At 45.4% G+C, this 129,051-nt stretch overlaps 1 protein-coding gene across 2 annotated transcripts; it reads right to left on the bottom strand.

Annotated features, from left to right (window-relative positions):
* Nucleotides 1-7,698: 7,698 nt before the first annotated feature.
* On the bottom strand, nucleotides 7,699-83,889 carry HERC3 (HECT and RLD domain containing E3 ubiquitin protein ligase 3). Of its 2 annotated transcripts, XM_090037057.1 has the most exons (25): nucleotides 83,756-83,889; nucleotides 80,993-81,256; nucleotides 55,804-55,963; nucleotides 53,782-53,858; nucleotides 53,006-53,227; nucleotides 51,834-51,925; nucleotides 50,151-50,281; nucleotides 49,058-49,218; nucleotides 48,049-48,125; nucleotides 46,422-46,546; nucleotides 45,108-45,167; nucleotides 42,217-42,328; nucleotides 37,682-37,871; nucleotides 35,053-35,216; nucleotides 34,215-34,328; nucleotides 32,590-32,613; nucleotides 32,416-32,505; nucleotides 30,316-30,486; nucleotides 29,275-29,418; nucleotides 26,592-26,758; nucleotides 25,218-25,284; nucleotides 23,426-23,508; nucleotides 17,193-17,376; nucleotides 16,239-16,341; nucleotides 7,699-9,456 (listed from the first exon to the last, which is right to left on the bottom strand). In XM_090037057.1, the coding sequence occupies exons 2-25, from the start codon at nucleotides 81,216-81,218 to the stop codon at nucleotides 9,248-9,250; spliced, it is 3,153 nt and encodes a 1,050-aa protein (XP_089893183.1). In that variant the 5' UTR covers nucleotides 81,219-81,256; nucleotides 83,756-83,889; the 3' UTR covers nucleotides 7,699-9,247. The 2 variants fall into 2 exon arrangements, with proteins under 2 accessions (XP_089893183.1, XP_089893184.1); XM_090037058.1 differs by lacking the exons at nucleotides 7,699-9,456; nucleotides 16,239-16,341; nucleotides 17,193-17,376 and adding an exon at nucleotides 25,754-25,854 and having other exon boundaries at nucleotides 23,421-23,508; nucleotides 83,756-83,865.
* Between the last annotated feature and the right edge of the window lie 45,162 nt (nucleotides 83,890-129,051).

Genomic DNA, 129,051 nt, shown 5'->3' with positions numbered 1-129,051 from the left:
AGCTGTAGATGCTGGTGATCGAAGTAGTCAGCAAGGGTGTTCATGTCTGATGTCAAAGTGGATTCAGTGGCTTTCCATTGCTTGCTTGATTTGTTGAGATCCAGGTCATCAGCATAGCCATACTTCTGGGGCTAGGTATCAAGCAGGCCAGCAACGTACACATTGAAAAGCAATGGAAAAAAAGTACCAAGCCCTTCAGGGTGCCATTCTTAAGACTTCTAGGCTGGTTTCCTGTCCATTGATGGTCTTCAGAGTGCAACTGTGGTTCTGAAGCATGAGCATAATAAAGCTGATTATCATTTTGTCAGCTATTTGGAGGAGTTTGTAGTAGAGGCCATGGAGCCAGACAGCATCATATGCAGTAGTGAGGTCCACCAGGAGAGCATTGACCTTCTCCAGCCTCAAAACTCTCTTCAGTGTCTTGAGTAAGGAGAGTTACCTGCTCCACTGTTGATCTTCCACATCTAAAACCAGCCTGTTCCTTAGGAATCTGTGGATAAATTATGGGGTAGACTCATAAGTGAAATGTTGCAATGACTTGAATGGAATGCACAGGAGGGAGATAGGTCTATAGCTCTTTGCATCATCCTTGGGCTTGTTAGGCTTTTAGCCTGCAATGACCGTGGACTTTCTCCAGTTGTGAGAGATGAGAGAGTAATGTTGATTAAAGAGAGGAGCACAAGAGAGTAAGAGTCCTTACACCCCAGTTATTTGTGCTTGCTTCTTGGAGTGGGAAATTTTAGGTTCTGAGATGTTTGCCAAGGTGGATTTTATTTTATTTTATTTTTCTTGTAACCAATAGGCTTTTTTAATGCAGTGATCAGGATCCAACCCAGCCAACCCACTATATCAGGTCCAACCACCGCTCTGCAAGCTTTTTGAGGTATGTGCTCTCCGATATTCCCCAGGGTATTGGACCTTTGTGCAGGCAGGACAACAAATTCTTAGGGAGAAAGAAGGGGAAGAAAGAGGGGCAAATCACCCTACATTACCCAGTGCTTTGAAGTTCCCTTCAGTATGATTGTTTAATGGGAAAGGGTCCACAAGGCCTTCTCTGGCTGTTGAGATTCTCCTCTTGTCTTATTTTATGTTCCATAACACAGCCAGGAAATTCAAGATTCAAGGGGCTTGAGAGACAGAGCCCAATAGGAGGCCTAAGTCTACAGCCCAGCGGTTGGTCATTTGCCAAAGTGTTTTTTCCTCTGTGACACTATCTTCACTTTCTAGCTCATCATTCAATTCCTTAACAGAAGTCAAGACACTTGCAGCTCTCCTATAGGAACACCAGTTTGTGAGGACTTCCTTTAAGGCCTCTAATTGATGTACAGTTTGTTCAATGCCCACTTCAGCTTCCTTAAGCATTTTACTTGTGAAGTTAAGCTTTGAGGAAATCTTATCAAAATACTTTGCCACACAGGATTGTATAGTTGCAGTCTCCCTTCAGGGCTTTACCCAGCTCTTCTTCCTATGCAATCATTATTCCAATTTTTATTAATCCCCTCACTCTCAATAGCTCTTTCCATCTACAAGTCCCAGTGGTCTCAGTTAGCACATGCTTCAGGCATTCAAGCCACCTCAAATTACCTGTCTTGTCACTCAGGTTCGAAGGGGAACCCTAGTCTCACCCTACTCAACTGAGTTGGTCCAGGGCCCTGTCTATTTAGATGTATTGCCACACTGGCCACACCCTACCATAATTCAGCACCTGCCAACCTGTAGACTACTCCCACACAAGGTTGTCTCCACCATGCAACACTCTCTTCCCACCTCAAGCTTGTGGTAGGTCTGTCCAACCACTATGCTTCCTTTGGAAGGTTCCACAAGTCTCCTGCTCAAATGTTGAGGTTGCTTTAGCAACTGCTCTGCAATCTCCTAGTCACACAGCAGAAGCAATCAACATTATTGGTTGAACTGGGACACAGAAGTCCATCTCACTTGATGTTTGAAAGCTGACGTGAAGAAGGATACGCTGCAAAGTTTTGCCCATTCCTATCCAGTATTCAGAAGTAGGAGCACTAAGGGGTTTGTTGAATGAACATTCATGACCAGAATGTCCCAATGCATCAGTTAGGAGCAAAACAGTTGATTTCTGAAACTGTAAAAGTGCTTGACTTTGTTTTCTACATCCATTTTCATGAACACTTGTCACTGTCAGCCGCAATGACTTTTATTCTCCATGAAGACCACTAGCCAACACATCCATGTGCAAGAAGCAAGATAATCCTGGGACTTCTGATTACCCAAGTAGGAACTGGATTACTCAACAAGAAAGCACTGTCTGTTGGTCCACAGCAGGTTCAGCCATTTTGAAATGTGGGGATGCTGGAGCATGCTAATTAGCACACTGGCAGACTTGATTGAGTCTACCCTGATACATGCTAATTAGCACACATTGGAGCAGTAGTCATTCATGTATAGGTGCTCTGTGAGTCTATGAAAAAGAGCTACTTCTCCCACTTACCTGTGGTGGAAGAGAAGCAGGCTGGAAAAAGTTGGGGGGGGGAATGCATGCAGTAAGGTGTGGCAGTAGGGCAGGGTGCATGCTCAAAGACTTTCATGCTGAGGTATCTAACATTATAAAAGGAGCTGAAGGGCCCAAAACAGAGATCCTGGGGCAGCTGGGCCAAGGAACTGGAGACTGGGAGAGTGCCTCCTATATGAGATGCTATTTAACTGATATGCTCTAGTTTCTGGCCTGGATGCAGGAATAATTCTGTGGCTGGAGGCTTTTCAGTCTCTGTCAGGTGGGTGATCAAACCAAATGCCCACATCAGAGCATTTCTCTGGCCTGATCAGAGAGCCAAACTCTGGAGAAACCCATTTACAAAACAGGTGGGTGTGCACGTGCAACCCTGGAAAATACCAGCCCCAGCTCATAAAGAGGACACTGGCCTGCAGCAGTAAGAGGTGATGTCATTGCACACTGTGCTTAGAGGGCATGACCTGCCTGAAGCACTGCTTTTTTTGGGTTGTTACACTACACCCTAAATCCTGGCCTACGGCTAGGCTCTGCACAGCCTTCATTGTTTTTGGAAGCAGTGCAACCTGAAATCCATTTTTAAAGGCCTCCAGCATGTGCTCCCAAGTGTCACAGCTGCAGCTTAAATGTGGTCCACATTGCTTTATTAACTGCACACAAAATTTCATCCCTGCGTCTGTTGCAGAGGGGCTGTTTCAGTTGTACAAAACAGCTGAGATTCTCTAATTATCCCCTAGTTTCTTTTAATCTTGAAGCATTAAAGTACTGCTGACTTGCTGCCAAGGGCACATGACCATCTCTGTTCCTTTCTTGATCGAATAAAGCTTGATGAAGTTAGGCTGTGTGTGTGTGGGGGGGGGGAGGGGCAGTGCTGGGAAGCACCTCCTGCTGTTGAAACCTGAGTCTCCTCCACAGCAGCTCCCTCATTCCTGAGCAGACCCTGTTTGGGTGCGGTTGTGGGTGGGCAGGTGGGTGTCAGGGGATAGGCAGTCACTGAAAGCTCCCCTTGCCTTGGGCTCCAGCAGAGCCCAAGGCAGGGCCACCCCAGGGAGCCCCCACAGGGGCAGTGTGGGAGGGAGCAGGGAACAGGACCTTCCCTGCTCCATAGTGGCAGCTTGGGGAAGTCCCATGTCCCCCAGTCCTTGTGTGCCCCTCTCCCCATGTGCCCCCACTACCCCGCTGCCCTCAGCCAGATCTTGCAGGCTTCCACACCTAGGTGGGGGTGACATGACAAAGCATGCCAACCACTGAAAAGCATCAGCAGCGTCAGCGATGTTACCTGCCACAGCTTGAGCTCCCCATACTGCAGCTGGTGCTACTGTGGCGCAGGTACAGGTACAGGCTCAGGCTAGGGGGCAAGCAGGAGCATATCTCAAGGCGGGGGAGGGAACTGAGCCCTGAGTGCCAGTTTGGTGGGGGCACCCTTTGGGCAGGATACATGGCATCTGTGCCCCTCCCCCCCAGCCACCCCCACTGCAGCCTATGGCCCCACCTATGCCACAGCAGCAGCAGCTACAGCATGAGGAGCCCAAGGTGTGGCAGGTAATGCGGCCACTGCCACTCTCTGGGGATCAGCTTAATATTTTCCCCACACCCCACTGTCCAGGGTTTGCCATGCCTGTCTTTATACCCCTGCCCCAAAAACTGCTTATCAGAGGGGAAGAGTTGCTCTATTAATTCAGTGCATTTTCTGTGCCCTGACTCAGGTCTTTTTACTCAGGCAATGGTCCCATTGCCTGGAGATGGGTAAGCCAATGCTCAATATGGCCCCTTAGAGTAACCATATTTGCCTCCTGGCTTGTATAGGTTTTTTGTTAACTGAGTAGGGAAATAGCCAGCCAGTTCTGTCACATAATTCAACACTGAACCTTGTTGTTTAGCAGCTGGGTGTCACAACAATTACCCAAGGACCAGGCAAGCCCGGTAGCTAGTCCTAGTAGAAAGGGTCACACTAATGAAAGGGCTCTCACCACGACTGAAATTTGGTGGCAAGGATGGGAAGCGTGTGTTTATAAAGAGGACTCTGCTGCTGGGATGCTGGTTCTGATAGACAGAAGGTTGTAAGCTGCAGTACTAAAGAGATGAAGCAATGTATGGTTCTCTCCTGGTTTACCCAAGGACCAGAAGACCTAGAGCTGTATGGTACCCATGCCAAACAAGTTGAATTAGGATGCTCTTTTAATGCAATCTGAGTGTCGCACTAAGTGCTACACTTGTGAGCTATGAACTTTTGAAAATCTGACTACAGCTGTAGGTCCTGAACAACAAATTTCAGCCAGAAGCTGGGCATTGACCCTCCTGCCATCTGAACCAACCCACTCCCATGGCCCCACTCCTTGCTTTGTGCATTAGGTGCCCCATGGCTTTGTCATAAGTAGCCTGTGAGCCAAACAACTACAGTCCATTTTCTTGCCACCGTTGTTCTTTAAAATATTGTAGCCATTCAGCTTGATTGCTCAGCAAGCATTTCTGGAAACTTGCCTCCCCCCAAAAAAAGGCAGTCGTAAAACACCAAGACAAGCCTGTGTTTCAGGACCCTGTGTTCAGATGAGAACCCTGACTGAGGGAGTAAGGGTGAGGAGAACACAGTTTTCCATTGTTGCAGTGTTTCGGTTTCCCAATAGCAGGGAAATCCAGCCATCTTGAGACCTAGTGTAATAATGCCAGAAAATTACAAACAACTCCCCTGGGATTTAGCTACACTGGCTTTAAAAGGGACCAGAAAAGTTCATGTGATAGTTGCATTCTGCCAAGATTAGGCACTTGCTTATTTCCAGTCATTGTAATAGACCTACTTCCAGGGCTCTGTAACACATGGGAGACCTGGAGCTGTCCCAACTCAGCAGGGAGGTTTACTTGAAATACCTGCAGGACCCTTTGCTGTTTCCAGTACAAAGGGTCCAACTCTGCCCCAAGACACTGAAATACTGGTAGTGAGGTAACTTCAAAATGAACTTGGCAGCTAGAGCTTCTAGGCTTCTGGGGGTGCCACCAGAAGCAAGTCTGGGAGTGTTATCACCCCTGAGAGAAGGGTATTGTGAGCTGTAAGTTTGCATAAGAGGTCCATCATCACATCTGCAGAGCACCAGGGGCAGGGGTTTCTTCTAGATCTGTTGCACTCTGAGAGCTACCTGAGAGGGGAAGGTATTATTACAGCAGGCAGCTGCAAAAACTACCCCCAGAGAAATTTCCTTTTAGGAGCTAGAGGACAGAAATTATACCAACCCCCTGTTATGTAGGCAGGTTCTAGTATTGTAACCTTCTGTTCCAGATATCCCATTTTTTTATTCCCAGCCCCCCACCCCTCCAATTCTTGGTCTTGATGCCACTCTGCAACTTGGTTCCACAACTTAAGAGGTGCTTCTGTTTCTCACCTTTTGCTTTCACATAAGGGCAGCTTTTGCTTGTACCATGATATAAACTGGATTGAAATGGCAAGTATTCTCCACTATCTTGAGCTGCTCTTCTAACTGGTACAAAGAATGGCCTTTAGAAACCTTTTCAAGATTTCTGGGTTGAAGGAAGAATACCAATTTTTCAAGAACCTGGCCTGGATTCTTCATTAGCTTTTTCTTTTGCCACAGCTGTTTAGTCCAGTGGTCACTGACATTTAAGCACCATGGGACAGAACAATCCAGCTCAAGTCTGCGACAGGCTGGCTTTCTCACCTAGCTGCAGCCGCTTTTCCCTGCCCCGTGGCTGTGCTGTGGGTGCAGTTCCTCATTGTCCAGGCCCTGCACGGGCAAAGCCCTGCCCACAAACTTGCCACAAAACCCCCCCAGCTCTGTGGGCTAGATCTTGTGGCTCTGCAGGCCATATGTTGCCACCCCTAATCTATTCAGAGGACTGACATGCCAAAACACTCCCTTTCCTCCCCCACCACAATAATAACATCCTACTACAAACACAGAGGGAGGTTTGTTATGTTTTTTTCTCCTAACCTACAACCATTTATTCCTTTGGAGGCAACTGAGATTTGGGTAAATTTAAAGTAGATTCTTGCTCCAGAGGTCACTTAAAATGGGAGCAGGGCAGGTCCTATTAATCCTTTCTCCTCCAGCATCCCAGTCTAGGAAAGCAGGTGAAAAGTAAACACATCAATCCCCACAGTATTGGAGAGAAACAATGAAGAGAGTTATTCTCTCTCAGTTTTTTTGAGCAGCGTATCCTTTTCCCAGTACTAATGACACTAATGATACAAAAAACACACTCTGGTAGGAAGCTGAGCTTTGTGAGCATTAATGAGGGTTATTTGTGTCTCTCAAAGAGTTGCTTTTTTAATTAGCATGGATTGTGAAAAAGGTTAGAAGCAAGCAGTTCAGTTCTGGCATCAATGCCTCACATGGTCTTCAGCCAAACTCCTCTGCCCTTCTTACTCTATCTACACTATATTAGGCCCACAGCTCCTTAATGGCAATATGGTATATAGCACTTGCTTGTATTCTCTTGATCAAGCTTTGGGTAAGAAAAGAGGCAAAGGAAACTATTAAGCTAGAGGATGGCACAGGGTCCAGTCCCATTCCAGAAAAGTCATGAAAGATGGATTGAAGAAAAACCTAGGTTAGAGGTGGCAAGGGTTGCTTAGTATACATGTTGTGGTTTGATGCTACACGAGGCTAATTGTAGACAAGATATAGCTTAGATATGGAATAAAAATAATCATAGTAAACACCTACTACTAGATATACTACTAGAAGACACCTTTCTCCATCTTGTCCATTAAGACAGTCTCTCAGTCTGTGTTTGTTCAGTGCTCAGTGTCTTAGGGTCCTGCTCTTTGCCAGCTTTCAGTGCATTGCTCCGTACTTTGAGCTGCCATGAAGAAAATCTGGCAAACATGCAAAGCTGGTCTCTTCTCTGGACAAAAACAGGATGGTTGCTGATTAGAGATGACCAGCAGCTTTAAACAGGCTGTTTTGGCTCCTATCTGTGAATGTAGGGATAGGGGTGGCAACATTTGTTTTGCCCTGGTTGGTGAAATAGGCCCTGAAAATACACATCTTCGTGATGCACAAGGGAAGTGCTTAGAATAGCTGGGTAAAGTGATGTGATGAGCAGAGCAAAGCAAAGCAGACGGGAGAGAACTGGACCATCCCTTGCAGTACTTTCACTGAAATGAACATTTAGAAGATCATACACTACCCACTTTCAATGCTGAAATGAAGTTCAGAGATTACTCCTATCCCATATCCCCAGTCTGACACAGAGCGCTGCTTAAATCTGAATTAAACATCAAATTTATTGCATAATACTGAACTATGTACACACACATAGAAAATAAACCTTTCAAAGACCTGTATATTTGTCTTTAATGCTGTATTATAAAGAGGCTGCGAGGCTACCAACATAGCCCTTCACCTCGTTTAAAAAACCTGAAAGCTTACAACTTTTTTTTTCCTCAGGAGGTGCAAAGTTCAATACTACATATTGAACACGGTGCATAAGTAATGCATGATCTATAAATGAGTCCGTTCTGCAACCACCATAGGTTTAAAATTAGATTTACACTAAATTTTGGAAAATGAGGGATTGCTCACCATTTTAATTCTTTATGGAGGAGGGGGAAGAGGCAGGAGCCATAATCTTTTGCGAAACAGATGTTTAGTTCTTCTTTCTTCCAGGACTATTAATGTACATTTCAAAATCTGATCAATAAAAGCTTTTCCTTAAGAGTCCCAAATTTAATGGAAAAAAATGTCAAGTATTGCAGTCAAATAGTTAAATATAAAATAAAACAAACAGCGACAACGACAAAAAAACCCAAAAAACCCTGACTGCAAATACACACAGCCATAAAGGGGGGAGAGGGGAAGGAGGGGGCTACATTGTCACTCAGGGTTGATTTTTTTTTTTTTTTGGAGATTGGAACTCTTTGATACCTGTGCAACTCCTCCAAAAGGGTAGGATGGCAGAAGAACAGCTATCTGGCATATAACAATGGGAAAACTAAAGGGCCAAGTTCAGCCCTCACCTTGGTTTATTATTGCAGACTTGGCAAAAACAAACATGGTATAGGAGAGATGCAATACAGAAACATTATTATAGTTAAGATTTGTTCTTCCTCAACTTTATACACAACCCCACTCTAGAGAACTCCTTAAGAGCTTGAGGTGACTCCATTTGGAAGCAAAATTCAAAACCAAAGAAAAATCACCCCACATAACCCACAGTCTTGACAGTCTGGTGCAAACATAATGAATACGTACCATGAGAAATGTATTGCACGAGGGGATTTTGGGGACAGAGCTTTACATAAAAGGACCCAGCCAGTACTCAGCTGCCCTGGATAGAGGGAAGCAGTGCAGGAGGGACAGGATATATCAATTCTAAGCCAGCAAGAACCAGCTTGCAATTTAAAGGGGTGCAGAAGGGCTGAGGAATCACAGTTTAAAAAAAGAAAGGAGAGAGAGAGACCACCATTTCACCCAGCAGTTCTACCATTGAAGGAACAACAAAGATCAAAACAGTGATGCTGATTTAAAAGGCTGTTGGAGGAAGGAGGGAGGGAGGTGAAAACTACAAGAAGCTGTTAGGAAAACAAAAACCTGAAAACAAAACAAGGTTGAACTCACTTTGCTGGGTGGGTTAGAAATGCCAAAGCAATTTCCTCTCCCTGCTAAAATCCCCCAAAACATTCACAGATCAGCTGGGTCTCCGTGGCCTCTGTATCTAATTATTTTAAATAGTTTGATCCATTACTTCACAAAAATAGAGCCAACTCCACTGGTGTTCCTCTGTGGACAGTTGCCTGCGTTTCTCTCATGCTGGTCAAGCCAAGCTAAACCCCTCATAGTGATCAATGGCTTTTGTGAGCCGTGCGCTCAGGATCTCCTTACTGCTGTACTTAGGTAGATCGAGGAGGTTATAGCAGGTGTGAGCCACGGGCAGGTACTGCTCTCCACTTGACGTGGACTGGATGATCATGCGCAAGCTTGACATGCCGTAGATAGGAATGCGGTCACTGCCGGTCAGGAACACTGAGAGCAGAGAAAGCAGACAAGTTAGGATGGTTAGACCCACACCAAAGAAAGCACTAAGTACTGAGAAGCAGGGGTGGGATAGGCATAAGGGGTATGTGGTGGGGGGTGTTCATTATGTCAATCTAGAGTTTGAAGGACAGACCTCGTTGGGACAGACCCCGACAGACCAACCCTACTGGAAAAATCACCCTTCCTACACCAACCATGGTGTTCTAGCATGTTGAGGAAGTGGCAAGCTGTTTGTCAGGCAACTGGAGGAGTAAGGAAAGCTTACTGTGCTCCTACTTCCACTTCTGCAGCAGCCCACCTACAGCTGTTGTAAATTGAAGTTATCCCAGGGCTTTGAGTTTCTAATTAGGAGCCATCTCAGTCTTGCAGCAGCTTCAACTCTCGGGGGCATAAGGATGACTGAAAACCACACAACCCTCTCCTGGGTTGGGCCTTCCAGAGATGTGTAGCTCAGAGTCTGGCTCTGGCGTTTTGTTCCTACTGCCCCAAACACTCCGACTATACCCTGTTCCTCCAACCTTTATCTAGGAGGGAAACTGGGACTGAGGGACTACAACAAACATCTTCACAGTCAGGACACCTGGATTCTGTTCTAGACACTTATCAACATATTAGATGGGCTATTTAAGCCAAACTTCCTTTACTTTAGTCAGGCATTTAAATCAGCAACCACACCTAATAAAGTTGCCTGTTTAGGGGGCTTGGCTTGAAAGTGCTATCCTTCACCTCTCTGTTTCCCACTCCTTTTGCCCAGACACTAAATGTAGCAGCTCACTTTCAGATTGATGAAGGAAATGCTGTCGGAGGGTCCAATTATTACTGTACTAGAGACAAATGTTCCTGCTGCAATTTGGTAACAAATGGGAGAGGAGCAGGAGGTGCAGGGAGAGGAACACCCTCTGCAACCTGCATCCAAGCACTTAATATGCTGCATGAATGGAGTATTTGGCATTTGGCCAAATCCACCTTGCAGAGCAGAGAAGACTCCAAACCCCTCCCTCTAATTGACAGTGTTTCACTTCAGAGCTCTCCCTCTGCAATTTTATGTTAGCTATTGTAAGGGGGTTTACCCTAAAGTGGTGTCAAAGTCTATGAGATCTGTGGGAAGATAACCATGCTTGCTTTTAGATTATGGACCCACTTCTCTGGGGATGCAGTTCTGCTAATGCTTAAGGCACCAGCAGCCCTCAGCTCAGGATCTGATGGAGCTATGCCAGCAAATACTTTGGCCCTGTGCTGCTGGATTTACTAAAAGAATTCAGCTGAAATAATGAATGACAAATATTTCAGGTTCCCCCTGCAGCCAGGGCTGGCTGTGCAATGGGCTAATGACTTCCTGCTAAGAGCCACTGCAAAAAGACAGGATGGGCTTGTGGAAATCACCACCACAAATATCCAACCTGACCTCTGTGTCACACACATGCAAACAAACAAACAAGGGGTGGACATAAACAACTGCCAGACTGACTTTGAACAACAAACACTCCAGACTCAAACCCAGCTCTTAAATACTCAGCAACCTGGATTATCCACCAAGATGCAGCCACAGACAAAGCAAACCTTGCTCATGTGAATGTTAGATCTTGCGAAATGCTGGCAGCTGGACTGTCCCCATATACACACAGCAGCACAGCTAGGGGCACTGATACGTGCAGCTCTCAGCATAGACCAAAGCACTGGATACAGCTGGATTTTTCTGACACATACTTGCCCTGAATTGCTGCAGTACAGCCAGCACTGAAAATAGAGGGGGTGGGGAGGAGAGGGAAGAGGAAGGAACTGTGCTGGCAAAGAGGTAGTCACCAGTGCTCTGTGGGGGTTGGGGTCAGGGCTCTGCTGAATTCATTCATTGTTTTATGGGCACCAGCACCTTCAGAAACAAGAGAGAAGGGGGCAAGTTTTCCATGTGCAGCAGCTCTGTTCAAGGGCCAGGTTTCATGGGGAGTGTGAAGAGTTGGGCACCACCTGCAGGGGTGTACAGTACAATGTGTACAGAGCAGGATGTTCACGAGCACTCAGCACGAGCAGGAGCTCCCACCACTTCTGGACCCGCTGAAATCAGCGTCAAATTTACCACCGACTTCAAGAGAAGCAGGCCAATACTTTATTGGGTGCTTTAAACTCCTCACTTTACCAGAGGTACAAGGTCAGAAACCAAATGAGGCCCCCTCACCCCAGGACTGAAGGGAAAGCTGAGACTAGTCAAGAGGTCTCCACTGTGAGGTACCAGGGTAGGATGGAGTGTATAATTTTCACATCTTTTTATCACTGCTGCTGCAGCTCCCTTCTAGTCCTTCCATTGCACAGACTTTTGCTAAGAGCAATATGAAAAGTCCCTGAGCAGGCTTCACTAAGACAAACCATGAGCTATTTCTATGACACCAGTGGCCAACATGCTGAATACAGCAGATACATAGGGAGAGAAGGGTCCTGTGCCAGACAGCTTGCAATCCAAATTCCACCCCAGTTTCCCAAAGAAGAAGGGCTCCAGAGGAACAGCTGGGCTTTCCAAAGTTTGCAGTCTTGGCATTTCCTGCATCATCTTCCCTGTTGTCTGGCCGCACAGCCAGGAATGCAGTATGGGACATTCCACAGATCCCCTCTGCCAACACCAAGGCCTTGGCTCCTGGGTCTGGGAAGCACCTCACTGCCAGCAACAGCTCGGTCCACTTGGGAAGCTTGCAGAAGGAGAAAAGGAGAGCAAGGGAGCTGGCCTAGATATCTGCTATGACCAGGAGGGGTAAATGAACCAGAAAGCAAAGTTCTGGATGTTTTGATTAGAGGTGGAAAGCTGAGCTGAGGTTTGGGGAAATGGAGCCTGGCCCCATACTATTCTGGTACTATTTTAGCTACATGAGTTTAGAATAATTAAACCAGCGTTAATCCAGCTACCAGTACATAGATACTAGTTTAACTGCCTCCACATCAGGCAGGCCAATTATTTCTAAGCAGACAGAGAGACAGACATTGGGGTGGGTATGGGATATGAGGGGGCCCCATGCAGCCCCTTGCAAGCTGGGACTCTGCCAGCCTGCAAGAAAAAACCACAGTTTCCCAGGTTTTTCCTGCTTTAAAGGAGAATCCAGTTTTAAAGTTTGTTGATCTGTTTTTAAAGTTTGTTTGTAACCTTTTCATATACTCTTGTGACCCACTTTTGGGTCATGACCCACGGGTTGAGAAACACTGCACTAAAGTATCCTTGAAAGCCCCATGCTCCAGTATTTAGAATAGTACTAGTTACTACACCTGTGCGAAACAGCATTGTTCCACTTCAACAGGACAGCATTTCGTTTCAAGTTTCATTTAATTTTGAAAGCACTGTTTTGTTTCATCAAAACTGTTTCTCTGTTTCAACACTGTTTTGACATTTCACCCATAGGGTATAATGGGGAATCATCAAAATGCCTAAAACTTTGTCATTCCTTGCCTGATTTGAACGAACCTTGCCGGGATGGTAGCCCCTTCTGAGGGCATGAAGCCTGCCAAGTTTCAAGGAGATAGGTGCAGAACTTCCTGGGAAACTGTGCCTCAAGGTGTTGACAAGCAAAACTCCTGTTACTTGCCAGCAGAGGCAGCCTCCTGTCATCCAGCCCGCAGACTGGGGGCCCACCCACACCCCCAGGAAGGCTACAGGGCTGTGTCGGACTCCTCCCAGGGGTGCAAGCCCCCAGTCTGCATGCCAGATCACAGGAGGCTGCTGCTGCCGCCTGCACCCAGCACCAGGAAGATTGGTGCTGCCACTGGCCTCGGGCAGCAGAACCATCCTCCTGTGATCCGGCAGGCAGATTGGGGGCCTGCACTCCCAGAAGGAGTCTGGCACAGACCCCGCAGCCCTCCCAGAGATGTGGGCAGGCCCCCAATCTGCCTGTCAGATGACAGGAGGCTGCTGCTACCAGCTGGGACCGGTGCTGGGCGCAGCCCATGCCAGGTACCAGGAAGACCGATGCTGCCACTGGCTCCAGCCGGCAGCAAAAGCATGCTGTCATCTGGCACGCAGATCTGGGGCCCTGCACCCCGGGACAGCTGGGGGCTGTGCAAGAATCTTCCCAGGGGGGCATGGCCTCCAGATCTGTACTGGGTGACAGGAGGCTGCTGCTGCCAGCTGGGACCAGTGGTGAAGCCAAGTAAGCCCAGCTTTGAAACTCAAAACATTTAAAAACTTTCAAAATGTTTAAAGTGCCCTTGTTTTGTTTTGAATGTTTTTATTTAGTTTCAATTTCGTTATTTCAAGCTCAAAATACATTGAAACAGCTTCAAAACAAAACAGCTGGCAAAATATTGCACCACCCTATTGGTTACACTAACAGACCATTTATTTTATGTGGTTTTTCAGTGTAGCAGGAAAGAGAAAGTTACCAAAGATGTGGGGAGAAGTGGGCACGCTAGAAGGGAGGAATAGGTTGCAATCAGACCTACACAGGGTACAGGGGTGGGCAGATGAAAACAGGATGGGTTTCAACACTGGCAAGTGCAAGGTGCTGCACCTGGCGAGGAAGAACCAGCAGCATACCTACAGGCTGGGGAACTCCCTTCTCGTCAGTGCAGAGGCAGAAAAGGATCTTGGAGTCATTACTGATACCAAAATGAACATGAGTGTAGAGACATGGTAAAGAAGGCCAACTGTACCTTGTCATGCATTCACAGATGCATCTCGAGCAGGTCCAAGGAGGTGATCCTAGCCCTCTATGTGACACTGGCCAGGCCACAGTTGGAGTACTGTGTCCAGTTCTGGGCGCTGCACTTCAGGAGGGATGTGGACAACATGGAGAGGGTCCAGAGGAGGGCCACTCACATGATCAGGGGGCAGCAGGGCAGGCCCTAGGGACCTAAACCTGTTCAGCCTCCACAAGAAAAGGCTGAGGGGGGGACCTAGTGGCAGTTTACAAACTAGTCAGAGGGGACCAGCAGGCACTGGGGGAGTCCTTCCCCCGAGCACTGCCAGGAGTGACCAGGAATAACGGTCACAAGCTGGCAGAGGGTAGATTTAGGCTAGCTATCAGGAGGCGCTACTTCACCGTCAGGGCAGCTAGGATCTGGAACCAACTTCCTCCAAGAGAAGTGGTGCTGGCTCCTACCCTGGGGGTCTTTAAGAGGAGGCTGGATGAACACCTTGCCGGAGTCATTTGACCCCAGTACTCTTTCCTGCCATGGCTTGACGATCTGCTCAGGTCTCTTCTGACCCTACCAACTATGAAACTATGAAAAGCAATAAAGCCCAGAGCCTTTGGATCTAAAGGCCAACAGTTTGGTCACCATGAGCAAAAAAGCCCACATGTATTCATTCAGAATGTTGCACAGTGACAACTGTGTGCAGAGATCTAAACCTACACTCTGGAACTTTTAGCCTCAAGTGCATGTTTCTTTGGCTCCCAAAAAGCAGCACAGGATCTATATCCTCAGCTAGTGTGAATTGCTAAGTGTTTATACCTGCTCAGGGTGTGGTTCTTAGGATGACTCAGGAATGCTTTGTTTCACAATGTGTATCGTGTTTTTTACAGTGAGATTATCAAATACTTCCTTCCCACAGGCAAATGGCAAGGACCTTCCTACCAACATAACCTGGATTCTGGCCTGTCACTCCCAAAAGGCAACGTGAACCAAGCACTGTGTAGGGAAACTAGAGTCTTACACATTCTGATTCAGAATTCAGAACACACAGTAGGGATGCTCCTCTCTGGTACAGGTTCAGCTTAAAATGTACAGGAAACAGAATATTTTTTAAGCCACTAACTCAAAAAAAAAATATGAATAGTTTCATGGTACATAGTAAGAATGCACTTTCCACTAGAGAACATCGTTATTAGTTTACACCTGAAAAAAACTGGGGTTCCTGGCTTGTGGATCTTGCATCTCCACTCAGGATCAGACTGATTACCACATCTGGAGTTAGGAAAGAATTTTACCCCATAGTCAAACTGGCACTGACCAGGGGTAAACAACCTTTTCCAGCAGCCAGCCAGAATGACCCACCCCAGGTCAGAGGCAGGTGGGCAGGCGCTAGAACCCAGCCAAAGCCCCCTGACATTGAATGCCACCAAAGCCCCACATCCACAGGCTGGATCCAATGATTCCATAGGTCAAATTCAGCTTACAGGTTGCTGACTCCTGGCACAGACTGTGGGGTTTTTGCCTTCCTCTGCAGTAAGGGGCATGGTCCTCTTCCTGGGATCTTTCAAGTGGATTTGAACAAAATAGCAATGGAAGGACATTGATAATGCCCTCATCTCCTTGCTTTTGGGCAAGTGAGGTATTCTTTGAGTTCTGGGGCACTGGGGTTGTTCAGGTAGTTAAGAATAGGTTAGACAAACACTTGTATAGTGTGGTTTAATCAGGGATGATCTTGCCTTGAGCTGGGAGTTAGACCAGATGACCTCCCTGAGAGCCCTTCCAGCTCTACTTTTGTATGATTCTATGACAAATTCACAAATCAAAGCAGTGCAAAAACTGGCTCAATGACACTATATAATTTAAATCAACTGTGAGTCTCTTTTTTTCTCCCTGAGGGCAAGAAATACATCCCTTAGTACAGTTTATCTGACACTGCCCCAGTGTTCCCATGACAAGAAATATGTATCACCAGAATGAAAACAAAAGAGAAAACAGACTTATCACTGATAACTCGCCTTTCAGCTTTGATTGGGAAATTAAAAAAGGAGAAAGAAAAAAAAAAAGAGTCAGTGGTGTTACTTTGGAATTGCATTATTTTAAAAGAGATTCAAATTTGGTTCTGTGGTTCTAAGAAACTGCAAATACCACTGGAAAATACTTACGCAGAAATTTCTTCTTCTTTTCCAAGGGAAATTCATGAAAGGTTTCCCAGAACATCTTCACTGTTGGGTGTGTAGCAGAGTAATCCCCTTTGTAGACAGTGCTCTGTCAAGAAGAGCCACCAACATTTCACTTACAAAAAGTAAAAACTAAAAAGAAATGTTAACCCAGAACTAGCTTCCCTTAGAGTCCTAAGTAGGAAGAAAAGTAGACAATATATTTCCAGCTATTTATTTGACAAAAAATTATAGTTGTTGAAGTGGAACCATGAATGGGAACTTACAGTCTATAATATAAAGCCTGTATTACTTGGTCTGTAGTTTGTTTCTCTGTTCCAAATGTTAGTACATTATATGCATGCCCTAACAGAATACACTTTAACCACATGAGGGGGCATCACAAGATTTATGGACCACTTAAGTTCTAGGCCTTGTGCTACTCTTCCTCTGTGCTGAGATGAATTTTACCAAGACTGTTCATGTTTATACCTTCCCCTAAATCTCAAACTTCAGGCCTAATAAAAAAGAGAAAATCCTCCCTCATTCTGCCTCAAGCCAGTAGCAAGATAGCTTAGCAGTCTAACAGCTTTTGAGTGCCTAAGAAAAAAGTACTCAAGAATGGAAGTGGAAGGGAGTAATTTAGCTCATCTCCTTCCATCAGAGACCCAGTGTTAAGACCATGGTCAAAAATGTATCTACCTGTAAAATAAGATGTCTTAGGTACTTTAATGGCCCCCATTCCCATAATATCTGAACACCAGGAAATCTTCACCACACAGGTAGACAGAGGCAGAGAAAATTTTAGTGACTTGCCCAAGCTCACACTGAAAATCTGTGCGAGAGCAGGGACTTTACCATCAGTCTCCCAAATCCCAGGTTAGTGTCCTAACCTCTGCACCACCCTGAACAGTTCCAGTACCCATAAAGGAAAGTAAAGAAAGTTCTCTGTAAGTTTACCTCTTCCAGTTCCTCCCAGTTGTAATTGCTGTTCCCAACTATCATGGCCCTCAGCTCTGTGGGCTGAAAGAGTTCGAGCACTTTCCCACCGCACACTTTCAGAAAGCCAGTAGAGAAGGCTGTATACCATTCATGGACTGAGAGATTGAAGATATAATTCACATAGGCATCAGCAAATTCTTGCCTGGCATGTTGAGAGAGGGTGGGAAAGAGAAATACTGTTAATTCATGTTGTAGAATAACTTGGTTGCCAGTTTTACTAAGAAGTGACCATTCATGCTGTGGGTTGGAAACACACTCAGAAAGGAGGGGAAAAAGAAAAAGTCTCCCGCGTATTTAAAAAAATATTATAAAATGGCCGAACTGATCAGGAAGCCAAGAATAAACATTTCCAGGACATACCAGGTCCTCCAAGCTTCATTTTCTTACAGCTTCTCCCTGTGATATACCACTGCAGTAGCCAGTGTAAAGACTTAAATGGCAAATGCTAATATGCAAGCATCATCCTATATCTGTTTAACTTGTTGGTAGTGGGAACAGAGTCTCTCAGCACATGCTGTGCATTATTAATACAAACATGCATAAAGGCAAGCATCCAGCTCCCCAGAGCATTGAGGGCTGAGTGTGAGGCAGGGCAACTGAGCCTTTGGGAGTTGCTAAGGCACAGAGGCCTTTTTTCTGCTGTATGCATTTTAGTCTATTTAATAGACAATGTTACATTAAAGAAAACATCAGGATTAGGTCTCCTTAGGAACACATACACCTTCAAGCCCAGCTCAAACAACTGTACAGTCAGGAAACAACTCTACAGTTCTTTTCAGCCATCAGGTTATGACAGAGGTACAGGGAGGTATTAAGCCCAGCATTTCCTCTCCACTTTTCTGATCTGCTGCTTTCTAAGACTGATCAGGTCCAGGAATCAAACTAAGTAGGTTGAGAGCAATGCCAAGATTTTTAAAAAATAACCTAATATGTCCACATTTTGGCATCCATTTTACTTCCTCATTCCAGTGAGCCCCTGGGAACTGCTAGGTGCTCAGCACATTTCAGAAGCCTGAGTATGGACATGAAAACGAGGTCCCATTTTCTAAGTTTTGATCTAAACCTTCTATAATTTCACTCTCTTTCCTCTTAACAGAAATAAGGGGGAAAATGTCTAGTTAAAAATCTATATAATGCCCTTTAGTCAAGCCAGTTTACAGTATTAAAGAAACGCTTATCCCAAGCTACGCTGAGGTGAACACAAGTGCTGTTATTACTGCATCCACAGTTGGGGGACATATGTCTTCAACTGTCAGTTTTTCTACCAGTTATAGTTAAATCATGGTAAAAGTAGCCCCAGGAGTGCTGCCAAGGACAATGAGCAGGCTTTCCTCAGGTATAGAAGAATCATCCTATTTTGCTTTGGGGATGATCAAGAGCCATAGTCTTTAATAAAGACAACGTCTGGTAGTCCTTGGCTGGAGCCATCTTTAGTAAGAGGGTAAATTCATTTATTCTATGCCTATCCTTCCTTTTCTTATAATACTGTGATAAGAATGGGACACACAACAAAACATTTTCCCTTAAATAGGGCTTACAGCACGACTTCAGTGCACTAGACAGCACAAATTCATGACTAATAACTTCCCCTACAGGCTGCTGTTTGGAGTGCGGGTAGACAACTATGCCATTTGATAACAGCTCATGCTACAAGCTGCAAGCTTGCTAAGCAGGTCAGGAAATCCAGCAGAGTCACATATCTGTCTCCCTAAATGAGGAAGACAAAATGTTTTGTTTAAAAGTTTTTTTGAAAAACACATTCCCTCTAAGCAGAGGGAGGGGGATTCTTGTGACATGTAAGTGACCAAAGACATGACAAAAACGAAAGAAAGGAAAACAGACAAGCAGAAACAAGAATCTGAAATAAGAGAGGTAGGATTAAAGGGAATTTTGTTTTCCAGTATGTGCCACTATGCTTGCTCACTTGAAAGCTGACCGACCCATGAAGGAAATCCTTCCTGATAACATCAAAAAAACCCTAACCACGAATCAGCTGCCCAACATCCTTTCTGCTGTTACGGCTTCAGAGAAAGCTGTGTATGCAAATTTCATACATGGCTCTTGCAAATTTCACATGATTTGTTACAAAATCTAACTTGGCAACTCCAAAGAAGGGAAAGCTCAAGATGCTTCTCAGTTCACTTTTTTTGGTTTTACCAAACTTGCACCCCATTCTAGTTTCCAGGTAAAGCAATTTCCAGTAAAAAGAGAAGTCCCTGAGGATATACGCTCTACAGATCACGGGGGCAAGGAAGGACAGCAGATCAGTCCCATTGCCTCCAACACAATGTGGGGAAGAAGTCATAGTTTCATAGTTAGTAGGGTCAGAAGGGACCTAAGCAGATCATCAAATCCAACCCCCTGCCATGGCAGGAAAGGGTACTGGGTCAAATGACCCCGGCCAGGTGTTCATCTAACCTTCTTTTAAAGACCCCCAGGGTAGGAGCCAGCACCAATTCGCTTGGAAGTTTGTTCCAGATCCTAGCTGCCCTGACAGTGAAGTAGCACCTCCTGATGTCTAATCTGAATCTAACCTCCGCTAGCCTGTGTCCGTTGTTTCTAGTCACTCCTGGTAGTGCTTGGGGGAGCAGGGACTCCCCCACTGCCTGCTGGTCTAGTTTGTAAACTGCCACTAGGTCCCCCCTCAGCCTTCTCTTGTGGAGGCTGAACAGGTTCAGGTCCCTTAGCCTGTCCTCATAGGGCCTGCCCTGCTGCCCCCTGATCATGCGAGTGGCCCTCCTCTGGACCCTCTCCATGTTGTCCACATCCCTCTTGAAGTGCAGCGCCCAGTAGTACTCCAACTGCAGCCTGACCAGTGTCGCATAGAGGGGGAGGATCACCTCATTGGACCTGCTCGAGATGCATCTGTGGACGCATGACAAGGTATGGTTGGCCTTCCTGACCACATCCCCACACTGCTGGCCCATGTTCATTTTGGAATCAATAATGACTCCAAGATCCTTTTCTGCCTCTGCCCTGACAAGAAGGGAGTTTCCTAGCCCGTAGCTTTGCTGCTGGTTCTTCCTCCCCAGGTGCATCACCTTGCATTTGTCAGTGCTGAAACCCATCCTGTTCTTTCTCATCAGCCCACCCCTGTAACCTGTCTAGGTCTGATTGCAGTCTATTCCTCCCTTCTAGCGTGCCCACTTCTCCCCACATCTTAGTGTCGTCTCTGAATATGAACAGGGTGCTTTTTACCCCCTTGTTCAAGTCACTGATGAAGATACTGAACAGTGCGGGCCTGAGGACTGAGCCCTGGGGGACCCCACTGCCCACATCCCTCCAGGTCGAATAAGACCAGTCTACCACCACTCTCTGGGTGCGGCTCACCAGCCAGTTAGTGACCCATCTGACTGTGTAGGCATCAACACCACAATCTCCTAGTTTTTTTATGAGAATGGGGTGAGAGACCATGTTGAAGGCCTTCCTAAAGTCTAGAAAGACTATGTCCACTGTGACACCTGCATCTAAGGATTTGGTGACCTAGGATTTGGTCATAAAAGGTCACCAGCTTGGTCTGACAAGACCTGCTCCTAATGAACCCATGTTGGTTGCCCCTGAGTACAGTCTCCCTTGTGGACATGCGCCAGGATAATTCTCTCAAAAAGCTTCCCCAGGACCGAGGTAAGACTCACAGGCCTATAGTTACCTGGGTCCTCCTTCCTCCCTTTTTTGAAGATGGGCGGAAGTCACTAAGCACTAAAGGGAGTTAACAACCTTGTCTAGACTAGGATTAAGAGATTAGATTGCATTCACATCTCTAGTCAAGACAAAGCAATTTCATTTTGAAATGGACTAAACTGGTTGAGCAAAACTAGACTTTCTTCTTGGTGCATGCCTCCTCTAGACTTTTCTGGAGTCAATTAACACATCTGCAGAAATGACCCAATGCATTCCCCCAAACAGCTGCACTAGGCTACAAACATCTGCACTTTATCTAAAGCCTGGTATTTACTTTACACTAATGTAAACTTAGTCACAGGATCCATCTCTGCACAGTGGCAAGCTATGTACTTACAGAGCTACATGAAGATAAACCCACAGGATTTTACATCAAAAGAGCTACCTGGACTTAAACATGTACATTTTTGTGGTCATAATGTAGCCAAAGAGATCTGTTATTATTCTTACTGCAACACTGTCAAGAACAGCTCATTTATTACAGTAACCACAGGTTCACAGATTCCGCCCCCACCCTTTTCAGAAACAATCAGAACCCTTCCTAATAATCAGATTAATTGAGGAGGACTTCATCCTCCAGCATGCCTACACTGCTTCCAGCAGTCCCAATACCAGCCCTGAACTGACCTGTCACTGGATTACGTTGCTTTGCCAGCACAGAAAGAATTATAAGTCTGCTTCCAATAAGAGAGACCATTTGTAAAAATCCAATTATAGGATTAAGAGGAAAACAGTTTAACAGCTGAACAAAAGAGGGGGGAGAAAAGGTAGCTGGGCTGGCATTCACACAAGGAGTTCATTCAAGCGAGAAAATGTGTATCAGTATTTGGGTTATAGTGGTACCTGGGGGCTACAGTCTGGAACTAAGGCCCATCTCTGCTACATACTCTGTCAGACACATGTGCGCGCATTCATGCACGTATGGAGAAGTTGGTTCCTTCCTCACAACACCAAATAGCTTATATCAGTTTGTTAATCTCAACTTCTTTCAACACTTCTATGGTTAAGGACAGCCTCTGCCCTGCACAATCTCAGAGGCTAGGCTTCAGGTGCAAGAATCACCCCAAAATCCCAATCCACCATGTAACATGACTGTGTTAGGGACCTAAGTGGCGGACAGACCATATATGAATATGCATGCATGTGAAGGAAAGGGACTGTTACAATATGCTGTAGCAAGCTGATTTCTTGAAAATCTAGTCACTTACTTACATGCCTAAACAAAAATCATTAGGTTCCGACAACTTCTGAGTTCTTCAATTCACCCATGACAACCTCCAAAATCTATTGGATGCTTATCTTGCTGGGATCCTATGACCCCAGCTGACTTCCTGCCCTTTGGGCAGGGGGCTGGACTCGATGATCTCCCAAGGTCCCTTCCAGCCCTAATGTCTATGAAAATGTCTATGAAATCTATCCATTCACCATCTGTTTTTACACTCAGGCCTCTCTTTATGTGAATTTGTTTTGTGCAAATTCACTTACATGTGACAACATTATTTATACCAGAAATTTGCTTAGTGCAAGAAAAATCTGATCTTATGTGAAGTTGGCCAGCAATGAGCTCCATGCAGGCTGTCAGAGTTCCAGAAAGCTGGGCAGGGCTGGGGCTGCTGTCCAGCCAGGGGGTGTTTGGGGCCCGGTGCCACAGAGTGCAGCTGTAGGGCCCCAGCAGGGAGCAGGAGGGAGCCTCAGGTGGCTCGTTGGGGAAGTGGGAGGGCCAGCTCCTCACTACCATGCACACTTCCAAGAAGCAGCAGAGACCCGCGCCCCCCAGATCTATACGCAGGGCTGCAAGCTCCAGTGCTGCTTTGAGGGGCGCAACTGTGCGCCACTGCCCTCTCTGCAGCTTGGCGTGAAGGAGGTGCACTGCCAGGGCAGCATGGAGCTTGTAGTGGCACAAGGATCCCTGCATGGCCCTGCTGCTCCCTGCTGCACCAGGTCATGCCCGCCAGGATGCAAAGGCTCAGAAGCAGGGAACAGTGGGGCTGTGTGGAGAAGGTGCTTGCCCCACGCTGCCTTGGCAATGCATCCACTACACAAACCACTGTTTGCAGCATGGTGCTTGTAGCCTATCCGCACAGCCCCACTGTGCCCAGCTGTGCTAGGTTGTGCCTGCTGGGCTGGAGAGGCACCCAGGGAAGGGAAGGAGGGTGGAGCCAAAAGCAGCGAGCAGCTGGTGTTCCCTGCCACCCTGTTTGTTGGTGATGTCCCCCCTAAGTGTGCTACTGCTTGCAGTGCAGAGCTTGCAGCCTCTCTGCGCAGCAGTTACTGTATTGTGTGATTAGTGTTTGAATTTATCATGGTTTCAGGGAGCAGCAGAGTAAGGCTGGTACATATCCCTATTAATTATTTACGCTAATTCACTTTATGTGAGGGTTTTTTGGAAGGCAACGCTTGCATAAAGGGAGATCTGAGTGCATCTAAATAGCCAAACCTGTGTCTACTGTCCAGGGCTTCACCCAAAGTACATTTCAATTGCCTAGCGTGCAGAGCACAAGACAACTTACCGATTGTCCCTCTGCACCGTAATTTTGTCTCCTTCAGGTATTAATTTCTTCTGCTCTGTCACACCGTAGCTTTCCCTGCAAATCTAGGTAAAAACCAAAAAGTTCATTTCACCATTCTGCATCTCACTACACAAGCGAGAAGAATGGGTGCAGGGCTCCTTTACAGCTGGACGTTAGTACATGAAGAACCTGGGAAGAGAGGCTGTAAAAATGGATATAGTGAGCTCCAAAAAAAGATACATGCTGTGGTACTGTCCCATGTTCTATCTCTTTTCATAGTCTGGGTTCATTAAATCATGATTTGCTATCATGCCCAAATGCAGACTTGGAAGAGACTACTCTCTTAAGTCAACTCTCTCTCAAAAATTGAGAGATGGATGCTAAAAGCTTTCCCTTAACCAATGCTACACACCTTGGCAAGCAAAGCAGTCCTCTTTTAATAACTGAAATACAGGATACACAATTAATTTACTCTCACTGTAGACAAAAGACCATTTACTAAAGGTTATTTTCAGTTTTTGCCTCCATCTGTGATAGGGCTTGAATGCCATTAACACACAGGTACATTCTGGATAGCTAACATTATTGTACGTATCTTGCAAATAAAATATTACGGCCCAGCTTTTTATCTGGCCAACAAATAAATCAAGACTTGTCCCCAGAAAGTCCCTATGGACATTATTATAAAACAAGATTTAGATTTAAGCATAGCAGTAAAAATGGTCTTTTGCCTGAAACAGCGCAAAGAAACCTTGCAGGGAAATTACAAGGTTATAGTAAAGGTGCCTTTTAGAGATGGTATTAGTACTGGGGCCTCATGACTTTAGCATTTAACATGTGGCTGACTCAGACCCAGTAGCATTCGTCTCCAGAGCTAAGACACACAAGCCAACTTTAAGAGTTCTCCTTTATCAAGCTAGAAAAGGTATAGTCTTCTCATAACTCAGTGAGGTAGAAGAGGTTTCTTTACAACCCCCAGTGCAGTATGCTGTTACTGTAGCTGTTTCCTTGGGTTGATTCTAATCAGAGACCCTCATAAAGCTTTTACCCCTTCGTTCCACTCAACAGAAATGTTTAAGATAGACCAGTTCAGACATTCCTTTGCAAAAACAGCAATCACCTGCCTATAAAGTTACAGCTAACCCAGACCATCATGCTGCTGGTCAGCCTGACCCAGCTTGAGACCTGTGAGGGTGTTAGCTTTGGGAGGCAAGGAAGGTGCCTTTTGAACTCTGAGTTCTGACTGGGGGAGCAGACAGAGAAAACAGTTGCCTAGAAAACCTGTGCTACTGTATTAGTCTGTGATGCTCTATACATATTTTAACTGAGAAAAAGAAAGATACACTTAATCTAATTTATACTAAGATTAAATGTTTTTCTTCTGCCATTTTTAATTCTCTTGGATTTCCATCCCTTTAGAGAAATTACCTGAAAGAAAATCCTTTGGCATCTCAGTGTTTCATGAAAATATATCTATTAAACCATGTGCCTTAGTGACGTCCTTTCCAATAAGGAACCTGGAGGCCAACATCTCACTGACTTCCAGTGTGATGTCAGCGATTTGTCAAAGTAGGAGTTTAAAACTTTACTTGCTTTAATCTACTTAGTCTCAGTGACCACACAGACAAGGACAGCAAACCTCCAGAGATGAATTTTAGCATTTCCAAAACAAACAACATAAATTTTATGGATATATCTGGGGAAAAAACCCACAACATCCATCAATGTTTATATGATCTCTACCTCTACACACACCACAAATCACACCGCTGATGTATTTGATTTGCCTTACTGTAAAATTCAAGCAGAACATTTCTTCTACATCTTCTCCAGGGTAATCTAAAAGTTGCTGAAGACTCCTACAAAAAAGATGGGAGGAAGAGAGTTGGGGGGGGTGGGAAATCAATCATTCAAGAGTCTGTGCAAAGTCTGTGCTTAATGTTTAAAAACAGGGGTGGAAATGATTTCATGGACATTAAGGCTGGCAGGGACCTCATAAGATCATCAGGTTCACCCCCCTGCCCAAATTAGCTAAAGTAAATATTATCCTAACTCCAGGTAACAGAATTCCAAGATAAACAATACACTGTATAAAAGATGAAGACAACGTGCACTCCTATACAGAAAAGTGCTTTGTTAGCAGTAACATAAATGCCACACCACACAGTTTCAACATAGTCTATGTCTTATTAGTATAAGGATCTTCTCCAATGGTCCAGTGCTTAGAAAAGCATTTGATTTCCAGCACTAAAAGAAAAAAAAAACCCACAAGAAATGCACAAGAACTGCAGAAAGGGAGATTTAAGTGAGGCAGAGAGGGAGACTCACTTATATGTCCATTATTTTTAAATATCCTGTTGATGTCCCCTGGAACTTTGTTATAGGAATCCTGCATCTTCATGATGTCTTGCCTCAATTTTTGCTGTATGCTAAAATCATATAGCAGGATCAGAATGACTTAATATAACTTTGCTCTCACAACCTGTCAGAACTGGGGGAGTAGGAGGGGTGGGGAGAGAAGGGGGTCAGCAGCCATGAAGTACTAAATCTTCAATTTCTTGTGCTCAAGGGAAACTAGTCCTTCTCCATATTTAACTGTTTTTAAAACATGATATCTTTGTAGTTGCATTGATTATGGTGCCAGGTGCCCAGCAGGTGAGGGGGATCACTAAGTCGAAGCTTAAGAGACTTAATGCATAAATCATTGTGAGAGGGGAAGCAGAGGCACAGTGGCTAGACTTGCCCAAGGTCAGAGTAGGTCAGTGGCTGCACTGGGAATGGGATCTAGGCCTCCCAGAGTTGCAGCCAACAGCCTTCCCCTTTCCCCGTGGCTGTGTGGCTATCATCATAGCTTGAGAACAAGAAGCCTGGTCCTTCCTCCCCCAGGATTCTACTGGCCTCTGCTCGCAAAAATCAGCATGCGAGTGTCTTCCTAATTTCAGTGGTCCTCCTCACTTAGCATTAAGCACATGCTTAAGCACTTCCCAGACCAAGGCTCCTACATTAACCACTTGGTTGAAAAGACATTTAGCAAATCATTTATGTAACAAGCACTAACCAGTCTAATGCTCACTGTTCTCAGATGAGCAGCCTCCCTGCCCAATTCCCACAAGAAGTTGGTTAATAACTACTGAAACGCAGCCCAGCTGTTCCTTCAGCTTTGTACCTTCCTTCTGTAGGGGACAATTCTTTTAAATCTTCTAAGCAAGGTGTCACGTTTAACAGCTTCTTGTATAGAGCCAACGGAAAATGGAGGTCGACCACAGTGAAGTTGTATATGGCAAGTCCACATATTATGCCGATCAGGTGAAACCAATTGTGTTCTACAAAACACTTCAAATATGCAAGGGGACAACAGTTAAAAAAAAAAAAAAAAAAAAGCAAGGTTATCCTGCTTAATTAAACAAGAATTTTCCTTGTCAAATATTTAAGTGCAGCAGCACACCTTCGGGACAGGCTTTCAAAAGTGCAAGCCCCAACAGCTCCCATGGAGAGGCACAGCACTGTAGAAAACCTACCCATTACATTTAATTGCCTATGCAGAAGACCTCATTTTGGAAATGTGCCCTTTGACTGTGAGTTCGTGAGAGCAGGGTACATCCTCTTTGACTGCTTGGACAACATCTCACACATTGTAAGTCAGATCATAAATCATCACAAAAAGTTTTCTTAATATTGATTCATGATATCACTTTTCTGGACAAAAGGGTTTTAATAAACTATATGCTAAAGAGGACAGATATAAAATAGCATGTTTAGGCTCCAATTCTGCAGTGAACTCTTTGCAGGGAGAAATCTGGGTTCATCTGGAGTATGCTGCAAGACAGGGATTTATAATCCAAATCACCCACCCTTTCTTAACATCATCCCCTTATATCAGGGCTCAGCATCATATGACCAGAGGCCAGATTTGGCCTACATTTTACTAAAGACACTCCAATCCTTGTCACAGCCTAGCCCAATGGTTCTCAACCTTTTTTAGACTCAAGGCACACCTCGTTCAGTTTGGGCACTCCTTGGAAAATGGAGCTCTTACTTCTCATTCATTTTTGAGTGTAGGAAAATACTAGAGCAATCCATCTGCTGCAAGAACTCAGAAAGACCACATCAAGTCAAAATGTTTTTAATACTATGAATTCCTATTTGAAATCTCTGGGTTTATCTTGTGAATCATGTTTATATACCTAACAGTGCTAACATTGCCTGCCACTCCAGGGCACCCCTGACAGGATCTTAAGGCTCCCTAGGGTCCCACAGCACACTGAGAATCCCTGGCCTAACTGTTGGAGCTGGATGGCCAGTTAAACCCCTGCTGCTAGCTCTGCTCCTGAAGATGGCTCCTTCCAGGAATTTGGTGCAGGGGGGCTGCTCTTTCCAACATACTGCAGCCTCTGCTCATAAAATTAGCAACTCTGGAACTTAAAACCTGGAGGTTCCTAACTAGAGGGTCTTGTTGCTCTGCTCACGAACAGGACAATTGCCACATTTGGGGTCAAGAAGGAATTTTACCCCCTGGTCAGATTGGTGCAGGCTGTGGGGGCATGGCCCTCTTATTTGGATCCCTTGAGAGGATCCAATCCTTGTAGCAGCAGGATACTGGTCACTATTGTCTCCCTGCTTCACATATGGCAGCTTAGGGTGTTATTTCTTGTGGTTGTGTCAGGGTTGACTCTGCAGTTTTATTAACAGGTTAGACAACGGATTTATATAGGATGCCCTCTGGCGGTCCCTTCCAGTCATACTTCTCTATGATTCGGTGATCTCTCTAATTGCCCATTAAAAATCAGTTGATAATTGAGTTTCCCATCTAAATACTGCAAGAAAAATGTTTAAATTTAACACACAAATAACATTTTTTATTTAAATGTCTGTGTATAATCAGTGTTCCTGAGGCAAACAGTAAATAAGTTATTACTACATTTCACCTTATTTTTCATGGGTGTTTTCTCCTGAGATATGTTTATCAGTTACAACAGAGTTGCAAATTTGTTAAACTTTGTAAACCAGCAAACAAGATATTCTCACAATGTTTGTGACACTTATTCTTATCACCACGTGATGTTATTTTCACAAACTTAATCCAAGTAGCAACTGCTGATAATCTTACTTGCAAATTATATAATCTAACATGCTATTTCCTTGCTTGTAAAATTCAACTGTCTAAATTTTAAAATATTTGGCTGAAACAAAACAAAGCAAAAATCATATCAAGTCTACAAGTTCAGCTTAAGCTACCTGACAATCCAATTTTCAGTGCTGCTACCCTTTGGAGATGGATTAGTGTGAAATGAACCACCTCCTCTTGTGTGATCCAACCTGATAAACAGATGCTCTGTCCACACCATACAAAAGGTTTGTTTGCCAGAGGAAGCAAGTCAGAATAACTCTGCTATTTTTTTTTTGTTGCATCAGGGTTCCCTGACATCAGACATTAAAAGTTCAATGCACAAATGGGATGTTGATGCATGAATGAGAGGACTGACTGCAATTATGTGACCAGAAAGGGAAAGCACAGAACTTCAAGGTCATTATGACCCAAAACTTGAAGACTGGAAAACAGCCTATGATTATTGGTGTTTATAGTAAAGAGAGACTTGTTCACATAACTATTATAAACTGTCATCTAACAAGGCACACTTTATCAGATTATGAACTAAATAGAGAGTTAGGGCCAGATCCTTAAGGTTTAGGTAGCATGGCTCTATTGAAATTAGCAGACCTAAGCCAATTTACAACACATGAAGGTCTGGCCCATATAGGATTGAGGGAGGAAAATGGGAACAAGTTTAATTCCAACACTGTCATTACTTAAATCTAGCATGTGCAGTACAGGCAGGTCAGTAACTCACCTTATCTGAAAACCAGAGCAGGTTGGATTCTGTATAGTAAGTGAACATCCCATAGATGGGATTTAGGAGCTCTTTTAACAACAAAAGGAAAAATTCCTTTGTAACCCCTCCAGCATCAACAGCTTCCTCACCATCAAAGATCACCTGTGGGACAAAGAGGCAACTAATTAGGGTATGGGACCATCCTGTAGATAAGAGGCATCAGATTTAAATCACAGGTCATACAAAGTAATTACTGTGACATATAAAACCAGCACTCGCAATGAGACTGTTTCCATGCAGGCAAGGGAATCAGAAGGCGCTGATATGACATTTTTTATATACAGATGACTGCATTTCAGATGGCAGGAGTAGACTCATAAATAATCAGTTGCTCTCTCGATAACTTTATAACTTCCCTTGTCCCAACCAGTGGACAGTTCTCCCTGTGATGAGTGTTACACAGATCAGATTTCAGCAGCTGTTGAATTCTGTAGCTTCTTCTCAGAGAAAAACAAACTATTTTAGATGACCCAAGAGTAGTGTAATTAGAAGTTGGGGGGTGAAGAGGAGGGGGAGGATGACCAGGGCAGCAGCCTTGAGTACTGACTTCGGAGCAGATGCAAAAATAGCTGCTGCCTGAAGCACAGAACTGCCCTGTCAGGCCTGTGTGGCTCAATGTAGGTCTTCCTGCAAAATGGCCAGGGAACACAAGATAAAAAAAAGAGGGGAAAAAGGAAAATTCTTATTTTGGACTTTTGCTTTTGTTTCCTTATCTACCCACATCAATTAAATTGTCTTCCTTAGAAGAAACCAACCCCCGCACCTGGCTGCCTTTAGCCACCACATATCAAGCCAAGCGCCCAATAAAGTCAGCTGATCAGGGTGGAGAGACTAATCACCACACCAACTGGGTGAAGCTTCATTACTAGTTACAGCTGTGCAGTTAATATACATGAATTTGACTACTGTGAGGTGGGGTGGGGGGTGACCTCTGCAAGAGGATTAAAGAAAAGAGATAATTAAGGGGAAAAAGAACAAACAAGAACAGAAGGTTCTTACTTTAAGAGGCTTTTTCAAATCAATATCTGAATGAATGCTCAGCTCCCTCAAAGCATCGCCAACCAAGTTGCTCCTGCGGACATGAAGAACTAGGAAAGGGCTTCTGGCCAGCAGAGGCTCCAGAGTGAGAAGCATGAAGACATTTTGCAAGTTTGCACCATTGATTGCCACCTACGAGGCAGTACGAAGAAAAGGAGAGAGGTGCTGTAGGTTAAAAAACATGACAAAATAGAACCCTTCTATTATTTGTCTCTGTAGTAGAAACAGCTGTTTCCCCAGCCCCCAGGGTTGTGACCACACACTGAGGTTGTGGCCTGCCTTTCTTCTTGTGTTTGCCACAGCATCTCAGTAACAACCTTTATAAAGTTTCTGTCTCTCAGCACAAAAAAAAACTGCCCTCTGTTTAATGCCACAACACTGTATTCACAGCAAACGCACTCTTCACAGCAGTACGGAACTCACAAATAGCTGCCTTCAAGAAGACTCAAGTACTCACTGTACAGGAAGGTTACAGCATGAGCTGTTCCCATGCTACCTGAACAGTGTGTCTGACTTGCAGGGGCAAGGTGATCCCTGGTTAAGCTCAAGAGTTTAATGTTACACGGAGACTGGAATCAGGTATTGACAGCCACTGGGTGGTGGGTTTTCATTCTGAATGAATCTGCAAACCAGCCAGTAGACTAACACTTCTCACATAGGCTGCCTACCAGCTGTGATGCTGCCTTCTGGACACCAGCAATGTAGGCTACATTTAATCAGCAAATAATTACAACTGCCTCTCTGCTCCTCAATAGAAGTTACATACAGGCATGTGCAGTTTTTACACACATCAACACCAGGTCAAAGCTCTTTGTAATGTGCTAAAAACTATGTGGCATTACTACCACCTACAGGAAAAAAGTTAGATCAGCACTACTTGACTACACTCTAGTAGAGTTTACTGCTCTATTTATTGCCTGTACTGCACACATGCAGTTTAGAGAATGATTCTAATGTTGACTTAAGCCAAGTATCGGCCTGATCGGCTATACAATACTTAGTATCTCCAGTGACAGAAGCTATTATTATGCTTTGGAGAATCTGTCAGGAGTTCCAGGCAGAAATAAATACAACACATTTAATAAAAACAAACCTCAGAAATCCTATATTATCTCAATGCATTGCAAAGTGCTAATGACCATTCTGATTATCACAAATTTTTCAGAGTGAACTATTTAAATAGAAAATGGTTTCACTATAAGGGACCCAAGTGTTGCCTCAACTGAACGCAATAGCAAGAGGCCCTCCAATACATAACTACATAAGCCAGGGGTTCTCAAACTGTGGGTTTTGAACCCCCTGCAACTTAAAAGGGGGTCCGAAATTCTCTTCCCTCCCTAGAAGCGGTGGTGCTGCAGGCGGGGCTGCCACTGCCATTGAGCACTCCACAGCACCACCATGCACTGCACGCCACTTCCCCACACCTAAGTCTGGATGGTCAACGAGCAAGGGACGGGAGGGTCCCAGTGGCTGGCTGGCTGGACTTGGGCATGGGGAAGTGGCGTGCAGCGCACAGCAGCAACACCAAGTGCTCAATGGCAGCAGCGGGCCTGACCCCCATGCCATTGCTTCAAGGGAGGGAAGAGAAGTTTGCAACCTCCTTGTCATGGTATCAAAAAGTTTAAGAACCCCTAACATAAGTAATTCAATACTGAACATAGTTTATTAACTATGGGCAAATATCACCAATACATAAGGAAAAGCAGGTGGGAAGGCAAAAGGAAAGAAAGAAAGAAAGAAAGAAAGAAAGAAAGAAAGAAAGAAAGAAGGAAAGACTTTTGACTTTTGACTTAAGATACGTTTATTTCGGGGAGGATGACAAATAGGGGGCAGTAAAGACCATATACAGGTTGGCCCAAAGGTCTGGGCCTCAAGGACAAGGCCTGGGCTCATGGCCTGCAAGGCCTGCCCAGACACTCCAGACAAAAATCAAAACACAAAGGACAAAAGAAGTATGTACATATATACAGTTCTGCCAGTGAGGATGCCCTGGGGGGCCTCAGGACATCAGGGGTTGACCCACATGGACAAAGCCCAAGGAAAGAAGGACCAGCTGATCACCTGCATTTGTAGTTCTGCATCTGTCTGTAGCATTTTGGTCTTGGCTTGAGCATCAAAGATGAAAGGGTAAGAACAGAGTGTCACAGGATCCTGGAAGGAAGGAAGGAAAGTTTCTGTTGATATTTGCAACTTTTACAAGCACTTGTAAAGGCAAGGGTGATTAAAAATAATTACCTGCATGATAGATGGCCTTACTTTCTGTGGAGAGATAGAGAAGGAAAAAAGGATTCATTATTTTAGTCCCATGTTTGTTTTCTTTAGTTCATAAGAGACAAAAGAAAAACATCATCTCCTCTAGGGTTAAAAAACCAGTATCTTCTCTTGAAGAGATGCAGGCTGAATTTTAATTAATTTAAAGGTCTAATCAAGATGTAAATACCCGTAAAACTCCACTTAAAACTCTTAAAATAAGGCATGAATTGCATACAGATCTTCTGCCAGCCCGCTGCATAATAGGGGATTTTACCTCCAAGAAATCAATGAAAACCCATCATTGGCTTCTCAATATCCAGCTCCAGTAGGAAGGATTAGAATCTCAAACAACTGGATACTATTTAAATGTTGCCTAAATGGTGTATTTAAGGTCAGACCATTCAAAAACATTGATTTCTTTAATAGATATTTCTGTAAATTGATTTGCTTTTATTATTACAGTTATTGATGCAATTCTACCTCATAACCTTGGCCAAATCAAATCTGCAGCATTGTTAAAGGGAGTGTCACAATCTACACAGTACACTGGAAGATTCAGAAAGTCCACTGAAATCAAAACAAGTTTTGACTGCAGTCACTTTATTAAACGCAACCTCCCCTGCCATTACTCTTCTCATACATTCAAAATGTTGCCTCATTATCTTATTACGTTGCCAAATTCTGTGGCTCCTACACACTAATACCCAGGCACAGATCCCAAGGATCTTTACAGAAAAGGTATGTAAAATTATCTCTACTTTTGCAAACAGGAAAAGAGTGGTACAAAGACATGAAGGCTCTTGCGCAGTAGGGGTGCATCCACACATGCAGGCACATGTGCTTGCAGCAACTCAAAATAGGAGCGGCACAAATTTGAGCTGGGGATTTTTGCCTCAGCACATGTGCCTGCACATGCACTTTGGTGTGGGGCAGGTTGTGCCACTCGGGGCAAAATACCCCTGTGCAGCTCCTCCCGGATCTGCAGCCTATATCAAATTTTGAGTCCATGCTGCAAATATGCAGCATGGGGAACATTTTTTTTTCCCAGTATGCCTCTTACTATGTCTCAAACAGCTTTGAGATGTGGCAAGAGGCAAGTGCGGGCTCGCCTGGACGCGCCCTAACAGGTTACTGGAACAGCAGGGAATAGATCTCTCAAAAGTTCTAGTTCAGCCATTAACCAATGGGCCCAACAGCCTAAACTTAGACACCAACATTGTCAGATCACTGACCATAGTCTTCGTATCACCTGACTTGATGTAGAAATTGTGTCAATGGAATATACAGTTTGGTTCCTGAGGTTCTGACCAAATTAAAAGGACCAAGACAAAGTGACTGAATGAAGTAGAAGGTATAATACCATATCCCAGAGATATTAAGTGGCTCACAGAGATGGTCTGGGGCATTAGTTATATTTTAGCAGTTTTTCTCTTCTGAGAGCATTATTTCAAGTTATCATCAAGCCAGCAAGTATGCAAATCAAAGAGAACTTGTCCACATATGCTCCCATGTTTGCCAAATTTATTATGATTAGGAATCTGAACATTTAGGTCACTAGCACCAACCAGGGACAGCAGTTTCATGACTACCATATTGAGCCCTCTTACCATTCCTGCTTGATGTAAAAACCACATGAGATAGTCTTCCTGAATGTCCACCAAGCTAGAAATCTCTGGGATATAAAACTTGTCATATTCCACATGTCTGACTTTCTGATTTACCTAATTAAGGAAGGAAATTAAAAATTTCAGCTCATCTGCACCTTCTAAACACAGGCTTGCGTCCATGTGTGTCACCCCCTCTCCCCCCGGGTCCCACCCCATCCTGTCCCATCCCCCCTGAGACGCTATACCAAAATACTCATCTATGCTTTATGTACCACAACTTACAGGACTGAGCTAAAGTAACTGAACAAACCCCACCAGGTGTTTTAAATTTTAGTTCACCTCCAATTTATGTATACCATTAATTACAATATACAGGGACAGATTTAAAAATGCAATCAAGAATCTGTAGTTTGTGTTTTTATGTATATGAAAATCTGATCTTTCATATTGATTCTTTCTTAAGAACAGTAATGAAAAGGATAAGGAAAGAGAGACTGGAATTGTCTTTTGAAGTATAATGCTGTGCAGTGTCCCTGGTAGGATGCTCTACAGAAGCATGGTTGTTATGCCACTGTTTGGGACAAAGTTAAGTGAGTTTAATGAGTTGGTCTCCAGTTCAGTGCAAGTCTGACCATCCACTCTCTTGCCTTGGTTGCAATTATAAATGGTGGATGAGTACCACATGGTCTTTCATACCTGAGATTGTAAAAAGGCAAAGCGACCATGCTGCCTTCCTGATATTTGTAAGGGTGGAGGTACAGCTTGGTGCAGAAAAGATGGGAGAACAACTAGACTAGGACATCCCTGTGTTCCAACATCATACAAGCTTTCCTTTTACCTTGTGCAGCTTCTCCAGCAGTCTGAGAGCAGCTGTAATGTAGCTGCTGAAAAGGACGGGGATCAGTAATGTCTTTCGTCCACTGAGGAGGTAAACAACTGCACCTTTATAGAGGTCCACTAACCGCAAGAAATATCTTGGGCACACCTGAGACCACCAATTATCTAGAAATACATAAAAAAATACACATTAAAATATCCGTATAATTATTAGAGCGCTCATTGGTAGTGTGCATTTTTTAGTTAGGGAATATGAAGAAAAGCACTGGGACATTAGATATGATCTCGTCACCCTGTTTTAAATGCAGGCCACTCAGACTCTCTCTAAAGGAGATCTACAACACATCACATGCAGACAGTAAGCACAAACAGTACCAAAATGCATGCAACTTTTGGTGACATTCAGCAGGGATTCTTTTAGTGGAAAAACAGGGGGGAAGTTCATTTCTTTTCCCCTAAAACCACTCAGACACCATTTCTATTCCAGTTTACTAGTCATAGTCTGAAGAACAGGCATAGACCAATGGACCAGTAAGGACCTCCTTCTGGAGGTTGTACTATATTATACAGAGAAAATTTTGTTTTTCTCAAAACATCTCTGTCCCCCATATGACATCACAAGTACCACACCCGTCAGATAACTGGGTTTTCAGAAAAGTATGGCTCTAAAACACTGCTCTTGCAACTGCTATGCATCATCTCCACATGTAAACAACGACACCTACTCCCACACAAGTCAATGCAGTGATCTGAGTCTCAGTTCTACTAACATTTTTGCAAAGTGGAGTACATGTGGTAAACAGGAAGTACACAAGGCAATGGTAAGACAGCCCCCTTACTGCAGAGACAGAGGTAATACTTAGTGATGTCTGGAGCTGTCTGCACATGGTTATTTAAAAGAAATGGGAACTAATTCTATAAAAGGCCAGTGCCAGGGAAAACCCCACACCTTTTAAACCAGATGAGATGGGGGAGCATTCCCCATTAGCTCAGCATGCTAAAGCAGCGATTCTCAACCAAGATACTGGAGCAACCTGGGGTGCCTTGAAATCCTTTCAAGCATTTAATGAGGTGCCACACAACAGTAGCACTATTAGGTGTCCAAAAGTGACTCACAAGTAAACCCAGAGATCTGAAATAGGAATTAATAGTGCCAAAAACATTCTGACCTGTTGTGATCTTTCTGAGTCCTTGGCAACAGAAAAATTGCTGTTATTGTTCCACAGTCTAAAATGGAATGAAAACTAACAGCTGGCATTTTCCAGCAGGTGCCTTGAACTAACAAGGTTGAGGACCACTGTGCTAAAGGAATGTTCAAGCCCAACCGGACTGCACTGCACCTTACACAAGCCATCATGGCATGAGACTCCTTTTAATGTGGCACTTGATTAAATGGTTTCTATCTATCACCACCCTAGATTATTACAATGAAGAACATTCATTATGTTGAATGATGATCGCACCCTTATTTCTATTTCCTCCACTAGGTATTTAGATGCAACTAAAATGGTTTATTTATCTTCCCAGAAACCCTCTCTCTACTTCCCTCACCACTGACTTCCAGGCAGTAGAAGGCAAGCCAGGAGGAAAAGAAGAAATCAGCCCTAAGCAAAGCGTTGAACATGGAGACACCTGGAGATTCCATTGCTCCTACCTTGCCCTTACCCTTAAGTAAAATGCATTAAAATGTCCCCTCCTCCATCCATGCTTGCAGCTTGTAGTTGAGTTTGCATCAATTGTTCGCAAGGCACTGTATCCTGAGAATTCATGCCTCTGTGACAGGCTAAGAAATGCTCACCCCTTCCTCTCTCCTGCACACTCTATATTGTACCATTCTTCTACAAGACTCTGCCTCTTCTGCTCCTTTTGGAAGGGAATCTCTCCTCTTGCCAAAGGAAATAAACTTAGCCTTCCCTCTACTGAATATTAACTTATCAGCTTCAACTAGGAGCACTAGAGTAGCGTCCCCTAGAAGAGGGGTCAGCAACATGCCTCCCGTGGACCAGATCTGGCCTGAGAAGCCTTAGGGCTTTGGCTGTGCTGAGGCCAAGCAGTGAAGAGATGCACCAGGGCTGGGGATCTGTGTCAATGCCACGACTGCCCCCCTAACTGAAAAAAAGTTGCCAGCTCCTGCCCTAGAACCAACCTGTCTCCAAATCAGAATGTGGACACAGAAGTGCGAGAGAAAACAAAGTGTTATTTGTAACTAATACTAACTACCACAGCACAGGACTCACTCCCCAGAAGTTTCATTATAGAAATAAATGCTGGCAGGAAACAGCATAAGAGCTCTTTAAGAGTTCTATGCATAAGAGTTCTATGCATTCACAAGTACTTTAGACTAGGAACTCTGATACATGGAGGAGGCACAGCAGGCACTAAAACCACTCTGAAGGAAGGAAGTCTGCTTTGAGAACCAAATATATTACTGGAAGCTTACTAGCCACATTGTCAGCCTTACTCTTCTACTGGTGAAGGCAGAGGTAACACAACCAGAGAGCAATTAGACCAGTGTGGAGAACTTGTGAAGAACCCCAAGTCTACGTGTCCTTAATGGTCTCTGCACCAGTGACCCAGGCAGGTGCAGACAGCAAGATACACAAGCTGCACCCACTGGGTTGGCTCCTTACCTAAAACTTTGCTCGGGTTTGTGTCCAGACGCAGAATGGCCATTGCTAGAGGAAGCGTTAATGTTATATAATACTTTGAGTCTTGAAATGGCGGGAATTCAGGTAGAATCAAATAGATTCTCATTGCCTCAACATCTGGTGGTGAGTTTGACAGCTGAGGAATCAAAAAGCTTTCAAAGCTCTTCAAGATCTAGAGAAAACAAGACAGAAGAAGGCAACTCAGTCATTCTGTGGCAATGGCATACAAGCAAATCTAGATGACATGCAGGAACTGTGTGGGATTAAGCATGCTTTATACAAATGGCCTCTTCAGAGAATTTAGCTGCACTATTCAGGTCTCTATGGATGTGCAGAAACTGAGATTTTTCCTAAGCTTATAACTTAGCAAAACATAGGAAGATTTTCCACAGAGACAGTAAAAGGCTCATTCTTAATACCAGATTAATATCCCTGACAGCTGTGGCCTGACCAGTGTTGCATAGAGGGGGAGGATCACCTCCTTGGACCTGCTCGTGATGCATCTGTGGATGCACAAGGTCCAGTTAGCCCTGCCAACCGTGACCTTGCATTGTTGGCCCATGTTCATCTTGGAGTCAATAATGACTCCAAGATCCCTTTCTGCCTCCATGCTCTCAAGAAGGGAGTTTCCCATCTTATAAGTGCACTTGTCAGTATTGAAGCGCATCCTGTTTTTGCTAGCCCACCCCTGTAACCTACCCAAGTCTTGCTGCAGTTTTTCCCTCCCTAGTAGCATGCTCACCTCACCCCAAATTTTGGTATCATCAGCGAATTTAAACAGGTTGCTTTTCAGCCCATCATCCAAATCGCTGATAAAGAAATTGAACAGCACAGGCCCAAGGACCGAGCCCTGGTGGACTCTGCTGCCCACTTCTCCCCAGGTCAAATATGACCCATCCACCACTACCCTCTGAGTACCACCCTTCAGGCAATCTGCAATCCATCTGACTGTGTAGGCATCAATGCCACAGTCACCCCATTTTTTAATGAGGATCGGGTGGGAGACAGTGTCAAAGGCCTTGCTGAAGTCCAGAAAGACTACATCCATGGCAACACCTGCATCCATTGCCTTTGTGACCTGATTATAAAAAGGCAATCAGGTTGGTCTGACATGACCTGCCCCTAATGAAACCGTGCTGGCTGCCCTTGAGCATCATCCCTGAGGCCGGCCCATCGCAGATGTGCTCCATGATGATCTTCTCAAAGAGTTTCCCTAGGATTGAGGTAAGACTGATGGGCCTATAGTTGCCCGGGTCCCCCCTCCTCCCTTTTTTAAAGATGGGGACCTTCCAATCTTTAGCCAAAAAGACTGGCTATCTTCCAATCAACTGGCACCTGGCCCGAGCACCATGAGCACTTGTAAAGCCGTGCCAAGGGCCCTGCAATAACCCCTGCTAGCTCCCTCCCGCTGATTTGAACACGTCCAGCCCCTACAGAAGCTGTCTAACCCAGTCCTCCCCAACCTGAGGTCTGGAGGCATTCCCCTCAGTTCCGTCTTGCATCACGGTGGGGAAGTCCCGGTCCCTGCCCAAGAAAACGGAGGTGAAGATTGGTTAAAGAGGTCTGCTTTCTCCTCTGGCGCAGCCACCAGATTGCCCAGAGGATCTTGCAGGGGCCCCATATTTCCCGGTGCCTTCTTCATCCTCCCTATATATTTGAAAAAGGACTTTTTACCATCTTTGATCTTGGACGCTGGTCCTAGCTCTATGTCTGCCTTAGCTTTCCTAACAGCCCCCCTAAAGGCCCGAGCAGAGGAGGTATACTCCTCTGTGGAGATAGCAACCCCCTTCCACCGGTTGTATGCTGCCTTTTTGGCAATCAGGCATTCCCGGACACCCCTGGTGAGCCAGGGGAGCTTTCAAGCACTCCTGTCCCCCTTGCTTTTTGTTGGGATGATCATCCCTTGGGCCCGGAGTATCATCTCCTTAAGTAACGACCACTCATCTTGGGCACTGAGTTCCCCTGCTCTTGAGAACCCCAGCACCTCTCCCACTAATCTCCTCAACTCGTTGAAGTTGGCCCTCTTGAAGTCTAGGGCTACCGCCTTGCTGCAGGCCCCTGACACCCTGCGCTGGATGGTGAATTCCAGCAAGCGATGATCACTATCACCCAGGTGGTCAAGGACCTGGAGCCCCCTTACCAGGTCGTCGCCTGTGGCCAGGACCAGGTCCAACAGGGCATTTCCTCTGGTGGGAGTGTGCACCTCCTGAATTAAGTGGAGGTCCTGTACCTCGGCCAGGAACCTCCTGGAACGGTCCGACCTGGCTGACTGTTCCTCCCAGCAGATGTCCAGGTAATTAAAATCACCCATGACAACTACATCCCTTGCCTTAAGTGCCTCTGCAAGCTGGCCTGAAAATTCCCGGTCTAGCTCCTCCCCTTGGTTAGGAGGTCTGTAGTAGACCCCCACCGTTAGATCCCTCTCCCCATGGCCCCCTTGTATCTTGAACCAGAGCACTTCCACTTACCCCTCTGACCCCATTTTGAATCAGTCTTCCCCAGTGCTGGGTGCAGGCTGAGCCCAGCACTGGTCCCAGGTGGCAAATCAGCCTCCTGTCACCCAGCACGCAGATCCAAGGGATGCGAGCCCCCAGATCTGCACACTGGAAGAGTGGAGGCTGTCACTGCCAGCAAGCATAAGGAGTTTTCCTTTGAACAGTTTGAGGTGCATTCTCCCAGAAACATCTGCACCTATCTCCTTGCATCTTGGCAGGCTTCATGCTCTCAGAAGGGGCTATCACCACTGCACTTTTCATCTGAATCAGGCAAGAAGTGACAAGTTTTAGGCAATTTCATGATTCCCCATTATAGCCTATGGGCGAACTGTTGAAACAGCAAAACAGTTTTGACGAAACAAAATGGAACAGTGCTTCGAAATGAAACAAAACAACGGAACGAAACACTGTCCCTTTGAAACAGAAAAACAGATGTTGAAACAAAATAATGGTGCTTCGCACAGCCCTAATACTACCTACACTGTCTACACTTGCCAGTGTATTAGAATCCAAACTAAACAGGTTCAGAGACAAGGATATTATGAATTGTATTATTCACAAACTTACTATTCAGGTCAGTACACTTAGTGGTCTCTGTTCCTAGGGAACACAGGACTAACAAAAGGTTGAGACTGAGGTGAGAGATGACAAAAAAGCAGTAGCTTGTTCAGATAGCTTCAAGGAGCAGAGGTGTTTCAAACACATCAGGCATTAGGATGAATAGGCTCTCAAGTCTAAAATCTATTTTTGTTTTACTAATGATTGCTCCTCTACTATTAATTTTTTAGGTCTGAAAAAAAAAGAAAAAAAGAAATTGTGTTCTAGTTTTATAAAATCCCAGAAAACAGGTTATAATGAAAATTCCAACAGAGGAGTCACCGCTTGATTAGCAGAATTGCTGAAACTCTTGTGTCCCTAACAGTTCTGAAAAGCACCACAAAAGCATTTTATGGAACTGTAAAAAGGATTATATCCTACAAGCCTAGGCTTTTGAGAACAAAGCTATCTATCTGAGGCTGCAATATAGCATAATTGCTACTACTTTTACTTCCAAGTATCTGGAGCCTAATTTGCCATTTGCTCAGAACTTGCGTATATCAGGAATAACTGCACTCCCATTGGTAGAATTGATGGTGTAAATGGGAGACAAATGAGTCCCACTGTGCAGTTATTTGACAATGCACCCCTACTTCTAACAGCTGAAGTCCTCTCAATTACTCAGTATGCAAATATAATTTCATCCCCCATTAACAGAAGAACAGATCTCATTAAGTAAGAAGCCTTGTTGCTCTGCAACTTTTGAAAGTCCTAAAAAATGATCGTAAGACAAAAGCATTTCTCACCACCAGTGTATGTTCAGTAGCCCTTTAAAACCATCTGAGATTCTCAGCTGGTATAAGCTATTATGAGTTGCAACAGACTTTTTTTTTTTGACCAAAGAGTGCACACAACAGTAAAAAACAGTGAGGATCTAATAAGAGAGGCTGACGTGAGAGATTAAATCTTGTTAAGCAACAGGTAAGCAAATACTGATGTTCAAAAAACAATAAACCTGCAACACAACAATAGTTGGGTATTTTCACTGTACAGGACAATTGAGTTTACTAGTTCACATTCTGTGGTGAGTTCTCTCTTATATTTTTGCTAAGAAGTTAAACCAGATAAATTTACAGAATGAGAGGTTTAGCAAGCATTTCTGGTTCATGCACATATCACATTCACACTTAATTTCACCATGTGGCAAACATTTTTTAAAAAGCAACTGTAAAGCTAGATTCTCACCAGGTGAAAGACAGTGTAGCTCTGCTGGGCTTTTTAGGGCTAGCCCAATTTACAACAGCTGAGAATCAGCCCCATAGTTTTTAATTAATCCCTCCAGAGAAAAGCCATAAGTAAGCAACAGTATGTTCTACAGAGAGAAGCAGTGTTTAGCACATGCACATACATACACACCCTTTTCTCTTTCCCAGCACTGAGAAGTTGCCATTCAAAAATATTTAGACACCATCTTGACATGAATACCTGGTCTAGTAGAATGGAATGCTGAGAGTTCATTAGCTTCTCAAACAGCACTCGCGTGGAATTCAGGTCTATCCCTGGGATTTTAGGACTGGTCTTAAAGTGCTCATCAATTCTAAAAAAACCCAACAAAACAAGCCCCCACCAGAGGAAAATGTGAGTTGAGTAAAGATATGAGATTACCCTTTGTAGATGCCTGGGCTTAGAGCACCAGTCACGAATTTATCTGCAGATAGAGAAACATCACAACTACAAACTACCATGGAATGCCTAGCTAAATACATTAATGCAAAATAGAAAATATATCAAAAGGGAACAGTTCAGGGATCCCAAATAGAGAATGGGGATTTTCCTGGGTCGATCCTGTCCCATCCTACTGAATTCAGGGGGACTTCACATACACCAAAGGGTCTGCCCACTCACTTTTGATTCTAGGACTGGTAATTACAGTTGTACAACTCCAACTATGAGTAGCAAGAGACCATGTTCCTCATTTCTATACACATTTCAACAGAGGCCTTTTTAAAAGGGTGGTGGGGTGGTATAGGCTTATACACAAAAATACCGGTCATTCATAAAGAGATCACATGACATATTTCAAAGGAAATAAGCTTGGATTTTCAAAATAGCCTGAGAGCTAGACACTCAACTCATACAGCCAACCTTTGTTAGGTTCATCTGAATTTCTTAGCCCTATATTTTCTAATCAAGGTCCAAATCAAACTCCCAGCACAGTTAAGAGGAGTTTTCCTATGGTTTTCAGTTGGAAGTAGATGGAACCGCAAATCATCTTTTCCTGCTAGGCATTTTTGTATGTAAAAAGCTTTATTTTTACTTTGTATTACCCAAGCTAAAGGTATACAGAAGATGAATATTCTAAAGGCTTGTGTAGGCACTGGAACTTCCTGCAATACAGCTAAAAAGCACTCTAACTCAGCATCTAGAACAAGATTAATGGTTTGTAGCACACGCTTCCAGCAACGTCTCTTCCAGACAGAACAGCTGTAAAATCTTGCTGCTAAAAATAAAAAAAATCCCACAATTCTATAAATTCTAAACACAAGTACCAAGAATTTCCCCAGAGAAAAATGGTAACCAATCATCCATAACCTTGCATATTCTATCAGAGATGCCAAAGATGCAGCCCACAGTGCTGCACATTTCAGACAGACCTTGCTCTCTCTATGCAGAATGTGCTGGCTCTGGCCCTTCACACTGCACATGGCACATGGAGCTTGTTTATCTCAGGCTGCACACAGCACCTGGGCTGGTCCAGGGCACGCGCTGCGTATGCATACAGGATCCACGATTACTGTGTAAAAGTCTGGGCAAAAGGCCTCAGAAAAAACTACCTTCTTTTAGGTCTACGCTTTGCAGTGTTATAACGATCCTAAGCTGCCCCCTGAGCTAAGACATCAGGAGCAATGCACTAAGGGTATATTTCTCAAATGGATGCAAATGTTTATGCTGTTCGTCTGAAGTTAGGCATTTTAAGTATAGTCACACCTCATATTATAAAGGTTACAAAGACAACCAAATTCCAGTATTTAGCTATCATTTTGGTCACAGATTACAGCAGTTTTCACAAATGTTAAATCACTGGTCAATGTAATTCATTATTAGCTCTGGTCCTCCAGTTTTCGAAGGGTATTGTATTACGGTATAACAGCCACAGCTTTCACCTCCACCCTTCCACAAGCTTCTGTTACTAAACATCATTAATTTGTAGCAAATTGTTTATATTTTAAATTAAATCTGCTTTCCACGCCTCCATACTCCTGACATAACTGCATGCTGGATACCTACAATATGGAAGTCATTATGCCAGTAAAAGAAAGAGAAGGAACAAATGGCAAGTCAGTTTTTCCATCTAGTTTGACCTGCTCTTCAAAAGATTTGCACAATGGAACGTGTTCCTTCACCTGGTTGCAGGCCATTACTCATCAGGTCATCACAAAGATTCTTCCTCTTCATTTTTGCTTTTACCTCCTAACAGTTTATACATACAGTAGTCATCAACCTCATCCTTCCAACACACCCTGATCTTTTCATTAGGTTGGTACATTAAATTCTTTTAGTCTCCCTTCATGGATCTTATGCTTTAATCCTTTACTATCTTGGCCACCTTTTTCCCTGAATTCACAGCTTTCATAAGCAGGAGCCCAGGACTTTCCAGGAGTGATGTCCCCGAAGTGGGGCTACTTCCTTGTTCTCAAAAGGACCTATCCATATTAACCCCATTCCACTACAAGTAAGGTGACCATATTATTTTTAAGGAAATCCAGGACACTGCCCTACCTGCCCCAAGTCAGTGATGCTGCTGCCTGCAGAGGCAGAGGTAGACTGCAGGGCACAATCCAGTAGAGGCAGAGCAGCACGGTGTGCCAGGCTGGCAGACACTGTTGCTGCTGTGTAGGAACAAGGCAGGCAGACTGCAGCAGGTACCCCACCTGCATATGCCCAGCCCAGCTCCTCCTGAGCAGCAGCTGGAGGCAGGAGACAGGGTGGGCTGGGCACCATGCTGATCTGCCTCTCCTCTGGACTGCACCCTGCACCTCTGTAACTCTGAGACTTTTGTCCTCTCAAACTTCTAAGATGGGTGAGCAATATTTAATAAGCCAATCTGGATACTGAAATCGTAAGAGTTTCACTGTGACCTCTTAATGACACTGAATACCACACTTACAAGGTCACTTCTCAAGTCAGAGGCTTTTTCTTCCAAGAAATCCTTAACCTGTGGAGCATCTCTCTAGTCACCATTGTGATCAGGCAGAAAATTACGACAGACAAGCCCCAATGAATTAAGGTCTAATGCAACAGCAAATGGAGCAGGTGATTCCTGCTTCATCTGTACAGGATAACTGTCACAGGAAAGATGCACTTTGGCCACTTACTTCTTCTCCAGGAAGCTTCCATTCCAGCATGCAGCAGAGGACAGGATCTGCACAACATTACTGTTTGCAGCAGACAGACAAAAGAAAAGAGGGATGCTTGTGTGAATAGAGAGCATGATGTATTTTTGTATATCCCATTTCTAATATGCCCATTTGCCTCTAATCCATCCCCTCATATATAAATCATGCATTAAAGAGACTGCTGGATATAAATAAAAAAACTAGAGATCACAAAATGAAACTAGCAGGTAAGTAAGTTTAAAACAAACAGAATGAAGTTATTTTTCACAGTGTGTAATTAAAGTGTGGAACTCATTGCCACCAGATGGTAGAAGCTGACAGTTCAGCCAGATTCAAAAAGAGATTGGACACATTCTTGGAGGAAAGGGGCATCAGTAGCTATTGAGCACAGGAATCAACGACACAGCCTCTGAATTAGAACTTCCTAGAGCTTAAATGCTGGCGGCTGAAAATGAGAGAGGAACAGTGGAAAAAACCCTGGTCATACCCAGTTCATTCTCCATTTCAGCATCTACTCTCTGCCACTGTGCAACACAGGCCTACTTGCTACTTTACAGGGATCATGGGCCACTGCCCACTAAGAAACACTATAAGCCTCCCTTAAAAAGGAAGGCCACTAGAAAAGCAACAAATTGCTTGGGACAACTGAAAACGTAACAGGGACAGAAGTAGAGGTCAAAGGTTTATAAGTAGTGCGCCAAGGGGAGACACTGAGCAGATCACATTGGATAATGCCTGATGGACCTCAAATGAATCCAAGGAGCCAGTGGACACTACCTAAAGAAACTCTCCCCAGAGACAGGATTGGACCAGGGATAGGAAAGTAGCCCTGCAGTCCCCAGGGGACCTCCTGGCTAGAGAAACTGGGCATGATGGACCTGACCAAGTAAATGGCAGTTCTTATTATGTTCTTGTATTCATGCTCCAGGCTAGCAGACAAGCTCGTGTCAAAGTTCAGTTGTCAGTTCCTTATTTTTGCTTAGTATGCCTTTCACTCATGTGAAAGAAAATGGAAGAGATTGTAATTAGGCTGTTTAAAATGTCTTCTTTCCATTTTTTTAGACTGCAACCATGCAACCAAGGGTTAAAGAACAGCTTCTTTTAAAGTTCAATGTCCCCCCAGGTCAGTTTAACCTGAGAAAGTTTTACTAGTTTTTCTAGGGAGGCCTGATGTGACACTCCTAATCTGAATTAAGAATGGGTGCAAAAATGGTGAGTCCTAAAGCACAAATAAGCACAACCATCAACATAAAGTGTTCAAAATGAAGTTCTGACCTGTACAGTACTACCTACTTGACAGAATTAGAGCTGTTTTTTTCTAAAAGGTTTTGTCTCCAAACATCTATAGTTTCATCATTTATTAAACAGGTATAATGGCTTTCATTTATGGTCCGGAAATCATCAGCTGGCAAGGAATTCTGCGAAAAGATACATATCTCAGCGTTTAAGTATAAGACATACAATTCAGTTCTCTCTTGTCCACAACCCTTCTCTGTTTTCAGTATTTATCCCAAGCAGTTTCTTAGGGGTGGTTTTTCACCAGATTTGACTGAAGGGCTGTCATCATCATTAATCAACCCAAGGGAATCTCCGAAAGAAAGACACTCCCCAAAAAACTGGAAGGGGAAGCAGGAAGAAAAAAAAGAAATGACAACCTAGTCTCTTAAAAATGTACCAAATGCTTTTGCAAAACCTCTGTGAATACCATAAGATGAGGTAGGGTTGGAAGGAGGTTTAGTTTTTATAAAACTGCTATTTTTTGTTACTTATCCAGCTTGAAATGTGTTTGAAACTTTATAACTTCTCTCTCTAAGACAACAAGAAAGCCAAAGATTGAGGGGGAAATATTGTCACCATTGTGCTTCCCTGAATTCAGGGTTCACAATACTTCACCATACACGTGGCAACAAGGCACCAGCTGGCCCTGCCTGCTGTTTACTCAGATCAGTGAGCACCAGAAATTCCTGCCCTCCAACTGAAAAACATCCCTTTGTTTGTAATGCATAAATAACACAAACAGTTTTTTCTTTCCCTCATTTATCAAGTGAAGACCAATATCTTCTTCACTGCTATTCCACATGTGGAATTCAAACGGTGCTATTTTGGTTATCTCTACACAGAAGGAAAAAAAATTTAAGGACTGTGATATAGCTGGGTCCCCCAGAATTGGTGGGATCCATAGTGCAGATGGGAGCCGAACCTCTCCTAACTGTTTTTGGATACATAGCAAAAATAATCTGCACTTAAGAAGGGTGTAACATTGTGCAGAGACTTGTTATTTCCTGTGCCTGAACAGAACATTACCAGTAATATAGAGGAGTACTTCAGATTTTCACATGCAGAATGCACAAGTCTGGATCATACAGCCAGAAACACGACTTAAAATATTCTTCTTCCAAAGCCTACAGGTGAAGGGCAAAATCTATGCCTTACTTAAGTCAACAAGAGGCTTGTTATACTGCAGGAGTATGCAGAAGGTGATGTAAAGCCTTGCAGCTCTTTTCTGTTCTAATATGTAGTGATGGTATAGAAAAAGTTAAGTACCCCTGGCCTGGAAAGCAACTGCCAAGTGAAGTTAATGGGGGGGCAACCTCAAAAGGGAAGCAGTACTCCTGACCTGCTCTGCAATTATGAGCGTCTTTTCAACCACCCACACCTGTACCCTTCATAAAGGGGAGGGAGCAGCTTGAGGAATTTTCTGCAACTTCTGTATGACCCAGAGAGTCCTCTCACGGCAAGGCTGCACATCATGGGTGCACCTGGCATTAGATTCCCCAAGTCTCTTAATTCAGTAGGGCTTGTCTGCCTGATCAGCTAAACTGTAATTAGAAAGCCAATCCCATCACTTTGAGTCAACGCCAGATGAATTCCTTCCCCGTCCTTCCCCCCCAATCACTGGAGAGAAAACAGTTATTTTTACCTCATACTTGGAGCAAAGTACAAATGTCTGGTCTCCTCCAGAGAAGATATGTTTAACAATATGATATTTACAGGCATCTGGTGAAGAGACAGTTTTGTTAATTAAAATTGATAAATAAATGTTTAGGGGTACCCATTAAGAAAGCGTGCAGGCATGGACGAAGTAAAGGAAATTCTGGGTTTCAGAATAAACAGCAGCCAAACTCAACAAATTGTGAGTGTCACACAGAGACACCTCAAAGACTTGAGACAACTCAAAGACATGGGTGAGATGCCAGTTGAGTTTAGGTCATTAGATCATTATGCTATTTATAAAACAAAAACCACTCCATGTCAGGAGGGGAACCGCAGCAGAGGAACCTCCCCATAGCATGCCCACAGTAATCCTCATTGTGCTACCTAGAGGCATGTCCTGTCCACTCAGCACATACTTAAGCCCAGAAATCAGGGAGCTTAGGTTGCGACTCTGCCACTCAGGTGCTCGCAACTCCACTAAACCCATTATGCTGCCCAATTCCCAAGCTGTGGTACACACTGAGTGGGAGGAACTTGCTTCTCAGAATTGCTCCTGGGCTTCTGCTTGGGCAGTGCACACCTGCTCTACCATTCTGTGGGCCTATTTCAGCCACAAACACATGCATTATTTAGAGGCCCTTAGCTGTGAGGTACTGAGTACCTGGAACCCCACTGGAGCAAGTGATAATCCTCAATTTATAGCAGAACTGGGGAAATTTTAAGACATCCCAGTAGTAAGCAAGAGAATGATTCGTGAATGTTTCAGAGCAGACCAATGGCAGAGCCTAATGTGCAGCTCAGCTATGCAGAGGAGCAAGAGAGAGATGGTTAACCATATGAGAAACCACCAGCTCATTTCTGAGACTCTTCTTTTTTTCCTTTTCTTTTTTGGAGAAGTGTGACTAAGTCAAAGACCAAAAGCAAAACACCTTTAGAGTACTTCACACCAGGCTAATCTCTTGTGTGCCACATCCATTACTACACAGAACACTTACCAGGCTTCCCTGAGAGCTGCCCATTGTGAGCTGCCCAACGACCTTTGACTGGAGATGGGCATTTAACATTGCAAGTGTGTCCAGTTCCCAGCTGGCCTCTTGTTCCACAGCCGAATGCATAGATCATTCCAGAAGAAGGCACAAAGGCAAGAGTGTGGTGTCTGTAATGCAGACCATTACGAGGTTTGGGCCATGTTTAAATGTGAGAAAAATCAGAATGAAAAACTACCCCGAGAAACAATGAGCCAGAAGCTCAGCCACTGCAAGTCACTGACATCACTGCTAATTTGAACTAGGTGAGCTCTGACCATGCACAAGCATTCATCCACAGGCATGTCTGGCTGCATTCCCTACATCAGCATAGGGAATGATGAATACTAGAGCAAATGAGGCGTCACCAGAGGGTCATGCAGAGCTAGGGGTGATGACACCCTGCCCTGCTTCATATTATAAAAATGCAGTCAGTTTGTTGATGTAAACCCAATCATGTTACTAAATTCTGTCTTCATCACTAGGCTAACATAATTTAGCATTTCATAATTTACAGCCCGTCTCCTGAAAGACTGTAAATTATTGAGGTAAGGAACTTAGGTCTGTATTCTATCCCACCCAGTCAAGTGTGCAAGTGGATTTGGGTAGCTCAGTGTAATTATATTCCACCCACCTGTCCCTGAAAAACTGTTAATACAAAAAAGTAGGTGGGCTTCTTGTGCTGCTTTTTTTTTGAGACTCAGTTTCAAGGGTGAGATGAGAGTGTGTTACAAAAGCAAGGCATTAATGGATGTTCACAGACTTGAACAGGGTGGAATAGAATTGCACTTAAGTAGTTAAGTCCACATAAATGTTCAAGAGGCAGAATAGAGTCTGGCTGTTAGAATCTATCTGGACTGGTAATTATGTAGGAGGAGCATACACAGCAACAGACTACAGTAAAACTGACAGTGATAGCATTAGTATTAGTATTTCACACGTACAAAAGGATGCAACTTCGTTAAGTTTGATCTACCAGATTCAGAGAGCTCCAAATGATTAATTTCTACCACTAAATATGTACCAAAGCCCTTCCTTGTGCTACCCTCTACAAAGCACTCACCTGCCACAAGCAATCTGGGACACTTCACTGCCCATCAGTTCCAGCACTCTTCGGGGATTAACTTCATCATTCATGGAATCATGGCCGAGCTGCCCACAGGAACCTGCACCGAACGTGAACACCCCTCCACTCTGTTAGCAAATCAAACAGCATATGCTCCATTTAGTGAGCCATACCCAACAACACCGTTCTTTATCTGGTATCACAACTGCTCCCAAGCTAATCAGAGGCCATGATAGATAATCTAAAAAAAATGGCCTTCAGGACGCCTGGTCGTACAGCACCAGTTGAGTACTCTGGTTTTACGGTCAACTCAGTTGTTGTCATAGACCTGGCACATCATGTATCTTTGCCATCTTGGTTTGTATGTTGGCACATCGATGTCCAACCCACTTTCTCTATCACCATCAGATCTACTGTAAGTCCCAGCTGCATTTAGATAGCCATATAGCCTAAATGCCCAAGACTGCTTCCTGCGATCCTCTGTATCTGCATCTGTTCAACAGCACTTTTTTTGAACTGGAGCCACCTCTCTATATATGCAACACCACTGTTTAATTCTTTTAGAGCTCCCAAAGCATTCTGCAGCATTGTCACCTCCTTTTACAAGGGGGGAAACTGAAGTAGCAACATGTCCAAGGTCACCAAACAGATTAATGGCAAAAGCCAGGAATGGAACCCAGAATGCCCAAACCCCACTCTGATAGTCTGTTCACAAGGCCACACTGTCCCCTATACACCACTTAGTTCTTCAACTTGGCGGGTCTTCAAATGAAGCCCTGTTTTATAAGGCCCCTGGCAAGTGTTCATTTAAAGGTGCCATGGTATCTAGTCCCCAAACCCAACAATAGCATTTCCTGCCATATCACTTGTACAGGCCAGGAGGCACAATTTGGGGATCAGATGTCAAGTCCTAATCATATCCTTTCTACCTGACAGTGCTGGGAGAGCCAGGGATCATGACCTGGGCTTCCCCTGCACTAACAAGTTGAAAGCCAGGTTCCCAGAGAGCTGCTCCATCCATGGATCTGCCACATACAAAGTAGCCATAAAAAGCATTTGTCATATAACATAGAACAGTTTTACAGCTTGTAATGTTCTACATGTAATACAAAACATTTGTATGGCTTGTTTGACATTCTACGGCACATTAAATTTAGTAAAGGTGCAGCACCCTTGCCAGTTATGTCAAAATTAATTCATTAATCGTATAAATGCAATACATAGAGGGGGTCTACAGTTTCTAAACTGATGACTCTTTCTTTCAGAGCTCCTTAACTGTGGAGCTCACTTCAAATCTGGCATATAACAGTCCCCTTTTAAACTGTCAAAGCAGGATGCCCAAGTCCACCTCTTTGAGGAGAACCAAGGAGGAAGACAGATTTTCTTCTCAAAGGTCTTTCTTGGGGATCTGCCAGCATGTTAACATCATTTATGTCATATCGTTATGGATCATAGTCATCTGCAGTCACCCTTTTAGTAAGTGTGCACCAGGGAATAATTTGGTCATTAAATTAAATGAAGATCTTAATCTCAAATTTAAACAACACAATTACAGTAGGGGCAGGAGAAAAAGGGGCAGTAAAAGCCACATGTTTCTTCTCCTATAACACTCAGAAAGCCAAAGTAAGATAATCCTGTGGGCGAGAAGACGGTATGAAATTCCTAGATTGATCCTTTTACCTTTGTTAGAACTGCAGTATGTTCCTCTCCACAGCTGATATAGACAACCTTTTGAGACCGCAAGAGCTTCACATGGCAAGGGGTCTCTCGATCTGCATCAGAGACAGTGGAAGAGAGAAGTTTAGTTGATATGGTCATTAGATGTTCCAGAAACTCAAAGTGACCTGATTTTCAGACACAACAAGCACCCACAGCTTTAACTGACTTGTGGCAAATCAGTATTTAAGGTGTGTTTGGAGTGGTTGTGGGGGAAGAGTGGTGACTAAACCAAGTACTTAACAATTATTTTCCAGCTCCAAATCATGAGCAACTTGCTGAAGGGTATAGAGACCCACGTACAACAGTCAGATGGTTCTAGTAGTTAACATTATGTCCATAATGACACACATAGGGGAATTAAGAATAGCCCTTAAATTCTGCAGACTTGGACAGCACTCCAAGAGATCTCTGGTAACCTGCAAATGCACACCTCAGGTAAATGCTTTTGTGTTTAACCTGGTAGAAATAAAGTTAGGATTAAGACTGTCAAAAGCAGCCATGCTTCAGCACAGGGCTGAAGCATGAAGTACATTTGAGATTGGCTATTTGGAAGCAGTTTATTCACTAAAGCATGCATCTTGCTATAAGGCTGTTCAGAAACAAGAACTCAGCAAGCTTTTCCTACAGAAGCTATGAAAAGAAGTTATTTCAGGTCAGTCAGGGAAATTAGCAATAAACTAAGCAGTATTTAGCAGTATGCAGTGTCCTGAATGCATATACCACAAGTCACTGAGTTCTGTATAAATGACTGTTGGCTGCAGTCATGCTAGCAAATTAGGACCCTGATCCCACTGACTAATCTTCATGTATGGACTTCAGTTCTTCCACTGACTTCAATGCAGGTCACAGATGCCCAGTGTCCCTGAACTGGGAGAAGTAGGGGGACACAAACCAGGCTACTTATCCAGGTTGTCAACATTTTGGCATACTTCTTTTGACCTTGCTGAGTCCCATTTATAGCTGCAAAAAGAACCTGGTATGGAAAGTATGCAAGTCTCTTCAAAGAAGCCGCAGTTCTTTATTTTCTCACAGAAGGTGTGCATCATGGTAGAAATCATATACCACAAGGTATATGATTACTACGAAAATAAAAGCCATGCTCAGCAAAAAATAACCTAAAAACTTTTTCATACCTTGTTCATCACTTAAGCCCAGCTGTCCTGAGCTGTTCTTCCCCCAACCAAACACAGCTCCTGAGAGAGACAGGGCAAAGCTGTGAGCCCCACCAGCAGCAACCTGTGCCAAGGGAATCCCATCAAGAAATTTGACACGCTGTGGCGTGGCTTGTGAAGGGCATTCTTTCCCCAGGCCCAGCTGGCCATAGTTGTTCTGCCCCCAGGTGAAGAACTGGCCATCTGAAATAAGAGTGCCCAATTAAAATCAGTAAGTAAAACTTAGCTAATGGCGGAACAAAGAAAACATGAATTATGGAACCAAGGCAAATAAATTTAAATGTGATTGCAACTTTATGGTAATTTTGGTGGAGCACACAAAAAGTATTGCTATAACTTACCAGGCAAAACAGAAAAAGGCACTAGCTCTGCTTGCTCATGAGTAGAGCCTAGGAAAGAAAAATTTTCCCCATGCCACAGACTACTGACACATTTTTCTAGCTTGAACCGAAAGGCTTTAAAAAGGCTTGTTAACCATCACACAGGAAGCTGGTTAACTGTACGCCACATCCACCACTCCCTCCCTGGTCAGCTCTTTCTGATCATATCCTTGGACGGCCTCTCTCCAGCTCTGGACACCAGCTGTTTTCATAACAGTCTACTTTGACTATATAACTAATTTGGGGCAAGCTCTTTGGGGAAGAGATGTCATATGCATGGACAATCCCTCACACCAAGAAACCCCAGAGCACAGGCACTAACATATCACAGATGAAGGAGACTAAATGTTACAGTACCGGCAGAGAGAGCAAGGCAATGCCAACTGCCACAGGAGACCTGCAGTATCGTCTGCTGGTTCAACTTCTTTATTAACCTAAAGAGAATTATTGTAACAGGTCACCAAAACCATAAAAAGTCACTCAGCTCTGTCACTGTGGTTTTTACCCATGTGCTTGTTCTAACCAAAATGTTTACATGCAACACATATTAGTTTCCCCTAGTGACATGCAGCTCTGATCTTGAAGACATATGTTTCAACAAGTTACTAGGCACTAAACACACCCGTTCTAAGAGGGTAATGCCACAGAGTCTAAGTAGCTTTCACCCAGCCAAGTTATTATTCAGTTTAGCAGGGCTGTAGCATCTATAAATTGCTTGGAACAGCTGCATTACAGTGCCTGTATTACTGGTCTCTGGCAAGCCACTGAGGTTTGCTAGCAACAGTGAGTGGGTTGTGGAGTTCGTCTCACATGCATCAGTACTATTTTGGGAACTTGTATAAAGAATACAGTGCAAGTCTTAATATTCTAATATAGCTCTGAAACATCATTCAACATACAGCATTAGTGGTTTTTAGTATTTGTTTCAACCATTTCTCTATCAGATCTCCTTTTTAAAGGTTATTCCTGCAGAGAGAACCTCAGCTCATGCATCAGGTTTCTGTTACTGGAAGTTCATTAGCCATTTTAATAATACCCAAACCAGATAAGCACCCAACATTCCTCTCCTATTGCCATGTTAGCTCCAGAGGGTTTACTATCAGTACTCTGAAATGGCAAACAGGGAAGTTAAATTAAAAAAAAATATCAGCACCATCTCAAGATTCCTGAGAATCACTAAATATCACTGCTGATACAGGGGTGTACTTGGTAGCTGTGTTGGTCTGAGACAAGAAGACATACAATAAACTACAACTCTTGGTTCCAAAACGATACCTTTTATTAGACCAACTGGGAAATCGCAAGAAAAACATCCTTTTCTGCAAGCTTTCGGGCAGAAAGAGGTGAAGGGAACGTTGATCCCAAAAGCTCGCAGAAAAGGAAATTTTTCCTGCAATTTCCCAGTTGGTCTAATGAAAGGTATCATTTTGGAACTGCTGATAACAGGCACTTGAATAGTTTACTAACACCTCAGTGGAGGAGCTGGCAACCCACAGAGCCTTTAGATCCAGCCTGTGAAACCATGGCTTCAGTGGAGGGGAGGCTCTCCTTGCACTGGGACTTATCAGCCACCTGGGGCTCCAGTGGGAGGGAAGCTCTGTAGGTTGTGGGGCAGGGAATATGTCTTTCAACTTTCAAAAGCATAGCTTTGCATCTGACCAGTAAGGCAAAGAGGTGGGAGTGGCCTGGTCCTAATACCCACCAACTCGGACCGGAGATGGGTCATTCTGGACCCTCCCCATTCTCTTCCCCCCAGAAAACAGTGCCTATCCCTGCATCAGTGCACAGTGATGTGCCAAACTCAGACAAGCAAAATGAGCAAATGGGCAACTCTGCACAACATTGAGTAAAAGGTCTTAATTAGACCATCAGATTAATTATTTTTCATCTCTGGAAAAGGGATTGCACATCTCAGAATGGTATTCTCAGAAGCAGAAGGTAGAGATATAGGTGTCAAACAGCATTTCCATTTTGCCCCAACTCCTCTCTTATACCCCTGCACCTCAATCCAAGTTCTAATGCACATTTTTCTCATGAGAGAAAGTTTGCCAATTCCTTTTTAGTCTGTTATCATGGGAAACCAAAGCTGAAGGCTCATGCTGTCTGTTACAGAGAGGCGTAATAGGGCAGACTGCAGCACAACTGAACAAAAACTCACCTCTGGACCAAAAGGAAGGAATTACTTGAAGAGATGAATGCAAAGTGGAATAAAAATTCCCACTCTTTTTTTTTAATTCAGACAAAAATACTTTCTCACAAGCCCACTGGAGGTGTGGAAAGACTCCTAGTGACTCCATGCCCAGACAGAACAATAATGAGTATTGCTACCTCTGAGCACCCCCTGTGAAAGCCTGGGCTTTTGGTTCTTATAAAATTTACCTTGGAACTGCCACTGAATCTTCAATGGTAGTAAGCCCCAGCTGTCCATCGCTCCCAGCACCCCACGCAAAGAGCTGGCCCTGGTCACTGAGTGCCACGCTGTGAGACTCTCCGCAGGCAATGCGCACTATGTGCTGATCTGCCAATGCTCCAATTTGCTCTGAGGAAAATGGAAAAGTCATTAACAATCAGTGCATCTCTCACATTTCTATACAGACACTAGAGAGCTGTATACAAGCTCTAACAAAGCAGATCTTGAATATGCTAGGACTGGTGCATTTGTGACAAGCATGGTTTTGAAAAACTCAACACACCCACACTGCAGTAGAAAGGCACAGATTTTCAAACAGGCTCATTGCCCAGCATCTTCTATGCTAAGCTCCATGACTCCATTTTCATGCTCCCCTGAAAACCTGCAGAGATTATGGCTAGTAAACTCTCTTGAGAAGTCTGGCCTACAACAGGCAGGTGGTGTTATAGAAAACATAACAAAGGAACAGGATTGCAGCTCAGCATTTAGGGGAGCCACAAAACAAATTATTCTTGCATTAACAGCATCCTCATTTGACATTTTTCTCTGTCTTCTTGTGATGAATCATTAAGTTGGATATACAGAAATTTTTCTGAAATTTCTCATTGCAGCTTTGATCTTCCCTACTTCACTTGATTACTTGAAAGGTTGTTCCACTGACCACATCTTATTCATAGATGCTAGGATCAGAAGAGACCTCAGCAGATCATTGAGTCCAACTCAGGCAGAACTCCATAGGCAGGAAAGAGTGCTGGGTTCAGACGACCCTGGCCAGATGCCCATCCAACCTCCTCCATCTTCCCCACTCATTTTCAGGGACAGTACCTGGATCATCACAGTTGAACTGCCCTATCACACAGTGCCCATCCCCAGTCCCAATGGTATTAAATTACTAGAGATTTTAACTTCAATCCCTTATGTATACATTTTAAAAGCAGTAGGAAATCAAGAAATCTGACCAAAGTCAGACAGCCTGCCTGCAATTCATTTTCTCACTGTGTGCATATGAAATAGCTTTCCTATCATTAAAATATCACAATTTTCATTGCACACTGTTTTTAAGTGCTTGGTTAACTAAATGAAAAAAAACTGGTTTTGCAATAAACTGACACTTGTCTCATGGTAAAATTTTCTCAAGTATGGTTATAAGAGTGGCCTGGTTTCACACAACAAAATACAGATTTCAGACTGGACAAAAATGCTTCCTTCTGTAACAAACTGGGAACTGATTAGCCAGTAGTGTAAGAGAAAAAACAATTAATTTGCCTAACCCAGGAGAAAGAAGCAAGGTTATATTTAATTCTTTAAATATTACACTCTATGCCTTGATTACGCAGTAAGAGAAAAAAAACTGCAAGTAACCAGTTTTTGGCATTTTAAGTTAATTTAAAAGGCAGAGTACTGATAGTGTTAATTTAAAATACTCATGGTACAATACCCTGGTGCTTTCTACCATATACTTTTTAAAAATCTTTTTAGCTATTCTAACACTAACAGTGAATAAGTCTAGCTAAAGACCTGGTTTTCAGGAGCAGTCACTTTAGTTTCACACATCCACATACATACATGACCTACACATTTGGACAAGTTAATGCACAAGTCCACAATAGCCAACGTTGTGCCAGTCTGCCTAAGCAATATATAGGTGGGCCCCATGCCAAGGAAAACAGAAGCAGGTCAGTCACAAGTCAGTGAGCAGTAGGGTGGAGGGGATGGGAGACAACATATCAAAATCTAGAGGTAGCTGTGATTTACAGGTCTCCTCCTTTCAGTGGCCAGCCAACTAGGGGTGGAAACAGATATCGCCTTTTGGCCTTTGTGCCACCATAACCGTTTTTATGATGGCACAAAGGTGACAAGCAAGCACACATCCATGCCCCTTGCCACACCACAAATGCCCAAAACGTGTGGCCATGAAGAAAGTGCTATTAATTTGTGTTGCTATTTAGCGGCTAATGTTTGTTTGCTTTGTGGTAGGAGAGTGCAAGCATGTTGGTGAGCTGCCTACAATTTCCAGGAGCCCTGGGGAGGTGTGCCAGGAGCTTGAGGGGCCTCGTCCTGTACACCCCAGGAAGTCTCGTTTAGGACCTGGCCCCTTAAGTCCCAGGAGCAGCTGCTCAGCTTTCCCATTTTAAAAAGATGCACCTGTGATAATCTTGGGGTGGGTCTCATTAAGCAGGCATAGCTGGGGTTTACTGCTTGCAAAAATGTTCCCCCAGGATCTCCATAAGCAGAGAAAGCTAGGGTTTCCCATGGGCAGAGAGGTGCCCCTGAGATTTCCTGAGGGTATATCTCTGTAAAGCTGGCTGGGCAGGTACTCCCAGGGTTTGAGGGACATAGGGATTCCCAGGATGCACAGGACTGAGTCCCAGGAGAACACATCACTCTTTGTCCTGAAGCATCAAAAGGAAGGACAAGACAGGTGATGTGTTTCAGCTAGTGAAGATGATCTGCTTCATTTGGCAAAGTCTATTTCTAACCTCAGACATGAGTATGTTAGTGCAGATACTGTTGACAACACCTTTATGTTCAACCAGAAGAGTTAACGCAAAAGGGTCTTAAAGGCTTTGCTACCAGCTCTGGCTAGAAAGTTCTCCAGAAGAAAACAGAACAAAGAACAGCCAAACAAGGGCATTCTTTCAGTCACAAAAAATCCACTTCATTACCACCCTACTGCAGCTTACATTCCACATAGCCTTAATGAAATACAACACTAACCCCAATTGCTATTTACAAGGCAATTGAGTTCTTTTAAACATAGTGGACACAAACCCACCAGTTTCCATCATCTCCCAAATCCATTTTCTAGATTGGATAGGACCCATCTGCATTGGATCCATTCTTCTGGCACACCCTTAATGTTTCCAATGGGAACACAAGCACAACATATGGCAAAGGTGGGAAATTTTGTAATATATTTAGGAAAAAATGGGAGTCAATATGCCCACTACTTTGTATCACTCCCCCTGGTTACAAAAGTTAATTTCTTCCTGAGTCAAGGCTGGTTGGGTGGGTGGGGTGGGGAAGGGGTGGAGGAGGAGGTAGGAGTAAAAGAGGTATACAATTAGTTTACAGGTCTAGTCACGATGTGAATCAACCATCAAGATGTGCATGTAACCTGGAGAGACAATGAAAGACTTAATAATAAAGCATTAGTGACTGAGAGTGAGAAGAAGCAAGGTTTGTGAGCAGCTGCAACTGAAGACAAAGGAACAGAAGTGTCTGGAGACAGGATTCAGATCTGTCTTAAAGACTGGCTTAAGGACTTCCTGGGATATGCAAGAACACAGAGGGAAACTACATCCAGGTTTGGGAGAAAAAAAAAGCGTTGGAACAGCTTCCACAAATTCTGATCTAGGTTTGTATTCCCTCCCTCCCACCACCCATGATGCATTCTTGCTGGATAACAACTGTTGACTTGGTTTGAAAAGCTGCCCTGTGTCACGGTCAATGCCTATCAAGAGCACTGCTCCCCAGAGGGGTACAGTCCAAGCTACACAGACTCAGCGCAGAACCAGGAAGTGAAACAAGGATGCTGAGGCATCCCTCTCTCAAGAGCTGTACATTATTGAGCTCACCTTTGCGAAAAAGCTAAGCCAACAGCCTACAAAACTGTCCAAAAGGTAGAACACCCTGCAAATCCATGACCAACTTTAAGCTAAGAGTTTTAATAGGTCATGCTTTGCACATACCTTTCCTTCCAGGGATGGATTGCAGTCAGGTTTTACTTTCGAAAATACGGATTAACCACAATTTGACCTGGTCCCAAACTATTAAACAGATAAAGTACATGCTATGCACCAAGCTAAAGACCTCACTGTGCATCTCTGTTCAGTAGTACAACCCATCTTTCATCACTGGCAGAGGGAGAAGAACAAACAACCTAACATATTTCATGATTGTATTCAATTCCCATATGCTGATAGCATTAATTCCCAGAAAGCAATGGCACTGGCATTTTGGACATCAAAAACAAGTGTTACTGGATGGCAAAGGAAAGAGGTTAAAAATGGTGGGTTTTATTCCCACTGTCATCTTTTTTACAGAACTTCAGACTTGCAACCAAACTGACACAAGTCCTCACGAAGTAAGAGCTTAAAACCCTTAAAATGTGAAAGTGTATTAATATCAATGCAATTACACAAAGCTTCATCTAACACAAAACCCAAAGGGCACCACCGTTCATTCTGTACTCTCATCACTGCAGAAAACTGCAGTTGTTCCCCAAATCAGCACCTGTGCTCAGAGCTGGGTGCATTAGCAAAATTCATCTCTTCAGTTGATGCACACACTTTAATAACTGGGTCCCCCATTCACCTGTTTTTCCCTCAAAGGAAAATGGCCCAGTTGAGACTGACTTCTCTTAGGCTCACCTGGCTCAGGCAACATATGCGGGCCCAATAATCAAGCTGCTCTTGTTGAACCCTCAAGCCTAAGGTAAACGGTGATCAGGCCTCACTGAGTTTGTGAGCTCCTGGGACTGCTTTCATTTATTTCTGGTCCCAAGGGGCCATTCCAACACAGTGCTATCTATGCATCCATGCTCTCTATACAAGTGCAATTCCCTGCAGATCATATCCACTAGCCTGACATCAGTGGAGCTGCGCAGAAGGGTTACTGCAGTGGAGAAACAGGCCTACTGTCTTGAACGTAGCTCGACTTCTCCCTTCTCTAGCAGCTACAACTCAGCTCTGGTAACCTGGTTCTAGTCTTCCTTCTGCAAGCTTGGGAAGCTTCTGGAAGTTTAATTGCTGATTTCAAGGGGAATGGAGCTAGGTTGCTGCTGAAAGCTGCTAAGCCCCACCTTCAGTCTCCATACTTCAGTTTTCCCTCCATGGAACAGGGCTAATATCTTCTCCTAACTCTGGGAGCTTATGTGTAAAAAACTTGTGTGTACCACACTGGCAAAAGTCACTGATTTTTTTTTTGCCTCCCTCCATTATGCAGAATGCAGTCTTTTCCCCAGGATCATCTGAGCATATGTTAATCTAATTTCCTGTCACAGCAGGAGCCAGGTACTGGCAGTACCCTTGTCTCTTCTGCTCTTTACCCATGTACACTGTAATGCTTTTCACAGCTGTGGTGTGCAAAAGATAGTACACTATTCTTACTGAACCTTTTAAACCAAGGGTGCTCAACCCCCATCTGTGGGCCAAATCCAGTCTGCAGAGCCATGGCCTCCAGTCAAGCTCTGAACACCCAGATCCAGCCCCCACACCCAGACCACTGCCCAGTAGTGGGATCAGGGCTTGGCCCACTCCCGCACATCTAGATCAGGCTGGAGTGCTCCCCCACACAACCAACGTGTCTGAACTAGGGCTACCCCGCCACCATGACCACCAGCCTCTGCCTCCACATAAGGGCCAAGCTGCTTCACGCCACCCTCTACAGTGGACATAGAGTTGGGCTGAGCACCCCTGTAGCTAGATTAGGCCACCAGTGTGTTGGCCCCATGTGCCAGATCAAGCCCATCAGCTGAATCCAGCCCAAAGACCAGGGGTGGGCAAAATATTACCCGCAGGCCACATCTGGAGCACAAGGCCAGTCTATCTGGCCTGCACGGCCCCTAAAAAATTTAGAAAATTAATATTTCTCTGTCCTTGGTTCCTGTCAAAAATGACAGGAACCAGAGGCAGTAGGACCTAGGGGAAGCCCTGGCGGGCTCCTGCAACAGGAAGGGGGAGGGCAGGGGAAGACCCTGGGGAAAAGCAGCCCCTCCCCAGCCCTGTGGCCAGGCTTCCTGCTGCAGCTGCTCACAGGCAGCCCCACATGGGCTGTAGGCAGCTGCAGCCTGGGGCGGGGAAGGGACTGCTTTTCCCCCAGCACTCAGCACCAGCTCACAGCCCACCCTGGCAGCTGCTCGGTGCGGAGCAAAGCAGCTCTCCCGCTTCCCGCGCCAGGCAGTTTGCTGCTGCTCGCCTGGAGCTCGCGCGCTGGACAGCTCAGAGGTGGTGGTGGCAAACACTGCCCAGGGCAATGAGCGGGGGGCTGCTGTGCACAGCCCTGATGGGCGAGCCTGGAGCCAGCTCGTGGCCTGGGCTGGCAGCAGGAGTGGGTTATGAGCTGGTGCTGAGCACGGGGTGGGGGGGAGCAGCCCTTTGCTCGCCCCATGGCTGGTGCTCTGCAATGCAGCCACTCACAGCCAGCATGGAGCGGCCTGTGCCTGCTCGGGACAGCCCTGCACGGTGTGAAGGAGGAGCCGCTTTTCCTCGCTGCCGGCGAGCAGGGGCTCAGGGCTGCACACTGTCCCCCACCTGTACTGTGAGGCTTGGGGAGCACTGGGTATGAGCGGGCACAGGAGCCAGCAGGAACATGGGGCCTGCACTGGTGTCCCAGGGCCAGCACCAGTGGGGCCCAGAGCAGGGCAGCAGGAGTGCAGGGTCCCAGCTGGCAGCTCTATGGAGCTAGGCCAGCTCCCCCCTCTCCCTGCTGGTGCAGCCCAGTCTGACTCCATAGGCCCCTGCCATCCTGTGCTGGCACTAGCCCCGAGACACTGGTCCCAAGACATTAGAGGACTGGTCCCAAGACGGTGACCAGGGGGCAGGGCACCTGTGAAGGGGCGGGGCTACCCATGCAGCCCTTGACAGCTTGTCAGAACTGGGTAAGCAGCCCTCTGCCTGAAATAATTGCCCGGCCCTGCCATAGACAGATCTGGCATCGCCTACGAAGCCCGTGGGGAAGCAGGCTGGGTACCACTGTTTTAGACAAATGACTGCTTATGAACATTAGGAACTGGACTCTATGGCCAAGGAGGCCCCTTCCAATCCAGGGCTCAAGAATGTTAGAAGTGAAAAACCATTATCCTGAAGTGACAGGGGCCAAGATAAAACTAATGCATCATTAAATAGGCCACTGGTTACCAGTGAGTTAAATAGCTAACTGGTATGCTCTTGCCATTTTTAATATCATCACTAAGAGGTTTGGAGAATCCTTCATTTATAAGCTGTATGTACTGCACTATTAGTGTGCAGAGTGCTCAAAAGAACAGAATTCACACCTAATTCCCCAACCCAAAGGATCTCAATATCCACATTCAACAGATATTATGTACATAAAGTAGGAAGTGGTCATCAGGCTGCATCTTCCCAGGCAAAACTGATATCCATGAGTCTTCACTGGTGGTAACAGTAGATTGAGACTGCAGCACAGATAAGGTGCAGGTGATTTCCTCAGTGTCGGGACTTCCTGACCCAGACACCATACATCCTCCCAAACATGACAATAAGCAGCCCTACTGAGGTGAAAATGATAAGCAGTTCAGAACAGCTGCAGCTGTTCTCAAGCAGCAGATGAGAAAGGTACCTTGATAACTGGTATTTACATAGGATGCCTTTAGTTCTAAAGGAAAATCAAAGGGCATCTATACATGTACTCTGATGCACAGTCACTTACTTTACTGCGCATTACAGCATCACATAAAAACCCATGCAATTATGCTAATGCACAGTAAAACAGGCTACTTACTGCACATTAAATGTCACTTAAAAAACATGTGCTTTTGGTACTATGCTTTTGTAAGATGTTCAACATCTTCATTAGCCACCTGGACGAGGGTGTGGAGAGCACCCTGTTCAAGTTCGCTGTGGGGTAAAGTGAATACACTGGCAGGATAGGTTTGAGAAGTGGGAGGATCTGAACAGGATGTGGTTCACCAAGGCCAAGTGCAGAGTGTTGCACCTGGGGAGAGGAAACCAGCGTTATGGTTATAGGTTAGGGGCTGACCCCCTCAGCAGCACACAGGCAGAGAGGGATCTTGGAGTCATGACTGACTCCAGGATGAATATGGGTCGCCAATGCAACAAAGCAATAGGCAGAGCCAACCGCACCCTGTCCTGCATCAACAGGGGCATCACTAACAGGTCCAGAGAGGTCTTGCTCCCCCTCTACGCGGTGCTGGTCAGGCCGCAGCTGGAGTACTGTGTCCAGTTCTGGGCGCCACACTTCAAGAGGGACATGGAAAACCTGGAGAGGGTTGGCTGGGGACCTCCGTGGCCAGCCCTATGAGAAGAGGCTGAGGGACCTGAATCTCTTCAGTCTCCGCAAGAGGAGACTGAGGGGGGAACTTGTGGCTGCCTACAACCTTATCAAGGGCCAGCAGCAGGGACTTGGGGAAAGTCTGTTCACCAGGGCCTCCCTTGGAGTCACCAGGAACAATGGCCACAAGCTGAGGGAGGATAGGTTTAGGTTAGATATTAGGAAGAACTACTTCACTGTAAGGGTGGGCAGAGCCTGGAACAGGCTTCCCAGACAGGTGGTGCTCTCACCTTCCCTGGAAATCTTCAAGAGGAGACTGGATAGGTGCCTGGCTGGGGTCTTATGACCCCTCCCACCCCCAGGGTTCATTCCTGCCCCTGGCAGGGAGTCAAACTCGATCTGTCTAGGTCTCTTCTAACTCATTGATTCTATATATTAGGGTAGTCCAATGCCCATTTATTCAGTACCTAACACTGGAGGTATTAAATTAAAGCTCATTAGAAAAAGTGCATTAATGTACATGTAGACACGCCTCAAAGTTGCAAAAAGTGAATGGAGAATATGAGACTTTACACACAGAAGTCAGGAAATGACAAAGTACAGGCCCATGTGTTGGTCTCCATTGCGAGGCACGGTGCAAAGGCAGCATCAAGGACTTCAGCAAAACAAGATTAGGACACAGCCAGGCATAACATCTCTACAATATACAAGGATTTAAAAAATAAATGCCCCAATCTCAGAGCACCTGGTGAGAAAAGCCCCAGGTCACATCACCCTCCTCCCTACATTTCCTTGGAGCACCTTTCCTTATTTGGCACCTGAAATGGCTCTCTTTTTGTCCTAAGGTTGGCAGTAAACCTGCAAAGTGACTCAGCCAAAAAAAGCAGTCTGTGCAGTAAAGCATACTAAGAAAGCTGAACAAGCTTGAGTCAAAACAGCATGATTCAGACAAAGTTACAGGATCCTGGTATTCTGTTCCAGGAACAGTAGGGTAAGTCAGTGACAGCTTTTTATAGCCAAGAAAGAAAACACAGGAGATGGGGAAACTAAGTGATTGCAGCATCATGCAACAAAATCCTTAGTCAAAAAAGCCCCCCAAAACCACTAACTGGACAACTATATTTGTGAAAGCGTACAGGAGACTGAAATGCACTGTTATTTCCTGCTGGAAACGAGTTACATGGCTCAGAAACAGTTGACTTTTCTTGCCTTGAGTGAGTGGAAGAATGAGACTCTTCTAGGGTGTAGTATGAGAAACTCCTAAGGGTGGAGGCACTTCAGCCACATCATCTAGGGAACTTTGAGTTGGCTTTATCTGTGTTCTCCCTTTCCGTTGTGTTGCCTAATAAAGCTAAATTCCAGGTAGAAAGACAAGTCATTCAACTAAATCAGCAATGTAAAATGATGCAACTCAAAGCACAAGGCTGTCAACCTGAACTCGGCCCTTTAGTTCTTGGTTTTCCACTCATTGACTAGACACGTCCATTAACTGGTACATGAAAGAAATGCAACTGCCTCTTATTGCAGGAGGAGTTACCATAATGTGGTACATTGTCTTACAAGTGGATTTAACACCTGCCGCCCAACCTGGCTCTCATATTGCCTAATCCACTGACCACTGAAAGCTATGAAAATCTTTCTATAGAGATCAGTGGGTGCAAAGTTGGTAAGAACCATGGGTGCTTATAGCCCCGCCCCACCCAAGGGCTTTACTTTCAGCTTGATGTGCCCCTGCACCAAGTACAGCACATGCCCGGAAGAGGAATCGCAACAGTTTGACCCAGCTTGCCAACCGTCTGTATAGCTCGCATGCTTCAGGAGAACTTTTCACATTTTATCTAATAGTTGATTTAATCAGCTATTACATAAGCATGCCAAAAGCCCGCTGAAGCACACAAGCTATACAGACAGTGGGGTCAAACTGACACAATTCCTCTTCCAGTGAAGTGCTGGGGGGGGGTGCCCCCCCACATCTGTCAGCATCCTATGCGACTGCAAGACACAATAACCAGAAAGCAAGGACTGGAGATTACATACAAACTCTCAGCTGGCTCCCACTATCACCAACTGCTTCTACTGCATCCCAAAGATGCTTCTCCACCAGGCCGTAACAGCCCCATTTCTGAAATGCTCTTCAGGGCATGCTATACCGACATCCACTAAGCTAAAAAGAAGATAATTTCAAGTTAAGCACTTAAAAATAAAATTCCCCACTGTTGACAGGTAACACAACAGTTCTGATGGCTGCAAATCAGAAGTACACAGAAGGAAATCACCTCCCAAGAAATATCTTCATCTCTTACTGAGGACTTCTCCTTGGTTTGCCAGGTCCCCACACGTTATTTATGGTTGTTAGCTATGTCAGTACAGCCAGCAGCCCCTCCATTTCTACTATCCATCTCAATTCAGGTAAACGGTGCTGGAATTATCACCATAGCTAGGAATTTGCTTCTGTTTACAAATGAACAACTGGAGGGTATATAGGGAGTGTCACACATGTCCTATCTTCCTAGCTGAGTTTATTACACACACCAGGGCTCTGAATTCCTGCTCTCCAAAATGTCCCTCTATACCACCCTCCCAAATTCCCCTAGTCCAAGAACTCCCACTAACTCTCCCCTCCCCAGAACACAGATCTTTTCCCTCATGCCACAGGCTCCACATTTTTACACCATTTTCCTTCATCTCTCCATGTCTCTGGCCTCCCCTTCCCTCCCAGGGGCTCTGGCTTCCCTCAAGATTAGTCACTCAGGGCATGGGACAGGCAGAAGTGGGGTGTAGTCATACTGTTAGAACACATGTTAGAACACATGTATGTAGTCATACTGTTAGAACACATGTCACCAACCAGTTCTCTGACCTAGAGGCAATAGCAGGGCTGCCTGAAGCTGTGGTTGTGCTAAGCACATGGCAGAGGCTCCACGAGTCCCTGTTTTTCTCCTTTCTTGTTTTTCTGTTTTTCTTCCCTCCCCTACCAAATCATTAGCGATGAGCAGGCAGAACCCTAGAGCAGTGGTTTTTAATCTGTGCGGGTCCACGAAAGATGATTTTGATCGATCAAAAGTATGTGAATATCCACATTTATAATTCAAATGCACCTCCATTCAAAATTGTTTAAGGGTCTGCAAATGAACAAAGGTTGAAAAGCACTGCCCTTAAGTTTTGGAATAAATCAGATGCGACATCCGAAAATTAGTGCACTAACCCCAAACAACTGCCAACAATAGAGGCCAAGGCCTTGCTAACTCAGCCAAACTTTTCCCTGACTGACTAAATGCCACTGACCTTATTCACATAAAGTACAGACAAAGAATTATGATGGGGCTCAGATGAAGGCATTAATCCTGCATATGTAAGCAATGGAAAACAAAAGGATATCCAATGATTCATCAAAAACAGTGTCAGGTTTCCAGGTTGTAGCTGTACTGGTCTAGGCAAAAGGAATCAGAACTTATGGCAGCGGTTATATCTTTTATTACACCAACTAGATATTTGCCAAAAAAAAATCTTTATTTGCAAGTTTACAGGCACAGGTACCTTTCTTCAGGCATATGAGAGCGCAAAGATTGTAAAAGTTCTCCTAGGTAGAAATGAAAATTCATATTTATCAGGAGAGCTGAGGGCATGGTAAAATCAGGAGACTTTTGGTGCAGCAGCTGGAAAGGAGGGGACCATGGGGGGACTCTCCTGCCAAGCCCCATCCCCTGCCTGCTCCCCCAGCCCCCCATGGCTGTCCTGCCCAGCCCTAGCTCTTTAAAAAAGCCCCCACCCACTGGCAGAGCCCCCTAGCAGTGTGGGGCAGCAGGGATCACCACCCCCACACACACACACACACACCTGGTAGGTACTGGAGAGCGCGGAGCTTTTTTTTCTTTACAGAGCCAATGCAGGGGCTAGGTGGGGCAGCCATGGTGGGGGCTCGGAAAGCGGGCAGGGGATGGGGGCATGTGGCAGAGCCCCCCCAAGCAGCATGGGGCAGTGGGAGGCAGAGGAGATTACTCCCTGCCACCCCCCCGGCAGCACCCGATAACTGGGGGGCTTTAAAAAAAAAAAGAGCCAAGATGGTGGGACTGGGAGAGCAGGCAAGGAATGAGGGCTCATGACAGAGCCCCCCATGCAGTGTGGGGATCCCCCCCAGCACCTGCATCCGGTAAATGCCAGGCATTTTTTTTTTTTTTTTTTTTTTTTTAAAGAGCCAGGATGCTGGGGCCAGGTGGGGCAGTCATTGGCAGGGCTGGGAGACCAGGCAGGGAATGGGGCTTCTTTGCTTTGGAGATTCAGATTCAGCCAAATAGATTCAGCACAGTGATTTGAATCACTAAATCAAATCACTGTCCACCGAATCGGCCAAATCCAAATCCAAAGTGACTACTAGCTGCTTTGCACAGGCCTAGTACAGACTTGAGTGAAAGAAGGCTAGGAACAGCCAGACAACAGCAACTCCAATTCTGCTGTCTTCCTTTGTCCGGCACGCCAGATGACTGCTTCCTTATTATGTGCAACACGGGCTACTTCATGTGAATGCACTTGGACCCCAAACAGCAAAACACTCTCATTACAAGTATGATCTGCAGAGATTCTGCTCCATTTTATAGGGCTGCTTGTGATGGTGCTAAATATAGGAATCCAGGAGCAAAAACTGGTGTCCTATAGGCACATCAACATACCCAAAATAGCTGAGAGCTCCGTATAGCCCGTGGGAGTCGCTCTGCATCTGCTTGGCAACCATGGAGACAGGAGCAACTTAGCCTAAGGGCAAAGCTCTCCCTTGGATATAGGTTGTTCCACAGGACCTTTTATGTCCCCATATGGCCCACTCCCAGCAAGGAATCTGATTCTTCTCTCTGTCTGGCTGTGAGCACACCTCACTATGATCCCAAGGGCAAGATGTTTCTCACATGGCTGAAAGTCAAACAGAAAAAGTTCTTCAGGGGGCTGCATGCACAGGGAAAGCTCCTGAGCAAGAGGCCATCAGGTGAGAGAGGAAAGGCCTGTTGGGCTAAAGATTCCCCTATCTCCAGTGGTCCCAGAAAGACTTATTTTATAACTATTAATAAATAGAATTTAGAGATAGCCTGAGGCAGGGATGCAGACTGGCTCCTCCCTACCTCCTACTTCAAAGGGGTTAACATACCCCTAGAGCTATGCTGACTTCTGATCCAAGATAAGAATATTAAAACAGAGACTAGAAGCATACTGAGGAAATGAGGACCATCTTCCCTGCACACTACCACATGCTCACTCAGGGCTCAACAAGTCTTGGCACAGGATCCCGGGATTCACCTGCCTTGCTGGCTGGCTATATATTTAGGTTAAATGTTATATTACATGTAGGGTGACCATATGGGACAATATTAAATCTGGGACACCTCCCCCCTGTCAGAAGCTCTGGTATGACTAGTCAGGCAGCCAAAGGTGTCAATGGCCTGTTAATGACCCACTGTTCTTTACTTCACAGGCATTAACAATCATTTCCCCCTTTCAGTGGTCATTCCACTAATCAAACTAACCTATTTTAGGGCAATTTTGCTGCCTGCTAGGGCTTTTTATTTCAGGGTTTGTGCTGCTCCACCTCTGCTGGATGCCCCTCCCCTCTTCCATTTTAATTTTGATGGGCTGACCGGGACCAGCCTGTGAAATCTGAGACTGTTCCCACCAAACCAAGATATACGGTTACCCTAGTCATCACTGATGATTTTATATTTTCATCCCAAAAGGGAGGTTCGACTTTTCCAGGAGCCCTCACTTTAGTCTTGTGTTAGAAAAGTGCTTTGAAGATATCGTATGGGTTATTCCAAAGCATTTAGTATCCTTACCATGTTTCTGTTTAATTCAATGGGAAATTTAACATCTACTTGCACAGGAACAGAGCTGAGTTGCTGCTGTGCACTGCCAAGAAATCCCACATGTAAAAGTGTGCTATAAATAGCTTGAATTTATCCTAGAGCAATTTCCCCTACCTTCAAAGCAATTCTGAGCAGCTTTGTAAGCACTGTGCAAGAACATCTGACTACTAAAGGGGCTGGGTTTTTTGGGGTTTTTTAAACAACGTTTTGGACATTTATTGAATATCTGAGATGTCAGTAATGTCCAGCCTTGAGACAGCCAGGTTTTATTTAAGCACAGTATTAATCTGAGTAATGAGAATTTCAGGGTTTGACTTATTCTGATTCTGGTTTGCTTGGTCAGTTTCCTTTAGGGATATGGATTCATGAAAATGTGCCTTCCAACTGACACTGCTGCTCTTTCAGTAGGAATGCTTAAAGGAAGAACCTGGTAGGCTGAAAAAGCATATGATGTCAACCGAGGCAATGATTTCACAGTGCCCAGTTGCATGAGGCATGAAAGCTGTCTAATCTCTAGCATCATGTAGGAGGTAATAAGGAGGTTCTTGTCTTAGTTCAGTAAGTCTTGCAGATGTCTACAGGCTGCTTAAAGACATCTAATGTACTGTAAGCTCCACTGCCATTGGATTAATGAGTCACAAAACTACCCAAGCTAATGTAATGATACAGCCATAATACAAAGCTCAGGAAAACTCCCATCCTAACAACAATTACATGACGTTTACAAAAGAAGCTCAAGCCTGTGTGACTTAGTCATTTGATAGTGGCTGTTCAGTAAAAGAGCTATGCCAGAGCACAACAAAATATGCTCCCCAGCCTCAGAGCAGAAGCAGCAAGGCCAGAAATTTGCAACTTCCTTTGCAGACACAAACCTGAAAGCATATTCTGAGAAAAGTACAGATGATTATCTGCAGATTCCCATCTCTTAGGCTTGTAAAAGCAGGCAATCCTTTTTAAAAAAAAGGAAGAGAAGTCAATTGATACATGACAGCACTACCTTTACAGGTATACCACATTATCTGACAGGAACAGTTCTCAGCTTTCCACTGCCAATGGCTTTCTGGTTTTTTGCGAAGAGAAGGACAAGGTTACAGTAACTGTACTGGTTAATTCCAAGAGACAGTTCTGGTATGTTCGCACCTTAAGAGGAAGCACAGTACTGCTGAATGAAGATCTATCTATCTGTGGTCACAGGTGTCATTAGAATAACTGCCAGTCATTGAGACATCCAACTTCTTACAGAATAGAAAAAGAAAATAAGCAGGTGCCAGATGACTTAAGGCTTTACCATGACCTGTTGGAATCAATCTTATTGCTTTCATAGAGAAAGTTAGAATTTACAATGCCATTATTTAAATTATTTTGCTGGGAGCTTATATGAATCCTATTTTACATTATTAAATCAAGCACAACCAAGATACGGCCTGCAAGGCTCCCCAGGGGTCTGGAAATTTAGTGGTGTGGCAAGCAATGGCAGTGTTAATTGCTTTTAACTCCATCACCACTCATCTGGCTACCGAATATTCCAGACCCATGGGGAGCAAGTATTTCCGCTGTTGTTTCATTATCTCATGCGATGGTGTCCAACTCATCGGCCCTGCAGGCTGGATCTGGAGCTCAGAGCTGCATCATGTAGCCCACAGGGCTGCTTGTGGGGCCAGAAATTTGGTGATGGAAGGAGTGGCAGCTGCTGCAGCTGTGGGAACCACTACAATTAATGCTGCTGCCACCAAATTCTAGCCCTGTGCACCATACAACATGGTCTTGCACTCTGGATCCAGCCTGCAGGGCCAGACAAGTTGAACACCATTGCATGAGATAATGAAACAACAGTGGAAATACTTTTCTCCTTATTGTTACATATCCCAAGAATTCTTGTAGTAGAGATGTTTTAGGCTAAGGCATATAGTGTGAAAGAAAGCAAACAAAGGGAGCTTAACAGCTTTGTTACTCCTGCAGAGATATGCCTGACTCCATGGTTATTTGCAAACACCAAGTTCACTGGTCCCAAGTCATGTTGGTCAGTTAGGATTCTCCTAACTCAGGAAGGTCATGCAGGACAAGATCATAAAGTAAAAGCACTCTCTGTTTTCACAGTTCCTCTCCTCCATCACAACACTATGTTAAAGGCACCTCTGTTACTAGCTGTGTGGAGTGATTCTCTCAAATCTAAGAGGTAATTTGTAGCAAGAACTGGTGGCAGCAGCAGCAGCCTGATGGACTTAACTGGGTGAGGTAACCCAAGTAACATCCTGAAGCTTAGCCCAGTTTGGGTAACTTTTGCTGAACAGATGTGTGGTACAGCTTTGCTTTTTCAAGCCAAAGTATCCCCACAGCCCATCTTATTTCTGGTTCCCTGCAGAATTAGCCCTCTTAGTGCTATATACCATTTGAAAACAAGAATTCAGTACTGCTGTCAGACTAAGTATGATTTTTGATATTCATCTGTGACTTTTTCATACATTGTAAGGCTGGAAGGGACTTCGGAAGATCATCGGATCCAGCCCGCTGCACCAAGCAGGAAACTGCGGGTCAGGTGACCCCAGCAAGGTGACAGTCTAGTCTCCTCTTGAAGATTTCCAGGGTAGGTGATTGCACCACTTCTGGAAGGAGCTTATTCCACAGTACAGACACCCTGACTGTGAAGAAGTTTTCCTAATGTTGAGCCTGCATCAATCTTCCAGGAGTTTGTCACCATTACTCCTGGTTTTTTCCCTTGGGCGCCCTGGTGAACAGTTGCTACCTGGTCTCCTCTCAGCCTTCTTTTCCTCAGGCCGAAAAGTCCCAGATCACTCAGCCTTTCATCCTATAGCTTGCCTTTTAAGACTGATCACAAATCTCTCTCTCTCTAGTCTCGTGTATCATGGAATGCCCTCCAGAGGGTGCTTGCTTAGGACCACTGCCATCTTGTCTGGGCTCTGAGACTGGAGTCCCCCAAAGCCATTCAATGCATGGCTTCTAGAGCAGGGAGAAAGCCCAGGCTCCTTCCCACTGTATAACCTTGGCCTTTTGGTTTCTCACCTTCCATGGTACTTCATGGCTCTGACTCAAGAAGCAAGCATCCAGTTCCACTTCTGGGAGAGGGATTTAATCTCCTGTTGGGGGAAAACCAGCACAACCCAAAGTTTCTAGTACCAAAGAAGACAATGTCTTCAGACAAGGCATTTAATGGGGCAAAGGCCACCCAGCAAGAGGTTTTCTGTCCCACCCCACTCCAAAGTGGCTAAGCAGTACCTCTGACCGCTTCCAGCCTGGTTCTAGCATCCCTCAAAGATAATCAGCTGCTCCTTTTTCAGACTTTCGAGCCCTGAGCTCCATACCTCCACAGCTGCTCACTTAATCTCTGATACAGACTCTGCCCAGGAGCTGACAACCTCCTTGTTCAGCCTGATCATAGTCATATTTATCTGTCTCCTCTGGTGATCTCCTGGGTTGGTGTTGGGTTTCTCACCTTTGCTGAAACATCAGCAAAGGTGTTTTAAGACTCTGTTGATACTAAAGGTCCATCTTTTCTCATCCTGCCCATAACCAACCTTGGCACTTGGCCGATGCATAGAGGGTTAATTAAGTAAACCGAGTCCCACATTATTATAGCACCATGAACACAGTCAACACAGAATTTTTACAATAAAACCTGTAGTATATCACACACAATCAACAGCAGAGTGCAAGACTTTGGTAGGGGTAAATCTGATGACCTGAATAACACATCATTTACAGTGTTCCAGTATTAGAGGAAGGAACAGATAACCACTGACTTGACCTCCAGAACACAAGTTCCTTCATTTGAGAGAAACCTGATTTTTATGCAAACTTTTGGAGGGACAAACTAGCTGTGCTGTTATTCCTGCAGTTCCAGGAGACACTGCACTCAAAGAAAGATGCACATATGCTCCAGACCATGCAAGTGCAAAACCAGACCAATACCAACATCTCTCACATCCAGAGCCCTGACCTAACAATTGGTATCCTAGGGTGCCTATACACATGTAACGAGGCTGCGCCAATGCGTTGTAATTATGTGTTGGAGCAGACTCAGTTAATCAAGTCTGCTGGAACATGGTAATTACTGCACTCCAGCACCACATGTATTAGCATCCCTGCGCTGAAAAATGGCAACAGGGTCCTTTAACTACATCTCATTCAACAAGCTGTAGCTAAAGTGCCCCCGCTGCCATTTTTCAGCACAGGGGCAGATATACGTGACTCTCCAGGTGCTTTAATTAGAGCAGGACCAATGAAGTAAAGCATCTCAGATCTCCTCTAATTAAAGCACCCCTCGTCCCCACCACTCCCAGAGCATGTGTATAATGCCCCTAGTGCCTGCCCCTCGCACACTACCAGAGACACCCAAAAGCTCCATTTTATAAAGGCACTGAGCATTCACTTAACATTAAGCCCATGAGCAGATCTACTGATTTCAGCAGAACTGCTCACATGCTTAGTTTTAGACAAATGCTGTAAGATTTTTGCTAGATTGCGAGAAGCAACTCAGTGCTGCCCAATAAAGAACCACTATTTCTGTTGCACAGAGGGCACAGGATGCAGAGTTGGGGCAAGAATTCTTTGTACTTGCACTGAATTCTATATTGCCTTGTGCAAGGGAAAGAACAGCAGACCTACCCTCTACACAGAGTTATAGGGCTAAAGCAGGGCACTGCTCCAGCTATAAGCAGTGCTTCCACTCTGTGCCAAGGCAGAGGGCATGGCTCCTCCATCACCCCCTTTTACATCCTCTCCATAAAGCCCGTTTACTCAAGCTCCATGGAAGGGGGACTGACTGACAGGCCTCTTCATTTCCTTTCAGTGAACTGGAGGAAAGCAGGAGGAGCCTGTCACAATGTTAACATATGCCCACACCTACCTAGTCAGCAAGTCAGCACAGTCACTAGCCTCATTGTCCCCTCAGCCATTCTTTTCCATCTGTGCCTTGTTCCTTTCCAAAGCTGATTCCAGTGAGTACAGCCCCTCCTGTCATCCTGCTTCCCCCAGTTTAAATAGATCAGCACTGGCACAGATACCTCCTCACCCACCAAGAAGAGATTAAGAGAGAAATATGCATCTCCACAGCCTTTCCATGCACGGTTTGCCTCTAAACTCACAGCTGTTATAAGGTTTATGATTAACAGATGACTCAAAGGCAATGCCAAGATATCTGGTCAAAGCTAACCTTGTACTGGAGCTCAGAATAAGTGAGTTTAGCTATGTTCTTAGATCATAGGGACAGAGAAACCCAGGAGACTGGAGTCATCCTGTGGATTTTCTTCAAAAAAATCACCAGAATATTCATACTCATATATTTTTTTTAAATAGATTAAACTTGAATTGCATTTCCAGTTCCTGTGGACATGGGCAGACAAGCCTACACAATGCAAAATGAAACTCTTATCTTGGTGCCTGTGCAGCCAGGCAGGCAACAGCAGTAAAGAGGGTACAGTCACTTTGCTGCTCATTACTGAAGGGAAGAAGCAAGCTTTACCTTCTCACTGCTGACAAATCAGAGATTATAATGCAATGTCCTTGGGATAGGAACCTAGCATTCCACAAGCACCCAGTTTTCACACCAACAGAAGATCCACAAATCCAAATGAAACCCTGAGTGGCAGATACTCAGCCACTAAAGAAGACACCAGTTCCCACATCTTTAGCAGACTTAGCAACATGCCAATGCTTCCCAAATTACTAGCCATCAGCCCTATTAGTCATTTTGCACTTCTACCCAATACAATATACCTACAACATGAACACTTGCTTTGAACACCTGGACCTTCTCCATCTCCCCTAACATACCTAGGGAAAAAGAAACTGAGACTGAAACAACATGTACTTTTTGCTAGCTGCAAAAGCTATGAATCAAGCTAGACAGCCAAGGGCTGACATTAGGTTCATAGATTCATAGATGCTAGGGTCGGAAGGGACCTCAATAGATCATCGAGTCCGACCCCCTGCATAAGCAGGAAAGAGTGCTGGGCCTACATTACCCCAGCTAGATACACATCCAACCTTCTCTTGAATACCCCCAGGGTAGGGGAGAGCACCACCTCCCTTGGGAGCCCGTTCCAGACCTTGGCCACTCGAACTGTGAAGAAGTTCCTCCTAATATCTAATCTAAATCTGCTCTCCTCCAGCTTGTGGCCATTATTTCTTGTAACCCCCGGGGGCGCCTTGGTGAATAAATACTCACCAATTCCCTTCTGTGCCCCCCTGACGAACTTATAGGCAGCCACCAGGTCGCCTCTCAACCTTCTCTTGCGGAGGCTGAAAAGGTCCAGTTTCTCTAATCTCTCCTCATAGGGCTTGGCCTGCAGGCCCTTAACCATACGAGTGGCCCTTCTCTGGACCCTCTCCAGGTTATCCGCATCTTTCTTGAAGTGCGGCGCCCAGAATTGCACGCAGTACTCCAGCTGCGGTCTGACCAGCGCCCGATAGAGGGGAAGTATCACCTCCTTGGACTTATTTGTCATGCATCTGCTGATGCACGATAAAGTGCCATTGGCTTTTCTGATGGTTTCATCACACTGCCGACTCATGTTCATCTTGGAGTCTACTAGGACTCCAAGATCCCTTTCCACTTCCGTGCCACCCAGCAGGTCATTTCCTAGGCTGTAGGTGTGCTGGACATTTTTCCTCCCTAGATGCAGCACTTTGCATTTCTCCTTGTTGAACTGCATTCTGTTGTTTTCTGCCCACTTGTCTAACCTGTCCAGGTCTGCTTGCAGCTGTTCCCTGCCCTCCGGCGTGTCCACTTCGCCCCATAGCTTAGTGTCATCTGCAAACTTGGACAGAGTACATTTCACCCCCTCGTCCAAGTCGCTGATGAAGACATTAAAGAGTATCGGTCCAAGGACCGAGCCCTGTGGGACCCCACTGCCCACACCCTTCCAGGTCGAAACCGACCCATCCACCACGACTCTCTGGGTGCGACCCTCCAGCCAATTCTCCACCCACCGGACTGTGCAGTCATCCAAGTCACAGCCCCTTAACTTGTTCACCAGTATGGGGTGGGATACCGTATCAAAGGCCTTCCTGAAGTCCAAGTATACGACATCCACCCCTCCTCCTGCGTCGAGGCGTTTTGTGACCTGGTCATAAAAAGAGACTAGATTGGTCAGGCACGATCTGCCTGCCACAAACCCATGCTGGTTTCCCCTCAGCATAACTTGCCTGCCGGGCTCTCACAAATGTGAGCCTTGATAATTTTTTCAAAGACTTTGCCAAGGATGGAGGTGAGACTAACTGGCCTATAGTTGCCCGGGTCCTCCTTCCTCCCCTTCTTGAAAATGGGAACCACATTGGCCCTTTTCCAGTCCTCCGGGACTTGACCCGTGCGCCACGAGCGTTCAAATATTCCCGCCAGTGGCTCTGCAATGATGTCGGCCAGTGCCTTCAGTACCCTCGGATGGAGCTCATCCGGGCCTGCCGACTTAAAGGCATCCAGTTCTTCCAAGTGACCCTGCACCACCTCAGGGTCCACGCATGGAAGTCTGGTGCCTTGCTGCTGCCTCCCTACACTCCCAGTGAGAGACTTGTCATGCCTCTCACTTAGGAACACTGAGGCGAAGAACTCGTTGAGGAGTTCAGCCTTGTCCCCTCTGTCCGTCACCAATTGTTTCTGCCCATTTAGCAGTGGTCCTATTCCTCCCTGGGCCTTCCTTTTACTCCCTATATATCTAAAAAACAATTTCTTATTGTCTTTTACTTGGGTTGCCATCCTCAGCTCCATGGTAGCTTTGGCCTGTCTAACTGCCTCCCTACAAGCACGAGCAGAAGAGGTATATTCTCTAGAAGAGGTTGGACTCTAGTGGTATATATACAGCTTCCCAAGTGAGGTGGCCACACTACTGAGAATAAAGTCACATATACTCAAAATCACATGGTTTGCACACCACAAGCCAACCTGAGCACATGTCCAGGAATGATGCTTAGGTACGGGTGCTCTCAGTACAGGAGGCACCACTCAGAACACCTTGAGATGTCATCAGCCCTGCCCCAATGCACTGCATGAGCTATACAGGCATGTCCAAGCAAGGAGAACTACACTGTTTTGGCTTTAGATATAACACAATGGAAGCAATCACTTAAAATTGGAGACATTAAACCAATTCCCTTCTCCACAGGGTAAAGGGAAAAACATAAAGTAGATCTTATCTTTACAATGAATAGGATCCCTTTTAAAAGCTTTTATCCTCCATCCACACCTGTTACTATCTGCCCATTACACAGGAAGGCTAGAATTAACAAGAAAGTCATCTGCAGAAAAGCAGCTCAGACAAATTCTACTCCTCATTCACAGGGCAGAATACCCCCCAGCAGATCCCGCCTCCCACGCTGAAGAGAAGGCATCATGGTCCAGCCTCTCATGCTGGAATTTCAGCAAAGTTCCTGTAGGATTGTGGTATGGCAGCCCAGAACCTGCCTAATGCAAAAACAAACCCAGCCTCCTAATGAACCCTTTTCTGAAGTCTCTTTCTCCAAACCAGCTCTTCACTGATAGCAGGGGAACTCATCTGGGAGGAATTACCTGAACACAAAGACTCCATACTGTTGTTTGATGCTTCATTAAAAACAAGCTGTTTGATTAAAGCCATTAATGGAAAAAAGCTTTAAAAAGCAACCTACTACTACAGGACTGCACAGGTGTGGGACAGAAAAAGGCATTTGTATTAGAAAAGGAACAGGATAGGATTTTGAAAAAGACTCGGTGCTGGTCTAACTTTCCTTCCATTAAAGTTCCTGGTAAAGCTTTCATTGATTTCCTGGTAAAGCTTTCATTGATTTAAGATTAGATCACTGTCAAGGGTTAGCAAAAGTCCCATGTCTTGCTAACAGCAGACCTCAACCAGGGAAATAATCATCATGGACTAAACTGCAGCATGGCACAAATCCAACACAAAATAGAGGCTTTTAATACATCAGCAAAAGATGCCTCACCAAAGCCAGGATGAAGGCAGACTGCAGGGCCTCATCCAACTTCACTAGGAGGTTTGTAAACCTGACTTCAAACAACCCAGGTCCTCTGTATACTTACGTGATCATACTGATCAGAGCTGGCAAAGCCAAGCTGCAGGCCTTAGTAGGCACTTCCATGTTCCAGGTGCGGCTCTGTACAAGTCTTATGAGCAGCGGCTGCTTGGGAAATGCCCAGAATCGAGGTCCATTGCCAAGCCACTGTGGCTTCAGCACCCTCATGAGATGCAGCTTTCTTCTGGCGCTGCATCAGCCAGAAGCAAAACTCCTGGCACAAAAGGGGTATGGGCAAGTGGCACGGCCTGTTCTCTTAGCTTACACTGTACCAAGAAGGTGGTGGAAGCTCTGGCATATATCAGACCCAAAACTGGTATAGGGCTTTGGCCCTAGGCCTCATGCAGCCCTTTCAAGCCAAAATACAATTTGCTATCAGACCTCCACCCCTCCTTTTGCTTTCATCCAGACCAGAAAGAGGGCAGATTCACTGCCCTGTCCCTTTATTTCACATCAGCTGCTTGTTACCCTACAAAGTGTACCCATATCTCCACTCAGTACAGAATGGAGCATTATTTATGGAATCCCAGTTCACTAACAGAGTTGTTCAAATGTTTCCTTCTACAAGAAGGGTGTGAAAAAATCAATGGGAAAAATCAATCCAAGAGCACCCACTTAATCCCAGTCTGCAACCTCTACAAAATCTTTATGGGAGGCACCACGATATAGTGGGATTTGGGACATCTGGGTTCTCTTCCCAGCTCAGACAGTGACCTGGGCTCCCATTTCCTCTCTTGCTCTGTCTGCCCCATTTCCTTATAAAGAGACAGGCTATACAGAAAGAGTTGGCAGCTTGTACATCTGTACAAGGGCACCCTGATTTTAGCTGTGGCCTCTGAGCACTCAGCATTGCAAATTAAATGAAGCTGAGCAGCATGTATCTAAACTTATAAACCCTGGATCATCTTTATTTAGCCAAACAATAGGAGATTTAAGTCTTAGTCATCAATTCTGGATAGGATTTTCAAGAGTCTAAATGGCCCGAGTGCAAAAAACCCCTCTGAAAGTAAGTAAGATTTGTCTTTTGAGAGATAAGACACTTTGCAGATCCCACTTTCTATATATTAGAGTTGGAAAAATAAAGCTGTGGGACAGGAGGAAAGTCACAGCAAAAGATCGGGTCTGACAGCCCTCTTATCCATGGTTCTTTTTTCATGCTGGCTGTTGTCAGGTGCTTCAGAGAAAGCTGCAAAACCCCCATAATTGGGGTTGCACAAGGAACGGCCCGACCCACAGGAGAAGTTTCCTCCTAATCCCAGTAGTGTGAACCTTGAAGAACAGCCTATCACTTAGGATTAGCGGGGAGGAGGGGAGTCCTTAAATGTGGAAGATTGTATAAAATACCAGGTCCTTGTATGACAAGACATTGTTCCAGAAGCTCTGAGAACACCAAGTTTGTAACTGGGAGTAGGTGCTGAATTGCAATGCTTGATTTAGACTGGGGATCACTAGTGTTTGGACTTTAACCATTTGACACCCTTCTTTCAGTAAGCTTCCAAATAAAGAACACAAGTCTTTGGAACATGCTGCAAAGAAGGAAGTAAAAAGCAGCTCAAGACGAAGAGGAATGTCACTATTTAGAGATATCAGTTTTTCAGTCTTATACAAAAGAAGCTTGAGACCTCTCCAAATAAAATAAGGTGGGGTCGATTTAGCCTTGTGAACACAGAGAAAAGCCTGCAGTTTGTACACAAAGTCTCTGCTGGCTGAAACAGAAGGGGAAGGAAATTTGAGCCTGGAAAGGCAAAGGGGAAAACTACCTTGCTCTAGAGATGGGAGAAGGGGGCAACCTCTGTAGGCCTAGTTAGACACTAAGGGCCTCAGATGAAAAAGAGGAGAAAAATCCTCATCATCCTGTTAAAAAGGGACCTCCTTCCACTAGCATCAAGTGAAAACTTTCTGGTGAGAGAAGGGAGGAGCCTCCAAGTATACATGGAGGAATCCTCCAATTCTAGGGAACATGGTAAAATCTGGAGAGGCAGATTTTGTGAGTGTCAGTGGCCACTCAGCTCTTTATAATGCTATAAGAAAAGAAACCCACTTGGGTATAAAGCAGGAAACTTCACCAACAAACCACCTGCATGCCCACCTCTACTTTGGTGTTTTGCTCGCATGCATCAAAACTCCGTCCTCTGCCCTCTGCACCTTTGTAATCCTCCAGCTTTCAGGAGCCAATCCCATCATATTTAGCATCTTAATCTGATAGGGTTACAAACAACCAGCAGGCTCCACTTGCTGTTGGGACTCTATGTCATGAAGCCCCTCATCCTATATCCCACCACAGTGCGTGGTCTGAAATAGACAGAAGTCAGCATACCTGGTTTGTTTCCTTCTCGTTCATGGCCCAGCTGTCCTTTGGTATTCATCCCACAGGTATACACTTCCCCATCTTCCAGTAGGAAGACAGAATGGTTTCCTCCACAAGCCACCTCCTTGACATTTCTGTCATGAATGAATCCATATACCTGGGGCTCTGGAATGATTACTTGCAGATTGCTACCTATCCCAGGCTGGCCAAAAGACCAGTAGCCCCAGCATAACATTTTCTCTTCTTTCAGCAAGTCATGTAGCTTTATTCTGCCTGCAGAAAATAATTAAAAAAAAAAAATCACCAAGTGAAGCAACCACAGACAGCTGTTCTGTACAGGAAGAGATATTAACCACAAAAAAGAGGATTCCCTGCCTGATCACATCAGACTTGCACACTTTCTACACCAACTGACCTTTACCAATAAATGGGACAGATGGAAAGTCAAGGCACATGGGCCCTACACATCACCCCAATAGTGCCTTCTATGCTTCAACTGTCTCCATACATAAGATGGGAATGCAGCCTAAAAGAAAAGTGCCCATTACAATTAGACACATTTATTTTATTCCCAAACCTATTAAAAAAAAAAAAAAAAGAAAGAAAGCAAGCATATCATATTCTGATTTCATGGGTCCAAACACAGAAGTTGATAGCTTTTATAGATTTTTTTTTTTTTTTTAATTCTGGCATCTGCAAAGAAGTTACTTAAACAGGTGCTGGCCAAAAGCAGCACTATAAAACATTACTAAGTAAAAAAAATCCAGGTAAAGAAGGAACTGGTGCAAAAATACATTTGTGTACGCATATATACATACATGTACGCACCCATACACACATGTCCTCACATCACAAGACATCTCCAAGCAAAAACATGCACCAACCATGCAGATCACATGGAGTGGCCCAACAGTGTAGTCCAGGGATGGGGAACTATTTCAGTTGATGGGCCACTTAATAAGTTTTGGTGAGCTGTTGAGGGCTGCACACATATCTTTCAGAAGATACCATTTTAACAAATTATAGATAAAAATCTTACTCTTCTATAATGTTAGGTGGGTGTGGGGGGCATGTTGGCGTGTGTGCGCAGGGGTGCACGTATGTGTAACAAGAGTACGTACATGTGCGGGGGGACCCATTTACACACTAGATCCTGAAAGCTGGAAAGGGGGTGCATGCAGCACAGCTCATCCATAAGATGTGGTGCAGGTACAGGCATATTCTGCCCCCTCCCTAATCCAGCCCAGGGCTGCCCCCGCAGCACTGCACATAGGGCTGAGTCCTGCCTGCAGCAGCCCAGGCCACACTCCCACCCACACCTGCGCCCAACAATCCCCTAGCTGCAGCCCCAGCCAGCGTGTGCAGCTTCACAGCAGAGCCACTCTTGCTGCTGCAGCTACCTCAGTACTGCTCGGCTCCCCCTGCCTCCAGCAGTTGTTCCTCCTGTCCCTGCCGCACTGTTCCAGGTAGGGGTGAGGAAACTCCTGCCCCAGTGCACAGGGCTCCAGTTGTCAGCTGCCTTCCATCCACTCAGCAGCCTACAAGTGGCTGCTCATCATGCCAGGCAAGTGGAGTGGGTGAATGGCATCTGGAGCCCCACAGGATGGGGCAGGAGCAGCCCAGCTATAGCTTTCTCTCTGCCTGGTGTGGCACAGCAGGGGCAGGAGGAGGAGCCATTGGAGGCAGCTGCAGCAGCAGGAGCAGTCCCACCAGGAAGCTGCAGGCACTGGCCAGGGCTGCAGCCATGCAAGGTGGGTGTGGGCAGGGCTCAGCTCCATGCAGAGTGCTGTGGAGGTGGCCATGGGAGGGCTACAATGGCAGGCCAGATACAGCCTGAGAGCCATATCTTGCCCACCCTGGTGTCATACAGAGACCAGATACTGATGCTGTGATTTGGCCAAATGCACAAGACCATAATGTCAATGTGCTGGGTTCCTACTGGTGTATTTAATATAAGTCAGGGAGCACACCTCCAGAGAAAGCAAAAATGGAACAATAACAAGGCTACGTCAGAGGAAACAAAAGAGATGAAAAGGAAATGGTCACAGCTTGACACAGTCCAGAGGCCTTGGTTCCTACCAGACTGCTGCAAAAAGAAACAAGCTTTCATTACAGAGGAAGCAATCACTAGGTTTTAGTTAACCCCCTTATCACACTACAGCTCCACTTTTGCATTATTTGCTGAACCACTGCACTGATACAGCCCTGACCTCCTCTGCCTAATTTAGGAATAAAACAGGGCTAACCAAACGTATTCAGATGGGTGGGAAGGGAAAGAAAGAAAACTCCAATCAGCCTACTACCCTGCATGCCAAGTTTTAGCTCAACGTAATTCATAGCAGCAGACTTTACTATTTTCGTGCTGGATCAAACCCAGAAGGCATCATTAATGCTGGACACGCCAGAGATCCCCTCACTGAAACAAGCTGGGCTCGTCCTATTCTGAGCAAGTAAGAAGTGGGCACATTTGCCTCGTTTCTAGTGCAAAGCAAAGCTTAATCCAAGCTTGGACCTAATTCAGGCTCTTAGTACATAAAGCCCTTTGCGATCCAGGCCCTAAATAGGAGCGATCACCTCTTGCCCTATACCAAGGGCGGCTACCCCCGGTAGCAGCCACAGCCACAGCTCAGCCCTCGGCGGCAGGGAGCGGCCAGGGCTGCGCTGCCTCCGGCCCGGTCCGGCCCCGCTCCCAGGCGCGTCCCCGGGCTGGCTGCGAGGGCTGGCCGGAGGCAGCGCAGCCCCGACCTCAGAGGCGCGGACGCCGGCACTGACCTGCTGCCGCCGGGGCGCGCGGCGCCGACCTCTGCCCGGCTCCACCAGCCCGGCCCCGCCGCCACCGCCGCCCGCTCAGCCGAGCCCGCAACGGCGCGCGGCGCAGCCTCTTCCGGGGCGGGGGCAGGAGCGCCCGCCCCCAGCGGCAGGGCCCGGCCCGCCCGGAAGAGCGTGTGCGGGGGCCGGGACTGGGGCTCCGGCACTGGCCGCCCGGAGCTGCGTGGGCAGGACGATGCAGAGGAGCGAGGGTGCCGCCGCGGCAGGACGCGGGGGAGGAAGGGGTGTAGGCGCCCCCTCCCCCCGTGCTCGTACGAGGGAAGCACCTGGCTCCTGGTTTCTGCACAGTTCAAGATCGCATGTTAATCCGTTTATTGTGCCTTGTTCCATTATTTCAGACTTCGTTTTAGCTGTCCACTTTGTTTTTGCTCTGTTAAACTGGTTCATATTCAGCTTTGGCTGTCTGCACATTAATCAGTTCATTTTGCTCTATTAAATCAAGTCATATTCAGCTTTTGCCCTCTCTCAAGCCAGTCCGCATTAATCAGTTTATTTTGCTCTGTTATATTGATTCACATTCAGCATTTGCTGTCTCAAAAGGGTTCAGTTTATTATTCCGTTTATTATGCTGTTAAATCACTAATTCAGTTTTTCACTCTCTTAAACCAGTTCATATTTTTCAGGTTTTTACTTTATTAAAACAGTTCATCTGCAGCTTATTTTCATCTCTCTACCTTTCATTCCTAGTTTTAATTGCTTCATATTGTTCTTCTTTTTCCTGGAGTTGATGAAGCAGGCACAGGTGAATCCATTAGAAAAGCTGTTGATTCATTTAAAAAACAGCCAGCCAGCTTTTCTAGTTTTGTAACTAGAAATACTTTTTCCACATGGGCAAGTTGCATTGCAACTATTGCTCAGAAAGGCATGTGCTTTACAGATTGAGAATACTTATGATTCTTTCTTAAAATGTGCTAAGGAACTGTTTCAGGATTTTCCAAATAAGAAAGACGTCATTGCTCAAACTGACGAAATGCCATTGTCATCCAGGACTGTTTAAAGGCAAATAGATGAAATGGCAACTAATGTTAGGGAACAAATGACTCAAGACCTCCACGCTTGTGATGTGATGAGTCTTGCACTGGATGAAAGCACAGATATAAATGATATCCCTCATCATGCTATAATTGTTTAATATTTTATCTTCAGGGAGGTTTGGGAAGAATTATTTTTTCTGAGTGCTATGCACAGCACAACAAGGGCCAACGATATACTTAATGCTGTCAAAGATATTTTCACACAGCAACAAACTGACTTGCACAAAGTGTTCTCTGTTACCATTGATGGTGCACCTGCTATGGCAGGTCAAACAGTTGGATTTGTAAAGCTTCTAGAAACTGAGATTAGATGTCCTCTTATGAGTTTCCATTGTATTATTCATCACGAAAGCTTGTGCGCTAAGATTTCATCTTCTGATTTAAATGAAATCATGACAACAGTTGTGACAACTGTCAATTTTTTGGATTGCCCACTCCTGTTTGTCACACAGGAGATTCTGTGAACTTTTAAATTATATGGATTCTGCATATGGAGATTTAGTGCTTCACAGTAGTGTACACTGGTTGAATCAAGGTAACGTGCTCGTGATTTGTTCCTCGTCTTGAATCCATCAAGCTGTTTCTTGAGGAAAGTGGTCAGCTATATGCAGAACTTACTGATGACAGATAGCTAAGAAAACTGATGTTTTTGACAGACATCACATCACATTTAAATGATCTGAATACTAGGTTATAAGGAACACAGAAAACCATCCGTCAGCTGTCTGAAGACTGGAAAGCTTTCTGTGATAAGTTGTCTGTTTTCAGATGAGATATCGAAACATCTGTTTCTTCCCCAGTCTGAAAATCCATTCTGAGCAGCATTAGTTGAATAAAAGGGATATATATGTAACTGCAGGACAGCTGGAAGATGAGTTCACTAGACGATTTGAAAATTTTTGCAACAGAGGACCCATGTTTTCATTTCTTGTGAACTTCTTTCAGTACTAGGGAAAGTGATACAGAATCGCAGTACTTCCAGCGGATGAACACTGAAGGATTTGAATTGGAACTGATTGACTTTCAAAGCTCATGCATCTAGTATCAAAGTTCAAATCGCTGTGAGGTGAACTTGAGAATGAAAGGGACTGGCAACTCAAGATTACAGCACATTGGTCTTCCTTTCCTGAAAAGTATGCCTGTATGAAAAAAATAGCTTTTGCCTTGCTGTCTGGTCTTTGAATCTACTTATCACTGTCTACTAACGTCACTATGGCAGGGCACTGGTTGTGCTGCCACTTTAAGGCCCTGGAGCTGGCAGCCACCAGGTGCCTAATTAGGGCAGCCATTTTGGAACTGGGGCTGCCCATATAAACAGAGCAGTTCTGCTGCTGGGTGTTAGGCAATAATACTGCCTGGCTAGAGGGCTGCTGATATCATCTGGAGGTAAGGAGGCTCCTGATTCTGGGTATGACCTAAAACTGCACCCTGCTAGGAGCGGGTGGCCTGGTGGGTCTCTCAGTGGTACAGGAGCCCCCAGGAAATGCCAAGCCAGTTATCACCCCAGTGAAAGGTGGGTCGGGGTGCCTTAACCCCTAGCCCCCACAACCAGGTAGGTTACCCTTTGTTTTGGAGGGCCCAGAGAGTGGACCCTCAGAGTGAGAAAAAGGTCATAGACTCAACACCTGTCTGAACTTCCCCTGACTGGCCCATACTGGGGCCAGGGCCAGAAGGGTCAAAGGGCTAGGGGTCCACCTTGAGGAATGCCCGAGAGCTGAAGGCCTGGGATTCTGACTGGCCTGGAGGTGGGCCAGGGCTAGTGAGCTGAAGGTCCTGGTGGGGGATCACACCCAAAGGGGAAGCAGCTCGGGGAGCTATGTTGCCTGGTGTGATGGTGGAAGAGACTGCCTGAGGGGAGGAATCCAGGTGGGGTTCAATAATAGGATTCTGGGGCCCAGTGTGCCTGCATTCCAGCACCTGACAAAGTAGATATTGCAGTTTTTTCAGAACTCTGGTCAAAAGCATTATCTACCCCTGCCCTATATCTTTGTCTGGCAGCTTGCTAGGACAGTTCCATTCTCACTTCCAGTCAGGCTGGGGAAAGGACTTCCATGGTTTCTCAGCTGTGTATTTTTCCTGGCGATCATTCCCTATTTGGTACAAAGGGACTGGCTGGACTTTGAGGGGGCACTATTACACCCATTGATTTTTCGTTGACTCATTCTTGACCTTCAGGGCTGTCCAAGCCCTCTGTCCACACAGCTGGTTATACACTAAATCCTTTGTACCAAATAGGGAATGATCGCTTCACTTAATGAGGGTTTTCAGGTTCTCTCTTGTTCCACTTGCAGGGCTCTGTTCAGCTGTGTAATGGGATCCTGTACTTTTCTACTTTTATATATATATTTAAAAAAAAAAAGGTATAGAAAAGCCACCCTGCATGGCAACTTCCACTCAATCAAACTCTATGTAATAGCTCCTGTGCAGTGCCAACTACATTTACAGTACTGCAGCTTTTTCTGCTCTTAAGGAAAAGTAGTTCTTTCCACATAACTATTCTACATGTATTGAACCTCTTTCCATCTCAAAAAAGCTCATCAGGGAATTTAGGTGGCAAAGACTGTCACTTCAGTATTTACACTGGGTAATGACCCTACCACTTCAAAACAATCTATTACAACAGCAGAGTTGCTGATGGAAATGAGTACTACTCCATTGACTTGATAGTTACACAAGCTTGCACCAACAGTATGTTACAGTTTCTAAGTGTTCTTTAAGAAAGGGAAGCTACTCTAGCTTCTAACACTATGTTAGTGAGACATCTATATCTTATGTATGCTGTAATCCACAGGAAGCAAGCTGTCTTCTTTCCAGCTGCTAACTTTATTAAAAGAAGCTAAAAATACTTAATACAGTTAGTTCCCTAGTGTTTATTTTTCACATCAGGAATTGCTGTCATTATTACATAATTGATAACTGGGGGAAAGGTAACCCAGAAGATGATCTCTTAAAATGTGATCCAAACAGTGAGTTTCACACACCCAAACACTTTGGTTTGAATGTTCAAAGCATTTCATCTCCCATTTCTGCTCTTAAGTGAAATGGGCATATTTTCAAAAGTGCTCAGCAGTCATCAGTCCCTGCTGAAAACCCCAGGAGCTACTGACTTCTGAATTCTTGCAACAACCTGGCTGTGTACCACGCTAAAAAACAGAATACCTGTTTCGCCATCTCCCTCCCGGCAAAGGACACTCTTGTCTCCATTATTCTACTGCCACTTCCTGGGAGAAGGTATGCTCTAAAAGAGACAACAACAAAAAAAAAGTCAAGCTCCTATTTGAAATGATGACAAAGCAGGAGATTTACTCATGGCCTTGTCTGTCTAGCTCTTATTTAAGATGCAGTGCATATTTGAATAAAGTTCAAATGTGTTTCTTTTCTAAAGCATACCATGCAAGGTTGCTGCAAGTCTTTGCTGCGTTATGTTCAACTGGGAGCTATGGTTTCCTGTGTCCTAATCCATTTTAAGCCTCAAAATGACAGCTTCTTGCTCTATTACTAAACTTTACTAAGGCACTAGCCGATCCTGGTCACTAGCACAAGCAGAAACTCCTGAAATGTGACACTCAAAAATGTGTTAAAATACCTTATCTTGAAGGCCAGTATGTGGAAATATTCCAAGGCATGCAGCAGACATCATAAACAAACTGCATTTCTGGGAAATTAAAATGAAAGCTGTCTCACATCTCATGTGTTAATCTGAGCATGCAATAAAAACAAAACACTTTAAAGTTCCTTGGGCCTTTTAAAAATTGGGCCAGAACCACTAAAGAGACCTTCAGTAACCCCAGCCACAGCATGCACTTGCCCTTATCTTCCATGGGAGCCTGATGCCCAGCCACCTTGGTATTTATATGAACAGGTAAAATGGTTACAACATGGCAGATCTATTTGAAGAAAATCTACTGGTAAGGAGGAAAGAGACATTTGCAAATACTGGCCTTCCAAAAATAATTTAATATCAAGAGGTGTATGCAAGACAAAAAAAAAAAAAAATCTTTGCTGAAGGGAATATGTTGAGGAAAACCATACTGGGTGGTAAAGCCAGAATGGTAGCATCCATCCTCAGCCCATGACATGACTCAAATAAAGGACCTACTGCATTTCATTTTCATAAGGGAAGAGAACTGGTCGTTTACATGATTCTCAGTAATAAGGTTACTTCTAATAAAGTGGTTTTGAATAGCTTTCCCCCCTACACATCACCAATGCACCTAGAGCCTCTTTAGCTGATCACAGGAACTCAACCTCAGGGGCTGGAAGCAACAGCTATGGCTTGGAAAGCCCCCCTGCAATAAATGTTTGGGAATAAGTGGTTTTTAAACACCACTATCTGCCAGTTGGCAGAGTGCAAACAAACTTTTCCTTCGCTGTGCCCTTGGACTTCAGCACTACCCAATGTGCTGCTTCTTCTGACACTGTGCAGTAATGATGGAACTTCCTACCTGCTCCCTTCGTTAAGGCCCCTGAGTCCTGTTGGAAGCACTACTTCCTGATGCTGTCACTGTGCTTCAGCTCAGTGCCTGAGCTAGAATAGGGTATTCACCAAAACAATGCAAAAGCCACTATAATAAATGGTTTGAGTTATAGTACCGTCACTGCTCTTGTACAGCCAGTGTCTTCTACCAAGGTATCCTCATGAGAGGAGACATGTGATTCCAGCACTAAATGAAAATCACAATGCCCATTTAGCAACTCTGATGTGGACAACATTCTTCTTAACTCTTAACGTAAGGGGAACAAGAGGTCAGAAAAATGGGACTAAGTGAAAAATCAGGTGACATTACAGGCACTAGAGCCAAAAACAGAAAACAGAGAAAGAAAAATTGACTATTTTCTTTAGTCCCTTAATTAAAAGCTTAACATTCTAGGCCTCATTTCTTTATATTGCTGAAGACATGGCAGCTTTGGAAGCAGGATGAGCACCTCAGATCCCTCTTTGCCCTGCCTCTACACGGGCCTGCAGAGATGCAAGTGAGATATGCTGTTCCTGACTCCCTTGCTCTCTGTGCCAAGAAGATGCTGGGTCTGTGGAAGATGTTCAGGCAGAAAAGGAAGTGTTTCATAGCCCCCCTGTCCTCTACTGGCAACCTTGCCAGCTAATTAAGCAGCATCACTGACAGACTTTTAACAGTCTCTCAATCAGTCCTCAGACAGCTTCCCACACTGACTCAATCATAAGCCTCCTTATCAAGAGAACGCTGACAGACAGCAGTTTCTGTTTTCCTATGAGTGGACACCCTAATGACTTCAACTTCCTTATGTTATTGTTGGCCCAAGACCTGTAGTGAGGCTCCAATAGAGTTGTCAGGGGAGGAAGCAGCTCTAACATCTTCAGAGAAATAGAGATGCCTCCAAAAAATAATACCCTACTCCAATCCAAGACAAGTAAGGGTCGTAAGCAGACAGAAGGGAATGACAAAAATGACACCCATCACCATCATCACATAGTTTCATGTATAGATCTTAAAGATACCACAATCAGTTTTCACCTCACCTAATTTCTTAGACTGCTGCAGTGTGCCATGGGGTTCCCAAGGACACTTACCATCTACTCATCCCAATGTCTTTAATGAACACCAAAGATGCTTAGAACTCATATGCACTCAGTGCCTTCCAGAAGCATTCCCTTACATGATAGTCTCATGGTAAAATCATTACCTTGGTATGGTTTTAGTGCCTGCTCATGCTCAGACACCCCAGAGGTCAGGTTAGTTGCAGCAATCAGGATCACTAGGATGGGGTATATGCCTTTAAGAGCTTCATGCTGGATAGGCAATTATTTCTGTGGTTCTTAAAAGCAAGCTATCCATATAGTAGGCTCCATTTAAATGGTCAGTAAAAATGCTTGCTTGATTGGAACACGTAGCCAAATAAAATTATCTGTAACGCATTTGAAAGACTCTGAAAACCTATTTTACTGGGACATCTGCCATATCTTACATGCAGGATGGACCAAAGCCATTTTTTATCTTTAAAAATAAATCATATGCAGCTGAAAGTAGAATTGGTCCCCAATCTAGCAAAAGCAGATCTTTGCTCACATGACTACCACCCCTGATTTCCAATAAACATATCCATGTGATTAGTATTATACGTGGGCAAAACTGTTTGCAACATCAGGGCATCCTTAACACATGCAGGATTTTTAGCAGGCCTGTGATAATATGGTACAAAACAGACGATAACAGTGTTTCATGTTAAATTTGTAGGGTTTTCTGCATGCAAAAGTCTTTCCTGTTACAGTTTAAGCTATTATTTGTGACTGCTGTTGTATATATATCTGTATGCAAATGCACACAGTGAAAGTGCACAGGAAGTGTTCAGATCTATACATATAATTAGTTACTACTAGCTCATTTATGGTTCCCAAGGCATTTGCTACCAGTGTACAAATGATCTACAAATGCACCTACCAATGTAGAATTCATTTTACTACACTGCACCCCACTTACATGCATAGCTATAGAATTTGCTTAATTAAAGACATTGGGAGGAGTAGATGGTAAGAGTCCTTGGGAACCAGTTTCAGTGTTTTTGCCTGCTGCTTACCGTGTAACACGCTCTGATTATCTGCACAGGGGCTGTGTGCCTACAACTTCTTCAGTGCATAAGAATCCTCCAGGCCCACTGTCTACTCCTAACCACATTGCCTTTCACTTTGTGACAGGGAAACTGACCCCTCACTTTCAACCTCCAGGCTTCTACAGCCTCCATGAACTGACTCAGCTCTACAGTATCAACAGGGCTATTAGGTAGCACTGTAGTGATGTGGTGGTTGTGATGGTCTAGGAAATACATGTGAGGTGAGACAACAACGCCTTTCACTGGACCCACTGCCTGGCTGAGCTATATCGCAAATGAGACAGGTTGCTGTGTTAGCCCAAAGTCAGGCAAAAGGCAGGGCAGACTTGCACCTTGTAGACAAGTGATTCTCACACTTTTTGGACCCGGGGCACTCCTGAACAGACCTGAGGCACTCCTAGGAAAAGATAGCTCTTAGTTTTCCTTCTTTTTGCATACAGAAAAATAACAGAGCAGTATCTGTTGCAAAGACCTCCAAAAGCCCATGGTATGAGTTCCTACTGGAAGTGTGTGTGTGTGTGTGTGTGTGTGTGTGTACATAGATTCACCAAGGGCATGCCTGACCAACCTGATTGCCTTTTGCAATGAGATGACTGACTCTGTGGATGTGGGGAAAGCAGTGGACATAATATACCTTGACTTCATCTAGGCCACTGATATGATCTCCCACAGCATTCTTGCAAGCAAGTTAAAGAAGTATGGGTTGGATGAACAGACTGTAAGGTGGATACAAAACTGGCTGGATTGTTAGGCTCAAACAGTAGTAATCAATGGCTCAACGTCTATCTAGCTGGCAGCTGATATCATCTGAAGTGTCCCAGGGGATGGTCCTAGGGCCAGTTTTGTTCAATATCTTCATTAATGATCTGGATGGGATGGATTACACCCTCAGCAAGTTTGTGGATAACACCAAGCTGTGGAAAGTAGTAGATATGCTGGAGGGTAAGGCTAGGAGTCAGAGAGACCTAGACAAATTGGAGGATTGGGCCAAAAGAAATCTCATGAGGTTCAACAAGGACAAATGGAAAGTCCTACACTTAGGGCAGAGCAATCCCATGCACTGGTACAGGCTGGTGACCATCTGGCTAAGCAGCAGCTCTGTAGAAAAAGACCTGGGGGTTACAGTGAGCTGAATAAGCTGAATGAGCCAGCGGTGTGCCCTTGTTGCCAAGAAGGCTAACAGCATCCTGGGCTGCATTAATAGGAGAATTGCCAGCAGATTGAGGGAAGTAATTATTCCTCTCTGTTCAGCACCTGGGAGGCTCATGTGGAGTACTGTGTTCATTTTTGGGGCCCCCACTACAGAAAGGATGTGGACAAGTTAGAGAGAGTCCAGTGGAGGGCAGTGAAAATGGTGAGGGGACTGGGGGACATGACTTACAAGGAGAGATCGAGGGGACTGGTCTTTAGTCTAGAGAACAGAAGACTGAGGTGGGATTTAATAGCAGCCTTTAACTACCTGAAGGGTGGATCCCAGGGTGGATAAAAATCAATGACTTTTTTTTAAATAACAAAATCAGATTTTTTAATTGGATAATTTGGTTAAGATGCTTTTAAGAAAAATAAACCTATATATAAAGACAGTTTTAATTCAAAATACGTTAAAGCTCAAAAATATTATCATGGAATAGGGATTATACCTTTTAATTATATACTATACAACACAATATATTCATGTAACCTTTTAAGAAAAGTTTTACAAATAGGTCACAACAGGTCAAGGACTATATTAGGGGCCCAATCTTATTGGGTCCCCAGAGGCTCCTCTTTAGAGTAGTAAAGATTAAAAAAACCCACTCTACCTAGTAGATACAGTGCTCAGTCTAGAAGATCCCATTAAGCATCTCTGTGATGCTTAGTTTCAGCTCTCAAACTATGGATTTGTGTCTCTAGAGATAACATCCTTGTTGACAGCAGTATATGGAGATGACAGAAAACAGACCTGACTACCTACCCATCCACCCTATTCTCTCTCTGCAAGTTTGTGTACACAGAGTCAAGCCCTTACCCCTCTCTAAAAGTGCAAACTTTCAACAAGCTGAATGAATAGAGTATATCAAACAAGAATGCACTTTTTGTAGAAAACAATGATTAAATGGAGGCTTCTTGACCAGTGATTAAAACTGGATTTAAATCTATTTAATTTACATCAAATCCACTTTGGTAGTTCCAAAGAGGATGGAGCCAGACTGTTTTCAGTAGTGGCAGATGGCAGAACAAGGAGCAATGGTGTCAAGTTGCAGCAAGGGAGGTTTAGGTTGGATATTAGGAAAACTTTTCCCACTGAAGGGTGGTGAAGCACTGGACCAGGTAACTCAGGGAGGCAGTGGAAGCTCCATCCTTGGAAGTTTTTAAGGCACAGCTAGACAAAGCCTTGGCTGGGAGAAGATAGTTGGGGACAGTCCTGCTTTGAGCAGGGGTTGGATTAGATGATCTCCTGGGGTCCCGTCCAACCTTAACTTTCTGATTCTGTGATTTTCTCTCTCTCACTTATCCGTCTGTTGGGGATGGGGGGGAAGCATGTGTGTATAACTGTATACACATACATGTGTGCAGACACATGTGCCCATGCATGCATGCGTACCTATAGAAACACCAGTGTCTACATGTGTACACCTATGTATGCACACCCATACAGGTATGTCTCCACGTGTGTATACATACTTGCATGCATGTGTAACATACACGTGTCTATGCACACTTAGCTTATTGTACATTGGGTGTACAATACCCCCAAGCAGGCTGGCCCGGCGTAGCACGGGCTACCCCCAGCCACGCTGTGACTGCAGGGCAGGAGCCTGTGCAAGCCCGTCATTAGGTGAGCAGTATGGGCTCACGCAAGCCCCGCTCTGCCCCCCAGCCGGGCTCCAAGCGGCCTCACCCAACCCCAGAGCACGCGCCCCCACTTAGACACGGGCTGGGGGGAGGAGACCAACTGCCACCGGCACGGGGCGGGCCGGGCGCAACCCTTCACAACGTTCCCCGCGGCCGCAGCGTTCCAGAGCCAGTGCCCGCCCCCCGGCTCCAGCGCTCAGCGCCGCGCCCGGCAGGACTAGCCCCTGCCCCTGGGGACTGGCGGGGCGAGGCAGCCAATCATCAAGGTGGGAGAGGCTCTGAGTGCACCAATCCCTGTCTCTCCAAGGGACAGGACTCAAATTGCTGGGCGGGGTTAGGAAAGGGGTGTTTCACAGTAGGGTGGGCGTGCACACACGCACGCTTCCATTGACGTACACACCCTACAGCCACTGTTCGGTACATGATGTACTATACACCGCTCCGGCGTACTCCGCCTCGCCGTACTATACATGCTGCACTACACACGCGCACACACACAATGACGCTGTATGCTGCACTAATATATACACAAACGGCATCAGGGCTGCATCTGGGATCACTGGGAGTGTTTGTCTCTGTGTCAGTGCAGTACACATAATACAGCGTCAGTAAGTGTGTATAGCTCAGTGGGAGTGTGCGCATCTGTATACATGTGTATAGGTATGCCATATATCAGTGGGATCCATGGAAATGTGTGTTTGTGTCTATATAGAGAGAGACACACACAAACACAAATATAGACACAAACACACATTTCCACGGATCCCACTGATATATGGCATACCAATACACATGTATATAGATACACACACACATACCAACCATATATTACACATAGTGCATTAATACACTAGTGTTCCCACTGATACACACACACACACACACACACACACACTTGCTTTTTCTCCCACCAGTACATGATGTATATATGAACACACACATATTTTGACCCTGTGCTATAAATACCACATTCCATCTGTCTGTTTGTTGATGCATACACACAATCCCAATGATCCATGTTAAATACGCACACATGCACATAGATATAGAGAGTTCAGGGTGAATATATACATCTACATTTCTGGTGAATACACTCCCACTGATATATGGTGCTCTCTCTGTCTCTGTCTCTCTCTCTCACACACACACACACACGCACACACACACACACACGCACACACACACACTGATCCCAACAATACACGGCATAATATGCACATGCCTACATACCAACCCTGTACTACACATATCCATCCATCCCCTGTATTACCATTCATACACACACATACTCTCTCACTGATTTCATTGGGACACAGTACACACACATACACTTCCCCCCCGTCCTATACATGCTTCAGTATATGCGCACACACTCCTACTGATTTCACTGATTCATGCACACATATACTGACCCTGGACTATCATTGGCAGCCATTGGTCTCAGGAGACCAGGGAGATTGTGCTTTTGGTGTGTTTCTGGGTACTACCACAGCTTCTTGAGTGGCTGAGGAGTCCAATGCGCGACAAGCAGACCCTCGGGCAAGTTGCACATACAAATTAGGTTGAGCTTGCACTGGCATGCTGAGTAACATCCTATCTTGCCTGCCTCTGATGCTCCTTCTCTATCTCATCATTGACCCTTTCCATCTCAAAGCAACATAGGCCCTGCTTCAGGGCAGCTCTCCATTTGCAGCAGTCCAAAGCGATTGATTCCTAGCATTGACCATTGATGCACAACTCATGAAGGTTTTTCTTGAAGACATCAACAAAACAGATTTTGGGCCATCCAAGTTGATGTTTCCCAATGGCCAGCTCACTGTAAAGTGTGCCCTTGGGGATTCAACCATCACTCATACAATTCACATGACCTAACCAACAGCAGCATCTCTGCCTCAGGAGCATGAACATACTGGATATCTTGGTCCGTTCCAGAACAGTGAAGTTGGAGATTTTGTCATGCCATGTTATGCCTAAGATATAGCTGAGACATCGAAGATGGAAACTGTTTAGTTTTCTTTCTTACTTGGCGTAAGGAGCCTGTGTTTTGCTGTCGTACAATAGAGAGCTAAGCATGCAAGTGCTGTAGATGGACACTTTTATTGCTAGAGCGAGTGCTCCATTTTTCCAAACTCTCTTTTCAAGTTTAGCCATGACATTGCTTGTCCTTCCAAGGTGTGCATTCATTTTGGCTTGCAAACCAAAATTTTGCGAGATGGTGGAGCCCAAGTAAGTGAATTTTCCAACTACTTCCAGCCTTTCATCATTTATTCTAACTTCAGGATGGCGATCAACTTGTTGACCCATGACTACTGTCTTCTTTAGGCTAATGGTCAGACCGAAATCATCACAAGCACAAGAAAAGCAACTCGTGAGACGTTGCAGTCCTGCTTCTAAGTGACTAACAATTGCTGCATTGTCAGCAAAGAGCATTTTACAGACAAGAAATTCACGGACATTTGCAAACGACCCTGTTGTATACCTACTGCATAATAGGCACCCCCACAGTGACATCACCTCAACTATATATATAAAGTAATGAAATGATGTTGTGGCTGGAAATACATACACACGCACACACCAGTATAATCCCGGGAGAGACACGCCTGGGCCAGGGGTTAGCGAGGAGTTAGTTAGGGTACTTCTGGAGAGGCTGGACGTGTTCAAGTCCGCTGGCCCGGACGATCTTCACCCTAGGGTTCTACAGGAACTGGCCGAGGTCATTGCGGGACCCCTGGCGCGGCTCTATGAGCACTCGTGGTGCTCTGGCGAGGTGCCGGAGGACTGGAAGAGGGCCAATGTGGTCCCTATCTTCAAAAAGGGAAAAAAAGAGGACCCGGGAAATTACAGGCCAGTTAGTCTTACCTCAATCCCGGGTAAGCTCTTTGAAAAAATTATCCTGGCACACATCCAGGAGGGCCTTGCGGGGGAATGCATGCTCAGGGGCAACCAACATGGGTTCATCAGTGGCAGGTCTTGTCAGACCAACCTGGTGGCCTTTTACGATCAGGTCACCAAATCATTAGACGCAGGGGTTGCTGTGGATGTAGTCTTTCTGGACTTCCGGAAGGCTTTCGACACTATCTCTCACCCTGTCCTCATCAAAAAGCTGGGAGACTGTGGTGTCGATGCCCACACGGTCAAATGGGTCGCCAACTGGTTGGAGGGCCGCACCCAGAGGGTGGTAGTGGATGGGTTCTTCTCGACCTGGAAGGACGTGGGCAGTGGGGTTCCGCAGGGCTCGGTCCTCGGGCCCGCACTGTTCAACATCTTCATCAGTGACTTGGATGACGGGGTAGAAAGCACCCTGTTCAAGTTTGCTGATGACACTAAGATGTGGGGGGATGTGGGTGCACTAGAAGGGTGCAATAGGCTACAAGCTGACCTTGACAGGTTGCAACGGTGGGCGGATGAGAATAGGATGGGGTTTAACACTGATAAGTGCAAGGTGTTGCACATGGGGAGGAAGAACCGGCACCACACTTACAGGTTGGGGAACTCCCCTCTTGCCAGCACAGAGACGGAAAAGGATCTTGGAGTCGTCATTGACTCCACGATGAACATGGGCCGGCAGTGTGGGGAGGCAGTCAAGAAGGCCAACCGTACCCTGTCATGCATCCACAGATGCATCTCGAGCAGGTCCAGGGAGGTGATCCTCCCCCTCTATGCGGCGCTGGTCAGGCCGCAGCTGGAGTACTGCGTCCACTTCAAGAGGGACGTGGACAATATGGAAAGAGTTCAGAGGAGGGCCACTCGTATGATCAGGGGTCAGCAGGGCAGGCCTTATGAGGAGAGGCTACGGGACCTGAACCTGTTTAGCCTCCACAAGAGAAGGTTAAGGGGGGACCTTGTGGCCTGCTACAAACTGGTCAGGGGGGATCAGCAGGTATTGGGGGAGTCCCTGTTCCCCCGTGCGTTGCCAGGAGTGACCAGGAATAACGGTCACAAGCTGGCGGAGGGTAAGTTTAGATTAGATGTTAGGAGGCGCTACTTCACGGTCAGGGCGGCTAGGGCCTGGAACCGGCTTCCAGGGGAAGTGGTGCAGGCTCCTAGCCTGGGGATTTTTAAAAGGAAGTTAGATGAGCACCTTGCCGGGGTCGTCTGACCCCGGTGCTCTTTCCTGCCAAGGCAGGGGGTCGGACTAGATGATCTGCCTAGGTCCCTTCCGACTCTAGCTACTATGAAACTATGAAACTATGAATCCACCATCTGGATGGCATACTTCTAGGCTTTGGCTTATAGTTTTAAATATTTTTAATGCGTGAAAAAAACCAAAGGCAGTGGACTGGAGAAGAGCCAGGATCATGGTTTTAAAATTATAGTGTGTGGGGTTGAAAGACAGAGAGCAAGAGACCATATATGTAGAGGTGACATCTAGAAGATATATTAGGGAACTAATATATGACATAAATACAAATACTATATGAAACTAATTTGTAAACAGCAGCAGCTGGCAGATCTATGATTAATATAGCAATTAATGTGTATGCTACATTAAAATACATTCAAAATATTCAAGTTTGCAACATCAAGCACTCAACAAGTTAGTAAATGTTAGAATTAAGGCTGTATATGCCTCCTCAATCCAGCCTCCTGGCACATCTGCATGATACGATAGGCATTAATTACATAAATGCTTGCATTTTTTCCCACAGAACATGCCTTATTTACCACTCAAGCTTAAAAACTGCTCAAAAGACAGAGTACTTATTTTTTCCTCCATGTTTCTATGTCCTTCATTATATAGCAAAAGGGTTACAACTGGGATTTGTGGGAGTTTGGCTTTTTCTAATATTTACGCACTTGACTTTGCAACTTAAATAATGTTCTTTTTTCAGTGTTTACAAACACACACAAAGATGCACTCCCATGACAGCCTCTACACAGGATATAGAGAGGGATAGAGAAAGGCAGAAATATCAGACAGAAATGAAATTTACTGGATTAACATGCAGGGGAGCTCTTTCCTCTCCCTTGCTCCCTGGTCATTTTGGAATTTTTGCAAGAGTCATAAAGGGGTGAACCAGACTTGGGAGACTCATTATTTGCATTCTTACAGCAGAAGCCTTTTTAATGAGAGGTGATACTGATTTCATGCACATTAGCTCATCAGGGAGTGTCCACCCCCTCTCATACACACAGAGCAGATGATGCAAGCAGGCAGCCTCATCCCCCATGCTGCATCTGGTTCAAAATTTCTTAAAAGTCACATTTCTGGTGGTGACTGGCAGGTTTTTCAGCAGGCATTTTACTAATGCACTGTTGATGATCTTTGTCTCTACATGTCCCTGCTACTGTCAGTTAAAGCAAAGCTCTCAGTGCTTGGAGAAATCAAACCCCACTAGTATCATGCCAAGGGGGTTATCTGCTGAGAGACCTTGTGTAGGCTGAGGTAGAGGGAGAAGCAAATCAACCCTGTTCATCTTCTTGTAGCAGCAGTAACTCTAGCATGCCCATTTGTTAGACCTGTGACAACCAGAGGCTGCCTGCTTACATATCCTCCCTCCAGAAGCCACAGGGAGTAGGGCTGTGCGAAACTTCAGTTGCTGATTCTATTTGGAGGAGATTTGACTTGAATTGGTGGCTGAATCTCCGAATCCAAACCAAATCAGAATACCCATTAATCTCTCCGAATAGAATCGGAAGTCTCTGATTTGATTTGGAGAGATTTGATGATTTGGCCATAGACACAGCTTTAAATGTTTTTTCTACATACCTCAAGGTACCAGGCATGACTTGTGATCACTGAGATGGTGGGGTGGATGGAGCATCCCATGGGGGCACAGGGGGAGGAAGTACTTCTGGTCCACTTCCAGATCCGCTGCAGAGCATGCGGGGGACTCCCTGCCCCCCAGCTCAGTGACTCATGCCTCCTGGTCTGGGGCGGGCACCCAGGGTCTCCCCGTGGCTGATTGCCGAGACAGGAGGTGCAGGGGGGAGGAGCCTATGCTCAGCAGCAGACCTGGAAGTGGACCAGAAGTACTTCCAGTCCACTTCTGGGGTGGGACTCTCCATTTGCTCCAGTATCTCAGTGTTCACAAGCCGTGTCTGGTACATCCAGGTATGTAGAAAACACGTGTAAAGCTGCGTCTATGGCCAAATTGCTGATTCTCCAAATCAGAATCAAATCTTCAGATTCAGACAAATCAAAATCGGGACAGTGATCTGAATCAAATCACTGTCCCCCAAACTGGGCTGACTCTGAATTGAATACTGGCCACTTTGCACACTAACTGAGAGATACTGCACTACTGCTCCTCATGAAACCAGGCACAGCCCCATAGAACTCAGGGAGTTTTGTTGGATATGGAAGAAGTAGGATGATGCAACAAATGCACTTCATTTCTACTGTGACCCTGGGGCACATCTGTTCACATAATCAAATGCCTACATTCTCACTTAAATCAGTGATAAAACTCCCAGGGACTTGTTTTTTTTTAAAATAAATTTTCATTTCCAGTGCCAAATCAGTTCCAAATTTCAACTTAACAGAACGGGCCCGCACTGTTCAACATCTTCATCAGTGACTTGGATGAGGGGGTAGAAAGCACCCTGTTCAAGTTTGCTGATGACACTAAGATGTGGGGGGATGTGGGTGCACTAGAAGGGTGCAATAGGCTACAAGCTGACCTTGACAGGTTGCAACGGTGGGCGGATGAGAATAGGATGGGGTTTAACACTGATAAGTGCAAGGTGTTGCACATGGGGAGGAAGAACCGGCACCACACTTACAGGTTGGGGAACTCCCCTCTTGCCAGCACGGAGATGGAAAAGGATCTTGGAGTCGTCATTGACTCCACGATGAACATGGGCCAGCAGTGTGGGGAGGCAGTCAAGAAGGCCAACCGTACCCTGTCATGCATCCACAGATGCATCTCGAGCAGGTCCAGGGAGGTGATCCTCCCCCTCTATGCGGCACTGGTCAGGCCGCAGCTGGAGTACTGCGTCCAGTTCTGGGCGCCACACTTCAAGAGGGACGTGGACGATATGGAAAGAGTCCAGAGGAGGGCCACTCGTATGATCAGGGGTCAGCAGGGCAGGCCTTATGAGGAGAGGCTACGGGACCTGAACCTGTTTAGCCTCCACAAGAGAAGGTTAAGGGGGGACCTTGTGGCCTGCTACAAACTGGTCAGGGGGGATCAGCAGGTATTGGGGGAGTCCCTGTTCCCCTGTGTGCTGCCAGGAGTGACCAGGAATAACGGTCACAAGCTGGCGGAGGGTAGGTTTAGATTAGCTATTAGGAGGCGCTACTTCACAGTCAGGGCGGCTAGGGCCTGGAACCGGCTTCCAGGGGAAGTGGTGCAGGCTCCTAGCCTGGGGATTTTTAAAAGGAAGTTAGATGAGCACCTTGCCAGGGTCATCTGACCCCGGTGCTCTTTCCTGCCAAGGCAGGGGGTCGAACTAGATGATCTACCTAGGTCCCTTCCGACTCTAGCTACTATGAAACTATGAAACTATGAAATTCAATCATTCAAGTCTGTGTGGCACTACTACCACTGGCAAGCCCACTCAGTCTGGGGCTTTAAATATTTCCAAATCTATGGCAGGCACCCTACATGCAAGTCCCAAACCTTGGAGTCTCACTTTCCCCTAACCAAAAGTCAGAAGGAACAAGTCAGGGGGAAATCCTGAAAGCAATTCCCACCACCATAAATTGTATAATTGAGATCCTCATGGTTGGAGGCATTTGTAGACTTTTGCAGGGGTCGGCCTACCCACAGGGCAAGGGGCTGGCCTTCACCCTCTAACTACACGAGTCTATTCAAGGACAATAAGATCATGGTATCTCTTTGGCCAAAGCTGAGTACATTCTTCAATCCCACCCTATTAACAAAAACACCCAGTCTTCCAAAGACTAGGTCTGTACTGTAAGCCCAGAGGTTGTACTGAAGATAATAAGATTACTATCATGTTCTTAAGTCATTGCAGCATCACATTTACTCCCAGGAGACTCAACTTTTCTCTGTTTCAGTCAAAATATTATTTTTAGTTTTCAAAGCACGAAACATGGTTTCTTCTTAAGAATAGTAGACAGCTTTTCCCCTAGATAAAAATATATGACCTGAGGTTCATGTATTTTAATCCAAGTTTCAGCCCTTGTAAAATGTTTACGGCCAAATAATAAATCCCAGAGAAAAGGGATTTGTAATTTGAATGGACACAACTTTAGCTATGGGTTTCTTATTCACTCATTTTATACAATGTTGTACAGTGTACAAAATCTATTGTACAGTGATGCTTTGAGCTATGTGAAGGCTGCTGCATTGTGTCCAAGAGCTAGATGCATTTCATAGTTGGCAGGGTCGCAAGGGACCTGAGCAGCTCATCAAGTCTTACCCCCTGCCATGGGCAGGAAAGAGTGCTGGGGTCAAATGACCCTGGCTAGGTGATTGTCTAGCCTCCTTTTGAAGATCTCCAGGGTAGGGGCGACCACCACTTCCCTTGGAAGTTGGTTCCAGCTCCTAGCCGCCCTGAGTGTGAAATAGTGCCTCCTGATGTCTAGCCTGAACCTATTCTCAGTCAGCTTATGGCCATTATTCCTTGTAACTCCTGGTAGTACTTGAGGGAACTGGGATTCTCCCATTGCCTGCTGGTCCCCCTTGGCAAGTTTGTAGGTGGCCACCAGATCCCCTCTCAGCCTTCTCTTGTGTAGACTGAATAGGTTCAGGTCCCCTTAGTCTCTCCTCATAGGGCCTACCCTACTGCCCTCTAATCATGTGGGTGGCCCTCCTCTGGACCCTCTCTATGCTATACACATCCCCCCTGAAGTGCGGCACCCAGAACTGGACGCATTACTCCAACTGCAGCCTGATCTCCTTGGACCTGCTCGTGATGCATCACAAGGTATGGTTAGCCTTCCTGACTGTATCCCCACATTGGCAGCCCATTTCACTTGTGAGTGAAATGGTTTATAACTTCATAGGTCAGATTGTATAATGGTAATTTAAGTAAGATTTTCAGTGTGCCAGTCATCTGTGCAGAAAAACAGCATGAGGCCCAGGTGCTACTTAAATCCCTCTTAACCCTTCAAAATATGTATCAGTACTGTGCTGCAGACATGGATTTTGCCTGGGTGCAAAGAGAAACCCTTTTTTTAAAATCAGATCATTCCTCTTCTTTGCTGTTCATCATCAATATCATATAGTGCTCTGTATTTTTGGATGTAATATCTTATGTGTCAAATAACCCTTATACTATATATGAATCACATTTATTTTGCTTTAAAGGAATGCTGCGTTAAAAATTGTGCTTCTGACCAATTTTTCATTTACTTTTTCTGGTTACATGCTACTCTAGAATTACTTGGATGGTAAGACAGCAAAAACAAATAACATTGTTCTTTTTTCTGGTCTGTTTACCTTGTCATTTGGAAGCTTCTTGTGTACAGGCAGTTTCAATCTTTGCCAAGTATACAATCAATTTCCTCTGTCTCTATGGAGTTTTGAGCGATAAAGGAGAAGAAAGCATAAAATTATAGGAAAATGTTATTGGAATGGGGGAATATTTGTCAGAGAAATTCAGGCAAATGTAATAGCAGGAACTTCTTTTAAAATAATTTTAATGGGCTAGGTTTCAACTTGACAGAGACCCTCTAAAACCAGGAAGCTGAAAAAATAAACCTAATTAAGAAACAGAATGAAGTAAAATAAAATAAAACCTCTTTCCACTCCTACTGCTATGCTCAAATATGTTTCTCTCATCCCTTTGGTAACTGGTCCTGATGCCAACTGTTTTCATAGGAACTCTGGTTACCATGTGCTGCAGATTTTTTTCATCTATTTTTTAGCCTGAACAGCACAAGCTGTTGAGCATTGACTCCCACAACTTGCCACTTCAGCATTCTTAAACAATGACTAGATAATGAGGTATCATGACATGCGTGTATATTTTTTAAACACCACAAAACCCAGCTTCCCACCACAGACCTAGTTTACATATAGTTTTGTAATACTTTAACTCTGGGTATCTTAAAACACAGAACCAGTATAGCATCTCTGTAAAAACAAACTACTGGGACAAAATTTTCACAGATATTAAGGTACCTCAAGATGTATATCATAGGAAAGCAGGGCTAGAAGGGATCTCACAAGGTCATCTTGCCCAGCATCTGGCTCAAGGCAGGATCATCCCAGTCAAATATTTAACTTGCTCCTAAAAACATCCAAGGATGAAGATAGACACATACTGGGATTTTTCAAAAGGGCCCAGGCACCCAACTCCTATGCAAGTGAAAATCACAAATAGTACATTGCCAGTGTCTAGAACAGGGCTGCTCAACTGGCAGCCCAGGAGCTGATGCAGCCCACAAGGGGGTCACATTTTGGCCCCTGCCACTGTTCTCATCACTCTCACCGAGTCTCCTGGCTCCCTCTCCCTCCTCCAGGTTCTGCTGTGTGTCTGCCCCTGGGAACAGGACAGGGTGGCCTAGCAAGCTGTGGGTGAACATGGGTGTATGTTGCAGCAGTGATGGTATGGGGAGTGCTGCAGTAGCAGGGGACATGCGTGCATGTGGGCATGCTGTGTAAGGTAGGGCAGGGGTGTGCATGTGGGCACAAAGTGCAGTGGGGGTATCTGCACAGCTGCAGTGAGGGGTGTCTCTGCAGTAAGCAGCCTAGGGGGTCCATAATTCACTCTGGTGTGGGCCCTACTGGGATGGATGGCCCACAGGGCATTCAGCCCCTAGCTGCTTATAGGTTGGACAGTCCTGGTCTAGAACCCCGTGCCACGATGAAGCTTCTTGACATTATTTTATTAACACTGATAAATGTTTGATAATGCTTCACATTTCCAGATGGACTCGTGAAAAAGCAGTCCAAGTGTTCTGGGTTCCTACAACATTACCAGGAATTCCTGAACGTGACTTAGTTCATGACTTGCTTTGCTTTCAACCTGCTTTATGCATTTCCCCCTGCCTGTGACATTTTATTAGACCTCTGGTTGTCATGGTTCTGAAGAACTCATGAAGCTACAGGGGCAGGGGCTGATTTCTTAAGATGAATTATAAAAATCTGAGTTGGCAATATGCTTTGTTGGCAATATGCATGAGGTGGCCTGGCACTCACTCATGCAAGCTAAGGGGGAAAAAGCCCTTCACCCAGCCACGTGGCTGGAAAAATGCTCACAGCACAGATGGGATATCAGTAGAGCAAAAGGTGGTGAAGCTGGCCTATGTTTTTAGAGGCCCGGGCCTGAATGCACAGGCCAAGGTAGGGCAATATTAGCTTCACTTTTCAGCACCTCCATGAATTGCTTGCTCTCTTTGAAAACAAAAAAAGATAGTGAGGATGCATAGGGTGCACATCCATCTATTCTGTACAGCCTTTTTCCCCACAGGCATCTGCCTTCAGTGTGTTTTCCACTCCAGCTGACAGCACTTTTGCTATCTTTGTGCAAGGTACAACCACTTGGTGATAATAGTAATACTTAAACACCTGAATAGTGCTAGTCATCTTCAACCCACTTCATAAACAGGCACTAAATAGGTCTCCACAAGCCCCTGTGATGCAGGAGTCATGATACAGGAGTCATGCTCCTTCAGCAATGGATAGGGAGCAAACAAACTGAATTTCCTATGGATGTTAGTTTCTCAGGATGGGAACTTGGCTAACTGTCTTGCTTCCCTTCACAAGCCCAGTGTCCTCTTTAAATGCTTATATAAAAGATACAATACTCTCTATGTTGACACCCGTAATCCAATTAAAATCTAACCACTTTTGTCTAGCCATGTAAAGGAAGTGGAAGGAGGAAAAAGAGAAATGCATTGTAGATTGCAGATACCACAGAACCTGAATACCTTTGGCCAGGCTGTTCCTCTGAGATCTGTGCCAGGACCCAAATGCCTTCTGTACAGAAAATGTGCTCCAGTAACAACATATTTCGGAATTCTGGCACAAGAAAGAATTAAAGTACTGTGCACATTTGGAAAGGAACTGAACCAAGACAACTTGTTGAGCCTAGGCTGACCCACAGCAGGGACTGTCAAATAAGATCTATCCCAGCATCAAAGAGTTGCAGAAGTCTTTCTTCCCCTTACCTCTGCTGCCACATACACAGAGTGCAGCTGAGAATCTGACTCTCCAAAATTTCATAGAATTTTGCAGTGTTTGGCTTCTCCCCCCCCCTTCAGCTAGTCTCCATAATAATGCAGTCCATGGGGTCTCTAACCCAGGGATTTCAAGCTATATTTTTGTGCGTAATGATGTTGGTCTGTGATTGGTCACAATCACATAGCTACATAGCAGTTGCCATATCGCTTCAGATCAATGGATCATTAGGTCTTGTATCTTCCCTTCAGCAGTAGCCAGTACCTAATGCTTTAGAGACCAGTCAGACCAAAGTAAAAAGACACACATGCTAAACCAGAATGCACTTCCTCATAGCTTGATAGCTATCTGTATAGTTAATGAATGCTGTCTTTGAAGGGAAATTCCTTCCTGACCCTTGGGATGAATGGCTTGTACCCAGAAATGTGACAGCTGATTATTCTAAACCAGACTCTCAGCTTGTATAAGCCAGACAAGCCCCCCGACTTGAACTGATGATGAAGAACCTGTCCCAAATTCTAGTCTGAAAAAATAAGCCTATTTTAAGGCCCCCCACTCTTGATACTTCCACTTTATGTTCTGGCAAGGCTTTTGTCTGCTGGGAGCTGTCCACAGCCTTTGTGCTCTGAAGAGTTTACAGTCAGAGACACAAGGTTACAGAGGCAATGGGACAAAGAACCCAGTTATTAGGGCCACTTCTACAAAGTTTCTCCATAGTCAGCTTTCCCTGCTGTGCAGTTGGCAGAGTGCAGGTTTCAGCCTTACTATAATGTGACTTGTATTATGCCAACAAATGCTGGTTCAGTGAGTCCAAAATGTTTTGTCCAGGCACCTCAGGCAAGAGGAGCTCTTGTGAAATCCAGAGTAAGGAACCTTTCCTAGATTCTGGGAGCAATTACCCCAGAGCTGCAGATTCTGGAAGCTGCAGATCCTTAGCCCCTCACAGAGGCACTTGATGACCAGTTTGCCCTTTGCATCCACTTAATGGAATTGACATTCCTGTTAATTTCACTGCTACAGTTACCTCGGTTTCTTTGAGGAGCTGCAGTATCTGCTGAGCCTCCCACTCACCATTCTAATATTACAAAAGCCTTAATCTGTCTGTCTGTCCATAATGCTTTATTCACACTCTGATTGGCTGACTGAAACAGTCTGATGGGTTTTACTTTGCTATGTAACAAACTTATTTAAAGCAAAATATGCTGCTGAATGTGTAAATAGGAACACTGTTAAAGCAGTGCAAAAGGCTAATTAAGCTGCTTTACAGGCCAATTTTGTTGTGTGTACAGGCACCCTCTGTGCCCTTCAGCAATTCTCCCCTTCACAGGCAAGAAGAGAGAACAAACCCCACCCTGTGTATCAACTAAGTTCAAGAGGAAACATAATAGCCTAGTCATTTTTCTCTTCCCTGTCACCCCACAGAGTTAAAACAGTGCATGACAGAATAAGTTGTTTTTATATTTTCTCTCCCCCCCTCCTTATCATTTCCTGGTTATGACATATTGTCAGTGGCAATGCATAGGGGGTACACATCCATCCCCTGAGAGCACTGGTGCAGGGAGTGGGGGCTCTCCCGGAAGTGTCAGTGGTGCAACAGGAAGTGCCAGTGGCGTGCTGCTGCCACTTGTGGGTCAGCAGGATCAGTGACTGGTCACTGGGGGGGGCAAATGCCCCTCCTGACTCGGGAGGCACCAGTCACCCATGGATATTGCGGAATATAGATACATTTGGGTCCATGTCCCCATTTCCCTTCCAAGGTAATACTCAATAGATCTCATCAGTTCACCAAGATCCAGGAAGTCAGTTCCCCTGCTGATGTAGAACCACCAGAATATGTGAGCTCCCATGGCTAGCTGGATTATCTTCAGCCACCTATACCTGCATTTTCACATCACACCACAGAGCAAGTGATATTGAGACAGTGAGCATATGAAGATTTAGGTCTTGGCCCCATTCCAACCACCTAGAACTTCTGAGCAGGGGCTGCTAAGCTCAGTCTGTAGACATAGGAACTTTGTCCTATAGTCTGTGTCTTTATATGAGCTCACTGCATTGGAACTACAGTGTTGATAATTTGCTGCATGAATAGTCTTGATGTGAAGCAGCCTAGCAATCACTGTTGAGTTCATGACTTTGCATGCCCCTACATGCTAGAGTTGCAGGAACCTCAAAAAAAGCTGCATCTTTAAATCAGCCAGAGGTTCTGAGCTAATAACAGTACAGTGCCAGTTCTTTGACATCATACCAACAAGCTAGCAATTCTTTGTGGAAAACATGCTGATCTTTCATGTTACTTCTTCACACAGGAAGAGATCTTGCCTTCAGGGACTTGAGCTCTCCCAAGTCTCCTATTCTCCCACCTCTTCACTGCTCATCAGGCAGTAAAAACTGAAGGTGCAGTTAAAGGATCAAGTGCCTGGCTGTGGGCTCCACTCCATCCCAGCTGCAGATGGGGGCCTGCCAACTTGGGCATTCTCTATCATCCTTCTTTCTTCTTCTTCTAGTATATTGGTTCGCTTGATGCTTTCTGCCCCACCTGGAAAGGGAACAAAAGGAATGAGCCAGCCCACCCCCAGCTCCTTTGCTTTTCCAGGGAGAAAGGGGACCTTGTCTCCTCTTTTCCCTCAAGGGGATTCCAAGGGAAACAGAATAATTTCCCTTGGGCCAGTGGCCCCATGCCTTGGTGGTAGATTAGACAGGAAACAGGGGGTAGAGATGTTCTTTTGCCTACTTCCGCATCTAGTCTGGGGTTACCCTTCCCCACTTTTATCTGTAACCTGTCTATAACTTGGGGTTTGCCTTCCACCCAGTGTCCACCCTTCTGGGCTTCTTGCCTAGTGGCTGGGACTGGCACTGCAGCCTCAGTCCCCTCAGCACATTTACAGAATCACCTTTCACTTCCAGGGATTCCCTCTTTCAGGCTGCCAAGGGCCACTCTGCAACAAGCTTCAGGGAGCTCTTCTCTCCCTCATGCCCAGGGTCCCTAATGCCTTCTGTAGTCCGGGAGCCAGGTTTATATGCTCTGAGATGAGCTCTTTGTTGATGGCCATTACACCTCTTTCTTGTAAGCATGCTGTGTCACCTAGTTACTTTTGTGTCCATCTCTGCGAGTGGGTACCACCTTCAGTCCAGACTGAATTTCTCTGAAAATCCAACTGGATCCTGGAGAAAAACTAACCCATTCTGAAGTACAGTTCTGGGTATGTATTTTCAGAGGCCTGTCTATACCCTTGCTGCCCCTGACATATGGTATTTCTTCCAGAGTGCTCCTCCCTCTGTCTGTGAAAGCCCCTTTTCTTTTAAAGTAACAGGAAGAGTTTCTCTTGAACAAGGAACTGTTCATAAAAAAAGCACTAGTTAAAAGAAATCTCTCTGATGTAGTACTGAAATGGGCATTTCTTCTACCTCATTAACAGTGCTATTTTAAGGGCTCTCAGAGCATCTAATCATGAAAGCCAATGGTGCTTTTCCTGTTGACTCTACTGGAAATTGCATCAGGTCCCAAGCTAAGCCTAACATGTTCGCAGGTTTCCTTTGTACAATTCTGTACTTAACTATATGCTTGTATATTCATTTGTTACTGTTATCATAGACAAATGTATAGAGACGTAAGGCTGGAAGGCACCTCAAGAGATCATTTAGTCCAACCAGGGATCAAACCTACCACCTTAGTGTAATTTGTACCACACTAACCAAATAAGCACCCAACCAGCACTGACTTGCAGAAAATATTGGTTGCTCTATTGAATCTGAACAACAACTACAAAAAAGGGTTTGTTTTATATATATGACATGATCCTGTTAGTGGGCTAAACATAAAGCAAAATGCTTGAACATTTAGAAGAAAATACTAATTTTCAGATTTCATTAAAATTACTAGTTTAACAGTCACTTCTAAACAGGGTTTTATAAAACTTATGTGGTGGGCATGCAGGTAGCAGTCCAGCTTGCTGGCTTGAAAGGGCTTTGAGCCATTGGTGGGACATTCCCACCAATCAGGTGGTTGTGGGGGGAAAGGCTGCCCCACTCCTGCTCAGGGTGAGGCAAAGAACCTGGACCTGGGTGAGGGCTATATTCCCTCTCACCCCAGTTGGTCCACTTGCAGTCTGGGGGCAGAGCCTCTGAAGAGTATAAAAGAACAGCGCGCCCAGACGTGCTGCAACAAGGGATGAAGAAGAGCTGGGGAGAGCTGCCCAGGAGGGCAGAGCAGTAGCCCAGAAGAGCCCAAAGACCTCCACACCAGATGAGTGGTGGGCAGCGCAGCCCACAGCTGTGCTGCCAAGCAGCGCAATGGCAGTGCACAGTTCGGTGCACTGAGTCAGACTCTCAGAGCTGTATGAGGCAGCTTGGTTCTGCATCCCTGGTGTGCAGCTAGAGGTGCGGTGCAGAAGTGGTGCATGGAGCGGGCACCCTGGGAGCCACATGAGGTGGCTCAGGTCCATAACCCCTGACATGAGTCTAGGAGTTTGGTTCAGGTGGTGCTGCACAGCAGGTCTGAGAAGGAGCAGGACCCTGGGAGCTGCATGAGGTAGCCTGGGTCCCCAACCCCTGGTAAGTGGCCAGGATCTCAGTGCATGGACAGTGCACAGCGTGGTCCAAGTGGGACTGAGGCCCTGGAGTTGTACGAGTTGGCTCAGGTTTCCAATCCCTGGCACAAGGCCAGAAAGACTCAGTGCAGGTGGCACTGCACAGGGGGTCTGGGAGTGGACCCAGGTCCCAGGAGCTGCACAGGGTGGCTGGAACTACCACCCCCTAACCCTACAGCACGAGGCCAGGCATCTAAAGCTGAAGCCTTGCACAGAGGGACCCAGTTAAAACCAAAACCCTGGAACCCAGCAAGGCAGCTCAGGGTCCCAACCCTGAGCAAGAGAGTAAAGCCATCAGCACACACTATGGTGCACAGGGCCGCTGGTGGCCACTGGGCCCAGGGAGCTGGATCCTCAACAGGAGAGGTGGCAACTCGCCAGGAGAGAGACAAGGACCCTCCACCCAGCTCCCCAGAGTTGTGAGTTCCTGGGAAAGGGGATACTCATGAGAGAGGGGGAATCCACCTGGGTCGGGGATGCTCATAAGGATGGGGCTCCCCAAGTTTGAAGTTTTATTTTGGGTTAAAGGATATTTTGGCTGGGCTGGGGAAAGCCTGAAGGGCACCAGGGGAGTTTCTCCCCCCTTGCAGCCAGAGGAACGCAGCCAAGGCTCCAAAATAGCCTGGGCCTTGGGGTTCCTTGAAAAGTTATAGTTAAGTGTGTTGTGCCTTATATTTTGCAAGTGGGTGCTGGATATTGTGTGGTTTATATTTCATGTTTTATAGGTGTAAATTGATAAATTCTAAAATTATTGATTTATATTGAAATCTTTAAATCTGTTATTATGAGGCTAAGTATATGATAGACTATTTATATATTTGTAGATTTATATTTAATATCCAAGTAGATTTAAATTTTGATAAGAGTTTAAGGTTATAAAAAAGTTTGTTGAAACTCAGGTTAGAATTTTATAATAGTTAACTGCATCCTGAGAGAGGTATAGAACTGTGTAAATATTGCCTATAATCCTTGTTATTGTAAATGTTTTGTAAATGGTGTGTGCATGTGTATTTCATAGTTGGCAGGGTCGGAAGGGACCTCATACACCCCAGCAAGGTGTTCATCTGGCTTCCTCTTAAAAGACCCCCTGGATGGGAGCCAGTACCACTTCGCTTGGAAGTTAGTTCCAGATCCTAGCTGCCTTGACAGTGAAGTAGCACCTCCTGATATCTAGTCTGAATCTACTCTCTGCCAGCTTGTGATGTTTTTTGTTTTTGTTTTTTGTTTTTGTCACTCCTGATAGTGCTCAGGGGAACAGGGCCTCCCCAAATTCCTGCTGGTCCCCCCTGACTAGTTTGTAACAGGCCACTAGATCCCCCCTCAGGCTTCTCTTGTGGAGGCTGAACAGGTTCAGTCCCATAGCCTGTCCTCATAGGGCCTGCCCTGCTGCCCCCTGATCATGCAAGTGGCGCTCCTCTGGACCCTCTCCATGTTGTCCACATCCCTTCTGAAGTGCGGCGCCCAGAACTGGACGCAGTACTCCAAACTGCAGCCTGACCAGTGCCGCATAGAGGGGGAGGATCACCTCCTTGGACCTGCTCGAGATGCATCTGTGGATGCATGACAAGGTACAGTTGGCCTTTGACCATGTCCCCACACTGCTGGCCCATGTTCGTTCTGGAATCAATAATGACTCCAAGATCCTTTTGTGCCTCTGCCCTGGTGAGAAGGGAGTTTCCCAGCCTGTAGGTATGCTGCTGGTTCTTCCTCTCCAGGTACAGTACCTTGTACTTGGCAGTGTTGAAACCCATTCTGTTCTCATCTGTCCACCCCTGTAACCCATCTAGGTCTGATTGCAGTCTATTCCTCCCTTCTAGCTTGCCCACTTCTCCCCACATCTTAGCTTTTTACCCCCTTGTTCAAACTGCTGATGAAGATGTTGAACAGCATGGGCCTGAGGACCGAGCCCTGGGGGACCCCACTGCCCACATCCTTCCAGGTCGAAAATAACCCATACATCACCACTGTCTGGGTGCGGCCCTCCAGACAGGTAGCAACCCATTTTGCCGTGTAGGTGTTGTGACCCATTTGACTGTGTAGGTGTATTCTTTTAATTTTTTTCTTAGTTATATTAATAAACTTGTATATAGTTAAGTTATAGAGTGTGTTGGTCTGGCTCTCTGTAGGGGAAAGAAGAAACTGCACACTATTGCAGTTTTCCCACATAGCACACCTGCCCTGCTAGCATCTTTTTTCAACTGCAGAAGGAAGTACACAACCAGGTACACCTGGTTTACGCTTATTAATATGCTAATGAAAGGACATTTCTGGCCTGTTAGTCATGACACAGAGAAAGTCTTCCTGGACACACAGGCAGCATTCAGATCAATACAGACATTTGGATCCCCAGGGATAACTAGCAGTGGGACACCTTTGCCACTGCTAGATGTCCCTGGGGAATGCCCATGTCACGCATCCTCTGGCATGTGACAGGTCATCCCATGTGGGGTAGGGGAGGCTGGGACCAACTCTGGGCTAGCCTTACTTGGGGTTCTAGGGGCCTCTGCTGCAGCAGTGGTAATCCTGCTGCTCAGGGCCTGGTTGATAGCTGGAGTATGGCTCCAGCTGATTAGGCTCCAGTTTTGAGCAGCACACACCGTTCCCACATGCATCACTCTGCTTTTTTTGGTGTGGGTTTTCTTGACCCCTGGATATCCAGGAGTCAAAAATAACTTGTGCGCTGCTCCCCTGCAGTGTGCAGAACAGCTGGATGTGAGATATGTGGCAACATGTCTGTGGTGTCACATACTGCACGGCCATGCTTGTATGGATGTGGCCACAGTGCCTGGGAAGTGGCGAGGTCAGAACAGGTGGCAGAACAGGAGCAGGCCAGCCACAAGACCATTGCAAGGGCACTAGCAAAGCTGTTTCCTTTTACTGTAATTAGTTGTGTAACAACTCTATTACATACAGAAACTTGCATACATTACAAGCCTCAAGATACTGCAATAGTCTCTAATGTCTTTGCTGGTTGTATGAAGATACACCAGAGCACACTAACATTCTGTCTAATGAGGTGTTAAATATTTCTCCCTTATATTTATTCCTGGCAAAATTCTACACTGCCTAAGGAATCCCCACAGTTTGAATGTCTTTGCATAAAACAACCTGAGACCAACAAAATCATTGACATGACATTTTGTCAGCTTTCATTATCAGTATTTATGCTTTTCATCCATGTAAAATGGGTCTTCAATCCTTGAGTATTCTCAGGGGTCTAGCATCCACAACTATGGACAAATGTTCAGAACAGTTCAGCTCCATTTTTGGCCCCTAAAAAAAAAATAGTGAGCATGGACCAGTTCCAGAAATCTGGCTCTGGGTTTCTATACACATCTCCTCTTCCTTATGGGACAAGAGCTATGCAGAGCAGAGGTACTAGGTGTGGGATGCGTTTCTGCAAGTGAAGGACAGGAGTGGTCTTTATTAATTTGGCCAAATAGTACAGGCCATGTCACCATGAGAGGAGAAAACTGAGCTCAGACTACAAGCAGAACCAACCTTTGGCCACAAGCAAGTCCACTATTTTTAGGGAATCCTTTTCTTCTCCAACCCACTTGACATGTACTAGTTAATTAGCCTCCAGAACACTGAGCTTCAAAACATGATAAGATAAGAAAGATGCTTCTTACTGTTGGAACTTTGGCCTTTTGGCTGACTGAGCTGATGTCTATGGACCCAGACAAAAATACTACCAGGAAAGCTTGAGAAGTGGATGATGGGGATGTGGGAGACAGACCTCTGGTTTAGTCAATGGCTGACTGTCACCAGCCCAGTCCCTTGTTTTTCAGGGCTGCTGCAGTAGGGAGCATTGCCTACTTTCTGCCCTGAACCTCTGGCCATCTGAGGAAGACAGGACAAGGTTTTGGCTTTGGAGGCAAGACAAGTAGGGTAGCAGGGATGGCAGGAACAATTGTAAGAAAGCTTAGCTGAATGTCCCTGACAGTGGCACTGGCCACTCTGAGAAATTATGTTAGAGAGAAGATAATGGCCATTAGTCCCGTGAACCTCTCTCAGCTTTTCATTTTCCAATGTAATGCTCCCATCTTTCAGATGAGTGATCCATACAATAGCAGTTGCTGTCATGCCCTATGCTAGGGGTAGGCAAAGTTTTTTGTCCAGAGTCCTGAAAAAAACCCACAATGTTTACCTAGGTGGACACAACATTTACCTGCAGCCAGCCCAAGAAGCCCGGTCTGCTTGCAGCAGGACTTGCAGCCTCCCAGCTGCCTGCTGGGAGCAGCCTGGGCTCTGTGGCTAGCATCAGTTGCCTAGAGTCTGGACTGGCAGTGACATGCCGAGCAAAATGGCCTTGTGTGCCATGTGCAGCACACGTGCTGGGGGTTTCTGACCTCTGCCCTACACTCTGCAATGTAGAGTCCAATGGAGGAATCCCAAATAGCAGCACTGAATGGCCCAGGTACTGACAGAAATGAACACTTTCATAAATAGCTGTTATTGTCACAGATGCATAAGTCTAAGGGTACCAAGCCCACCTCCAAAGGCTGATCCTTGGTAGTTCAGGAGTAGAGAGAACTGTCCTCCGTTTGCTGAAGAATGGTGACAACCCTCCCCCCCCCCAAAAAAAAAAAAAAAAAAAAAAAAAATCAAGGCTTACACTGTGTCCCCAGATACTGCCAGGAACCATGAGCTCATACAGAGCACTAGCATAGACCCCAGTCTGGGATGTAAATCTGGTCTCCGTCCAAAGGCTTCCTTCACATTCACGTGAGAGAAGACTACATTTTTCACTGATGAGTTGTTCGCTATTCTTGAGGCACTTCATCTCTACTGGAAGGTCTCTGCTCTATGGTTTTTGTTTGAGAAGCAAAACTGTCAAGGGAAGTATACTGGAAATTGTCTGTGCTATACACCCTTGAATAAAATCAAACTCCTTATTCTTTCCATTAAGCAGATGGGACAGGAATCTTACCTATAATGTGCTGGCCAGATCTTCCAAATGGAGGGTCATTGGATGACCAAAGTAGGAACTTGGAAGAGAAAGCTGGTGACCAAGTTGCCCATTCTACAGTGTTCCATGAACATACAAAGCCTTTTGCTGGCATTTGGGGCATCTGTTATATTGTTCATCTGTCCCTCAACTTCTCCCCACCCCACCCCATAGTACAGGAATCCAAGTTGCTTTGAATTCTCCCAGGTGCTGGTTATGCTCATGCAAGAGATTAGGAATTCCAGGAGACTGAAGTTGTTGATTGTCTCCCTCATACAGTACAACTTCATTAATAAGAACCCCAATGGGATGGGGAGAAAAAAAAATTAACGAAAGGCATTTGCTATGACAAGGTTAGATAATTTGCTGCATTGACATTTGGTTCCTGCTGCTTGGACTGTTGAAAGCAGGGACTTACTATAAACAGGGTCTGATATAACAAAGTTTTACCATATTTGTAATTTCTGTCAATTTAGGACAAATGTTCAACCAGCTAACTCGGTTAATCTGTTGGATGTTTCCACCACAGTCCCCACAGCCACTTAAGAGCAGGTCTCCTTCAGGAATGATACAACTTCCCTAATTGCTGCTCCTTCTAGAAACTCCAGTGGGGATATGTGTATGAAGAGGAAAATTGCACCATGCAAAAAGTACTTGTAGAAAATTCCTGTAGGAATTGTTGCAATAGTATGCTCTGCCCTGGCCTATAATTTTAGGAAAAAAGAGGCAATTCTATGCCCTAAAACAGTCAGGGCCAATCTTTTTGTCAAGTATGCTGTAACAAGTGCACCTTCCTGGGGCTGGTCAGCTGTTGGCCCACCCACCTTTTTCTGGGCTAACTATCCACCTCTCTCTCTTGCCATATCTTGTTGATACATAATTATGGTGTTAATTAGGCAGGAGGCTGCCCATTTTCCCACACTGATGCCAGTGGGTGCTATCTGCATCTCTATTCCTCTCCTACACAGCAGCTCAAGCTTTACAGGTGTTCCCTCCAGCTAGCTAGCACTGGGACCCAAGCTCCAGAATCTCACCAGGACTCTCACTCCCTGACGGAGCTCCTGGTCCCAGCACCCTCATGCTTTGTGTATGTACCAAGTAAACCTAGCAACATACACTGGGTCCTGGATCCACACACTGGGCTCCAAGCCCTGTCCCCAACCCCCCCACCTTGGGGAGCTATTAAGGGATAAGGGGATTGCCCAAGGCTCAGGGAGCTTCACACTGGCTCCTATATGCAGCCTCAGCCTTCCACTGCAGGGTCTGGGCACCACCACAGGTTCCTCCACCAACTTTAGCCCTGCCTCAGTGCTGCACAGTGAACCTGGGCCCCCCTTGCTTGATCTCACCCACCACAGATGTGGAAGCTGGGGTTACTTAGGTGGCTTGCCTTGACTTGCCTTCCACCGGAGAGGTAACTGGCCTGGTATTTCCTGGGGGCTTCTGCATCACTGGGAACCCCACCAGGCTACCCACTCCCAGCCATTTTAGGTCATGCCCAGAATCAAGAGCCACATAGCCATCTCCATCATCCCTTGCCCTTACCTCCTGGTTGCTCATAGTCCAGCTCAGCTAAGCAATGTTTCTGCCTGGCCTGGCAGATGCAAACTGCAGCCTTTATATACTAGGTTCGCAAAATGGCTGCCACCATCAGGTACCTGGTTGCTGCCTGACTGCCCTTAAAGTGGCAGGCACCAACAGTGCCCTGCCACCCATGCCACAATTTAAGCACTGCATCCCCTCTAAGTGCTACTGCAGTCCTCTTTCCTTGTCTGATCTGCTATCCTATCCTGTGGTCCCTGCTTCCTCTACTGCTCTTATATATCACAGCCAACAAACACTCTTATCTTGGCCTTCAATTCCTATTGTCAGTATGTCCTGAAACCAGTTATACAACAAGAGGTAATCATAGCAACACTATGTTGCATAATATTTGCATAATAAAGAATACCATCAGCTCTCAATATGAAAACCACAGAAATTTAATTTATTTCAACACAGTATTTGAAAGAATGGTCAGTAAAACCCTTTCGTAGGTGTGCTACATACCCACCAACATATTCAACAACCTGAGCACAAAAATAATACTGGTGAGCAATCAATGCCATTGCCTGACAGCTCATTAATAACATGCAATATTAAAATGTTGTTTACAAGTGTTTGAAGCAAAATATACAGAAAAATACAAACTGGGGGCAGGTCCTCTTCCATTTTGAAGCATACGATTGCGCATCAGTGCCTATACCCACTCCTATTTTACTCTGCTAAAGGCTCTTGCACTAACATACAAGAAGGGTGGGTCTTCCTCCTTGCTGCTTTTTTATGACTTAAGTCTTAAGGCTCAAATGATGTGTTACAAAAGTAGGTACACTGACGGATTTTCAGGGACTCCAGCAGGCAGTGGCATAACTAAGGTGGGGCAAGCAGGGTAACCATGCTGGGTGCCAAAAAAAAAAACCCCTGTCTTGGTGGGGGCCAAAAAAAGTCCCTGCTGCTGGCAGCTCTTTGACTGGCATTGCAATCACACAGGCATGAGAAGTCTCCACTGCCCGTGTGCCTCTGGGTGCTCAGCTACCTCCCTATGCTACTGTCAGTAGGTTGAAAGAGAACCTGACCTTTAAGAGTCTCTTCTATTTCTATCAGTGTTAGTCACTGATCTTGCAAGACAACCTTAGTGCACACCTGAAGCTGCAATGAAGTCACCAGGGCTCTGCCTGGATGTGAGATCCACCCACATGGAACCACTTTAAGAATTAAACCCTGAGAGTTTGACATTGTTACCAAAAGCATGTTTCGCATTTGAAAAAAGCCAAGAAGTAAAATATTTCTGATTTTACGATGAACCATTGAAATAGATTTAAAATTATCATATGTAGTTCACATTATCACCAACTATACTGCAATGAAAAACAGTTTGTTGGCCACATAAGAACCCTTGTATTTCTACTTGAAAATATAGCATTTGGCAAAGTTTGGGAGTAAATAGCACAGAACAGAAAATGATTGCCAATAGTGAGTGATGATCCTGAGAACTCTTCCTTCCATAAGTGAGTATGGACCGCAGTGATCAAATCAACTCTCCATTCTCACATGATTAAGTATTTGCAGGATCAGACCCTTCTGGTTAGCTGCCCTCTGATACTAGAGAACCCATCACCATTATATGATCAAGAGAAACCTCATCCTCTTCTCCTCTTGTAATTATAACCCTCAAAAAAGACTTACACTGCTTGATGCTGTACAAAACACAAAGTGTGGACAATCTGCCCCAGAAAGTGTCCAAACTAAACACAAAAGACAATGAAGACAGGATTTGGCAGGAAACCCAGAGGAGGAATATTGATAATTATTGTTAATAATAAGGTTATGACCTTATTCTTTGATTATGACCTTGCTTCTCGAGGCTAACAGCAGCCATGGGCAAATCTGTTTTCAGCTAATGACTCCTTTTGCTGAGCAAGCAGCAAGTCAGTGTCTCCTGAAGTCCCCTAGAGTTACTGATTCATCATTGTCTTACCTTTCACCTTCTCTTAGTATCCCATTAACTTCTTGCTCACTGAAAGTAAGGGGAAGCTGGGGACTTTCAGCATTACCCAAAAACATCATCTCTCTTTGGCTAAGTACAGGCAGTCAGAAAGACTGAAGCCGAATTGATTCAATCTTTGCAGGCTAGTCTCAGCTGCATGAATTGAACTGATAAGCAAGTAAATGGATATTTAATTTTGATTCTGGAAATGCAGCCTGCGGTGGCTCGGGCCAGAAGTCCACGGGCGCTACAGCATACCTCCCTAGGCCAAGGCTAGCGCGCCCACCCTGTAAAGAAGGGGTTTGCGGTGAAGGTGCAAAGCATCCTGGGATGCTGGGGTAGTGAGTTAACTCGAATCTGGAGGGCATCTAGGACAGAAGCTCAATAAACTGATTTAGCTTAAATCAATTAAGTCTGATACTACACTTAGGATGAAACAATCCCATGTACTGGTACAGGCTGGGGGCTGACTGGCTGGGCAGCAGCTCTGCAGAAAAGGACTTGGGGGTTACAGTGGACAATAAACTGAATATGATCCAGCAGTGTGCCCTTGTTGCCAAGAAGGCTAACAGCATACTGGGCTGCATTGGTAGGTGTGTTGCCAGTAGGTCAAGGAAAATGATTATTCCCCTCTTTTCAGCACTGGTGAGGCCACATCTGGAGTACTATATTCAGTTTTGCATCCATCACTACAGAAAGGATGTGGACAAATTGGAGAAGGACCAGCGGAGGGCGACAAAATTGGTGAACGAGCTGGGGGACATGACTTATGAGGAGAGGCTGAGGGAACTGGGCTTATTTCGTGTAGAGAAGAGGAGACTGACGGGGGGCTTAATAGTAGCCTTCAACTACCTGAAGGGTGGTTCAAAAGAGGATGGAGCTAAGCTGTTCTCAGTGGTGGCAGATGACAGAACAAGGAGCAATGGTCTCAAGTTGCAGCAAGGCAAGTTTAGATTATGTATTAGGAAGAATTTTCTCATTAGAAGGGTAGTAAAACACTGGAACAGGCTACCCAGAGAGGTGGTAGAAGCTCCATTGTTGGAGGTTTTCAAAATCTGGCTAGACCACGCTTTGGCTGGGATGATCTAGTTGGGGATGGTCCCGCTTTGAGCAGGGGAGTTGACTAGATGACCTCCTGAGGTCGCTTCCAACCCTAACTTTTATGAGTCTGTGATTCCACATCCATCTAGGTTTATCTTAAACTGGTTTTAGCCACTTTGAAAGCAGTTTATATGCAGTGAACTTCTGTTGTGTTACAGATTTGAACTGGTTTCTAGTCACTTATACCAGTTTGTGTGTAATTTCTGTCCCTAGCCTTTAGGATTCAGTGGGCTTGGAGTGGCCCAACCACCTTCAATTTTTTTTGCAAATCCTAGCTGTAAACATGTGGGAAACATCAGGATTCTTGAAAGGGCCACGATTTAAAAAAATTTAAAACGCGAGTCAGGGACATTGTTTTATTCCATAGAGCAATTCAGCAGCATTCAGCTTAAAATGTATTGCATGTTTCTTTAAGCAGGAAAAGAATGTTACAAAAGAAATAAAAAATAACCTACAATATATATTGTAACTATGTTCTATATATACACCTATGAAATAATTCATCACAAAATTATATATTAAGGCTCAGGGTATCTTTGGAGCCTAAGACACTCAGCTGCTGAAATCCAAATGAAATTCAAAAGAAGCTGAGCATCAGAGTCCCTCAGGTACTTGTAGTACATGAACACCAATTATTATTATAATATTATAAAAGCCTAACTCTGTCTGTCCATAACACTTTATTTGCGCTGATTGGCTGACAAAAACAGCCAATCAGAGTGCTCCAAGCGTGGCAGAGTACCGCCATGATTCCAAAGCCGTGCCAAGGGCCGGACAGAGGGAGGGGGAGCAGGGGCCAGCAGCACAAGAGGCAGAACAGTGGCAGCATGGGGCGTTAGGTGGCGACACTCCATCCCTGCCCCCTCCCCCACTCCCCTGTTATTCATGATGGGCAATTGGCTAGTGTAACTATAAATCTATTATATAATGTGCTTATTCCAGCCACTGCAAGAAAAAAATAATTTCTTCAGTAACGAATTACATTTGGTCAGGTCTTGCCTCTGTAGTTCTTTCAATCCATTTTTGTTAGTTCAGCATCTCCTTACCAACATCCTCTCTGCATGTCAGGTGCATTATCGGAGGAGGAGATTCTAGGTGGAATCCCAAAAAATGAACAGAGTCAAATAAGAGGCAGTAAAAATAAAAGACAAGGCACAAGGAGACATCCTCAAACAGGAGCTGACAGAAAAGTATTGCAATAAAAACATGAAAAATGTTTCTTTTTCATGCCCAATACTTTTTAAAGCCCAATACTTATGATAGGCCAAATTTTTCATAATTCTCCAAGGCAGTCAGGAATTTCTTCCTCAGGATCTCTTCAGTGTTGTAATTTGGAAGGCCCAAAATGTGGGAACAGGTATTAGCCATAGGACAGTATTCATCTGGGTTTTCTCTTTGAAGTTTTTCAATGTTCAATATCAAGTATTCCATTCCTTCAGCAGCAATTTGCTTGGTTCCTGTCAGAAAAGCTGCAGAGGGGAACGGAAAAAAAGTCAGGAAGATACAGACAGAAAGCTTACTGAGATCACATCATGAAGAGGACTCAGAATAAGTTTAGAGGCACTGATTTATGCTGCTTGTTTTTTCTTGAGTATACCAGCTTGAATACTTTGAATCCCGCCACCTGCTGGCTGTGGTTCTAACCCTACAACCCAGGAGGTGTGGACACATGTAAAATTGAACCAGAGGCATCTGTACATACATTGCCAAGGATTCCAAATAGGACAGCCACCTTTCAGGCATTGCAGTACTGCCGAATGCTCATGGTGGGGTGGGAGTAAGGCACTGCCTCACAGTGGGAAGTGCCCAGCATTTGTCCTTGCACAACAGGCATATAATAACACAGAATGGCTCTCAATTCCATGCTCAGTCAATGTGCATTGGTCCATTAATTGTTAATTGTGTAGCCCATGTAACTTGGGTATATACTCACTTGGGTATATACTCCCCTTTTCCAATTGAAGGGGATTGTTGGCTGGCAGGTGTGCTTTGGGGTGGAAACTGCAGACCACTCAGTTTTCCTCTAACCCTATAGAACCAGGCCAGGACAGTCAGGGGACTTAACTATATACAAATTTATTTACATTAACTTAAAACAAGGGAAAGGAACATGGATATAAACATATGTACAATGTATATATATATTTATATGATATTTATAAGATATCTAAACCAGTAACATAAACAATACCTTCTGGGTAAATGACATAAAACCTTGTACCAGTGCTCCAGATACAGGCAAGTCACAGGTAAGTATGTGATCTGAAACAGATAAACCCAAAGATAAACTCAGTCCTGAGGGGAAACCCCAATGTCCTTGGGCTTTTCCCAAGCCCTACAAAGAAGCTGGTAACTTTAGAGGAGCTCTCTCAGTGAGACCTCCCCTTTCATGAGCCCTTAACTAACCAGAGTGGGAGACTCCCCTCCCCTGTGTGAATCCTCTTTTCCCTGCAACTCACAGCTCCCAGGCCTGGAGGGTGGTCCTCATCCTCTGCACCAGGATGCTCTCTTGCCTGCAGTGGGCTCCTGGGAGTGGGGGTGGGGAGGTCGCTGTCCCCTGAAAGAGGGCTGCGCTATGCAGGGGTTCTGGGGCCTATGACTCAGCCCTGTCTGCTGGCTCACTAGCCCGATCACTGTCTGGCTTTCTGGACTCAACCTTTTGCTATGAGTCAGAGGCCTGGGCTGCCACGTGCAGCACCAGGCTTGGTCCAATCCTGGACCCTCTGTGTAGTGCCTCCTGCACTGAGCTCCCAGCCTCGTTCTGGGGGTTGAGGACCTGAGCCACCCAAGCGCTCCAAAGGTCCTACTCTGTGCACCGTCCTGTGCACTGTGTCTCTGGCCGCATGCCAGAGTTTGCAGACCTGAGCCATCTCACACAGCTCCCAGGGTCTGGACGCTGTGCGCCATGCTGCATGCCAAGAGCCTAGCTGCTGGAGCTGTCTGCCATTCCCTGCTGATGGAAGTCTTCAGGGGCGCTTCTAGGCTACTGCTTTGCCCTGCTGAGCAGCTCTCCTCAGCTCTTCTAAGCCCCGCTCTTCTCTCTTCACTGTCCTGGATGTGTCCCCTCATGCTGGGCATGCAGATCCTTTTATACTCTCCAGGGCTCCGCCCCTGAAGTCTTCTGGACCTGAGTGTTGCAGTCTTCAATCAGGTCTGGAGGTGGGGACTCCTCTCCCCCTCCCCTCAGGAAAGGGGCATGACTTAACTGCTCTTGCTGCTTCCTGATTGGTGGATGGGCTCCACCAATCAAAACAGCCAGATTTCAAGCCTGGGACTCAACCCAAGCTCCCAAAGGCAAGCCTGCTACAATTGTTGCTTGACCAGAAATAGGGGCACTCCACCCATCTAAGTAATGAGCATTACCAGAGCAACCAGTTGCCATATGAGAGTTGGGGTGGGGGCTAGGGGGACTTAGAAATGGTGCAGTACAGGGTGCCTGGAGGACTGACCAGACACTAGTCCCAGAAGCTTGGTGTCTGCAGATATCACTGAACTGGTCCACAGAAAACTGGATCAAAATAATATCTTATTATCTAGGTATACTTTTGAAATGTTCCAGGAACTTTCAAGTCCTTTAAACTGTTCTAAACTGGTTCTATATCTGGACACTTGCTTTTTAAACTGCATTTCATATGGTGCAAGTCTTGTGTGGCATAAGCTGGGTTGACTTGTGCCAATCAGGACTACTCCCACAAGCAAAGAAAGCTCTAAGGACCTCAACCAAGCTTCCTTCTCCTTAAAACTTAAATAACACTAGAGTTAGAAATGAATCTGGGGGATCCCATTTTATCCCTTTTTTGGGAACATGTCCAATGCCATCTGCTATCACCATCCAGCACTATAGAGACTGGGAATACCTTGCAGAGAGAGTTCAGTTACTAGAGCTAGTGGAAAATCAGAATTTTAGTCCTGTGAGAAATTCTGATATTCTGGCATTTGTTTGTGGCACAAACAGGCAACATTTCTCTAGAATGGAAAACCTCATTAATGTCTGAGTTAGGACTTATCAAAACATTTTGTTGAAACATTTTTCATCAGAATTCAAAGGTTTCTTTTGAATGGGATTAATTTGCATCTCTTTAAAACAGTGTTTCCCAACTAGTGTGCCACAGCACAAAAGTGTGCCATCAGAAATGAACAAGTGTGCCACAGAATTGTGCCATAGCAATAAGCTACAATAGGTATGAAGATGGGGAATGCCTTAACAGGCGTGCCATGGAACATTTTTATTAATGTAAGTGTGCCTTGGGCTGGAAAAGGTTGGGAAACACTGCTTTAAGCCATTGCAAATCTAATGGGAGTTGTAGTTCAATTCTTGGCAACCCCACCCATACAACTGAATAGAAATGAGTGAACTATCTCCCATAATGCACCTCTGCTCTTCTGCCAGAGGGAACACATGGTGCATCCTGGGATATACAGTCCTGCCAGGGATCCTTGCTCGTGGAGAACAATGTGGGCAGTAGGCACTTGAATTGCAATTCCTATGATACACCTTGGCAGCGCAAGCAAACCTCTGGTATTGGTATTACACTGCCCTAAAACAAAACAATTACATTCATTTTGGAGGAAAAATAAACCCTCAAAATAGTTAAATTTCTGCCATGTGACCAAAATAAAACTATTCTCCTCAGATTTTCTTAACAACTAAACATGTTGGCAATACTGTGATTGTTCCCATGAAAAATTGAATTTGCTATTGAAAATCAAAAACATCCTAGTTTAAAATTTCAGACCAGCTCTATTAACTAGTCACCTAAGTAGAAGTCAATGCTTGGGATAAAAGGCTGGACTTTCAGCCCGCCTCTTTGAGCACACTCCCATATGCTTTCCAGCAGGAACACCAGGTTGGGTGTGTCTACACAAGATGTTTACTGCACAATTAACTAATTAACTGCAGTGAGCGTGTTGGCATCTACATTTCATAGATTTCATAGACATTAGGACTGGAAGGGACCTCAGAAGATCATCGAGTCCAGCCCCCACCAGAAGGCCAGGAAGTCAGCTGGGGTCATAGGATCCCAGCAAGATAAGCATCCAATTTACTCTTGAAGGTGTTCAATGTAGATGCTTGAACCACCTCCAATGACAGGCTGTTCCAGACCTTGGGGGCTCAGACAGTAAAGAAATTCTTCCTTATGTCCAGCCTGAAACGGTCTTCCAGGCGTTTATAACCATTCGACTTCGTCATCCCTTGGGGCACTCTGGTGAATAAACTTTCCCCCAGATACTGGTGGTCACCCCTGATAAACTTATAGGTGGCCATCAGATCACCCCTGAGCCTACGCTTTTCCAGGCTAAAGAGCCCCATAGCTCTCAGCCTGTCATTGTAAGGTCTGTTTTCCTGACCTCAGAGAATTATACCACAGCGTACATTGATGATATCGTCATTTTTACGCAGTCCTGGTCCCAACACTTATGGGCCTTGAGGGCGGTGCTCACGGAATTACGGAAGGCAGGCTTAACAGCGAAGCCCTGTAAGTACGCAACGGCACGTCGCCAGACAAAATATCTAGGATTTTTGGTAGGACAAGGAACCATCAGACCACTAGCAGATAAAGTGAAGGCCATTCATAAATTCCAAGCCCCCCAAACGCCGAAGCAACTCCGGTCTTTCCTGGGCCTACTACTAGTTAACTACTACTGCCGCTTTGTACCACGTTTCTCGGACTTGGCGGCCCCAGTGTCAGACGCACTAAAAGGGCCGTCAAAAAAGGAGATAAAATTGTCGGGAGAAATGATTAGAAGTTTTTGTCAACTGAAGAAGGCTCTGTGTGAAGAGGTAGTTGTACATGCCCCTGATTTCACAAAACCCTTTGTATTATAGACAGATGCATCGGAAATGGCCATAGGGGCAGTACTGACGCAGGAGGATGGAGGAATGGAAAAACTGGTGGCCTATGTGAGTCGCAAGTTGTTACCAGCGGAGATGAGGTATGCCACAATTGAACGAGAATGCTTGGCAATATGGTGGGTGGTGGACCACTTCCGATATTATTTGATGGTCAAGAGTTTACATTAATAACAGATCATGCTCTACTGAGATGGCTGGGGACAGCGAAAATAGACAACGCGCGTATCATGAGGTGGGCACTAGCATTACAACCCTTTAAATTTTGAATAGTACACTGACCAGGCATCAACAACATTACAACAGACTTCTTGTCTAGGTGCGAGGCCACACCACAAGACAACAAGGAAAAACAAAAGCAAAGAGCAGCGCAGGACCAGCCAGGTAGGAAGACCATGACCCTAGATAAACCACCCCAAGGCAGCTTAAGGGGGGGGCAGTTATGTCACGGGGAGAAACGTAGGGGCAGACCCCGAGGAGCCAGGGGGAAACCAGGGGTCAGGAACCCACCAGGGAAGGCAAAACTAAAAGGAAAGAAACAAAATCTTTTTGCCTGTAGCAGGATCCACGGCGAAGCCAAAAATGGAGTTGGGACCCAAGCGGCTCGTTAGCCATGCCTTTATACAGCTGCAGCCAGTGGACAACGCTGGCGGCAGGAGCCGGCTGGTGGATATAAAAAGAGCCGCTGGCAAGGAAGCAGAGGAGGTACCTGCAGGGACCTTAACAGGGAGGTCCCTCCCAGAGTCCCTACAAGGGAAAAAGGGGTGGGAAGCTGCCTCTCACAACACAGGGGAATGCAGTGAAGCCCGCTGCAGGAACAATGCTTCCGGCGGCAGCACAGGGAGCAAGGAAGCTGTTGTCCCTTGCTCAGATCAGGGACCCGGCCCTATAGACGGGAAAGAATGGAAGGATGGTGATGCCAGGGGCTACTTATGGAGAGCCGGAGGGAATAGCAGCCACCAGGATGCCAGACCAGGTGGGATCATCACGGGCTCTGGTGGGCTTGAGGAGATGCCCCAGGTGGGGGACGAAGGGCATAAGCAGCGCGAGGGGCTGCAGAAGATGGGCCCCAGTGGCGTAGAGCCCCCCCGACGGGGGATGTATGGGAGGTGTGCGGAGAAGGGCCAGCACGGGTCCAGCAAGCCCACAGGCAGGTTGAAGAGTGAGGAGAAGAGTGTTGGAGCTGGCAGTCTAGCCAGGTCTCAGTTTATGGCTGCCTAGGGACCTTGGGCATCTGAGGCCTGGCATTGTTGAGCTAGATGTGAGTATAGAGGGCAAGAGGGCAGAGACCTTCCCCTTTTTGTGCACATCATATTTTCTTTGTTGTTGATAACGTTTCTTTTGTTTCCCACCTTTGAAGGGGTTGTAGTGCAAGGTATCTAGGGACCAGGTGTTGCTTAAGACCAGGAGGGTTACTACCCCCTGGGAGGCCAGGCAGTAGTAAGGCGCTGTGGGCGGAGGTAGGGTTAGGACCCACAGGCTGATACAACCTTCCCCAGAGACCATCTGCAGAGCCCCAACAGTCGGAGAAACCGGCTGAAAGACATCGTGAACCCATCAAGGCAGGATGTCAGGGTGAGGTAGAGGGGAGGTGGAGCCTTGCAGAAGATTGTCATCCAGCTGTCCCATACTCTAGAGAACCCCAGCAGTCGGACACCCCACCACTGGAATAAGATGCAAAGTCGTGGCAGGTGAGATTGGGAGAGAGACTATTCGAGAGAGAGACATCCACCCAGCGGGACAGCAGGGACGGACAGGCGAACACCCCAGAACATCTGGGGCCACACAGCGCGTGACCGGATGTTTGAGACCAGACAGGCATAGTCCCCTTTGTTCAAAATGACCTCCAATTGCCCTGCAAGCTGATCTTGTAGTGAAGCTGTCTGAATCCTCCGGAGCTTGCACCCCAACTCTGCATGTATTGTGTATGCGAATGACTTTACACAACTGAATAGTCCCACGGATGTTACTTGTGTGTGAATAGGTGCAAGATCAAGAACTTCCACTGTTGTTTACAATGTGTAAGGATGGTGCCTTATGGATCAGTGGGATGCTATAAGAATTGTGTGTGGTGCTGCTGTGAATAATGACAATTTAGGACAGGAAGTGACAAATTATTGTTAGTTGAGAACCCTTGTATAATTTGTATTTGTAATATGTAATTGCCAGGGCAGCTAGGTGCTTAAGGACTGTATTAAGTGGCTGAAATAAATAATAAGTAAAACAGCAGTGGGAGATTTGATATGCAGAATGCAATTAGCCAAGTTGGAAGTTGTTCAAGGCTCTGAAGTTAATAGCCATACTCTTATAAACAAACAAAACAAGCTGCCAAATAAGCTTAAAACGACCAAAATTCCAGTCATCCATCAGAACCAGAACTAGAAACATATAATCTCTGAACATCACAATGGAACATTGGTTCAGCATGGGCCTGAGGTAAGGAAGGCTATTTACCAAGTTGCTAGCAGCACTACTTCATATAACACCAATTTGAAATCGCCTAGACAAGGACTAGCCCAAAAAAAGCCTTGTTCCTTAGAGCTTGCAGTGTGAGCAGCTGGTGAGGCTGCAGCTGGAGACCAGAGGAAAAAAAAAACTGGGAAACACAGCAACACTTCTGGATCAGCCTCTCACTCCAGACTGGAGGAGGGAAGCTGCCAGGAGGTATTTCTGGCCCTGGAGAGGGGCAGAAAGAGTCGATTCCCTACAAGCTGCTGAGTGGAGTGGCT

Source organism: Crocodylus siamensis, chromosome 2, assembly GCF_052110815.1.
Source record: "Crocodylus siamensis isolate JL-2025a chromosome 2, ASM5211081v1, whole genome shotgun sequence".
Taxonomy (NCBI): domain Eukaryota; kingdom Metazoa; phylum Chordata; order Crocodylia; family Crocodylidae; genus Crocodylus; species Crocodylus siamensis.
Note: the sequence above shows the minus strand (reverse complement) of the source record. Positions and strands in the feature narration are given on the sequence as shown.

Excerpts from the sequence above, each read along its gene's own strand:
- HERC3 (XM_090037057.1), bottom strand. The coding sequence starts at position 81,218 with ATGTTATGCTGGGGCTACTGGTCTTTTGGCCAGCCTGGGATAGGTAGC. Across the intron at positions 53,859-55,803 it reads GATTCAGTGGCAGTTCCAAG|GTTAATAAAGAAGTTGAACC; the intron begins GTAAATTTTATA and ends AATTCTCTTTAG. Across the intron at positions 26,759-29,274 it reads TGCTCTGGTTTTCAGATAAG|TGTTTTGTAGAACACAATTG; the intron begins GTGAGTTACTGA and ends GCATATTTGAAG.